Source organism: Terrapene carolina, unplaced genomic scaffold, assembly GCF_002925995.2.
Source record: "Terrapene carolina triunguis isolate 2854851 unplaced genomic scaffold, T_m_triunguis-2.0 Scaffold113, whole genome shotgun sequence".
Classification (NCBI taxonomy): domain Eukaryota; kingdom Metazoa; phylum Chordata; order Testudines; family Emydidae; genus Terrapene; species Terrapene triunguis.
In genome coordinates, this window is record NW_020664464.1 from 13,634,143 (window position 1) to 13,748,153 (window position 114,011).

General features: G+C 42.2%; 4 protein-coding genes across 6 annotated transcripts in view; 2 read left to right on the forward strand and 2 right to left on the reverse strand.

The window, feature by feature from the left end:
- CUNH9orf135 (chromosome unknown C9orf135 homolog) overlaps nucleotides 1–7,375 on the reverse strand; it is a 46,850-nt gene extending 39,475 nt beyond the window's left edge. Inside the window, exon 1 of the mRNA XM_024211031.3 lies at nucleotides 7,278–7,375. Coding sequence (XP_024066799.2) covers nucleotides 7,278–7,375 — 98 coding nt within the window. The remainder of the gene's footprint in view (nucleotides 1–7,277) is intronic.
- A 7,659-nt stretch (nucleotides 7,376–15,034) lies between these two features.
- LOC112114345 lies at nucleotides 15,035–30,308 on the reverse strand. Of its 2 annotated transcripts, XM_026652387.2 has the most exons (13): nucleotides 30,264–30,308; nucleotides 27,889–27,965; nucleotides 26,228–26,460; nucleotides 25,991–26,119; nucleotides 24,251–24,337; nucleotides 23,541–23,832; nucleotides 22,305–22,587; nucleotides 21,908–22,144; nucleotides 18,037–18,113; nucleotides 17,211–17,315; nucleotides 16,905–17,116; nucleotides 16,390–16,554; nucleotides 15,035–15,465 (listed from the first exon to the last, which is right to left on the reverse strand). In XM_026652387.2, exons 3-13 carry the CDS (start codon nucleotides 26,452–26,454, stop codon nucleotides 15,342–15,344), a joined length of 1,938 nt encoding a protein of 645 aa, XP_026508172.1. In that variant the 5' UTR covers nucleotides 26,455–26,460; nucleotides 27,889–27,965; nucleotides 30,264–30,308; the 3' UTR covers nucleotides 15,035–15,341. The 2 variants fall into 2 exon arrangements, with proteins under 2 accessions (XP_026508172.1, XP_026508173.1); XM_026652388.1 differs by lacking the exons at nucleotides 15,035–15,465; nucleotides 16,905–17,116; nucleotides 30,264–30,308 and having other exon boundaries at nucleotides 16,456–16,554; nucleotides 27,889–28,618.
- PTAR1 (protein prenyltransferase alpha subunit repeat containing 1) lies at nucleotides 29,726–80,460 on the forward strand. The gene is made up of 7 exons (XM_026652389.2): nucleotides 29,726–29,819; nucleotides 35,204–35,373; nucleotides 47,858–47,924; nucleotides 57,004–57,108; nucleotides 62,092–62,305; nucleotides 77,045–77,361; nucleotides 79,774–80,460. The coding sequence occupies exons 1-7, from the start codon at nucleotides 29,734–29,736 to the stop codon at nucleotides 80,117–80,119; spliced, it is 1,305 nt and encodes a 434-aa protein (XP_026508174.1). The 5' UTR covers nucleotides 29,726–29,733; the 3' UTR covers nucleotides 80,120–80,460.
- Nucleotides 80,461–113,656: 33,196 nt separating this feature from the next.
- The window catches only part of APBA1 (amyloid beta precursor protein binding family A member 1), a 135,695-nt gene continuing 135,340 nt past the window's right edge, over nucleotides 113,657–114,011 (forward strand). For both annotated transcript variants that reach the window (XM_026652423.2, XM_026652425.2), the window contains exon 1: nucleotides 113,657–113,755. The gene's annotated coding sequence lies outside the window, so the exon portion shown is untranslated. The remainder of the gene's footprint in view (nucleotides 113,756–114,011) is intronic.

Below are 114,011 nucleotides of genomic sequence, written 5' to 3' on the forward strand. Positions count from 1 at the left end.
CCCAACAATGTCAATGTTCAAGGGTGTGACTTTAACAAAACAAAAACAAAACAAACAACTTTCCCCTTTGTGGCTAGCTATTGCATGGTGTTTACAGAATTGTGTGATGATCATTCTAAGTTCTTCAGGAAAGGGACCTTGCTTTCATACTTGTCTTTAAAGCATGTAGCACACTGATGACTCTGTATAAATACATAAAAAATAATAACCAGCATATATATTCAAGCCTAAGAACAATGGGATAAAGGGAGAGGCAGACCAAATTCTGAAATCCTTCCTTTTGTTACTTTAGGTCATACCCTTGGTATTATTTTTTTAATATTACCGTCTTGATCCAACTTCCAATGGATTTAGTGGAAACAATCCCACACTCGTACTTCAATGTAAGTTTGATCTGGTCCTATAGTTGTCATTTTTTAATTCAGGGATTCCTGAGCATTTCTTTCTCTATTTCTTTTTAAAGTCTAACATCTAAAATAGTGGTTTTCAATCTATAGTCCATGGACGCCTAAGGGGTCTGCGAAAGTTTGTCATTACCATAGAACAGTGGTTTTCAACCTGTGGTCCAGGGACTTGTGGGGGCCTGCACCTTTGTTTGAAATTTTTTAAATTAAAAAAAGGTTGAAAGCCATTGATCTAAAAGCATAACAAGAAAACAAAACAAAAAAAGGCAAACTCCTTCTTTAGCATTTTATCTGGTACACAGGTTCTGGTTTATATAGAACAGTGGTCACCAACCGGTCGATCGCGATCGACTGGTCAATCCTGGAGACTCTCCAGGTCGATAGCAGTCTCCGGCGGTGCAGCGGGGCTGCTGCTAAGGCAGGCTCCCTGCCTGCTCTGGCCCCACGCTGCTCCCGTGGCTGGGGGTGGGGAGGAGGAGGCCAGGGGTCTCTGCGTGCTGCTCCTGTCTGCAGGCACCACTCCCGCAGCTCCCATTGGCCGGGAACGGGGAATGGTGGCCAATGGGAGCTGGGGGAGTGGTGCCTGCAGAGAGGGGCGGTGCACGGAGCCATGTGCCCCCCCAGTGGCCACAGGGGCGCGTTGGCCCCTTCCGGGAGCAGCTTGGAGCCAGGGCAGGCAGGGAGCCTGCCTTAGCCCCCCACTATGCCGCCAACTGAGAGCTGCCCGAGGTAAGTGCTGCCCAGCGGAAGCACCCTAACCCCCCTCCCAGAGCCAGCACCCCATACCTCCTCCTGCACCCCAAACCGCCTCCTGCATCCCAAACCTCTGCCCAGCCCTGAGCCCCCTCCCAGAGCCAGAACCTCATACCCCCTCCTGTACCCCAACACTCTGCCCCATCCCGGAGCCCCCTCCTGCACCCAAACTCCCTCCCAGAGCTTGCCTCCTTCACCCGCTTCTGCACCCCAAACCCCTGCCCCAGGCTCAGCCCAGAGCACCCTCCCACACTGCAAACCCCTCAGCCCCAGCCCAGAGTCCGCACCCCCTCCCAAACCCCAGCCTTCTGCCCCAGCCCAGTGAAAGTGAGTGAGGGTGGGGGAGAGCGAGTGACCGGGGCGGGGGGAATGGAGTGAGCGGGGCAGGGCCTCAGGGAAGGGAAGGGGTAGATCCTGGGTTGCTCTTAAATTCAAAAAGTGATCTTGGGTAGAAAAAGGTTGGAGACCACTGTTATACAACATGAGCTGAATTAACTGTTATTTCCATGATAAAAGTCCCAATCTTAATGTTTTATCATATTATTAAGGGTTAAATCATGCAGAATGACAAAGTTAAGGCTACACATGCAATCTGGAACTCTGATCCCAATTTCTATGCACCTTACAGAGTCCCCAAATGGCCCTGTCAATTTGCAGGAACATATCTGACTAGATTTTCCACTGCACAGGTAATTTACCCACCCATACATGTGCAGCAAAAGCCTTCCTTTTATATACACCTTTGTTTTAAACAAGGAGTGCACTGCTAATTAACGAGGGCTATTCCTAAACCAAATTACACCCTCTAGTCTCCCAGCATTTTCAACTGAACAGCATCTTAAAACAAGAAAATGCTGCACGTATTTTGGATAACAGAAACAAAGTTTCCCCACCACCCAGTTTTCGACTGGAACGCCCAGATTAAACATACTCCTGATTAGAAAGTAGCAACAGCTGAATACAGCGTGTGCAATTACATCTTGGAGGGCATAGCTCTCTTCATCCTGCATAATGTAACCTGATGCCCTTTATGATTGGTACCAAATAAATCAATATATACACACCAGGTATTTATGAAATACCATAGCCTTATAGGAATACAGGAAAGGAAATGTAGGACATACAAGTAAGGCCACAGTAATGCATCATAAAATACTGAAAAAAGACACATAATAGGAATAATATTACATTACTCAGAGTGAAATACACACATTGTTCTGTGAAACTGCATAATCCAAAATAACATCAAAGCAATTAAAGATATGTTGGATCATTCTGCTCTGATTTGAATTTCAGTTATAAAAAAATAATTGGATTACATTAAGTAGTTAACTAATTTGTTACTTTAATTTGCTTAGGGTACTATTACAACAATTTATTTAAAATGAAAAACTGATCTAACTATTACAGTTTCCTTATTTTATACTAAATAAATAAAATTGGACCCATAGAAACAAAGCATAGTTTTAATGTATTTTAGATTATAAAAAAATCACTTTATTAAAGTTCAGTTTAATAATAGAAATGCCAGGGGATAGATAAAATGATGAATTATTTCTAAAAATAAAAGGATTTCTCATTATTTTCATTCTGAAGAACAAAACCCTTTCGCTTTATTTAACTTGAGAATCAGGATGGCTTTCTTATTAGCTCACTACTCACCAAAACAAATAGGTTTGTTATCATACTCCTGCACATCACATCCAAGGCTATTCCCATCTTTTTATGACCTAGTTATTTTATTTCATTTTTTGCATTACTTAAATAAGAATCTGACATGATACATACATACAATTATTAAGTGGTAAGAGGTCCCCTTCCCTGATGTTTTTGTTATACTCCTTGCCAGAGCAACAAGAGATTATGGGCCAAATTTTCACATATGCAGATCCATGTAGAGAAAATACAAACAAAGTGCATCTGTGATTGCATGCAAAATCAGGTAAACGCACGCACAAACCATTTGATACCTAATTAGCTTTTGCATGTGCAATTCCTCTCTTTGTACACACATCTGAAAGTGTATTTTTACAAGCAAGTTTTTTGTACGTGAATCAGAACTCTAACTTTAAAAATGTTGTATATTTGCCTCTCACTCTGAAATCATTAGAGACTATGAGCTAAATTCTTGACCCCACCTACCAGGGCCGGCTCCAGGGTTTTGGCCGCCCCAAGCAGCCAAACAAAAACAAAACAAACAAAAAAAAGCCGTGATCGCGATCTGCGGCGGCCATTCGACGGGAGGTCCTTCGCTCCGAGCAGGAGTGAGGGACCGTCCGCTGAATTGCCGCCAAACAGCTGGACGTGCTGCCCCTCTCCGAAGTGGCCGCCCCAAGCACCTGCTTGGTAAGCTGGTGCCTGGAGCCGGCCCTGCCACCTACTGCAGAACCTCAATTACAAACACCTCGGGAATAGAAGTTGTTCATAACTCTGAACAAAACGTTATGGTTGTTCTTTCAAAAGTTTACAACTAAACATTGACTTAATACAGCTTTGAAACTTTACTATGCAGAAGAAAAATGCTGCTCCCCCCCTTTGTTTTTAGTAATTTACATGTAACACAGTACTGTATTGTATTTGCTTTTTTATTAATTATTATTATTATTATTATTTGGTCTTTACTGCTGCCTGATTGTGTATTTCTGGTTCAAAATGAGGTGTGTGGTTGACTGGTCAGTTTGTAACTCTGGTGTTCTTAACTCTGAGGTTCTACTGTACCTGTGCAGAGTTCACAAGGAAATCAATGGGAGTTATATCAGAGTATCTGAAGGCAGAATTTGACCCATATTCTCTCTATAATTTCAATTAATGCTAAATAGGGTTCCTACCTCCTGGCAAATTTTAAAGATAGGCAGTTATGGCCAATGGGAGCTGTGGAGTCGGCCCTCGGGGCAGGGGCAGCGCCTCCTTGGCCACCCATGAGTCTAGGGGCTGCAGGGACCTGGTAGCCAATTCTGGGAGCCGCGCGGAACTAGGGCAGGAAGGGATTACCTGCCTTAGCCCTGGGCTTCTGCTGCACCGCCAGCCAGGGTCCCTTTTCGACCGGGCATTCCAGTCAAAAGCCGGATGCCTGGCAACCGTAATAACCTCAGGAGACAGTGCTTTCACAGGTACGGGAACCAAGCTATGGAACTCACTACCAGATGAAATGGATTATTAACCTCACTACATTCAAGAACTAAACACAACCCGCACCCCCTTTCCTCCCAACACTTTCCTGCAATAATAATCTCATTCTCATGTATTTTAAAAAACCCTAAACCTGCCTCTTGATGGCAAAGGAGACAGATATGATTGGGATTTTTACCTTTGTGAGGAAATAAGATGCTTAATGGTGGAGGCTATCAGGGCCGGCTCCAGGCACCAGCTTACCAAGCAGGTGCTTGGGGCGGCCACTTCGGAGAGGAGCGGCAGGTCCAGCTGTTTGGCGGCAATTCGGCGGACGGTCCCTCACTCCTGCTCGGAGCGAAGGACCTCCCGCCGAATTGCCGCCGCAGATCGCGATCGTGGCTTTTTTTGTTTGTTTGTTTTTTTGGTTTTTTTTGTTTGGCTGCTTGGGGTGGCCAAAACCCTGGAGCCGGCCCTGGAGGCTATATAAATATTTGGACAGACAGATAGAATAGATAGAAGTAGGGAGACTGAGGAGTGAATGGTAGATTCAGTAAACACTCCAGCAGGAGATGCTTTCAGTTTTGCTTTCATTTCTTTTTTTAAAATGAGAGCCTCAACCACCATTCAGTCAGATTGGACACAATCACTCATGAATTATGACATGTCCAGAGCAGTGGATTCAGTGTAGGAGAGAGGTTTGCTTGGCTGAAGACTCAAGAGGGATGACTGAGAAGTAGAACGGCAAAACTTTTCCTATGCACATCTCAGCACCACCCACTGAAAACATCCTTGGGATCCTCTTTTCCTTTCATGAGCCACAATAGGCATCCTTTTTTTTCTCTTTGAAAATCTGGCCTCTATACGTGTATTGGATAGGGGGATTTTATATTGTTGCCCAATATGGCTTTCTGCTTCTGGTTTGTCTGCTTTCAAACATGAAGTGACCAAGAGTACAACAGTTTTTGGTATCTGGTGATTTTACACACATGGATCTTTAGAAATTTTCCATACCTTTATTTAATACTTGGCTCATAAATCATAATGAAGTTGGCAGAACCACACTACTATGAAATGGGGTGGGGGAGAAACTCTCTAATTCTAAAGCTTTTCTTCCATTTAAAATTCCATCTTTAGTTATTCTTCTTACACACTGCTTCTGTTTATGATTTCAACATATTAAATTTACAATAGTTTTACTATGAATTGGTTTACTTCAGATATGGAAAAAATGCTAGCAAATAGCACATTCTCTCCTTACAATACATTTCACATCTCAGACACATGCATGAATCTCTCACAAACATTTGCAGTGCTTAACTTTGGCTATGCTAAGTAAACTGCCAGATAAATATCAAGGCAGGGACATAATTTACTATCCCAGTGATTTTCAGAAAAGCTTTCAATAACAGTGCTGTGCTCAAATCCACACAGTACAGAAAATATATATATGGAAAAGGGTACAGGCGCAAATGCTCCTGAATTTACTCATGACACAATTATGACTACAAAAATGTATCAGATTTTAAACACGTATGAGCCCATATGCATAGTGAAGATAATTAGGCATGAACAAAAAATAATCTAACACCATACACTAAAAATAATCGTAATACAAACATGGAGAGATAGAGAGGCAGGCAGACCAGGAATGAGCGTGGATAATATAATAAAACCATCTGCAAAATAGCTGGCGGCAGTTAAAAATGTCAGTTGGGGCTTTTAGTATAAATCAGTTGAGGGCTCTATGGTGTCTGGTAGGCAATGCCCAAGTTGTGGGTAGTAAAAGGCCACACCACTCGAGGGGGAACATACGGGAGAGTGCAAATTGCTACACCTCTTTAAGGGCTAGACAGAATATAGCCCATAATTGTTAGCGCTCTCTAGAGATCTATTTAGGTATTTACAACCCACTCATCATGGACACATATCTAAGCCCATTTCAAAAATACTAGTAATCTGAACACATTTGAAGTTTGATTCTTTCCTCATTTTGGGAGTCCCCATATTCCTCCCCCTTCTTCTTCCTTGCATCATCACTAGTGTATTAGTTACTCATTTTGGGGAGCTGGTCATTATTGTGAGAAAGACAGGATGAAGAAAGGAGTCTTACGCAAATTAGTTCTGAGGGATCCTATGTGCATCTTGCTTCTATTTCTCCTCTGCTTAAGCGTTCACAGGGGGTTTATTCCACCCCCTCTATGCACCACTGAACCAGATCTATACCACCTTTAGATTTCTGTAGTTATTTAAATGGTGAGCCACTGAGTCCTAAAATATCCCCTATGCTTACTGAGGGTTTGGCCTTGACAGCACAGGATTTTGGATATAGCTATTTTTAAGAATATAAATTCAAATACTGCAATATTCTAGAATACTATTTTTTTAAAAAGCCAATTGCTCCTAAAAAGATCCACTTTTTAACAACAAAAATCAGAAAACAAGAAAAAACATGATAATTTACCAGCTTGGGCACAAAGGAACAACGTTGCTTTGATAAAGCAAGATAAAGCAGTTGTATTGCTTTATCTTTAAAGCTCCTTTATACCAATATAACTCCTCCATGCTCAAGGCCTTACCAGTTATAACTATTTTAGCAAAAGGAACAAACAAACCACACCCCTAACCCAACCATAGTACGAACAGTGTGTGCAGACCAGGCCAAAATCTACTCACCTTCCTTCGCCAAAGTTCATCATAATCTAAAAAGCCAGAGGAGTGACTTTTTGCAAGGGTATCCTATATATAGCATAACATAACACTAGGGTGACCAGATGTCCCAATTTTATAGGGACAGTCCCGATTTGGGGGGCTTTTTCTTATATAGGCTCCTATTACCACCCACACCCTGTCCCAATTTTTCACACTTGCCCTCTGGTCACCCTACATAACACACATCTCTAGGAGGTGTGCAGTACACAAGGGAGGAGTGGATGTCTTTTTCCCCAGGCATTTTGCTGAGTACCACATATGTTCACAGACCCATTGATACCGACAGTGGTGCCCTCTTACCAGCGGTACATTAGGGTGGGTCTCCCATATTGCACGCAATGCGAGCGCAGAGTCAAAGCCCCCTTGCGCTCCAGCACGTCTGGGGGTCCTATGTCCATCCTCAGGTGGGTCCCTGTGGAGCTGCAGGACTTGCTGCACTGTACTGACCCCCCAGACCTAAGCACTCAGCCTCCTCTCTCTCCCGTTCACACACAAAGGCTAGTCCCCTCCAGCAGCTCAGCCCCACTTCCCCACAGAAGCCACCTTGCTCCCAACCCCCTGAGGTAACGCTGCGCCCAGCTCTCCCTCGCAGCACAAAAATAGTCCCTAAAAGATGCTAGTTCTTGAGGCCCCAAGTCTCTCAGGTACAATCAGAGACATTCCTACGCAGGCGCCGCCTAATCCCCTTGGTAACGAGAGACGCTGCGAGGAAGGGGGTGGAGCGAAGAGAGCTTTCCGCGCTTCGGCCGGGACTATAAGGCTGTGGCCTCGGAGCGCTGAACGGCCGCCCCGCGGAGGACTACATTTTCCAGAATACAACGCTCCGCTTTGAACCACGCGAACAACGGATCCGTGCGGCGCATTGCATGATGGGAAATGTAGTCCAGTAAAGACGGACATATATTAAACCGGTGTTTTAAAAGGGGCTGAGGGAGTTGAACCCTCTCCCCCATTTACCGCAGCACCTCCCGGCCTAACCTCTCCCATCTGCCGAGTCTGGAGGGCACAAAAGGCAACAAAGAGAGAAACAAACAGTGCTGTGGTGACTTCCAGCTCCCTAGGGGGCCAGGCAGATATCTCATCATTACCTATGTTGTCTGGTACCAGCCAGCTGACCCAGTCATGGACCAGTACCCCCACTGTGCTAATTCCTGTACAAACAGGCCCTGCCCCAAAGAGTTTACAATCTAAGTTAACAGTATTCTTGCTCTGGAGACCAGACAGGCAGGGTGTGTCAGAAACAATTTTGCACACACAGAGCACTGAATAAATAATTTTGTTTTTGCTCCTGCTATGGTCACAAGAGAGGCCATCCAGCTATACAGATGGCCTTAGAAGTTAAAGGTGAAATCCTGGTCCCATTAAGGTCAATGGCAGAACTCCCACTGACTTCAGTGGGGTCAGGATTTCACCCTAAAGATTTGCAAGATTGGACCTGACTCTCATAAGTAGTTTAAATAGTTTAGGACTTTTTTTATTGATATTTTAAATCTTCACTCCATTTGGACAAGTAGGTGCATAAATATTGTGATTATAATTTTAGCTCATCAGATGATTTAAAGTTACCTCCAGCAAATAAATCCAAAATAGTATACATAGTTCTACTTACTTTCTATGCTCTCAAGTCCTCCTTGTAATACATCTGTGAAACCAGCATTATTGCAAGGAGAGTGTAAACATTCATTTACATAACAGGATTCAGATGATAAAATGGTAACCTTACCTAACAATATCATGTTATTTCTGTTTCTGCTATTACTGGTATCACTTCACTTTTTTGCAGGTTTTTTTTTTAATATATTGTCCAAATCTTTGGAAATAAGATGCTTTGCTCTAATTTCCATCTCTATATAAAGCATGGTTTTATTCTGAAAAGTGTTGGTAAAAAGTGACATTAAGGGGTTCCATACCAATTTTGTCTCCATTATTTCCACATTAAATATGTTCTGTTTACAAGCTTTTAAAAAAAAGTGTTTTTTCTAACTATTGTCCCTGCAAACGAGAGTCACTCTGCCCTTTGTGCATCAGCACCTGTAATGAGGATTCTATGGGCCAAAATATTGCAACTGCAACACCTGTGCAAACCCATTTATTTCACCAGTAAATTAACTACATTGTCACTAATAGGGTAGCACTGGTATAACAGACTGGAACTTGGCACAGAATTCTATTGTCAAGAAGGAAGAGAAACCTAGTTCAAACTCTTTTACCTTCTTAGTTATGTTGGCTCTGCTGGAATAATGGGAATAAAATGTAGCGGAAACTTACTTTTTGTCATTAAAGTGGTCAAATAAAACCCTGAATGCATTCAGGGAGCAGATCTGTTGAGTAAGATGCTTCCATTTTCATTCACTTTTCAGATTAGAGCTGCACTTTAAATATTTAAACATGTTGCAGACTAAGTTAATTATCTTTTAGTTTGCCCCATTGAACAGCTGAAAAGTGTGTATTTAAACTGCCATTCACTTCTTCCTTTTCAGCATGTCTGTAAATGTTTATGGATGACTAAAGTCAGCTGCCAATTTACTTCTCTTTACAAATTACAATTAAGCCTTTAATTGATGTTGGTGTTCTCTAAGGCTATGTCTACACTACAAAGTTAAGTTGACTCAAGTTATATCAATGTTCATCTACCACTGTAATTAAACCACTCTTGCACATCCACACAATGCTCCTAGGATGGTGGAATGCGTCCACAGTAGGTGCTCTTGCATAGCTATCCCACTGTGCAACTTGCCACCATCTGCTGTTGGGTGTTCTGGGAAGAGTTTGCAGTGCCTCATGGGAGAGGACTCAGCATTCCATGATGCAGTTTTCTCCATCCCATCATTCCATAGGATTCCTAGTACATTTTATGCCACTTTTCAACTGACCCTGTAAACTGTGCACCTGCTATCCCTGTCAGAAACCATGGATCCTGCACTGCTCTCCAGTGTTGTGATGAGCGTTATGAACACAACGCAGCTGATCCCGCAGCATTTCATGAACTGTAAATCTGATGATGACACTGTGGTGTCTAGCCTGCTGTGTGCCATGGTCAGAAACAATTCAAGATTGCTGTTGGCTGGTGGACTGTTGGTTCTGGGTGCGAGAAACAAGCACTGAGTGGTGGGATCATATCATTATGCGGGTATGGGATGACGATGCTAACATTTCTATCTTTTGGAAGGAACATGAAAATCAAGAGCACATTTGCCATTGAGGCTCTCACAGCTGGGTGTATGTCCAGCTGTCATTGTGAAACAACTCCATCCAGGTGTACTGCGAGGAATGTGTGTGGCTGGGGGGGCAGCATGGGAGGGCATGGAAGGCAGTTCTTTAAGGGCTGCAAGGGGAAATGAGCACAGAGGTGTTCCGCCTGAAGTTTAATCAGGGACCTCAACATGTCTGTTTGCTCCCTGAGCAGCTTTATCTTCTGCTTCGCCCATTTCCTATCCTGACTGTCCATTTGCAGTTTTTCATTGATAGCCTCTCTCCATGATCTCTGCTCGCAATCTGAAGCACCTGAGCATTGTAGCAACTCCCAGAACATGTCTTCTTTACTCCTTTTATTTTGTCTCCATATCAGATGGAGCCACTCAGCTGGTGTGCAGGAGAAGACCCTCAAGGGCACACCGTGTGACGGGGCAGACTGGCCCCGCACTAGGACCAAGAGGGTTAACCCTTCCCTGCTGGCAGAAGAAGCCATGCCCCTGAGGCTCTGCTGGGCATGCGCCAACCGGGAGTCAAGTATAAAAGCCTGCAGAACTGCTCAGTCAGGGCTGGTGGCTGAGGAAGGAGGATGCCCAGTGGAGGCTCCAGCCCAGGAGCAGTTGCGACTCCACTGGAGAGAGCTGAGGAGCCAGGGGCTGGGACCGGAGGCCAGCAGCTGTTGGAACCCCAGGGAGTGCCGGGTGCTGAAGAACCTGGAGACCCTGATGCCACGGGGACTGCTACGTTTGGAGAACCGGTAGGAAGTGACCCAGGGAAGGGAGTGGTATCTCCCACCACTCTGAGGGAAGTGTGTTGCAGTAGGATTCCCCGCTGACCCGTGGTGGGTCATGCTGTCATTGACCAGGTCCTGGGTTGGAGCCTGGTAAAGGCGGGTGGGCCTGGGCTCCACTACTGGGGTCTCTAAACCCCCCTCCCTTTTTGGTGATAACATAGTTCACCGACCCCTCTTTTACCTCAAGGAGATAGATGAACTCTGGCTGCTGGGCCGCACTATCCTACGAGGGGAAGAGAGTTTAGAGACTCTGGCCGTTGGGCCACGCTGCTTTAGGAGCACACTATATGGACTCTGGCCGCAAAGCCGTGCAATCCCCAGGAGGGAAGAGAATTTAGAGAGACTCCGGCCATTGGGCCACTCTGCTTTAGGAGCTCACTATAGGGACTCCATCCGCTAGGCTGCGCTATCCCACCAGGGGAAGAGAGTGCTGTGGTGACGACGCAGGAAAGGAAATAGAACACCAGGTCTGTGGTAGCTAGAGAGCTTTTCAAGCCTCCTGCAAAAGCCTCCCAGGAAAACTTTTCCTGGGGTTTTTATTCTTCTCCTTACTTTGTTTACAACTTATCTGAGTGGTTACATACTTGCCCATTCAGAAGGCAGGCAATATGCATGAGCATGAGATTACAAACCCATCTCTTAAGCGCGTGGACAGCCAGCTGCAAAGATGATGTCATTGTTGCCAATAAGTTTTCCAAACATAGGCGCTAAAACAAGGTCACTCCCGCCTTATTGCCAAGGGAACAGTTTGCCGTTCTTCAAGGCTTATAATTAGGGAGCAACACATTCCTACAAGAGAGTTTAGAGAAACTCTGGCCATTGGGCCACACTGCTTTAGGAGCGCACTATAGAGACTCCAGCCGCTAGGCCCCACTATCCCACCAGGGGAAGAGGATTTAGAGGGACTCCGGCCATTGGGCCATACAGCTCTGACTACTGGGGAGGTAGTAGAACCGACGTGGATGCAGGGAGGATGCAACCTCATTCCCCACCCCCTTGAATCGAAGGGGTTGATGAGGTACAAAACCCGCCACACACCTGCCCATGCTAACAAAACAATAGGCAGAGGCATTATTGTGAGTGCACTCACACCCTTGATCCAAACAAGTTAGAAATACAACTTTCTCACTATCCCTTGGCAGGCACACTGCACAGCAGGAGCCTCAGGAGTTTGGCCTGTGAGGGGAAAGGGGGACAAGATGGGACAAAGGGGTGGGGGTGTTTTCAGAGGGATATCACTACAAGCACCGAGGGTTCCTATTCTGAATACTGGCACTATTTTCCACCGGCGGGAGTGATAGCAGGTGATATCTTGCTCCTGAGGGTAACCAGGATGCAAGGTGAAGCTCCTGAATGGTCAGGCTGAAGAGTGGGTCCATATGCGGCTCGTCTATGTGCTGCTATGGTGCCTGCAGAAGTAATTGCCGATTGACACAGCAAAGTTTCCTACCACAGAGGGAAGAAACAAGGCAGCCCTCCCAAGAAACCTTCAGCAGAGGATTGCAGAATACCTCCAGGAAAGTTTCCTAGAGATCTCAATGGAGGATTCCTGGAACATCCCAGTGTTCATAAACAAACTTTTCCTCAGGGCCCCCTCTGCCTAGCTAAACAGGGGAATAAGAAGCCGATACAAACTGTACCTGTGTTGGTTATTTCAATCCTTCTTCTACCCTGATAAAAAAAGCAGAGCATTACCTCATGCCTTTCTGCAGCATCGAAGCACAATGAGCAAGGCTACGTTTTAGTCACAGGTAATTTTAATAAAAGTCACGGACAGTAAACAAAAATTCACAGCCAGTGACATGTCCATGACTTTTACTAAAAATACCTGTAAATAAAACTTGGGGGGAGGCTGCCGGGGGGCCCCACGGGTGCTGGAGGCAGGTGGGCAGTGGCCCAGGTCCCCCGCTGGAGTTGGGTTGTGTGTGGTGGGGCCGGCAGGCTCCCTACCTGGCACCATATCGCCCCCGTATCCCACTGACTGCCTCCCAACCAATGCCCTGGGTGGAGGCAGTGCGCAGAGCTGCTGGCCACGCCTCCGCCTAGCAGCTGAGCAAGGGGGACTTCACTGCTTCCAGGGAGCACCCAGGTAAGCGCTGTCCAGAGCCTGCCTCACCCCTCCCTTGCCTTCTGGTACGTGTGCCTCAGCTCCTTGATCTTTGCATGACACTGCTGCGTGTCCCTATCATACCCCTTCTCCTCCATGCCACAAGCAATCTGACCCTAGGTATCAAAGTTCCTGCAGCTAGAGCAAAGCTGTGACAGCAGACTCCTCTCTCCGAAAACCCAGCAGATCCACCACTTCCGGTGTACTCCAAGCAGGAGCATATTTGCTGCTGGGAGACAGCATGGTCAGCTGGGCAGATGCTATCTGAGCTGTCTACGCTGAGCAAACTAAAAGAGCAATTTCAAAAATTCCCAGGGCTTTAAAGGGAGAGGGGCACATGCCTGTATACCTGGCTGAAGGGCAGAGTTCAAACTGGTGACCAGAGCAGTCACAATGGGCACTGTAGGACACCTCCTGAAGACCACTTAGGGCGACATAAGCAACACAGTGTCTACACTGACACTGCATCGCTCTACCTACATCGCCCTAAGCACCATGCCTTGTGTTGAGGTGATTTTATTAGGTTGGTGTAGGAGAGTTCAGCTGGCAGGAGGAACATTGCAATGTGTACACCTCCATAGTTAATTCAATGTACCTGTCTTCTGTCAACTTAACTGCTGTCACCTTTGTTACTAAATTGTTGGATAGAAAAATAACCAAAATTAAACTTTAAAAAATGGGATAAAGAATAGGAGCAGTTGTTCAAACCGCACATTGGTTCTTGGGCCTCTGAAAATACAGAGCAAGGATGTCAATCTTTACCATCATATTCACAGTTTTGAAACCAATGGACATAGCAGAGTACCCTTGCAAAGTGAACTGCAGGAGTGGGGCTTTTTTATTTTTATGATTCTATCAATTAACTATCCCCACTGTAAATATTACATTTTCATGGACTTAATTTTAAAATTATTTTTGTGTTAAATAATACTTTCATACAAGATTTCTGGCATGGTACCAAGAGGACTCAGGTAGATTAAAATATTAGTTAAAGGGAGGTAAAAAAGAAAGAAAAGACATTCAGTTGCCCAAGGTGGTTTTTTGGTTACTCTAAAGTCTTGAGGATACTTATTTGTACAGATCTCTCAAATTGCCAGAGCCCTGCCAAACACGACATTCCAAAGCTCCCATGGGCCCCAGTTAAGCCCAACAAACACACCCTTTCTAGGCTGACCACGCAATCAGACTCAAAACCCATCTGGAAAGAACATGTTTCATATACAGAAAATATGTTAAGTATATGTGTGTACATGTACTAAAATTTATGAAAGGGGTCACCCTCACATTAGTGTGGCACTAGCTCATAGAAAAATCAAAATGAGAAATGTGCTACCTGAGCATCTCTCCCTAGTGCCCTACATAAGTAATTTTAAAAACTTAAATAAATCACATTATGATAAAATTAATGTCATCTATGTACAGAGGCAGATCACATATTTTTAGAGAGACATACAAAATGAAGTACTTAAAATAGAGAATTTAAATCTTGAGAAACTGCCACATTAGAGAAAAGGTATAAATTCCAGACTGCTTCAGTTCTGACACCAAGTCCCTCTGTGACCTTGGACAAGTCACTTAACTCCTTTCTCAGCTTCCCACCAGTAGAATAACACCTAAACCACAAAGGAATTGTAAGGATTCATTACATATTAGTAAAACAATGCAAAGATGAAAACCACTATGTAAATTCATACACTCATTATCAAATTATTACAATGTTAAAGTAAATGAAATTTTGGGCCCAACAGACCTAACAGTATCCTTTTATTTAATGACACTGATTATTTGAAATAAATACAAAAGTTTGTAATCTATGACATTATATAACTCATACTGAAAACAATTTATCATACATAAACAATGTGCGTATCACTTTTATCAAAAAGTATTTTTAGTCTTTGAGAAACATTGTTCCCAAAATTAAGAAGTTATTTTGTGTGTGTGTGTGTGTGTGTGTATACACACACACACACACACACACACAGGCACACAATAGAAGGTTAGCAAGTTATTATAACTTGACTATTTAACCAACCCCACCAGAAATGGATATTAATACCAATACAAATAGTTCACTTACCCTGCCCAAGAATAAAAGGTTAAATAACTATATCCTCCTAAATAATCAAGCATTACCATAGGTAATTCCAATAAATATAAGCCTGGAGAAGTTTTTTTTTTTTAATTGTGAAAGAAGGCTAATTAATATAATTCATTCTGCAATCAGTCTTGAAATATTTGGTTTCAGAGGTTTAGCCTTCAGGACCTCTTGCTACATCCCCAAACAGCGTTGAAATATCTCCTCCATTATGTCATCAGTATATACATAATGCTTATTTTCTTTCTTGGGTACCAAGGTCCATCTCCCAGATTTCCTATGGTAAATTCTACGGTATCTATTATAAAAATAAAAAAAAGGGGGGGGGGAGAAAAAATGCTGAATTTAATAAACATCACATACAAGATAATTATAGAAATACATGGTTTCATCCATCAGCATGTATAAATTAAAGACCTCAGTCCTGCAAACTCTACTCACACACTAACTTCTGTGGGGAAATTTGTGTAGTAAAAGGGCTACAAGATCAGCCCCTAAAAGCCTGAAAAAAAATGTAATTAGTCTCTATCCTTTTGTTTACAATTGAAGTCAATGGAGCTTCACCAATTTACACTGAGGAAAAGACTGACATTAAGTGATACAAGACAGAATATTTACATATACCCCATTCCCCCTCTCCTCGTATTCATGCTCACATACTCAGCGAGGCCTATGTGCAGTGACTTTTCTGAGACTAACTTTAGGACATTCTGCAGAGTCAAACTTAATAAAGGTTCTCTGTGCTGCAGCTGAGCAATTATTGAGTAAAGGAGTGATTGAGGTGAGCAGGGGATCCAAACACAGCATAAAATTGACCAACAAAGACACCATGTGAGGAACGTGGAAAAGCAACTGGTTGCATTTACTACTTCTTTGTAGCTTCTTAGTGAGCATCATAGGTTCATACTAGCTACTACAGGCTGAGACTGTGGCTGAACCATGCACTTTTTGAGCATACTTGTCCAAGTGCTGAATCATCTCTAGCTGTGTGTTCTCTCTCTCTCTCATGCAAATTATGTAGAATCCTGAACTTTGTATTAACATAAGAAAAAGCCAAATTCTCTTCTGGCATAATTCCCCTGAACTCAGCAAGAAATGTGGTCAATAGTATGTGTGTAATGCTGTAGGTAATAATACAAGCTCATTTCTTAGAGCAAATGATAATTAACTGCAACTATTAACTAAAAAAAGAAACAATAGATTAGTGCAGTGACAGACTTACATTAACTGATTCTGTTGATTGTGCATGGTTTGCCGGTTCAAATGCATATTGTAATCAATAGCAGCCAAAAAACATCTTGCTCTGTACACTGGATAGGTGTATTCAAATCTTTTGGGAGCATACATATGCACATGCTGCTGAAACTGTTCCAGATCAAATGTGGATCTTTATAAAAATAAATATATGATTTGTTTTTCAGAAACATCTTTAACATTACTAACATTATCAGGAACACACTATATAACTAGCACATAAATATTAATGAAGTGTAGAAAGACTTTCTTTTATTAGGAAGTAACTTTTCCTCTTAAATTACAATTGTTACATTTAAAATTCACTTAGCTTCAACTGTGTTACATGGTTTATTACTACTAAATGAGAGTTTGAATGATTTAGTATATATGCAAAAATACCTTTTTTGGCACACAGTCTACATTCATTTTTAGTAGGAAGGGAAGAGAATAACTTGGAGGAAACAAAGACAGCCTAACATCCACAATTCAAATTCGTTATACCTAAACTGTAGAAAGTATGGGATGTTTCTCAGAAACTTTTTATCCAAAATTATTCTGCACATTTCAGTGTGAGGTTTGCTTCCCTTTTCTAGCCATTCCTTTTCTCTTTCATCCATTTGAGGACCATGTTTGCACCGTCCCTCAATGATGCCGTTTCCACTAGCCCACTGATGTTCATTGACCACATGATGAACTAAGCCACACCACATTCCCTACAATGTTAAGAAACCATGATAATAAAATGTAATTCACTGCAGTAAAATATTGTATTGGAATATTACAATTTAACTCTAAATTACAACTTACAATAAATTTTTCATATGAATTTGCTTCCTTGCAGCAAAACCAGAAATAATTGACAATATCGGAACACCATTGTAAAAGACAGCGACAATCTTTCTGTCTGCTAGCCTGAAAAATAAAGGCATGCATAACTATTAAAAACAAAATGGCGTGCCTGTGTGTGTATCGTCTACTTATCTACTGAAATTATATATAGTAAACACTTTCTGTAGGCAGAGAGCATGTGTCTTCCTGTATTCTGTACACCACCTCCAAATTCTGGCCAATACCATAATATAAACTATCATAATAATAGTACAGCACAGATATTGGAAATATAAGCTTTCCCACATTGCCCAACTGATATGCCCAATGTAGAAAAAAACACCTCTAATGATGAGAGATTAGTTCATCTCCAAGCCATTCATTCTTTGCCTGTATACTGAGATTGCGAAAATGGAGGCCACTTAGGATCAATCATGGTGTTTTTTCTGCTATGGACAATGAGAGGCAGATCCTAAGTTGATGTAAATTGCCATAGCTCCAATTACTTCAGTGTACTTAAAGTCAATAGAGCTATGACAAGTTACACCAACTGAGGATCTGCCCCATAGAAATTAACTGAGATCATCATAGATATTTCAGAGCTAACCACATATCCATTAGTGATAGCATTCTACAACTACTGACCTGGGCTGGATTTGAACCTGTTAAAGACTCTATATCTTATTATCAATCCCCTGAGATATTAAGCCAAATATTGTGTTATGAATGTACTATGATCAATTTTATTATACCATTACAAGTAGCTACAAAATATATAGTTATTCTGTACTCAGAGAAATGTTACCTCAATTAATTTATTTCCAAGATTTTTGGCACCACCCCATATGTCATATGAATGGATTACACAGGGAAATTTCTTTGCTGTGGATAAAAAAACCCAAACATAATAATTAACGTTTCATTGCTGTTCAGTTTATTCATAGCCCCTGTGTAAAATTAAACATTTTATTTTTTCCAAATTCATTTATCATAATTTTCCCCAAATGCACATTGGCAGAGCATATAAAACACGACTGATTTAAAGCTCAGTGATCACTACAGCAGTTTAACACACCTAGATAATACACAATGTTAAGCACAGAAGCCTGCTGAATACAAATGTCTGATAGCAGAAAAGTATATAATTTTTTAAAAGTACATTTTATAATGCCAGTTAAAATAAAAGCAAGTACAATTTAGTTTTCAGTCCTTTTTGGACAGCAATATGAAAATTTAATTGTAAAAAGGACAGTTATTGTATATTGTTTACATAATTATACATAACAGCTCCTGCAACTTACAAGCATCAGTACTCTATCATGATTCAGCACTTCTAGTGATTTTTAGAGGTATCACTGATTTCCACCCGCATTAGACACTGTACCCAAAAAATGTAAGATATGTCTACTCTGAAAAAAAAAAACAGTGCAATATTAATTTGGGTTCTAACAGCAGTGAAGACATGGCTTTTTAATAGCTTAAATTCAAGTCTCTAGGGGAACCTGAGTTTGAATGTAAGCTTCTAATGCAAATTAAAAAGCCAAGCTGCTGTGCCTTCACTGCTATTTGAACCTGAGTTAGCTAACAAACACACTTTTTTTTTTTTTTTTCCCCTTCAGTGTAGGCATATTGACAGAAAAAAAGTTAGACCTATTATTCCATTTGGGGATTCTGACAACATCTACAAACCATTTTAAGATATTTTTTCAAGATTTACATCACCAGAACCATTGGATAGATTTTGACTAGGGCTGTCAAGTGATTATAAAAAATTAATCATGATTAATCACTGTTAAACAATAATAGAATACCATTTATTTAAATTTTTTGGATGTTTTCTACCTTTTCAAATATACTGATTTCAATTACAATACAGAATACAAAGTGTACATTGCTCACTTTATTTTTTTTTATAAATATTTGCACCGTAAAAAAGAAAAAAATAGTATTTTTAATTCACCTCATACAAGTACTGTAGTGCAATCTCTTATCATGAAAGTTGAACTTACAAATGTAGAATTATGTACAAAAAAATAACTGCACTCAAAAATAAAACAATGTTAAACTTTAGAGCCTACAAGTCCAATCAGTCCTACTTCTTTGTTCAGCCAATTGCTCAGACAAAGAAGTTTGTTTACATTTGCAGGAGATAATGCTGCCCGCTTGTTTACAATGTCACTTGAAAGTGAGAACAGGCGTTCACATGGCACTGTTGGTAGCCAGCGTTGCAAGATATTTACGTTCCAGATGCTGTAAAGATTCAGATGTCCCTTCATGCTTCACCCACCATTCCACAATACATTCTTCCATGCTGATGAAGGGTTCTGCTCAATAACAATACAAAGCAGGGCGGACTGACGCACATTCATTTTCATCATCTGAGTCAGATGCCACCAACAAAAGGTTGATTTTCTTTTTTGGTGGTTCGGGTTCTGCAATTTCCGCACTGGTGTTGCTCTTTTAAGATTTCTGAAAACATGTTCCACACCTCACCCCTCTCAGATTTTGGAAGGCACTTCAGATTCTTATACCTTGGATCAAGTGCTGTAGCTATCTTGAGAAATCTCACATTGGTACCTTCTTTGCATTTTGTCAAATCTGCAGTGAAAGTGTTCTTAAATCGAACAACATGTGCGGGGTTGTCATCCAAGACTGCCATAACACAAAATATATGGCAAAATGTAGGTAAAACAGAGCAGGAGATACACAATTCTCCCCCAAGGAGTTCAGTCACAAATTTAATTAATGTTTTTTTTTTTTAACTGAGCGACATCGGCATGGAAGCATGTCCTCTGGAATAGCGGCCAAAGCATGAAGAGGCATACAAATGTTTAGCATATCTGGCATGTAAATACATAGCAATGCCGGCTACAACAGTGCCATGCGAACGCTTGTTCTCATTTTCAGGTGACATTGTAAATAAGAAGCGGGCAACATTAGCTCCCGTAAATGTAAACAAACTTGTTTGTCTTAGTGAGTGGCTGAACAAGAAGTAGGAATGAGTGGACTTGTAGGCTCTAAAGTTTTACATTGTTTTGTTTTTGAGTGCAGTTATGTAACCAAAAAAAAAAATCTACATTTGTAAGTTGCACTTTCACAATAGAGATTGCACTATGGTACTTATAAGAGGTGAATTGAAAAATACTATTTCTTTTGTTTATCATTTTTACAGTGCAAATATTTGTAATAAAAATAATAATATAAAGTGAGCACTATACCTTTTGTATTCTGTGTTCTAAATGTAAATCAAATATTTGAAAAATGTAGAAAAACTTCCAAAATATTTAATAAATGTCAATTGTTTAATTATAATCTATTAAACATTCTATTGTTTAATACTGCGATTAAAACTGCGATTAATCACAATTAATTTTTTTTAGTTAATCGTGTGAGTTAACTGCATTTAATCGACAGCCCTAATTTTGACCCTTATGTATGGCTTGAAATACATTATACAGTACTTTGTGTTATCTGACTAAGCCGAAATTCTAATTACATAATTAAAGTAATATAGTAGAAAAGTAATACAGAGGTAAGCCTTAAAAGTACACTGTCAACTACAGAGTTTTAAAACTGGTTGAAAAATTTGTTAAAAATGTTTTTCAACAGCAAATTGTATTTTTGACTAAATTTTTTTCCTCACAGAAAATTTCAATTTTTCGGCTGAAAACCAAAATATCTTGATTTAGGAATGCTCCTACAGTACCTCCTTGGAGATGTACTTTGGTTGCCTCATGTCCCCATTTTCTTGTATGGGCCACACTTTCAGCCAGACCACACAATGCACCGTGGCCAGAGACTCCTATGATACAATACACCCACTTCCTCTCTCCAAGTAGGAAGACCTCAGTACACCATAAGATGATGAAATGGTCTGACTATGGGTATATAGAGGAGAATGAGAACTTGGGGAGCCCAAACTACAGCTCTCATGAGACAGTGCAGCAGCATTTTTAATTTTTGAATTTCTGCCAAAAATCAAGTTTCTATAGAAAGCCTCCTCATTTTTCAACCAGCTCCAGCAAAACCTTTTTAGAAACTTGAAAGTGAAGTGTCTTTCCTTACTGATTATGTCCTTCCTATCTGGCAAATATTGATTCTTCCTACCTTGTATATTTAAGAGACTGACATTAAAATGCTGTTTTTTATTTATTTCCTTGTTTATGTGCTAGTATCACTGATTAGTTCAGCAGTGCTTTGTGAACAGTGTTAAGTCCAAATGCTGGAAATCCTTTCAGTTTTATGGAAGTCAATGGGACTACTTGTGCGAGTAATAATTACTTATTTGTTAAAGCAAAATCTGGGCTGCTAGAACCAAACTCTCTCTTCAGATAGCTATGGGCAATTCCAACTGACATCACTGGGAGTTGCACTCCCAGTTCTGAGGGAAGAAATTTGACCTCCAGATAGTAAACGACTGGAAGCCAACAGTGGACAGCAACATTAGTAAACATTCTTTTTGCGTTAGTCACACAAAAAATGGAACCACAGTTTTAATTCTTCAGAGATTGGTATAATGGATTTCTTTTTAAAAATACAAACTGAAAATCCAATGGATATTTTCAAAGAGATGATTTTTCAGGGAAGTCAAATGTTGGGCCTAAACTATCTAACAGTATGCCTTGAACTTACAGAGTTTTGTAGAGCCTTAGTAAAAAGTTAAGAGTGATAATTACTTATCAAAGCAGAGATTTGAGTGTGTGAATCAGTAACCACTTCTTTGACCATTAGCTGTTCATCCAACAACTTTTGTAATCCTCTTCGAAAGGCTTCCTTCTCCATAAATGGGGAGTTCAGTTGCGTTTTGCGTTTATCCACTATTTCGATAGCTAAAATTTGTTTAGTTTCTAAATCCATGAATGAGTATACACAATACTGTGCAGAGTGGCCAGGGCCATCCATGCGTCCATCTCCTGCACATTAAGAATTAAATAGAAAAGTTTTATTCTGAGAGGAATAAAATCAAGGTTACCTATTTTAATAAATGTAGTAAGAATATTTTTTAAAAAAATCAAGGAACAAATTTGGATGAGGTATCCAAAAAACAATTAAGTTTTGAAATGCTTTATTTACCCATAATGACTACTTCCTTCCCATGTAATTCCTCTAAAATGTGTTGCTTCATTCGACACCAGAAGGATTCTATAGTTGGAACAATAAAGTGACGTTGCATTCTGAAGAATGTACTTGCACTTACGAATGTCAACTTCATAAAGTTTGCCATTTGTGAAATTTTTCCAAAATTGTTTCCTGACAGTATGATTGCAGCAGATAAAGCAAGGTCTCCTGCATGCGTCTGTCCTTTTACCAAGGGTTGAGAAGACCATTCAAATGCTATATGTCCTGCACTACATTTCTAGACGTGTTGAATATTAAGCAAAAGAATAAAACAAAAAGAAATAAGTGAGGCCGTGTACTTATTGTTTGCATTATAACAAGCCATGAAACTAAAAATTAGATCTAGAATTATATGGATAGTTTTAAGGAGCACTTTTAATTAAAAAAACAACAACACACTGATAACCAAGTATCTTACATATATTACTATCAACTCCTTAAAAATGAAAGAATTTTAGAAATCCATTGAACTCATTACTATTTATGCTTTTTATTTACTGTTTACATGTCTCTCAACTGGAACAATGGAAAAAAAAATCAATGAATTCATTTAGCTTCTTGTAAACAGTCACCTTCACTTTCCAGTTCTTAGTGTTGCAACACCAGGGTTTCAAAGAGACTGCAGGAATAATATTTGCTTATTTCATTTATTCTGGAAATATTTTTTATTGGTCTTCAGTTTTTTGAAAGCTTGACTTTACAATATATACATTTTGGACCCTATTTAAGTATGTCCACTCAATGACAGGATATGATATGTGATAAAATAAAAGACATAGAAAAGCTCACATCAGAAAACCTAGGGACTTATCCTGCACATCTTTACTCACGTAAGTAGTCCTTACTCATCTGAGTAATCCCATTGGGCTCAACATGATTACTTGAACAAGTGAGAACTATTGACTAAATTAGGATATGCAGAAACAGGCCCGAGGATATTAAAAATAAACACTGAGGTCTCACTCCTGCAATTAGACCCACGTGGGCTGACCTTTGTGGAAGTAATTAATTTCAAAGGGATACTGTGCAGGAGGCATGGGGTTTCATTTAAGTCAGTGAAACTCCACAGGGCTCTGCACATGTTGATCTGATTGCAGGATCAGGACCATAGAAAATTAAACTACTATTAACATATTGAGAATTAGTTAGCGAGAGAGAGAGAGAGAGACATTTACAAGGTATATTACTCACCCATATCAAATGCACACAGGAGGAAACAGGCTGTACAGAAATATCAACTTCACCAGCACAAAACATACATTTTGGTATAACAATTTTTTTGGCTAGTTGAAGAAGGGATCGTTCATAAACAATGTGAATTTTTTCATGAGAAATATCCTGGGTGTCATCCAAAGTCATATCACGAGTTGTCTCCTCAAAGGTTTCTATAAAGTCACCTTGTGACCCATCATCACATTCATCTGTTATACCCAATATATCCTCTGCTATAGACACATTTTTCAAGTGTTTAACTGAAGAAAAACTAAACAAATAGAGACAATTAGAATGCATTATAAATATAACACATGAATTAAGACACACTGAGTAATTTAGACCCTGAAAAAATTTGGGTTCAGGTGTTGCTGTTTTTTAAAAAAGGTAAATATAGAAGGGAAAAAAAAAGATTTTAGAAAGCCTAATATGAATTAGTTTTTTTAATTTAAATAGGAACAGATTAAAACACTACCCTGCAGAGCTTCAGTGCATGAGAATTAGAAAGCGAAAATTATTATGAGTCAGACCAGTCTAAGTCACTAACAAGCTGTGTAACATTTACAATTAAGCAAACAACTTAGATGGATGGTAAATAGTATATATGACTGATTTATTTAGTACTTCCAGTTTTAATACACTGTTATACTAAATATAGCAACAATATAGAATCTTAAAATACTACTTACCTTTTAGAAAGGTCATATTCATTATCAATAGTACACTCTTCCCCTGAACTGTCTGTAGATTCATCCTCTAAATCTTCACATAGCAATCTGTTAAATAAATGTAGCCAAAAGAAGCAACATTTAATGTAGTGTATCTCTGGAAATAAAATTCTATGTTCCTGAGGTTCTTCACCCTGTAGCAAACCATGGATATACCATATAATCAAGATGCAAGTTTCTCAGCTACTTACATCATCTCATTATATAAAATAATAAAGCAAACCATCCAAAAAACCCACCATGCCTTCAGATGGGAAACATTGGACCTCTGCAATGCAAATTGTACAACACTGAACTTTTAGTATAGACACTTTCCATAGTGAATTCACACATGATTTTAAAGTTTTGGACAAAAGAACTGTACACAGTAAGTTAATGCACAAAAGAGGTCCCGTTCATAAATACTTTTAAGGATAGGAGGGTCAATCACTGAAAAGTGAGTAAATTATAATCCATTAATTGGACAACATAACTATTTATTCTGATCTCTTTTGCACTGAATGTAAATGTGCTATTGCCCAGTGTACTTATAACCTCTCCTTTAAATTTCATTGTCTTATTTGAAAATTAAAATTAGCATATAGAATATTTATGGACTTCCATACAGTTAACTTAAATTTGTAAAATATTATGTAAAATTCCTAATATAATCATAGAAATGTATGTCTGGAAGGCACCATAAGAGGTCATCTTGCCCATCCCCTGGTGCTAAGGCAGGACTAATATCACATTATCCAGAATTACATGAGTCATAGAAGGCAAAGTCCTTCTCTTCTTCTCATGCAAAATGTCCTACTGAGTTGAGGCCTGACTGCAAAGGATAGAGCAACCTCTACTTTCTTGGAAGACACAGCAGAATGGACTAATTATCTAAGATCAAGGATGGAATTCCAGGCAAGCCTGGTGGCCTTCTGTGACATTTTGCTAGGGAGGTGATGGAGAAGGGAGAGTTACGGAGAGATTAGAGATGTGGGAGAGAAGAAAAAGGACTCTAATGTTCAGTACTTATGTAATTATTTGTATCTTCACAGTGCTGTATAAATCTTTATCCATAGGCTGCATTAGTACAAATTAGGGACTCAGACCTGCAAGCTGCTGAGCTCCCTCAACTTACAAGGAAATTGACAGGACTCATCCTACAACTTAGTTTGCTCAGTGTCTTGCAGGACTAAGATCCTAATTCCAGCCACTCACACATACATCAACCTAGCTTTGGCCCACAATAGAGCAGCCCCACAAGAGGGGTGGCACTATGGCCTAGAGCAGGGGTTCCCAAACTTGGTTCAGGGCTTGTTCAGGGTAAGCCCCTGGTGGGCTGTGAGACACTTTGTTTACCTGAGCGTCCACAGGTACGGCCGCTCGCAGCTCCCAGTGGCTGCTGTTCGCCAGTCCCGGCCAATGGGAGCTACGGGAAGCAGCGCGGGCCAGGCCATTGCTTCCTGCAGCTCCCATTGGCCAGGAACAGCGAACCGCGGCCACTGGGAGCTGCGAGTGGCCGTACCTGCGGACGCTCAGGTAAACAAAGGGTCTCGCGGCCCACCAGGGGCTTACCCTGAACAAGCCCCAAACCAAGTTTGGGAACCCGTGGCCTAGAGGAATGATCACATGAATGAGAGTTATTTCACTGACAACTGTTTTTTTATTTTTACACAATTTCATGGAAAAAACAGAGAAAAAAATCAAAAAAAGATTTTAAGTCACCTTTCAGTGCCTGCTGTTAAAGAGGTCTCTGGCACATCCTCTTCTGCATTTAATGTTGAGTTTCCATCTGCTTCCTGTATTTTCACTTTTGATTCCTTGCACACATCTCGGTTTTCATAATTGTCATATCTATATTACAAAATAAGATGAAAGTATCAAAAAGAAACCAATCAGAATAAAATTCACATTTCTCTTTAGATAATGATATTTAATATATAGGACATTTGAATTACTTACAAGTCCAGCAAAAACTTGGCAACTTCAGCATGCGAGAAGACATTAAGTGTTTCCCTAAGTGACATCCATCTTCCTATCTGTTCTCTTATACATATCCTTGATTGAGCCCTTTTTCTCTCTAGACTCTTTCTCCTCCTCTTTTTTTCTAATGGGGAATATATGGTGGGTCTACCAGGTCGCCTTGGTGGTGGTGATGGTGAGGATGAAGAGGATGATGACGACGACATTGCAAGCTTTCAAATGATAAAGCAGACTAAAGTTTAATTTAATAACAACATTCAATTTTAGTCATTACAGGCTACATAAGAGTAGTAAGTTATAATTTTTGGAAAATGACAACAAAATACAATAGGTTTGTGGTGTAGTGTTAAGTTTAAAATCTTCATTTATAGCCAAGTTTTACCCTCAGATAAGTGAGCATAACCCCCTCTGAAGTCCATGGGAGATATACATGTATATTGGAGGGCACAGTTTAGCCCTTATGTTTTAGGTATTAGATTGGATATTAGAATAACAAATGTATAAATTGCTAGTTTTACATATAAATGAGCAAGTGCACATTAACATGACTGTTGCTCGTTTGTATGTCAAATTAAAGAACTGAAGGGAAGGGAAAAAACAGTTAATTATTTTAAAACAACAGTAACCAAAGATTTGAATGTAAAGCATATTAAGCTGTGTTAAAAGTTCTTATGTGCACATTACACCTAATGCCTCTGTCCTGTAAATACTTATGCACTTGTTTAACTTTAACTTGAAGTCAATGGGATTATTCACACATGCTTAACTTTAAGCGTGTGTTTGCAGGATCAGGTCCTGGCACTTAAGAATATTTTTGGAGTTCCAAAATAGGGTAGCCCATCATGCTAGTGTCTGTGTGTATGCATGACCTGTATGGGTTACTGACTTGAGTGAGCAACTGGACTGGCCATTGAACACCAGCAGAAAAGGAAGGAAATTAAATTTAGTCACAAGTGATCTCAACTCCAAGTGGACAATGCAGTCAACATTGTATATCAAGTGTGAAACTGATTCAAGTGCTACCATGCCAGGGCCCAAATGTTCTCTCTCAGGATCTGAATAACTCTAAATACAATGAGTTACTTGTATCCTGCAGCAGAAGGATGGCTTGGAATGTAACACAGCTCAAGGCAACGAGAAGATAAATAACTAGGAGGTGAAAATGAACCATATTAAAAAGCAAATGTATATGCCTTTTATATTAATATTAATGACATATTCTCAAATTCAGACAATGACAACACTTAAGCCTAAGATTTTTTGAGAGGCAATAAGAAGTAGGCTGAAACATGACATCTGGTAGGCCTGTGGTAGTGTAGGTTTGCTTGTTTATTGGGTGTTTTTTGTTTGCCTATGGAAATTGTTTTTGCCAATGAAAATCTTGGAGTAAAGAAAGTTTGTCTGTGACTACTTATTAAGAATCCCAGAACTTACACTATTTGGCTGTTTTGTGATAATATTATTTACTTATGTATACCAAACTGGTTTTTCTGGTTTGTGTTTTGGATAATGGTTTATATTGTTGAGACATTTTAAAAAATGTAGGCTTTAGGTTTAGGATATGTTTTATTATAATGTTTTAGGTATTCAACATCACTTTCATGCATGCAATTTATAATATTTTTCAACATTGTACTTACAGAGAAGATGGATTGTATGGGAGCTGCATGCAAAGTGACCACAGGTAAAGTAATGCTTAGTGTTATTTACACCATACCTTGAACAGGAAAAAAAAAAAAGGCATAAAATATTTTTAAAGTGCAATTTTTTTTTTAAAGAACAGAGATAAAACGCCATCGAAAATCCCACCCCTCTAATATTTAATGGACAGGACGAGCAAGGAGAAAGTTTAAATTCTGAGTCTGTCATGCACAGAACAGGTCCAACAGTAATGTTGCTTTCTGGTGATGTCTGCCATAGCAAAATATATTAAGATTCTAGCCTGTAAAAATTATCAGGTTTTCTCTTTTTTCATAAAACTGCTAGTATTTTCAATATATTTTACTACAGCAACCAATGAATTCCTTCCTTGAGTAAATATCATTGTGATGCCAATATAAGCTGTTGACACAAAATCACGTGATCCGCAATCCAATCATTTCTCTCACTATAGCCCACAGAGAAGTAAACAAAAGGCACTCGTTTGTTTCTATTACATCCCAATAAAACGTTTCATATTTTCCAAGTTAAGAATAATATAGGAAAATAAGCTTCGTCGTCAAACTTTAAAAAAAATTGAAAGATTACAAACATTATTTGATCTATTTGGTACCCTAAGTAAGATTTTAAAGTGACAGATTTACCTAGCTCAGGGGTTCTCAAACATCATTGCACCGCAACCTCCTTCTGACAACAAAAATTACTACATGACCCAAGGGGAGCGGGAGAACAGGACCAAAGCCTGAGCCAAAAGCCAAAGCCTGATCATCAGTCCCAGGTGGGGGAGCCTGTAACCTGAACCTCGCCATGGGCTTCAGCCCGCAGTGGTGGGGCTGGGCTTCAGTCCCAGCAAGTCTAATGCCAGCCCTGGCGACCCCATTAAAACAGGGTGGCGACCCACTTTTGGGTCCTGACCCACAGTTTGAGAACCACTGAGTAGCTATTTAAAAGAATTCTCAACTAGAAGCATCATCAGGGCCATTTAAAGTCAGCAAAATAGGCAGACCAGCCAAGTCATATTTTGAACTAATTGTAAGGGCATTTTCAGAGGGGTCTTACTTTAGCGATGAAGATGTTTGCGGATTATATAGCTATGATTCCCCCCGAATCTCCTTTAAACAGCTTGGGAAAGAAGACCCAAAATCACAAGCCTGCGTGTGAAACAAAAACCAGCACGCACGAAGCAAGCGTTACAAGAGTCGGGGGGCCTGCTGCAAACGCTTATGTTTGTGCTCATTAACCTTACCCACGCGAGCTAGCCCACTGATTTAAATGGGACTACTCATGTGTGCAAACATAAGCACATAGATGTTTGCAGCGCAAGGGCTGCAGGGTGCGCCGCACCCCTCCTTCGGAGGACACATGGGATTTGGCTTTTAATTGTCTGTACAAGCTACTATAAAGCCGCATCCTCTCAGGTAACCGTCTCCTCCGGATCCCCGCGTCAAGCCGCCACATGCCCTTGTCTGTGCGGTTGCAGTGTCAGGCTGGTGCAAGGGCGAGCTCCACCCCAGACACGCTAGGCACACCCGGGGGAGGCCCGCAGGCTCAGGATGGTTGGCGGAAGAGCCCAGGCGGTTCCGCGGCTCTTTTAAAGCCTGGTTGCTCTGATTGCGGCCGTTGGAGCGCGGAGGCGACGGCGCGCGGGGGAGAGGGGCGGAGGGGGTAAACCTGGCTGAGTGCGGCAAGCCTGCCTGTCCCGCCGTTGCTGCTGCCGCCGCCCGGCCGGGGTGGCCGCCGTTGCCAGGGAGCGGTTCGTTCCTCCTCGCTGGGCCGCCGACCCGGAAGCGCTTTAGCCCAGCCTCGCTCGGTGGTGGGGGCCGAAGATGGCCGAGTCCCCGGAGGAGGTGGCGGTGCTGGTGCAGCGGGTGGTGAAGGACCTTAACAACGCCTTCAAGCGGAACCCCCACATGTGAGTGCGGCTTGGGGACTCGCCGGGCTGCGGGGGAGAGGGGCGGCTGCCGGGCTCCAGCTTCCCCGGGGCAGCCCCCCAGGGGCTAAGCGGAGACGCCGGCGCCGACTTGGTCTCCGCTTGTCCCGTGCGGGGTAGGGGCAGCAGTATCCTCAACTCTGGGGCCGCTGCCTCCCCGGCCGGGGACAGCGCTCTCAGCAAAGGGGGGTGAGCCGCCTCTCCTGCCAGCCCCTCGCCCCGGCGTGGGACGAGCACCCCTGGCTGGGACAAACCAGCCGGCGAGACTTTCCCTGCTCCAGCATCTTCTCAGCGAGGGGCGCTGAGCGCTTCACAGACACCCTTGCTGACGCCTCTCCCCACCCCCGCCGGGGAGGTGATCCCCGGCAACTGGGGAAAGTGGGCTCCAGAGGGATCAGGACCCGACTCCAGTAGTCCCTGTCTCACCTGTCTCGCCCAAGGTCGCACAGATGAAGTCAGCTGTGGCTGGCCTCTGGATCTGTTGACTCCCCGAGGCGCCGGCCTTAATTAGGGTAACTTCTTTCGCAGTCATGTAAACTTGGCTTATGGCATCAGTTTCGACATACGTGAGGTCGGTAAGGTTAAAGGGACACTGTCCGGTTATTATTCTGATGACTTTCCTAACCTCAGTTATTAAAAACATCTCTGATTACTGAAACAGGACAAATTATAAATATTTAATTTTTGTATCACTATTTATGCTTTTTGATTTTTATTTATTTATTTGCTCACCTTGGATAGTAGAGAATTATCTCTTTGTTCTGGGATTGTGTGTGGCTCTTACATACCATGATGATAGGCACCATATAAAAATAGATCTTTCCACTGTTGTTTTTTAATCTGTTGGATTGACAAAGTCTGTTGGACTGTTTCACCCCAGTACTGCACATTATTTGTAAACGCAATATGGGAGAATTTATTTGTGTATTAAGGGGGGGGGGAAAGTCTTTCACTGAATGGAGATAGATAGATAGATATGAGAGAGAGAGAGAGTAAATGCATGGAAACATTCCTTTTAATGTTAGATAATGTTAAAGAAATCTAAATTTTGAAATGACTGTGCCTCCTTGAGGCCCTAATCCTGTAATAGACTCTACCTGGCTCAGGGATCCCCTTACGTAGCGTTTATAGTAGGATTGGGGCTGAAGCTCTGTGTAGCTCAAAAGCCAGTCTCTTTCGCCAACAGAAATTGGTCCAGTAAAAGATACTACCTCACGCTCCTTGTCTCTCCAGTGTCCTGGGACCAGCACAGCTACAATAACTCTCCTCTAGGTGACAGAAATCCTTAGGATTACGTAAATGTGGCTAGCTGCCTTGGCAGGTAGCCAGGCTTTAAACCATAGCATATGGGTGCTGTCAGAAATAAACCTTTTTAAAACTAGATTTAGCCATACACTTTCCCTTTAGGGTTGTGAGGCATAATACACAGTAAACAGTCAATGTTTGTGTGCAGCCTAAAGAAGGGCTTTTGCTTCTTTTCACATTCTACGCTGTCAAAACTCCTTTTGATTTCAGTGGTAGCAGACTCGAACACTTTTTCGTTAAGATGTGCTTTTGCCGTCTGCCTTCATGGAGAAAAGTAGGTTAGAAGTAAAAGTTTGTGCGCCTTGATACTGACCTAACATAGCATGCTTAAGTGTGATCCCTGCGGGTCAGGGTAGATACTTATTGGTGGGACAGTGTGGGAAAGCTGCTGCTGTTATAACTGTTCTATAGAAAAACAAGGGACTTCTGTGCCCAAGACTGTCAAGCTGGGCTTCTTAAGGTGAACATAGGCACCGGCTGACATGGTTCACAGATGCCCCTCAAAGCGTACCCCTTCTGCCATGAGAAGGAGACCCTAGCACATGCTTACCTCCAGTCTGCTAGGGTGCAGCCCATCCTCTGACTCCTCCAGAACCTTCTGCTGAGATTCTGGTTTCCTTTTTCTTCGCATCTCTGGGTACTCCATCCGTGGCCCCACCAAGTTATAAGACCTCAGTTCAACCTTGGCACTGGCCAAGATAACTCCCTGGACTAATGGATGGGTGATGCTCAACAGGGTGGGTGATCAGTGATTGTGGGGTCTTCTTTCTTTTCCTACCCTTTTCACACATTTGGGCAGAGTTCCTCTGAACAGTGTCCACCAGCTCCTTCACAGAGCAGTGGCACTGTCCAGGGTTCTCTGCTTCATGACCCTATCTGGTACTCTTCTTTTGAGCCTTTGATCCTTACACAGTTGAGTAGATGGGCCCTTCATTCTGGGTAGGTCAACACCCACCCTCTCGAGAATTCAGGTAGGCTTCTTGGGCACTAAATTCACTAAGAGACAATAAAAAGTAAAGTTCTAAGCTGAATGTAAAACTGAGTTGTTGTCTCTCATATTGGGTTTTTAATTAATTAGGAGGAAAAAGTGTTTTTTTTTTGTTTTTTGTTTTGTTGTTTTAAGGCAAACTTATTTTTTATTTCTTAGGTAATTAAAAATCCAACCTAAGACTCATGTTGACTTGTCTTGCTGAGTCAGCCTTTTTTTTTTTTTTTTTTTTTTTTTTTACTGAAATATAACTGTCTCCGCATGTTATGTTCTATTCTTGAGCATCTGTATAACTTGTAAAATGTATTGCAAAATTTCTTTGGCTCCAGACATACGAACACTTAAACTTGTGTATGACATTACTCACAAGTAGTTCCATTGAAGCCAAATGGGGTTGCTCACATCAGCAAAATTATGCATACACTTAAGTGTTTGTAAGACTAGGGCCTTAGTTTTTACAAAGAGGTGCCCTGTCCAGCAATCTTGGTGATGTAGGGCAGTGGTTTTCAAACTGCTGGGTCACGGAATGTAAGGCACTGGGTCACAGCGGCTCTGGTCAGTGCTGCCGAAAGGGCCATTAAAAGTCCCGTCGGCGGTGCTGCCCGGCTAAGGCAGGCTAGTTCCTACCTGTTCTGACTCTATGCTGTGCCCCAGAAGCGGCCAGCAGTAGGTCTGACTCCTGGGGAGCGGAGGGGGGGCACGGGGCTCCACGTGCTCCCTGAGCACAGGCTCTGCACTCCCATTGGCCGGTGCCTGCGGACGAGAGCCGCGCGGAGCCGCTTGTGCGCCTCCACCTAGGAGGTTGTGAAGGCTGGGACTATAACAGGATTTAAAAGAGAACTAGATAACCTCCATGAATTTAAGTCCATTAATGGCTATTAGCTAGGAAGGGTAAGGAATGGTGTCCCTAGCCTCTGTTTGTCAGAGGGTGGAGATGGATAGCAGGAGAGAGATCACTTACCTGTTAGGTTCACTCCCTCTGGGACACCTGGCATTGGCCACTGTCGGTAGACAGGAGACTGGGCTGGATGACCTTTGGTCTGACCCAGTATGGCCATTCTTATGTTCTTATGTAACCTTGCTTATAGCTGTTTCCGGTGCTTCACGCTGAGCTCAGGTCTACAAAAAGTTAAGTTGACCCAGCTATGTCTTTTTGGGTGTGAAAAATCCATGCCCCCTGAGCAACATGGTTAAGCCAGCCTAATCCCTGGTGTAGACAGGGCTAAATTATGGAAGAATTCCATGAACCTAGCTACCACCTCTTGGGGAGGTAGATTAACTATATTGACAGGACAGTCCCTCCCACTGTTGTAGTAAGTGTCTATGCGTAACTGTAGCGTTTCAAGGGAAGGAAGTGTTTTTTAGAAATGGAGGATCTATGATTAAAAATTTCTTTGCAAATGATTTAATAGCTGTTAAAAACACTGTGATTTTAGTAATGTCCAACTTGCCTTGTAGTTCTGAAGAGCATTCAACTCATCACGTTGAGATAGATGGGAGTTACTGAGACATTCACTTATTCTTTTAAACTCTAAAACAGAAGAAAAAGTCTCCTATTCCCACAATTAAACAAATACAATGGATCAATGAAAAGAGACCCTAGTTTCACCGCTTGCCTGCCTGGAGGCTGCCCAATCAGAGAGCCAAGAAGCCTGGGCGGCTGGCCTCTGCTCCCAGCTGGGAGCGAGGAGCAGAGAGCCTGGCGGGGCAGTTGGGCTCCCAACAGTAAGCTGTGCTCTCGCTGCCCCTGTTCAGTTGTGGAAGCGCTCCTGCTGAGGATGCACATCGCTGACAGAAGGAGGATAGTATAGACATCAGCCACTGCAATAATTACTGCAGTGGCTGTAAGTGGACCTAATACAGGTCGACTTAGGGATGTAGTGTAGACATTCCCAAACTCTGGATATCCCTTCCAATATTTAAAACTTGCTATAATCTACAATAACACTCAGCTGCTTAAATTGATGGCAGTTTAGTCTACTTGCCTTCCAAAACACAATTTCAGACTTCCACAAGTTAGAAGAATTAATGTAGCTTGTATAGTTATTGGATAAACTGATTTTAAATTGAACTGTAATTTTATTCAGTTCTTTATACTGCCATCCATATATTTTACACATTTATTTGCTGGTCTGCCTTCTAAACTTGGTATGTCTCATACTCGCTTATTCATCCGTGAACAAGCCCTACCTGTTTGTTGTTAAATACAGTATATAAAGTAGTCTTGCAATTCTGTTTGATGAATGTGTTTTGTGGAGTGGCTGGGAGGCTGAGTGAATAAATAGGAGTGTCGGTTTTTTTTTTTTTTTTTTTTTTAATTCTTACCCCCTTTACCATGATAAGGGGAGAATGTAGGGGTTTTGGGATTTTTTTGAGTATAGGCTGGTAAACTTGCATGACAGGCTTGCAAGGTTTATGAAGTGTATCTTGTCCGAATGAATAAATACAGTATATAACTTGGTCTCCAGCTGAAGCCAAGAATATATATCCCTCGATGCAAGGTTGGGAAAAGTTTGCTCAAGGGCCACATCTAATTTTCATATACTGGAACAGAGATGGAGCCTGTGGAGACTACACACTCCAGGATGCAAAGCTTGATCCTGAATCAAGTTGCCTAGCTAGATCACTTCAAAGATCTGAGCTGCCTAGCACTTCCCCCTAAAAGATTAGGGGATAGCTACGGGCTCTGTTGTAGATGTCTGAGGTCCTCACATTGGCAACCACTGCCTCTTACTTAATGTAGCTGGTAAAAAATTTACCCCATTGCCCTCTTCATAGAGTCTGAGAGAGATTTTAAGAAGCTTATTTGTTAAGTTAATTTTACTGCATGAGGCATTTAGTTAGGAAGGCATATTTAAGTGGGATGTCTGGGAAGCTTCCAGGTTATGTTTTCTCACATCTGAAGTTCAAGAACCAAGAAAGCGGGCAGAGGTAAAAGACATAGAAATCAGAAAAGGGGGAAAAATATGGGCCAAGTGGAATGGGAGAAGTGGGCAGACTGTTAACTTTAGAGTAATAACTGGTAAAAGCAAATAAGTAGTCTAATTATATTTTACTTGTGTTTATTTTTAAGAGATGAAATTGGGTTAATACCCTGTCCTGAAGCCAGGTATAACCGGAGCCCTATAGTCCTTGTAGAAAACAAGCTTGGCGTGGAGAGTTGGTGTGTCAAGCTTCTTTTGCCATATGTCCACAACAAACTCCTCCTCTATAGACAAAGAAAGCAATGGCTGAACAAAGATGGTAAGTTACTTTGGTTGACTGAATTCTTGTATGTTTCCTAGTATATAGTTTTTGATCATCTCTGATACAATGCAGTCCACTTTAAATGTATACTTGGTAGTGTATTGGAATAACCTAGTGAAATGGGGAGGGGGAGAGGAAATTGCAAGTTGTTTCTACCTAGTTGAGATTCCAACTCATTTTTTGTCCCCAAGCTGTAAGTGGTGTAGAGAGAAGCTATTCCTTTGCCTAATTCAGGAGAAATGTTACTGTGTTTGGAGGGAATTTTATCTAACTCTCCTTGGTCAGAAGACTGGTGATATATAGCTCTTGGTGGAAGAGGAGTGAGGGATTTTCAAGGCTTATAGGACCCAAGGGGGAAATCATTTATATAAACAAATTGATATTCTAGAGCTCCTGTTTACTTTACTAACTCACTTTCGCAAATTTCTAAAGATATTGCTGACTTTGAATAGTTTTCACAGCCCTTTTCCTAAAAAGGATGTTAAGTTCTGCTTCATTTGTGGGAGTGTCACAAGGTGGTCAGCATAATTTAGAGAGGAGGGATAGCTATGAAATTTGACAAATGACTTTTATGGATAAAGTCACTCTGTTTTTCTGTAAAACAAAGTTGTGTTTGATGTAAGCTATGGATGAAGGGTAAGATTTGTCTAAGCAATGTGAAATTTCCCATTGTTATTCCACTGAAACATAGACTTGTCTCTCTGTGAAAAACTGAAATACCATTATAAATGGACTGAAAACTCTGACCAGTAGATTGGTACAGCAGTGTGGATGTTACCACCACAAATCTATTGCATTGTGGAGGGGTGGGTGGGAGAACCTCCTCTGAGTTACAGGATCATGCTAGTATCAGAGGGGTAGCCGTGTTAGTCTGAATCTGTAAAAAGCAACAGAGGGTCCTGTGGCTCCAATACTTCTGTTAGTCTTAAAGGTGCCACAGGACCCTCTGTTCCTTTTTATAAGATCATGCTAATATACTTTAAAAATGTGAACAAGAAAGGAAAGGAGGACTGTGTTGAAAATGCTTTGCTACAGTGGCACGAGAATACTCAAACATCTTATAGGTCAATCATATCACCTATGATATGACGATAGACTTATAAGATGCACCCTTTCCTGCCCCAAAGCTGTGGAAAATAGAAGTGTGTTGCAGCATACCCTCATGGCCAATGGATTTGAGCTGTTTCAACCCAAAGGGTACATTGAACTCCAAAGTCCGTGGCCCCTCACAGATTGTGCCTTGCTGTCAGCATCCTCTCAGTTCTGGTGATTGTAGCTGTGACAAGATTACATGGGCACAAAGGCAACCTTAGGTAGGTTCTGAGATATTTAGGGCTTTTTTAGGTTAAAACCATTACCTTTAAATGACACTGGGAAACCAGGAGGCAGCTGATGCAAATCCTAGAATGCAATAGTGGTCTCCTAATGAGAGATACCACTTACTAAGTGAGCTGCTGTACTCTGCACCAGTTTGAGTTTCCAGGTAGATTTTAGATGTATCCCCAAGTAGGGTTTGCCTACATTAGGAAAGGACATCTATATTCGCTAGTCCCAATTTTTCACTAGTGTAGACACGTCTTGATTTAGGTGGTTGAAGTCCACCGTAAGCGCTCCATTATTTGTTTTATGTGAGGTGTAGAACTGGTTATCTTCAACCTAATGTTGGCATGTTAGTCCCTTTTGAATTGCTAGCTCTCACAAGAGCTTTATATATATATATATATATATATATACTTTATTTATTTATTTATTTTCTGGATAATATGAAGGAAGATGATTGAGCCTTCTGGGACTCTGCCTGTGAGCAGTCTAGAGATGGAGGATGATGCCCATAATTAAGGCTCTGTGTTTGTCACAGAGGTCACGGATTCCATGACTTCCTTCGATCTCTATGGCTTCTGCAGCAGCCACTGTGGCTGACCTGAAGACCACCCAAGCAGCTGACCCTGGAGCCAGCTGCTCAGGCAGCCTATGCAACTGGTCCTGGGGACCGCCTGAGCAGCAGTCCCAGGGGCAGCCAGAGCAGCTGCAGCTCAGCAGCTCCCGGCAGCGGTCCTGGGGTAGCTGGAGGAGTAGCAGATGGAGCAGCTATTGGCCTCCTGAGGCTCCCTCCCTCAGCGGTGGCCAGAGTAGCCACTGACCCCCTGGGCCTTCCTCCCAGCAGCAGGACCCCCAGGTCTCCCCCTGACAGTGTTCCCCCCCCCCCCCCCCCGCTATGACTCAGTCGGGGTATTTATGGTATAAGTCATGAACAGGTCACAGGCTGTGATTTTTGTTTTGTTTCTTTCTTTCCCGTAACCCGTCCATGACTTTTACTGAAAAATACCCGTGATTAAATAGTAGCCTTACCCGTAATGACTCTTCAGGTTTATTTGGGGTGGAGGGGGGAGGGAACCTGACCTATTTCAGAACATTTCAGTTCACCCGTAGTCTCTGGCAGGTGGAACTGGACTATTTTGTGAACAATGGCATTACATGCCAAAAATATATCCAGCAGAATGAGTATGCGTGTACTTTCCTTGTCTCTGGACGGGGGAAGTTATCTATCAGAACAGCAGGTGCCATCTCTGTCAGGTTTCAGGCCAGGTTACTGTGCAGAGGAATCTGTTGTACTGGTAGCTAACAGTCTACCAGTGTCTGTAGTGCAGTCTTTGTGACATCTGCAGGGTGACAAGAGTCAAGGCATGTCAGTACTTGGAGTTGTCTTGCCACAACTTTCTATATACTCTATAATCAGAAATAGAAGATTTGATATTGTTCAAACAAAGTGATGGTTTCTTCATCAAAGGCCACATAACCTCCTTAAAAAAAGGCTGGCAATATGCTATCTCTAAGAAAGACACTGACCGTTTCCACCAGTCATGGACCACATTCTGTCCTGATGCACAAGGAGTTCATTGCTGCTGGATAACTGCAGCCCCACTACTGATACCCAAGTCAGTTGGCAGGTTATTGCCCAGAAAGAACGCTCTTCCAAGCAGCCAATAGCATTTAATACAGTTCTCATGATGTGCTGTTGGGATCAGGTAAAAGCATCTGTATTTGTTTCTGAAAAATGGGCTTTCACAAAGAAATATCTGCTTTTGTTCCTGAGCTTGAGACTATTGTGGCTTTAGTTGATTAGAATTAGGGAGACTGGGCTCCTTCCCCACTGGTGCAGTAGGCTAATCATGACAGGGATGCAAGCAGGGCCGGCTCCAGGGTTTTTGCCATCCCAAGTGGCACGCGCAAAAAAAAAAAAAAAGCCGCAATCGCGATCTGCGGCAGCATTCGGCGGGAGGTCCTTTGCTCCGATCGGGAGTGAGGGATCGTCCGCCGAATAGCTGGACGTGCCGCCCCTCTCCGGAGTGGCCGCCCCAAGCACCTGCTTGGCAAGCTGGTGCCTGGAGCCGGCCCTGGATGCAAGGAGGCACACAGACACGCAAACTTCAGCAAGCAGGCTGTTTTTTCCCAGCCCAGAGATGGAGGTAACTGGGCTCAATGGAACTTTCCAAAGATTGAAAGGAAAGATTAAGGTTTAGGTAAGGGAATATATGCATATAGGGATTTTTGCTCTGCATATTATGTACGTTTGGGTGAATGAATAATAAATGGTTTGTTTTGAAGAAGCTGTTTTGGGGTTATTGTAGTCAGCTTGCTGGTCACAGGTCCCCAGAGGAAAAGGGCTTACAGGTTCCAAACATGAAAGCCCCAATGGTGTTAACCTGGTTAGGAAATGGGGCTGCCACCCAGAGATCTAGTCCCAGAGTGGTTGGACTGCAGGGTTCCATCCTTTTGAGACAGTGCAGAAAGTCACTCAAAAGGAACTCTGAAAGATCTAAAATGTAGCTTGCCTGGTAACTGTGACATCAGTGTAATGCTGTTTGACAATAACAAGATCTGGATAATTTCCATGGGTGCATTAGGATCCCATCTAGTTGCTACTGATGCATTCAGATCTGATACAAACCTATGACCATATCTGATCTCAAATTCTCAGTTTGAGAACTCTTCTAAAACTCAGTAGAAAACCATTTGTTTTGTATTTAAATTTTAAGTCTCTCATGGTGTCAGAAACGAATGTGCATTTGAGGTAATAACTGACTTAGATGGACTAGTCAGAACATTGGCTTATCATACAGGCACCGGTGTGTGTGGGTGTGTGTGGATTGTCTGGCAGGTCCTTCACATGCAGAATTCCCTGATTGGACCTAGATTGTTATAGAAAAATCCTGCCCCAGAAAAGCCACAACGACATACAAAAGGCTTTCTACATCTGTAGTCCAAATTAAACATATAATGCAAAACTTGTTTCATTTTTGGACATAAGCAAGAAGGCAACCATTGGTTCTTATTTAGCCTCCAGCTCCCTTCTAGCTAAGTTTGTCCTATTCTCATAGAATCAGGTGCTTTGTTGCAGTGAGGCTCAGATCTGCAAACAATATTTGCTCATTCAATTATTCTTGTTAGCAATGTTCAGGGCTGGAAGTTGAAGTCTTTTAATTCTGTCTCTGACAGAGCCTGTCTGAAGTCCTTTCATCCCAAAATACAGACCATCAAACTGTCATCTTACAAATATTTCAGCGGTGTGAAATCCAGGTTTTTGTCTTTTTTTTTCCTCTTGAAGAGAGACTCCCTTCTCCATTGTTTTAACAGAAAGCAAACACAAAAAGTGCCTGGTGCGAGATGGTCTGCAAAATTTTTCAGGTTTGTCCATCTTTTAAAGTGATTATCTGTATGTTCTCAAGACTCTGCTATGTTAATGACCTGCTTTATATGCCAAACTTTGCTTTAAGTGTTGGATGACATGCTTTACCCTTAACTGAATATTGCCTTTGTCAAGACAGAGAAGTTTGGCAGAAATCATAAGCTGAAATGATGGAGAGGATGAATGCCGAAAGACTCAATAATCCCATGACTGAGTTACAGAAAGGAATTTGTTTTCATGTAGCTTGTTATACATAATCTTCCAAATGCAGACATTACTTGACTTAGAATCTAAACTGTGATATCCTCATATACTAAGGCCCCACTTGGCACTTCTTAGTCAGGGAAAACTCCTTTTCACTTTTAATAGAACTTTGCATGGTGGGCAGTTCTCTTCTGGTTATAATACCAAGTATAGATTTGGTTCTCATTGGTGCTAAAGTCATTAGCCTCTTGGGTGGGAAAAAGTTCGGCAATTGAAATTGTATTCCAGTCTTTTCCAATGGGTATAATTGGATGTTCTATAAACTATCTTAAATACAGGAGTGAAAATAAATGGTTCTGGTTCAAATGTCAACTCTTGCAAGTGGTAAATGATACGTAATGATAATTTGCTAGCAGGATCTCATAAGAAGCAAGTACTTTGTAATTGATTATTTATTGAGACAATTGCTTAATCTACAGCTGGTCCTTGTTACGTACTTTGCCTACGTAACAAGGCTACGTCCTCACTACGGGGGGGGGGGTCGATTTAAGATACGCAAATTCAGCTACGCGAATAGCGTAGCTGAATTCGACGTATCGGAGCCAACTTACCCCACTGTGAGGATGGCGGCAAATTGACCTCCGCGGCTCCCCCGTCGACGGCGCTTACTCCTACCTCCGCTGGTGGAGTAGAAGCGTCGATTTGGGGATCGATTGTCGCGTCCCGACGAGACACGATAATTCGATCCCCGAGAGATCGATTTCTACCCGCTGATTCAGGCGGGTAGTGTAGACCTGCCCTTAGAGAGAAGGAAATTCAGAGGGTTTTTTTGGAATCCAGAAAAATAGGACAGTGACTAAGCCACCTTGCCATAGTTTTAGTTTAGTAAGATTCTTTCTCCAACTTCTATGGAAAACTGAAGGTTTTGGTTTACTGTCAACTTGAACAAATAAAAAATCGTGTGTTTACTACACACTTTGTGATCCGTCCCATAATGTTTAGATTTATGCATGTATACTGAATATACTGTGTGTAGTGTCATCAAAAATTGTTCAGCTGATTACTAGAGGTTATTGTGAATATCTTCAGTCTAAGTGGTCAGTTACCACATACTGTTTAGCATTGTATACTTCTTCTTTATTCCAACAAGGAATAAAAGGAGTCTCTCTGATATTTTTATTTACAATTGAGAGCATTAATATGTAGAGTGTGATTTCAAGATGCTTGTTTAGGCATTACAGGGCATCTGATAGTATGGTTCTGGTTGGGAACTGGTTACTGTTTTCATTGCAAATGCTTGTTGCTCAAGAGAAAGCAAAAGAATAGCTTAGGGTAGCTATTTAGAGAACTGGATAGTAACAGTCTTGGTAACTGTGGCCCTGATTCTGTATGGACTTACTCATATGCATGTGTATAGCCTCATGCACAAGTCCTGTTGGTTTCAAAGTTAAACGCTTGTGTCTTTGCAAAATCAGAGCCCTAGTCTTAGTGTACCATAATTCTAAAAGTGTTGTAATCCTTTTTCACCACTGAATAGATGTACCTTTGAAATTAAAATGTCATGTTCTATAGATTTGTGGTTTCATTTTTACAGTTGTGGGCTGAAAAGTATGCGTGTCATCTTCTTATTTATTTATTTATTTATTTATTTTTATTTTCTGGTACAGCCAAATAAAAACAAACGTACAGAATCTAGGGCCGCATTCACTTCTTGCAGCTGAAGAGACTCTCCTCTCTGAAAGCAGCCCTGTGCAATGAGCAAGTATGCTGCTGCATTCTGCATAAACCTCACCCAGCAGCAAAGACCTGCTAAAAGTGAATTAAGAAGTAACCAAATCATCTGACCATAAGGCATGTCTTGCTTTTGCAGTACTGTCACGGGATAAATAAAGGAGCAGCAGAAAACCACTCCTATTTTGTCCTATTGCTGACGCATGGCTTTCCATGGAAAGAATGGCAAAAAATGCCCCTAAAATTCATAAAGGGAACCATAGACTCAAAACCCTCACTTCACAGAAAAAATTATCTATTTTTGCAAGTAATGGCTAAGATGACTCTCTAAGTGAAGGAAGTGTACTTTTTCTGTTTGTCCTCTTCATGCATTTGACACTTTTTGTATAGTTTCACTCTATTCCCTGTATAGTCAATTGGCTTCCCTTGTTTATGTGGGTTTTTCACATGGCATTAGGGGGTGAAATGTTTTTAACATAGTAAAATGTGATTGGTTTTTTTTTTTTTTTTTTTTTTTTTTACAGTCACAAAAAATGACAGAGGTACAGAAGTGTCATCTCTGAAACTACTCTAACTCTTTATTTATTATTCCATTTAAACTGACTAGACTTCAAGTTGGTGGTGTTCCTGATCCTTAACATAATAAGGTGCACTAACCTGGAAATTTGTCTGATACATGGTTGTAATTCTTAATAGGATTAATTAACATTAGTTTGGCAAGTGCAGTCACATCAAGTATAAACAAAGTTTGTTTTTAAACTATTTTTAATGTCCGATTTAGCTTAGCTAAAACTTTGTTTAGCACAGTTGACACATTGTATAGTGAGGCTACGTAATAATTACATACACAAACAAAATTGCAACCTTAACAATGATTTTTAAAGTCAAGCACTCAAAAGCTAGGAAAAAGCCAGAATTAAGGTTGCTTGTGCATCCTAGTACCAGTATCCTGGCCCAGCCAATCCTACTTCCCCCTTGAGGCTTGCTAAGTCCCAATCTCCCCACTGACTTTCCAGTTTTCCTCCCTGTCCCCACACCCAAACATAGTTTCCTTGACTGGTCAGTCCCAGTCTCCCTCCAGCTCCTCATGCAGTCTGTGCTCCCCCCCCCCTCCCCCCACTGGCTCCCAGTCATTCTTCTTCTAGCTTCCTAGCCAGTTTCTCTTTCCTCCTCCAGTGCCAGTCTTACCAGACTCCTTGTCTTAAACTAGTCCTTTCCCTTCCCTTGGTCTGGTTTTTTTTTTTTTTTTTTTTTCCTTTTTTTTTTTTTTTTTCCCCCCCCCACATGCATTTGAAGCCAGCCAGGTGGTCACTGAGAACACAGGAGAGACATGCTCTTGGTTCCTGTGGCTGGCCCCACCTCACCCGACCCCAATTACCGAGCAAGTTCAAATTGCAGTTTTTTTCAGAGGCTTATAATATGGCCAAATTTGGGTGGATTTTCACAAGGACAGGAAAAAGGCACATTCCTGACAAAGGGCGCTCCTTTCCAAATTTCAAATCTCTGCTCTGAAGTACGAGGGCACTAGAGTATTTTTCAACAATCAAAGAGGACAGGAGGAGCCCCGCCTGAGCCCCGCCCCTGTCCTGCCCTAGCCCCGCCCCTGCCCCTTCCACTCCCTCCCACTTCCCGCCCTCCTCAGAACCCCCAACCCTCCCCCCCACTCCTTCTCCCCTGACTGCCCCCTCCTGGGACCCCTGCCCCTAACTGCCCCCCAGGACTCCACCCCCTACCTAAGCCTCCCTGCTCCTTGTCCCCTGACTGCCCCCTCCTGAGACCTTCCCCCCATCCTAACTGGCCCCCTAGGACCCTACCCCCTACCTGTCCCCTGACTGCCCCAACCCTTATCCACACCCCCACCCCCAGACAGACACCAGGGACTCCCACGCCCCATCCAACCACTCCCCACCCCCTGACAGCCCCCCCCCTTACCCCCCCCCCCCCCCCGACAGCCCCCCCCCCAAACTCCCGACCCATCCAACCCTGCTCTCTGTCTCTTGACTACCCCCTCCAGAACCTCCCTGCCCCTTCTCTGGCCCCCTGGCCCCCTTACTGTGCTGCTCAGAACAGAGGGCTGCAGAGCAGCGCGCTCGGCAGCAGGGGAGGGGGGAGCAGGGGGAGGAGCTCCAGACTGCCGGAGGCCCGATGCGAACGGCCGGCCGGCGATCTGTGAATGCAGGGAAGGGGAGGGAGAGAGCAAGAGGAGGGGAGTGATTTCAAGCTGCAGGGAAGAGGAGGGGGAAGCGGAGGAGGGGCTCTGGCTCTTGGAGCCCCATGCAAGTGGCACGATCCGGCCGGCTGCCCTGTCAGCCACGCGCTCTCTGCATTGGAGGGAAATCCGGACATTTACGAATTCCCCCCGGACGCTATTTTTAACTCAAAAAAGCCGGACATGTCCGGCAGAATCCGGACGAATGGTAACCCTATATTTCAAAGAGAATGTTTCCATTTTTTTTTCTTCTTCTTCTTAGCCTTGTTCTCAGAAACAGCTGAACCATTCTGGGTGAAATTTTCCAAAAACTTTCAGCCTGAGACAGTTATCCAGCATGGAAAATTCAGCCCAAATGGTTAAAGTTTGGCCAAGTTACAAGCAGCTGAAAACAGGGTCTTATAATGGGTGTGTCAGGCAACCTTAATCATAGGCAGTGCTGTCTGCCCCACCTACAATATTACTTAAAGAATGGGCTAAGGGAGGAAAACATACCATACCAGTGATGAGTTACAATGAAGGAATTGGTAATACCTTAGGTTAAACATTTATTTATTAATGTACAAAGTAAGATGCTCAGGGCTCTTTCTTGTCTTGAGAGGAAAGGAGGTTGCAATTTATAATACTGAACATTCAAGAGATTTTTCTGTTTTAATAATCACAGATTGGAGAAGCCGTCAGAGGAATTATATGAAAATCCCAACTGCCCAAGTTGGGGAGTTATGCTGGTTCACATTTAGCAGTGATGTATGTCCATCTCTGTATTTTCTTCCTTACAAGAAATGACCGTTTTGTCATCTAGTAGGTTGCTTAGATGAATCTTGCATTTGTTGTGAATTTACTTTAGAAGAGTCATTATCTCCTTTATTATCTTGATTTCTTTTGAAAGAGGATAAGGCTGACATGTTTGTATAACGTGATTTTTTTATTTTTTTTATTTTTATTTTTATTTTTTTTTTTAAGTAATGGTGGTGTATTCAGAGCTTTTGCCTTTTATCATGTCTGTAACTATAAATAAATAGTATTTTAAAAAATTCCAAATATTTTAAATATTCCATTCTCTTATCATTGCTTCTCATTTTTGAGATGCTATTATGAAAAAGATGTGCCTGAAGCAGGCACAACTTACTGCGCACCCCTGAATTGGTTTTGTTGCATCACTTGATGCTTGTGATGATCTAGTAATGGATAAAACCAGCAGTGCTTTTGCTAAGCCTCGTTGGTCAAGTTTTGGGTTAGCAAAACCAAAACCATAAGGCCTGTAACCAGCAAAGTACTTAATCACATGTTTAACTTTAAGCACATGCATAATCCCATGTACTTTAATAGGACTATTCACATACTTTAAAATTAAGCATGTGCTTAAGTACTTTGCTGGATCAGGGCCTGCATGAGCTGGTTTCAGGTCCCAGTTTGCCCAAAGCACTAAAATCCAGATACAGGGCTCTGGCTCATCTCTAATACACAATTTATTTATTTTTTCCAAGTTTTATGTAACTGTGGGTGGTACTGGCTGCACTTGAGCATATTGATAAGGTGGCCAAGGGATGAACTGATTCACTGCTTCAGGCTCCTAGACAGGAGCCTTGATGGCCAAGGCTATGGAACTTCACGTGCTTAAATTCACCTTTTTCTGGCAGAAATCCCAAATGAAGGGTGAATCTGGCTAGGCTTGCCCAGAGAATTGCTTGTGGACCTCCCTGGGCCTTGGGGGATTAATGTTCCCCTATTGTAGTTAATATAGTCAGTTGATTACTAGTTTTCTGTATATCCAGTCATTTTAATTGAACCATCCATGGATTTAGCTCCCTGCAGATACCCCTTGCTTTTTCTCCCCTAGCTCTTTTCTTAAAACAAATTGTAATCCAGTGCTTCTCCTTCATGACGATGTGGCTGAACTGAAAATACTTGTTTTGTTGGCAAATTACTTTGGTGTACAACCTTTTTGAATATATTATGAACAGTAAGGAATCTAGACTAACAGTCTTGCGAGCAAAAGCACTGATAATTTTGCTTGTATTTTGGAGAGTATCTGTATGCTACTGCTTCTCCTTACCCAGCTCATTTATATTTAAGAATTGTAATGCTGGGGAAGATTAATCGACCTGATTTTGTGACTTTTGGAAGCAAGAGTTAAAGAACCAAACCTGAGACATTGAGAATTATCACTGTGTTTTATGAGAGGCTGCACATAACACTAAGCTTTTTTTTACCTAGGTAGGCATCAAACTAATTGATTAGTGCAGCAAAATACAGGAGGGAAAGGAAAGGCAAGGCTAGAATAAAATAACTCTTCTGTTTGTCAGCCACCCACACAGCTCCTTCCAGTTTTATTACATCATTAAACATATGTAGAAATCTACAGTGTCTAAAGGGGAGTAGGCAAACAGATGTTTATGGATATGTCTGTATTTCTTATTTAGTGATTAGTCATAGTATCTCAATCTTTGGAGAGGCAGCCTATTCAGAATCATTTAAATGTATTTTCTGTTACATAGTTGTGCAAGATTCTATGATTCTAACTTACTAAATGAATTTGTGATGTTCTCTGTTCCTAATCCATAGTTGTGGGGGATTTTCCCCTTCCATAGGTGCAATTTTTGTAGTGGTTATTTAGTTACAGGTAAAAGTGTGCAGCATAGAACAGCTATAGCAAATTGCTATCCGCAGTTCAGAGTTCTTAGACCAATGTCTAAGGGAGGAGGGATAGCTTAGTGGTTTGATCATTGACCTGCTAAACCTGGGGTTGTGAGTTCAATCCTTAAGGGGGTCATTTAGGAATTGGGGGCAAAATCCGTACTTGGTCCTGCTAGTGAAGGCAGGGGGCTGGACTCGATGACCTTTCGGGGTCCCTTCCAGTTCTAGGAGATAGGATATCTCCATATTTAAAAAAAAAAAAAAAAAAAAAAAGTTAGTTATGCTGTTCCGGGAGATGATTGTAGTTTTGAGTGGTAAGATCTCAATCGACAATTTTTCAACAATTTTAAGAACTTTGTGTGCATTTAAGTCACACAGTGTATTTTCAATTTTAATAACTAAATGGACTAGAATGCTCAAAGATCTCATACAATCTCTGTTTCAGAACTATCCAATAACTTTTAATTCACTTAAGAATATTGTCTTTTTGAATCATAGTTGTCCAGGGGGAGGAGAGCCATGATTCCAAGTTATAATAGTGGAGTTTGTAGATATCAGTGAACCCAAGAGGTGGGACTTATTTTAAGTACACCTCTACCTCGATATAACGCGACCCGCTATAACATGAATTCAGATATAACAAGGTAAAGCAGTGCTCTGGGGGGGCGGGGCTACGCACTCTGGTGGATCGAGGCAAGTACAATATAACGCGGTTTCACCTATAACACGGTAAGATTTTTTTGGCTCCTGAGGACAGCGTTGTATCGAGGTAGAGGTGTACTTACCATGGAAGGCGAAGAAACTAAACCAACTGTGTGTCATCCTTACAGTTTGAGCTACCTCTTTCTCTGGACTGGAACTCCTCAATATTCCCAGAGGTGTGTTGCAGTAAGAACGAGTCAGAAAGAAGAGGCTTTGAGGAAGTATGGAGGCATAAAGAGGGGAGAAGCATTGATGTTTTGTTTTACCACTGTTAATCATTCATGGGTTGTTTATTTTTTTTAATCTTTTAGAATTGATAGATATCACGTGTACGCTGCTGCTACTAAACCCAGACTTCACCACTGCATGGAATGTAAGGTATGTCACACTCAGCAAATGGTATCACAAAGAGCTTGGCCAGCTGCCTTAAGTCTGAGTTCGCCATAAGCTTTGTTTTAAGTGGCATTTAACATCATAATGACTGCTGTTTTGATAAGATGTGCTGAAAGAACTTTTACAATCTTTTCCTTCCTGATTTCCTTTGTAGCTAATCTATTGCATTTCACAGTACAATGATACTAAAATTATAATTTTAGATACAAATTAAGGGTTATGCCACTTTATCTGAAGAGATACGCAAGATGAAGAATATATTTTACCAAAGGACCATGGTTACTGGTCCTGTTCATGTATCAGTGAACATTTTTATCTTGGATCAAATTTAATATAAAACTGCATCTCTGCTTGCTAGCTAGCATATTTCGAGTCAATGTGTTGTATGAGGTTACCCCAATGAATAATTATGTGAACTATGATTCTTTGTTCACACTGTATTAAACTGGCTATAGAAGGTAGTTGACAAAAATTGTATTGATAGGTAGCTTCTTTCAATGTAATCCATTAAGATAGTATGTTAAATACTTAGATTTTTATATTGCTCAGGAGCTAGGATGTCACACTCATCAAGACTTCACATTTGATCAGCATTTGGTTCACTCTTGCTGACAACAGGTAATGCAAATTAAGCCTTGCTCTAAAGAGCATTTCCATTCTTGCTTGACTCCTGGGGCAGCTTAGGGAGCACTGAGCAATCTGATACTCTTAGGACAAGTCTACAATTAAAATGCTGCAGCGGCAGAGCTGCACCGGTGCCGTAGTGCTTCAGTGAAGATGCGACTGCGCTGACAAGGAAGCTAATTCAGCTCCATGAGCGGCGGTAGCTGTGTCGGCGGCAGAAACCCTGCCATTGACGTAGTGCTGTCTATCCTGGGGGCTAGGTCAGTACAGTCAAACCTCGCAATAACGCGCCCCGCGATAATGCGAATTTGGATATAACACGATCATAAGTTGGCTCCCCTTTAAGGCCGTAATACTGTTCGCGTTTTGCCGGAATACTTTTTTTATGACACTTATAAATAAACTGCATTCTTCCGGTCTTATAGGATAAAGTGACTCCTGGCCATTGCAGGCCCATTGCACTTAGTTCTCGGTTTGTACATGTGTATGGTGTTTGCCTATGAACTTGTTATTAATTTCCTATATTTTAAAAAAATTTTACTGTTATGGATACGCCAGTTTGCAAACGCAAGTCGTTTTCTGCCCAAGAGAAATTGTACGTCCTGGATCAACTAAAGAAGGGCAAACAAACTCAGCTTGCTAGAGATATAGGAATTAGCGAGTCCACTCTGCGAGGGTGGGGGAAAAAAGAAGAAAAGCTCCATAGCCTACCCTGTATTCTTGAAGCGGGAACTGGTTTACAGCGTAAAAAGGTCAAGTTCGCTAATGACGAAAGCCTAGATTCAGCCTTGTACCAATGGTTTGTCCAGGCTCGCTCAGAAGGTGTTCCCATTTCTGGCCCTATTCTGAAAGCTCAAGCAGAGAAATTTGATCGCCTTATCAATGGAAATGAATCCAAATTTAAGGCGAGTAACGGCTGGCTGGACAGATTCAAGAAAAGGCACACTATAAGCCAGGTTCTTGTGTCTGGGGAAATCCGCTCAGCTGATAAAGAGGCTGCCGATTCCTACCCAATTGAGCTTAAAAAGTTGCTGGAGGAAGGTTGCTACACAGCCGATGAAGTTTACAACTGTGGCAAGACTGGTTTATGTTTTAAAATGTTATCCGATCGCACCCTCGCAACCAGGACTGATAGTCACAAACAAGAAGGCTTTAAGCAGAGGAAGGACCGAGTCTCTCTTGTTTTGCATCAACAAGTCTGGCAGCCACAAAGTCAGACCTCTGATGGGAAAAGCGAGGTCTCCCAGATGTTTTCATCATGTTAATATGAAGGCCCTTCCCTTTGAATACACCAACAGCAAGAATGCATGGATGAATAGCTGCATATTTAAAGACTGATTCCATAAAACTTCCGTGCCAGCTGTTTGGGCTCATTTGCAAAAACTCAAGCAGGAGGAAAAACCTCTCCTCCTGCTGGATAATTGCCTTGCCCACCCCCCCAGCGGAAAATCTTGTCAGTCGTGACGGCAAGATTAAAGTCTCTTATCTCCCGAAGAACACTACATCAGAAATCCAGCCACTGGACCAAGGCATAATATCGGTATTTAAGCAAAACTATCGTCACGAAATGATCAAGCGGATGGTGGCGGATAACAACTCCTCCGTCGACACATCACTGGTGTCACTCAACTTGAAAGAAGTCTGTCGCCTCGGCGGGAAAGCCTGGGATGCTATCTCTGCACGTTGCATTGAACGATGCTGGATAAAGGGTCTTGGTCCAACTTTTCTGTCATCTACACACGATGATGGTAACGACAACGAGCCTGAATTTACAAGATTCATTGAAGACGACGTACGTTTAGCCGAAGAAGCACTCAGAGAATACGAGCACAGTCCTCATGATATCCTCAACTGGTTTTCAGCAGATGACATCTGCCCCATATATGAACACATCTCAGATGACAAAATTGTTGCAAATGTCAGCAGGAAGAATGAAGCTGCACCACCAGAGCCTGAAGCCAGTGGCGCTAATGATGACGACGATGATGGCACCTCAACTCCCCCCACCAAAAGTGTCCGAGGCAGTAAAGCACCTAGAAGCCAGTTTGAGGTGGCAGGAAACTCAAGATGTGGACATCATCAAAATCCTCCAACTCAGAAGCATTCTTGACTTTGCTAGAAGCCAACAGTCCGCGGCAAATGAGCAGACCACACTAGATAACGTGTTTTTTTTTTTTTTTTTTTTTTTTTTTAAAGAAGTGATGAAATTTAAAATTATGGAGTCATGTGACCAGATTGACTTTGCACTCTGCACAATGATTAGTATAGTCGATATCACATGTTTCTTTCATGTACATGTAATTAAATTACTACTTTTGTGTTTAAAACACGCTGGGATAACCATTGGTTTTTTTACAAGACTTAAACTGACCCGCTTGAAATGGTAAATTTTCATAACCTGGCTATAAAGCGACCCCACATTTATCGCTATCAAATTTTTTGGACCCCAATTATCGCGATATAGCGGGGTTTCACTGTATAACTGCATTGCTCAGGGGTGTGGATTTTTCACACCTTTGAGTGACATAGTTATGCTGATGTAAGTTTAGAGTGTAGACCTACCCGGAGATCCCTACCCACTGCAGACATGAGGAAAGGGGCTACTAGAATGAATGTGCATACACACTCTTTTCTTTCCAACCACCTGGGAAGAAAGGAAACTAAGTGCTCCTTGTCACTTAGGCACATCATAATAGTACTTAGCATTTTTATATTGCTTTACATGTAGGTTTGTAATTACTATTGTGCTCATTTTATAGTTAGGGAAACTCAGACAGGAAAGTAAAGCTATTTGCTCAACCTGACATAGGAAATTGTTGGCAGAGCCAGGATTAGAACTCAGGACTTGATTCCACTCCCTGTACAGCACAGGACTTCACCAAGTGGATTAGAGTAATGGTCTATTTAGTCAACTATGCAATCTCGAAAAGTGGCTAATATTGGATACTTCACAGGAATTTGTCAGATCCCCATAATGAACAATTATAGAATAACCTGCTCATAAGGGAAGTTTTTTCCTAATGTCAAGTGAGTAGTGGTTGGTTGATGCCCTGAATACTACATCCCTTTTAAAATTATACCACCGTTTATGAAACTGGAAGTTATTATCCATGTCAATGGCTAACCCCTTTTTTGAGTTCTACTAACCTTTTTTAATTTCTCCTAAGCTCTGGATGTCAATAACATTTTGAGGTAAAGAGTTCCACAGGTTAATTATATGTTGTGTAAAAGAGAAAGAAAGTATTCCTATTTCTTCTATCCGTTACTAAAGGCAGTTTTCTGCCTTTTAATTAGATGTCTCCTTGTTCCAGTATTGTGAGAGAAGGTGCTTGATTGACCTTCATTGCTGCTACTGCTTCTAGCCTTAGTCCCCTCTATATGGAGGTTAGCTTTTTGAGTCGTCTTCTCCATTCCAGTCTGTCTTGAACCAGTTCCTCAGATACTCCACAGCTAATCGAATCTTTTTGTATAACATCCATCCATATAGTTCTGGATCTTCTGACCCTTCTCTTACCCTCCGCTTCCAAGTTTCATACCCTGTTTCCTCTACGTACTTCAGATGGTTTGAGCATGTGAAAAGAAGATCAAAGCTGGAATTCCCTCAGCTTTTCTGTAATTGGTACCGCCTTCACGCTTCCCCCTGATTCGTTCGTTACAAACATGAGATTGACCTTTTCCATAGCTGTCATTATTTTAATTCTACCTCCATCAGGATGTCGCACCTTGATTATTTTGAGACTCTGATATTCCATTTGCTAATGGCATTGCTGGTCGTCCAAGCTGAATATCAGACTGAGTCATCCTATGATATTTAGATATACCTCTCAATGGGAGGAGGAGTGTGGACATGCCCTATCCCAAGCATATCCTCTGATTTTTTTCAGTCCACATGGGAACTGTGCGGGCTTGACCATCACTTAGGATAACATAGCCCTACTTCCCCAGTGCACGTAGAGGAGGAGCAGCAGGGACTTGCCTCCCTTTTCCTGGGGATGCCCAATAGAAGCAGTTCCTTGCACTCCCCTAAGCACAGAGACTGCAATTGATTCCCCCTTGCACAGGGCACAGAAGCGGGGAAAAGCTCTTTCCATATTCTTTCCACCCCCACCCAAGGGCCAGGGACAGGTTTAAATAATAGTTTGGGGGGTTTTAAACAAGAAATTGCAGCTTTAAATCTAGGTGTTTTAAATATTTAGACATGGAGATTTTCTCAGTTCAATTGGTTTCTTGCAGTTGGGAAAAATAAAGAAATCAGTCCATTAAGACTGTATTTGTGGTGAATAGTTGTCCGATCCAGATAAAGAAAGTATTTTTTCCCCAGCCTATAATATAATTATCCAGGTTGGTGCTGTGAACTGATTTTTGAAGTGTCATTGATTAAAGAAAAGGGAAATGTGGCAGTCATAGTAAAGGGTTGGCTATCATGAGAAAAATGTATCTGTAGGTATATTTGAAATGATAAAATTCATGGGGCTTTTAAACAGAAAACCCCCCATTGAACCCATTCTGTAACACCATATGTAAATTTCTCAGGTGTTGCTATAAGTAATGTTCTCTGTAGCTGTATTGCTGCTGCTGAAAATTGAACCATTTAAAAAAAAAAAAAAATGGAAAGTATATAAGAACATAATGTGCATACTGGGTCAGACTAGTGGTCCATCTAGGCCAATATTCTGCCTTCTGACATCAGCCATTGCCAGATGCGTCAGAAGGAATGAGCAGAACAAGGCAGTTATCAAGTAATCCATCCCCTATCATCCAGTCCCAGCTTCTGGCAGTCAGAGGATTTGGGGGGACAAAGCATGGGATTGCATCAGACCATCTTGGTTTATAGCCATTGAGGGACCTATCCTCCATGAACTTATCTCCATTCTTTTTTTACTCACTTATACTTTTGACCATCACAACATCCCCTGGCAATGAGCTGAACAGATTGACCATTCATTGGGAAGAAGTACTTCGTTATGTTAGTTTTAAATCTGCTGCCTATTGTGTTATGTTGTTGGGTAAATAACACTTCCTTATTCGCTTTCTCCACGCCATTCATGATTTTATAGACCTCTGTCATATCCCCACTTAGTTGTCTTTTTCTCTTTCCTGTCTTTTTTTTTTTTTTTTTTTAATCTCTCCTCATATGGAAGTTGTTCTATACACCAATCATTTTCATTGCTTTTCTCTACACCTTTTCCAATTATAATATATCTCTTTTGAGATGAGGTGACCACAACTAAACACAGTATTCAAAGTGTTGGCGTACCATGGATTTATATAGTGGCATTATGATATTTACTGTCTTATCTATCCCTTTACTAATGATTCCTAACATTGTTAGCTTTTTTGACTGCCACTGCACAGTGAGTAGATGTTTTCAGAGAACTATCCACAAAGACTCCAAGATCTTTCTTGAGTAGTAACATCTAATTTAGATCTTGGCATTTTGGATGTATAGTTGAGATTGTTTTCCAATGTGCATTACTTTTCACTTATCAGCATTTAATTGTATCTACTATTTTGTTGCCAAGTCACCCAGTTTTGTGAGATCTCTTTGCAGTCAGCTTTGGACTTACCTATCTTGAGTAATTTTGTATCATCTGCAAACTTTGCCACCTCACTCTTAAACCTTTTTAAATAGATCACTTATGAATATGTTCAAAACATAGATCCCAGTACAGATTCTTGGACGACCCTGCTATTTGCCTCTCTCTATTGTGAAAATTGACGATTCCTACTCTTTGTGCCTTATCTTTTAACCAGTTCTGTCCATGAGAAGACCTTGCCTCTTTATCCCAGGACTGCTTAGTTTGCTTAAGAGCCTTTGGTATGGGACCTTGTCAAAGGCTTTCTGAAAGTTCAAGTACACTGTATCAACTGAATCACCTTTGTCCACATGCTTGTTGACACCCTCAAAGAATTCAAATAGATTGGTGAGGCATGATTTTCCTTTACAAAAGCTACATTTACTCTTCCCCAACATATCCGATACATAGCGTACATGATAATTCTGTTCTATGTTGTAGTTTCAACCAGTTTGCCTGGTACTGAAGTTAGGCTTACCAACCTGTAATTGCCAAGATTGCCTCTGGAGCCTTTTTTAAAAATCAGCATTATATTAGCTATCCTCCAGTCGTCTGGTAAGCGATAAGTTACAAACCACAGTTAATAGTTCTGCAGTTTCATATTTGAGTACCTTCAGAACTCCTGGGTGAATATCATCTGATCCTAGTGACTTACAGTAACTCCTCACTTAAAGTCGTCCCAGTTAACATTGTTTCGTTGCTGATCAATTGGAGAACATGCTCATTTAAAGTTGTGCAATGCTCCCTTATAACGTCGTTTGGCAGCCACCTGCTTTGTCCGCCACTTACAGAAAGAGCAGCCCGTTGGAGCTAGCGGGGGGGGGGGGCTTGGAACCAGGGTGGACTGGCAGCCCCCCATCAGTTCCCCGCTCCCCTAAGTTCCCTGTGTGGCAGCCGCCCAGCAGGCTATCAGTTGCTGGGCAGTTCAGCTGTCCCTCCCCCCACTGTCGTGTGCTGGAGCTGCTCTCGGGAGCTTCCTGCTTGCTGTGCAGGAGTGAGGGTAGAGGGGTGCTAATGTCAGGGTATTCCCCCTCCCCCCTGCTCCCGCCCCCCCCGCTTATCCCATCTCCATAGAGCAGCGGGGGGACATGACAAGGCTCAAAATGGAGGGAGCTTGCCGGCAGCAGCTGCTGCCTCAACTTGCTGATCTACTTAAAAAGGCAATGTACTTAGAGTGGGGTCAGCGTACGTAAAGGGGCAATGCACATCTCTCTCACTCACTCACTCACACACACACACACACACACACACACACACACACACACACACACACAGTGTGTGTCTCTGTCTGCCATGCTGTCTCCCCTCCCTTCATTTGTGCTGCCTTGTAGAGTGTGAGGCTACATTAACAACAATGTGTTAATCCTTGAGGGCTCAGCCGAGTGCTAGATCACTTAGCTTTAAGGCATTCCCTGGGAAATATCCCACCCTCTGACTTCACCACCTCAGCCAAGCTTCGCAATCATCATTGGTGTGTACAGTATTAAATTGTTTGTTCAAAACTTATACTGTGTTATATATAATAGTCTTTTAATATAGTCTGAAACAGGGGAGGGTGATGGGGAAGGAGGAGGAGAAAGAAAGGAGTGCTCTCTTCTCTGTCCCATCAGTTAAGCCGTCCTATGCCTTACTTTCCCCTTTTTTTCCATCCTGTTCTGAAGTAGCTGTCCTAGTTTCTCATTTTAAAAATCTGGTTGTTCTAGAAGTAACTGACTTCATTCACTAGTGCTGTCACATTGATATATTTTAGAATGAAAATTTTCAGCCTCCTTTCATTCTTTAGTTATGCACGGGCAATTAAGTCAGACCACTGTGGAAATATGTTAGGCATTTTTTCTTTACTTCCATTGGACTACTCATGCTCATTTAAGCATATACTTAAGTGCTTTTCTAGATCAGGGCCACAGTGCTCAGGATCGAGCTTTGTGCCAGCAGCATCTCATTGCTATGCAGGTGTCTGGACTGATATGAAATCCATATAGCTGCAGGCTTCTCTAAGATTTCACCATAATGTGCCTGTCTCACAAGTGTTCAGGGGAGGGGTTGTGACAGACGGGATGAGAATTAAGGTTTGGGAAGACTTTTACTAAATATTCTGTTATAAGAGTAACTAAACCTAAAATGGTCTGGCTTTCAAGTGTGTTTTTTTTTTTTAAATAACCCTACAATACACTTCTAATGGATTTTTTTTTTGGCCTCTAAGTTAGTGATACCTAATACCAACCTTAACCCCTGTTTCAATCTATTTATATATGTGTAGAGAACTATTTCATTAAGATGCTTTTAAAATGTAAAATAATAGTGATGCTACTGTCTTGAAGCACAATAGTAATTTCATGAGTGCTTTTCTTTGTAGCTTTTAATTGTCAACAGGAGTTGCGTATGTGTGATTGATGTCAGTGGAGCTTTCTTGTGCATAACTGTCTTTTTGAAATGTGTATATCTTATGGGAAGGCTTTGGAAGATAGCTCTAGGGTGTTTAAAGTTAGTCCTAATCAGTCAAAAAAAAATTGTTTTGCATGCCAATGTTAGCACATGTTAAGTTTTCTACTGCAAAATATTGTGCAACTCAGGAACAGATCTACTTTGTAAAGTTGTGTCATCATTTCAGGATGAATTACCACAGAGAGAAATGTAGACCATTTGTACAATTCAAAATGTAGAACACAGATTTTTACTTTGAAAACACGCTATCTGGTTACAATAAAATGGCTGCTTCAATTTTTAAAGGGTTTTTTTTTTTTGTAATTTTTAAAGTTTATATTCTGGATATCATAGTTGGTTGTATTATGTTTCAAAGAAAATGACATGCACCCTTAAAGGAAAAATTAGGTGTACAAATGGATTTTTTTTTTCTTTTGCAGGAAAGAACTAATATTATCTGGCACTTTAAGTCCAGTTAAGGATTTACATCTTGGAAAACTGGCATTAACGAAGTTTCCGAAGAGTCCAGAAACATGGATTCACAGGTTTCTTGTTTTTTTTTTCTTCCCTTTCTTTCCCTCCCCCCAAATAAATAAATATTTATATATATTTTCATACCTCTGTCTGTGTTTGAGGTAGGAAGGTGTGGATGGAAACAGAGCAGATTTCCAAACCATCTACTGTAAAATTCATTGCTTTGATGATTTTTAAAGATTCTGATCAACTACGTGTAGGACTTAATGTTCAAATCAGATATGTGTTTCTGCATGTTACATGTCTTTTAATATAACTACAGTGGTGTGTAATTTTTCTTCATTTTGTATTCCCAGTGTGACTGCTTGAAAAGTGCCATAAAATTAATGCTAGGTTTTCCATATTTTACTTTTATTATTTATTTATTTATTTGCCTTTAACCTGTTTATCTTGTAGATCTGCCAGAGAACCAGCATACGTTTAAAAAATAAATTTTGTAATTGTAGCTAGGTTATATCCCATTAGTGTACTGTAATATTTTTCCTTATGACTATATTTTCACCATCCATAGGATTATGCAGTGACAATGTCTCCCTTACTGAGCAATAACAAAGAAAAGGTATTTTTTAAAAAGGCAACCCAATGCTTAATCAAATGCACCAAATCCCAAATGCCTCGGGATGGCTCCCACGCTCCTGGCTGGTGAGTGGGGCTGGTGATGCCTGATGCTTGCAGGCATATGGTAGGGGAAGGCTGTAGTCCTGGCCCAGCGGAGCAGAGACCCTAGCCAGATCTGCGAGAAGTTGTTGTCGTCGTCCCTGGCTGTGTAGGAGGTCACCCCACTGCTGAATGGCTCTGTCCCTGACCAGAAGCCATTCATCAGTGATGTAGCCTCCCCTGCAGCTGGGGACAGTTCCTCCTCATGACACTACCTAAGGGTCTCTACTACAGCCCACCAGGACTCCAGCCTTCCCCATACCTTGTGCCTTCAGGGATCCAGTGTCACTGACCCTGTGACCATGGAGGGAGCCCTCTGCAGCTCTGTCACAGCCCCATCCACTCACTCACTATCTAGGAGTGGCAGAACCATCCCCAGGCAGAAACTGTTCAGCAGTGGGGTGGACTTCCCTGTGACCAGGGGCTCATCCTCCTCCTTACAGTCCTGGCCAGGGGTCTCTGCACCACTGGGGCCAGGACAACTGCAGCCTCCCACACATGTTGTACCCTGATGTTGGGCTCCTCAGCCACATAGAGAGACCCCTGCAGCCACTGTATTAATACTGCCCTATCCCCAACCCTACCCGCCACAGCTGTGCAAAAGAAAATCTTAAAAGTAAAAATCAATACGAATTGTCAAAAAAATTTTAAAAAATTTGAATTCTGCCAAGCTTAGTTATACACATCCTTTCCTGCTATTTTGCTTTAATAGTGTTGGCATGGAACCAGAATTGAAGAATTTAATTGTAGTTACACTGGTTTTTAGCTTTCTAATCCCGCAACCTCTTTTCACCACCTCTACCTTTTTCACACTATTTGACTGCTTTGCTTTATGTAACTACATTATACAGAATGGAAAAGAAGGTAGATGTGATGGAGAGGAGAGAAATAAGTTGCAAGTGCCATGATTTAGCGATAGCTGCCTCAAACTCCTTCATACTAGTCAATGCTGGACTATTAACTGTACCATGTAATATATAATGTACCTGAAGTCATGTATGTCATTCTCGAACAGTGACATTCTTAAGAAATAAAGAAAAGTCAGGGTTCCTTCACACACATTTTTGCCCTTCACATTTAGTGTTAAAAGTTGTTTACCTGGAAATAAAGAATCGGAAGTTAGTTATTTTATGCTTTATTTATGTTAAAGGAATGAATCTTTCATCATTTAATTTTCCTGCATAAACATATTTTTGTCTCTCATTTTGGGTCTTTGTCACTCACTATGTCCCGCTTTTGCATTTTGGCAGTTTGAGGTATTTGAGCAGCAAAAAAACATGTTTGGGTATCATAGGCTTTGTTTTATTTAAAAAAAAACAACAACAAAAAACCCCACCTTAGACATACGTCTTCAAAATTGCTGCATTTGTGACATGGATTCGCTCTTCTAAATGAAGTAGTCAAAGAGTGTGGTTTGACCTGCTGCCCTCCTTTAGCTACAATGAATGTCATATCAGAAGCAAACTTAGAAATACAGGCGTGATCCAGTGTTCTTGATCTCAGATTAGAGATGCAGTCAACTTAAAAATCACATTTCCCTCTCAAAATTTTAGCTACTATTATTTTCTAAGTAACAGCCAAGGTTACTGGGAATGGTATTTATATATAGCTAGTTTTAATGTTTCTCCTATACAGTATTTGGTCAGCAAGTTTCCTCTGTTATTGATGTGGGTCATGCACACCCTAATCAGGGGGAGAGAGACCTTCTTCTTAAAAAAAAAAAAAAAAAAAGGGGGGGGGGGGGGGAGAATGTAAAATAACGCAAGTTGGCAGAAAGACTGTGGAGCAGATGGGAGTACCTGAAACCATTTTTGTTAAACCAGTTAAATTTCAAGTTGATGATGTCACTTAATGAGTTTTAGACAATTTTGTAATCTTATGAATAAGCTATTTTTTGACTGGTTAATTTTAATTTTTAAAGCTTTATTAAGGAAAGAATTCACCTTTCTACCAGCAGATGGAATGACATTGTGTTGGCTCACTTTCATTTCAAATACTACCAAAGTGGACAAAAGGGTGTAACTTTTTTGGTCTCAGTTGTTAAAACTTGTAAGTCCTGATCGAGAGGTCCACTCAGCTTTCCATATAATCCCCTCTTGCAGCACTGTCTGTCTGTTTACATGCTGCTGTTGACCTTTCTATGTCTGCAATACCTTTTTTAATGAAAGATATTTGAAATGAATTTGATCAGACAAATATACTTGTTAGCAGCTTTACTTTGACAAAGGGTTGTATAAGCCATCAGTACATCTATTGCAAGTTTTGAGGCAGTGACTTTCTTAAAGTGCAGTTCTACTCTAAAGTGCCTTTTACAAATAAAATGCAATGTGGGAATCTGTTTGTCTCAGTGATTCCAGGTCAAATGTGACTAGTTTCCTAGTAAAAAGGTGTTTTTTCTAACTGCTAGCCCAGCAATCTCTGCCTGGGACCTCAGAATTAAGCTGGGTTTCTTTTATTTATTCCTTCTATATCCTCACCAGTAACAAAGGGTTCTGCAGGAGAAATTGAAGCCACATTGATGCCTGTGTACCTCTATTGCTTTCGATGAGTTTGCACAAGTGTAACTGGAAGTTAGTAAACAGTTTTGTTAATGATGCACAAGAAGAAATAGAATCCCGTTCAGTTGCTCTTTGCTGTACTGACTCTGCAGGGCTAACGAGTAAAAAGCAGTAAAGTCTTTTTTTCTTTTGTGACTAAAGTCAGCAGATCTGACTGAATCCACACACAGGGTGCAGATCTGTTGAGTAAGAAGGTATTTTTACATAATCCTTTTTCAACATAAAACCTCACTGTAACACTGTGGATGTCTTGTGAAAAATGAATTTTTCAAAATCTTCCATGATATTTTTAAATACTTAATATATATTTGGATATTTAAATATTCCATGATCTTTTTTTGGCAAATTTTGTATATTCAGGTTTTTGGTAACTTTTTATTTTTATTGACTTCCTCAAATTCTCAACATTAGATAGGACCAATAACAGTAAATGAACAAAGAGAGCTGAAGTTAGATACAGTAATGCCTCACTTAAGGTTGTAGTTATGTTCCTGAAAAATGCGACTTTATGCGAAACAATGTTAAGTGAATTCAATTTCCCCATAAGAATTAATGTAAATGGGGGAGGGGGGGCTAGGTTCCAGGGAAATTTTTTTCACCAGGCAAAAGACATTATATACATATACATTACAAGTTTTAAACAAACCGTTTAATATTGTACGCAGCAATGAATGATTGTGAAGCTTGGTTGAGGTGGTGGAGTAAGAGGGTGGAATATTTCCCAGGGAATTCCTTGCTGCTAAATGATGAACTAGCACTCCGCTGAGCCCTCAAGGGTTAATACTCTGTTAATATAGCCTCACACTCTACAAGGCAGCATGGACTAATGCAGGAGGGAGGAAACACAATAGATGCAGGGCAGTAGCTGCAAACACTTCCCTGCAAAAACTGAACATGATGATGAGCCCACTCCCTCCTCCTGACAGTACATGCACGGCTGCACAGGTGCTGACTTTCCAAAGTGCTGGGGAGTGCATGCATGAGAGAGAGAGAGGTGCATTGCTCCTTTAAGTACGCTGACCCCACTTCAAGTATGTTGCCCTTTTAAGCAGATCAGACAGGAAGCAACAGCTTCCAGCAAGGTCCCTCTTTTCTGTCCCTGAGCCCTGTCCCCCTCCTCCGCTTTGTGGAGAGGGGGCACAGGGCAGGGGGAGGAGCAGGGGGACATCCTGATATCAGCACCCCCCTCCCCCAGCAAGCAAAGCAGGAAGCTCCCTGGAGCAGCTCCAAGACAGAGGGCAAGGCAGGAGCAGCACGGCAGCGGGCGAGGGACAGCTGAACTGCTGCTGGGCAGCTGCCGAGCCACATATCTTACAGGGAATTTAGGGGAACTGATGGGGGGGGGGGAGCTGCCAGCCTCCCCGTCCCCAGTTCTAATCCCCACGAGGAGGGGCTGCTCTTCCAGAGAATCCTGAAAACAGTGGACAGAGCAGGCAGCCGCCTAACGACATTATAAGGGAGCATTGTGCAACTTTAAATGAGCTTGTTCCCTAATAGATCAGCAGCGTAACAATGAAACCACATTCACTGGGACAACGTTAAGTGAGGCGTTACTGGATTCTTAAATGTGTCTATTAACTGAAGACTTTCTGTATCTGAATAGCTCACAGGTTTTATGTTTAGTCTGTTTCTTCCCCCAACCTCCAGTTTATCCTGAATTAAGATGGGAAAACTCCACGTACGTTAGTTAATTTATATAGTGAAATAAGGAACAAAACAAAATGTGTTTTTCTCTTAAAACTGCTTTTGCATTGTTAACCCTCTACACCATTTAACCAGACGATGGGTGCTGCAACAACTAATTCAGGAAAACTCCTTGCCAACTCTTGTAACTAAAGGGAACTTGGGAACAGTGCCTATGGAAAGAATTCAACGATTAGTGCAGGAGGAAATGGATGTCTGCTGTGAAGCTGCTGGGAGATATCCAAGCAACTACAATGCCTGGTCCCACCGTATCTGGATTTTACAGCGTTTGGGAAAGCTGGATGTCAAGGTACAATACTGGCGTGTATAAACCCCTACGCAGAATTTGTACATTTTAAATCTGGATCATCATAAAGCAGTGTGCTGTGGGAGAGGTGAATAATTGTCTCAGTGGTGTTAAACTGATGTACACAATTAATGCTTTAGGAGAATAAGCATTCCAGGGACAAGGACTGTTCTGTTGCTCTGTCAGACTCTTATCAATGTAACTAGCACCCATCTGTTGGTGCTTAACTGATTAGAGGGTAGATGGGAGTCTGGGAGATGAAGCAGAGGACTGAGCATAAATTCTGTGCTGGTATAATCTGTAAGAGCCCATTAGAATAAAAGATACTATGCAACAGATGACATTCCAATACTCTAATAGTCCCCTTTTTGTTTTACTACCAGTGTTCTTTCATGTCATTTTGTGATGTCAGAATGTGTGCATAGAGGACTAGTATAGGATAAAGAGACCAGGCAATTTAGAAACAGAAAAGTGGTGCGTATAAGCATTTTCATGAGATTTGAGGACACCCTTCATCCCAGTTTATGCTGAGTTTTTAATAAATCAGCGTATACATCAGAGGCAAACTGACTAACTGGCCTTAAATATGCCTTATCAACTTCAGCAGTGATGTCTTGTGAAAATCTTTTAGTTGAACCTCAGGCATGTTCATATGGTTCATCCAAAAATGGAATGCACTCAAGGCCTACAGGAAGGTGAAGTTGTTGACATGTGACATGATCTAAAATTAAAAGTACAGTTTTCTAATTACTCTTACTCTGTGATTTCTCAGGTGTGAGGTGAGTTCAGTGCCTTTATTATGTTGATGCTTTGACCTTCCATGGTAGCTGTTCCTGACTGCATTCTTTCACTACCATCACCCCGTCTGTGTGGTGTTTTTTTGTTTTGTTTTTGTTTTTTGAGAGGAGAGTGCTGACTATGTAGGCCCAGAACAGATTTTGTGGTTCTATCACTGGCAATCTGGGAGGTCATTTTGCTTATACTTTTTTCACCTGAGAACATTTTTAAAGATCTGTACGTATTCCATAATAACCTGAAAAGTGTGAGGTAGTCAGACAGACAGTCCAGTAGCTCTCCCATCTAACTCTCAAATAAAAGGTGGGTGTGCAAAATTCAGAACTACGAAATTTGGGGGATTTATTCATCAGGAATTGAGGACTCTCAGACAAACCCTTGATGGCTGCATTTTTTTGTCTTATATTTCAGTGCAATTAAGTGGAACACAACCATTCTCCCCTTTAATTGGCAGCAGTTGTTTGAAGGACAGGGCACCATCTCAAATGCTTTTGCAGCTGCTGTTCTCATAGCTGTAGACTATCAAAATAGGTAAAGCGAGAAGCTGCAGCTTGACACAAATAGCTCTCCTTGGATTTAGAATTTGTCTGGTGTTTTCATTCGTGTACAGCTATGTGAATTGCATTGAGCAATGGCAATTCACAAATAATTATGGCCGTGAAGGAAATGCAGATCACACACCAGCTTGTTTTTATTTTTTGTTTTAAATTTATGTTCTGAAACTCCCTCTTCCCTTTGCCTTCCATCCATCTTGGCAATCATCCCAGTTTCCCTGCTGGTCTACTTTTAATCCTTTAGGAAAGATCTTTATGCTTATCCCAGAATCCTTTGCAACAATTGCTGATGCAGCACTTCAGCAGCATCATTGCCATGCTGCATTAGAGGTGTCTGTGGGAACTAAGAGGGCTGTTAAACTTGGGGGACGGGGAGAACAAGGGAGGTTAGAAGTTTTAGTACATACCTATACTCTAGGGAATGTAAATACACAAAATTATAAAAAGGACATTTTCAGTTTGGTGTATTTGTGCATGAACACCCTGAAAAGAATTAATGAAAAAAAAGACAAATGGAAAAAGGGAGACATGACACTTTACATACTGTAAACTGTCCTAGAAAGCTATTGGGTTTTTTAATTATATTTTTTCTAAATCTAGAACATTTTGAAGCTCCTTCTAAAACACTTTATTCTTGGAAGGGTATAAAAAATCTCAGGGTAGAGTTTGGCCCTAAATTTAGGTGGTGGTACAAAATTATAACCAGAGCTTCAGTCTCCTTCACTAAAAGGTAAATATTGTCTTTCTTTGATCCTAAAAATTTCACTTTTTATTTTTTAAATTAAAAAAAAAAGTGAAATTTTTAGGATAAGAGCTTAGAGTTTACCCATAACCCTACTACAGGCTTTAAATATATTATCTGCTTGCAGAATTAAATCATTTTGTATGCATGACTCACAGTAAGAGTAACTCAAATGGCTCGATCCTACACAATATATGTGATTTAGGTTACGCGGGCTGGCTTTGTGGTGGATTGACTAGTCCGCTAAAAGGCCATTGTAATGGGGTGGAGTACCCTGCATGCAGGTCTCTCTTGCTGACTAATTTTGTCTGGTATTAGAATCATGAAATGCAGATTTCTTTTTGCCGGCTCTATCTGACATCTGGTCAAGTGAGATTTAGTAACTTCAACCTAGGATATAAGAGTGGCATATCTTTCTGGGGCATAGGGAACCAAGGATAGGGGAGTCCTGCAGGAAAAGGTTCTCAGAATGACCAAACACAGGAGGAAAGCTGAGATCGGTGGTGTTTATAGTAACAAAGGCAAATGTTAGGATGGGGATAAACTCACTTCATATCTGTTGTATCTATTCTCTGTTTGGAGCAGTATGGAAGCTCCACCTACTTGTCTTACCATGGAAGACAAAAAAGAGAAGCTTTTGCATCAGAGCTAGTCAGTCAAGGAGCTGCAGATCCCTTCTCACATTTGGTTAGCTGGGGAATAACTCATCACTTGTGATGGATGGTAGAGGATGCATTGAACATTATACCCTTAAACACAATTGTCTTATTTGGTGATTAGACTAAACGTAGTCTTGGGGTATGTCTACACTACGAAATTAGGTCGAATTTATAGAAGCCGGTTTTATAGATATCGGTTTTATACAGTTGATTGTGTGTGTGTCCCCACATAAAATGCTCTAAGTGCATTAAGTCGGCGGACCGCGTCCACAGTACCAAGGCTAGCGTCGACTTCCGGAGCTTTGCACTGTGGGTAGCTATTCCACAGTTCCCGCAGTCTCCGCCGCCCATGGAATTCTGGGTTGAGATCCCAATGCCTGATGATGCAAAACAGTGTTGCGGGGGGTTCTGGGTACATGTCGTCAGGCCCCTCCGTCAGAGCAACGGCAGACAATCGATTCGCGCCTTTTTATCTGGGTTACCTGTGCAGACAACATACCACGGCAAGCATGGAGCCCGCTCAGCTCAGCTCACCGTCACCCTATGTCATCTGGGTGCCGGCAGACGTGGTACTGCATTGCTACATAGCAGCAGCTAATTCCCTTTTGGCAGTGGACGGTGCAGTATGACTGGTAGCCGTCATCGGCTGTCTGGGTGTTGGCAGACGTGGGGCTGCATTGCTACACAGCAGCAGCCCCTTGCCTTTTGGCAGTGAATGGTGTATTACGACTGGTATCCGTCATCGTCGTATTCCTCAGTGAGTTCAATCAGAGGCACCTGGGCAGACATGTTTTGTCTCCTGGCCTATTGAACCGTCTTGACGATGATGGCTAGCAGTCGTAGTACATCATTTTCTGCCAAGCACCCAGAAGATGCCGATGGCTATCAGTCATGCTGCACCATCTGCTGCCAGCTTAAGATCTAAAAAATAGATGGACCAGATTTGTTCTGTATTCATTTGCTTCCCCCTCCCTCCATGAAATCAACGGCCTGCTAAACCCAGGGTTTTGAGTTCAATCTTTGGGGGGGCCATTCTGTGTGACAGTTGTTTTGTGTTTCTCCCTGATGCACAGCCACCTTTGTTGATTTTAATTCCCTGTACCTGTACGCCATGTCGTCAGTCGCCCCTCCCTCCCTCCATCAGTTTCGCGCCTTTTTTCAGACCAGACACCATAGCACTGGGATCATGGAGCCCGCTCAGATCACCGCAGCAATTATGAGCACTATGAACACCACGCGCATTGTCCTGGAGTATATGCAGAGCCAGGACATGCCAAAGCAAAACCAGGACCAGCCGAGGAGGCGATTGCAGCGCGGCGACAAGAGTGATGAGGAAATTGACATGGACATAGACCTCTCACAAGGCACAGGCCCCAGCAATGTGCAAATCATGGTGTTACTGGGGCAGGTTCATGGTGTGGAAGGCCGATTCTGGGCCCGGGAAACAAGCACAGACTGGTGGGACCGCATCGTGTTGCAGGTGTGGGACGATTCCCAGTGGCTGCGAAACTTTCACATGCGTAAGGGCACTTTCATGGAACTTTGACTTGCTTTCCCCTGCCCTGAAGCGCCAGAATACCAGGATGAGAGCAGCCCTCACAGTTGAGAAGCGAGTGGCGATAGTCCTGTGGAAGCTTGCAACGCCAGACAGCTACCGGTCAGTCGGGAATCAATTTGGAGTGGGCAAATCTACTGTGGGGGCTGCTGTGATCCAAGTTGCCAGGGCAATCAAAGACCTGGTGATATCAAGGATAGTGACTCTGGGAAACGTGCAGGCCATAGTGGATGGCTTTGCTGCAATGGGATTCCCAAACTGTGGTGGGGCGATAGACGGAACCCATATCCCTATCTTGGCACCGGAGCACCGAGCCTCCGAGTACATAAACCGCAAGGGGTACTTTTCAATGCTGCTGTAAGCACTGGTGGATCACAAGGGATGTTTCACCAACATCAACGTGGGATGGTCGGGAAAGGTACATGATGCTCGCGTCTTCAGGCACTCTGGTCTGTTTCGAAAGCTGGAGGAAGGGACTTTCTTCCCGGACCAGAAAATAACCGTTGGGGATGTTGAAATGCCTATCGTGATCCTTGGGGACCCAGCCTACCCCTTAATGCCATGGCTCATGAAGCTGTACACAGGCAGCCTGGACAGTAGTCAGGACCTGTTCAACTATAGGCTGAGCAAGTGCCGAATGGTGGTGGAATGTGCATTTGGACTTTTAAAAGCACGCTGGCGCAGCTTACTGACTCGGATAGACCTCAGCGAAACCAATATCCCGATTGTTATTGCTGCTTGCTGTGTGCTCCACAATATCTGTGAGAGTAAGGGGGAGACATTTATGGCGGGGTGGGAGGTTGAGGCAAATCGCCTGGCCGCTGATTACGCGCAGCCAGACACCAGGGCGGTTAGAAGAGTACAGCAGGGCACGGTGCGCATCAGAGAAGCTTTGAAAACCAGTTTTTTGTGACTGGCCAGGCTACGGTGTGAAACTTCTGTTTTATTTCTCGATGAACCCCCCGCCCCGGTTCACTCTACTTCCCTGTAAACCAACCACCCCACCCTCCCCTCCCCCCTTCGAGCACCGCTTGCAGAGGCAATAAAGTCATTGTTACTTCACATTCATGCATTCTTTATTAATTCCTCACACAACTAGGGGGATAATTGCCAAGGTAGCCCGGGATGGGTGGGGGAGGAGGGAAGGAAAAGGACACACTGCAGTTTAAAACTTTAAAACTTTAACACTTATTGAAGGCCAGCCTTCCGATGCTCGGGCAATCATCTGGGGTGGAGTGACTGGGTGGCCGGAGGCCCCCCCCCCACCGTGTTCTTGGGCATCTGGGTGAGGAGGCAATGGGACTTGGGGAGGAGGGCTGTTGGTTACACAGGGGCTGTAGCGGCGGTCTCTGCTCCTGCTGCCTTTCCTGCAGCTCAACCATACGCTGGAGCATATCAGTTTGATGCTCCAGCAGCCGGAGCATCGACTCTTGCCTTCTGTCTGCAAGCTGACGCCACCTATCATCTTCAGCCCGCCACTTGCTCTGTTCATCCCACGATTCAGCCCGCCACCTCTCCTCTCGTTCATATTGTGCTTTTTTGCACTCTGACATTGACTGCCTCCACGCATGCTGCTGTGCTCTTTCAGCGTGGGAGGACATCTGGAGTTCCATGAACATATCATCCTGAGTCCGCCGTTTTCTCCTAATCTTCGCTAGCCTCTGCGAAGGAGAAACATTTGCAGCTGGTGGAGGAGAAGGGAGAGGTGGTTAAAAAAGACACATTTTAGAGAACAATGGGTACACTCTTTCACGTTAAATTTTGCTGTTCACATTACACAGCACATGTGCTTTCGTTACAAGGTCGCATTTTTCCTCTTATATTGAGGGCCTGCCGGTTTGGTGTGAGAGATCACTCACGCAGTGCCAGGCAACAGAATTCGGCTTGCAGGCAGCCATGGTAAGCCACAGTCTTTTGGCTTTTTTAACCTTCATAACGTGGGAATGGTTTCAAACAGCAGCGCCCTCATTTCCCATACCAAGGACCCATTGGGTTGGCCATTTAAAATGGGTTTGCAATGTAAAAGGAGGGGCTGGGGTTTCCGGGTTAACATGCCACACACACACACACACACACACACACACTTACTTCTCTGGGATGATCACTTCACCCCTCCCCCTTCCGCGCCCCCGCCCCCGGCGTGGCTAACAGCGGGGAACATTTCTGTTCAGACGAGCAGGAACGGGCACCTCTGAATGTCCCCCTTAATAAAATCACCCCATTTCAACCAGGTGACCGTGAATGATAACACTCTCCTGAGGATAACAAAGAGCGATAAGGAATGGATGTTGTCTGCATGCCAGCAAACACCGGGACCATACGCTGCCATGCTTTGTTATGGAATGATTCCAGACTACGTGCTACTGGCCTGGCGTGGTAAAGTGTCCTACCATGGCGGACGGGATAAGGCAGCCCTCCCCAGAAACCTTTTGCAAAGGCTTTGGGAGTACATGAAGGAGAGCTGTCTGGAGATGTCCCTGGAGGATTTCCGCTCCATCCCCATACACGTTAACAGACCTTTCCAGTAGCTGGACTGGCCGCAATTGCCAGGGCAAATTAATCATTAAACACGCTTGCTTTCAAACCATGTGTAATATTTACAAAGGTACATTCACCAGAGGTCCCTTGTGTGCCCTCAGGGTCTGGGAGCACGCCTTGGGTGAGTTCAGGGGTTACTGGTTCCAGGTCCAGGGTGATAAACATATCCTGGCTGTTGGGGAAACTGGTTTCTCCGCTTCCTTGATGTGAGCTCTCTTCATTGTCTTCATCATCATCTTCCTCGTACCCCGAACCCGCTTCCCTGTTGCATGTTTCTCCATTGACGGAGTCAAAGCACACGGTTGGGGTAGTGGTGGCTGCACCCCCTAGCATCACATGCAGCTCTGCGTAGAAGCGGCATGTTTGCGGCTCTGCCCCGGACCTTCCGTTTGCCTCTCTGGCTTTGTGGTAGGCTTGCCTTAGCTCCTTAATTTTCATGCGGCACTGCTGTGCGTCCCTGTTATGGCCTCTGTCCTTCATGGCCTTTGAGACCTCTTCTAATATTTTGCCGTTTCGTTTTCTGCTACGGAGTTCAGCTAGCACTGATTCATCTCCCCATATGGCGAGCAGATCCCATACCTCCCGTTCTGTCCATGCTGGAGCTCTTTTGCGATCCTGGGACTCCATCATGGTTACCTGTGCTGATGAGCTGTGTGTGGTCACCTGTGCTCTCCACGCTGGGCAAACAGGAAATGAAATTCAAAAGTTCGCGGGGCTTTTCCTGTCTACCTGGTCAGTGCATCTGAGTTGAGAGTGCTGTCCAGAGCGGTCACAATGAAGCACTGTGGGATAGCTCCCGGAGGCCAATAACGTCGAATTCCATCCACACTACCCCAAATCTGACCCGCAAAGGCCGATTTTAGTGCTAATCCTCTCGTCGGAGGTGGAGTAAAGAGACTGGTTTAAAGGGCCCTTTAAGTCGAAAGAAAGGGCTTCGTCGTGTGGACGTGTCCAGGCTTAATTCGATTTAACACTGCTAAAGTCGACCTAAACTCGTAGATAATTGGATGGTAACAAAATAGATTGTTTAGCCTTTCCATTGCAAATCCTATTTTTAAGATCTGCAAGTGAGCATATCTCCCATCTGTTTCGGACTGTTACTCCCCCGAGTAAGGGGTGAAGACCAGCCTCCGCTCAGGAGTTTAAATTTTCATTACTCAAATTCTGCACCTGATGTTCTCCCTCCCATTGAATATCAGTGGACTTCCTCTGATCCCAATCCAGCCGCAGTATCTCAGATGTTCTCTGGTACTGTGTTACTACAGACTGATTGATTATATCCTGAATTAAATAGTATTCCTGTTGGTTCTAAGTTTACTGGCCATTCATTTCACTGAATGACTCAATGTCCCTCTTTTATATGGCAGCATGATAAAAAGGAAGGACTTTTCACTATATCCTTTATAATCACGAACACCTCATACAAGTGCCGTGTAAGGTTTTTGACAGGCTAAATAAACCCTAGTTGTTGTCATTTTTTTTTTTTTCATGCTATCCCAGACAGTGAGTTTATATCATATTTCAAGTTCTAGCAGATGAACACGGGATGAACGTGAAGTATTTGGAGTCGTTCCTCCTGTGAAGGAGTTTGGAAGACTTTGTTTAGTAGTTTGCCACTCTCTCAGTAGGTGGAAGCAACTCCTCTGTTAGATCAGATTTTTTTTTTCCCAACTTTTCACTAGCACTTTTTTTTTTAAAGCTGTCACTCTGAAATCGCATGGGGGCCTAAAGAGGACGATCTGGTGCTAGACCCCTTCCAGGGGTACTTCTTTCACACCCTTGAGGAAGGTCTCTGAGACTCCTTTCTTTGTAGAGTGTGGAAAAGCTACAAACGCTTTTGTGGTAGATGGTAAATACGCAAATCTTAGTTCTTCGAGTACTTACTCATGTCAATTCCATTCTAGGTGTGCACGCACCCATGTGCACGGTCATCAAAGCTTTTTGCCTTAGCGGTATCCGTAGGGCCAGCAGTGGCACCCCCTTGAGTGCTGCGCTCATGCGTCGTCCCTACGCCCTCTCAGTTTCTTCTTATCGCGCGTGGTGGTTATTAGGAGCACTTTTCCTTGCATAGCAATGGCTAGCAGTTTTGTCTCCTCTGACTTCGAGCCTTTGGGCCTTGTTTGTTTATAGTAGTTAGTGTTAAGTAGTTAAGTGTAGTTAAAAGTTAGAGTCCCAGCGGGGACTTCACCCCAGGCAGGGCATACCCCAGTCTCTAGTGTTTAAGCCCTGCACAGACTGTAACAGGCTGTAAGTGACCCCCACAGCAGCTGCCTCAAGTGCTTGGGGGAATCACATGTGAAGGACAAGTGTAATATTTGTAAAATTTTTTGATCCAGGACGCAGAAAGAGTGAGATATTCATTTGCGGGCTCTCCTCATGGAGGCAGCCCTTCTTCCAGCTTCCAAGCCATCTCGCCAAGACTCACCTACCCTGTTTCCCCGAAAATAAGACATCCCCCGAAAATAAGACCTCCCCGATAATAAGGCCACCCCGGAATATAAGGCCCCGAAGCTCCAGGAAAAATAAGACCTCCCCTGAAAATAAGACCTAGCGCATCTTTGGGAGCAAAAATTAATATAAGACACTGTCTTATTTTCGGGGAAACACGGTAGTACCCCGGCCTCCGTGTGCAGCGCACAACCGGCACCAGGCTCCGCCCCTCACGGCTCCCCATTGCCAGTGCCCAAAAAGAAAACAAAGAAGCATGGCTCCCCGGCACCAACCAAGAAGGTGCCATGGGACATCGGGCAAAGGACCGAGTTTGGGGCCGCCCGGCCACTCCGGAGCCATGTGGATGTGCCTTCCTGGTCGGGGCCCTTAGCCCCTTAAAGAATCCACCACCGACTCCCGAGAGTGGTGGGGGACCCAAACTCCTGGTGGCATCAACACCTTCCCAGGCTCCCCCAGCTCCAAGAGAGCAGAGACCTCTGCCCATGTTGCTGGCACCATGCATGCCGCAGGAAACGGCAAAGGTTCCCCACAAGGGCAAGCCAGCTGCTAAGACCCCTCGGGGCAGTGGAGCACCACCGATTCCCGCAAGACAAGGCAGCACTCTCCTCCATGCTGCAGATCTCTGGAGTCGCAGGCCCGATCTTTTGGGGCTTGCCCTAGATTACCGGCACCACAATCGCGGTACTCGCCGTCTCAACGCGGATCGCCTAAGGGGAGGTGCCAATCTCCATATTGCCAGCACATCCTCGGTGCAGATTTTGGTTGCCTGCCCTGGGGGAGCACTCCCCATCGCGACTCCGGTCTCTCCTGGCACCAGTCCCCATGATACAGTCACCAATCCTCTCACTCCACGTACCGGTCTCCAGCGGCGACTATCAGCAGGCAGACGCAGGTGTCGATGGCCCCATCGTGGTCACCGGAAGGGAATTCCTCTGGCATGAAAGGCAGTTCAGCCCCTCGCCCAGACTCCACTGGTGCAATTGGGCTCCCGAGGCCGGGTGGCTTTATTGGAGCACATGGGGCATGCCAGTCATAATGATGCCCCCTTCGCACCACTCACCTGCCACTGCATCGGAGCAAAAGTTGGCAGTACTGACTGCACCGGGCTTGGTGTATGAGTCGCGCTTGGAGGTCAAGGTAGAGGAGACTGCACTCGCCTCTAAACCTCCCCCCCGGGGGATGATGTCCCAGGGTCTCCCCGAGTAGTAAGTCATCGTCTTCATCTCCGGACGAGGCGGTCACGGGATCCTCTAGGGCCAGCCCGCCTGGCGACTTTAAAGAACACCAGGCCCTGCTTTGATGGGTGGCCAAGAACTTGGGCCTAGAGGTGAAGGATATGGCCAAGCAGGCAGACCCCTTGTTCAGCATCCTCTCAGCCTATACCCGGGCACGTGTTGCAGTACCCAGTGCATGACGGGGTCCTCAAAATTGCCAAGGCCCTCTGGCAAACCCGGTCTTCCAACCCTTACCTCCAAAAGGGCTGAAAAGAAGCACATTGTCCCAGCCAAAGGGGTCGAGTACCTTTTTGTACCCACCCACCTCTGAGCTCACTGGTTGTCTGTGTGGCCAACGAAAAAGACAAGCAGGGGCACACCAGCTCAACTCCCAAAAATAAAGAGGCCAAAAGACTGGACCTTTTTGGGGTGGGGAGGGGGATTTATTCCACTGCCAGCCTACAATTCCAGGTGGTGAACAGTCAGGCCCTCTTGGGAACGTACAATTTTAATTTATGGGACTCCCTCCATAAGTTCAAGGAGTCCCTCCCACAGGGTTTGGCTCAAGAATTCGGCACCCTAGTGGAGGAAGGCACCGCGGCAGCTAGGTGCTCCCTTCAAATGGCATGGGATGCGGTGGACTTGGCGGGTTGGATGGTCATGTCGGCAGTGGTTGAGGCGCAGCTCCTGGCTATAGATCGCTGGCCTTTCCCAAGAGATGCAGACTTTGATCTAGGACCTCCCATTCAATGGGAATGGTCTCTTCTCTGAACAAATTGATGCGAGGCTGCATGGGTTGAAGGACACTCGGGCCACCCTTCGCTTACTGGGCATGCATATGCTGCAGTTTGCACGGAAGCAGTTCTGGCCACCCCTGCCACCAAGGCCTTGGCTGCCCTGTCAGGGATCTGCTAGGAGAAGGGACAGAGACATGAGTTTGTCATCGCCGCCCTTCTTCCTCCTGCTCACCCACACAGCCCGGCCCAGCAAAGCATCCCGGGGGCCAGAAGAGCTCATTTTGAAGGTGCGCTTGAGAGTGACGTCCCAGTCAGTTCCCCGGATCCATCCTGTCCTTTCCTCGACCCTCTTCGTCTCTACCGTTCGGCCTGGTTGTGGGTCACCTCGGACCGCTGGGTGCTGGACATAGTATCTCGGGGCTATACCCTGCAATTTTCAGCCACTCCTCCCTCCCACTCTTTCCTGTCCCTCTTCAGGGACCCTTCTCATGAGCAACTCCTCGTTCAAGAGGTCTAAAACCTGTGCCTGGGGGCAGTGGAGAAGGTCCCTTGGGACATGAAAGGAGAAGGTTTCTATTCCCGCTACTTCCTAATTCCGAAGGCAAAGGCGGGCGTCAAACCTATCCTGGACCTGCATCACCTCAACAAGTCTCTCAAAAAGCTAGTTTTGCATGGTCCCCCTGGCCTCCATCATCCCCTCCCTGGATCCAGGAGACTGGTACGCCGCCCTCTACTTGAAGGACACTTATTTCCATATTCCCAGGTCAGACGCTTCCTCTGTTTCATAGTGGATGGGCGCCATTTTCAATTCACAGCGCTGCCCTTTGGCCTCTCATCGGCCCCCAGGGTGTTCACAAAATGTATGGTGCCAGTGGCTGCTTACCTGAGACGCCGAGGGGTCCAGGGCTTCCCATATCTCGACAACTGGCTCATACCTGCCTGCGGCTATTGGACCACATGGCCGCATGTACATACATGGTCACCCATGCTCGGCTCTATCTCTGGCTCCTGCAAGCATGGCTGTCTACATTCCCAACAGGCATGACCTGGACCGGGTAGTTAGGGTACTGGACCACATCAAGTCAGCCCTGGATTGGTGGTTGGACCCCAGGTCAGTGTTGCAGGGGAATCCCCTTTGCGTCCCCGTCACGAACCCTGGTCTCTGATGCTTTGGACCTGGGCTGGGGAGCCCACATTGGGGAGCTGAGCACCCAGGGCCGCTGGTTGCAAAATGATCTGACCCTCCACATCAACGTCAGGGAACTCAGAGCGGATCTCCTGGCCTGTCAGGCATTCTTGTCCTATCTGAAAGGCAAGGTGGTGCAGGTCCTGATGGACAACGCCGCTGTGATATTACATCAACAGGCAGTGCGGTGCCAGGTCTTTGCCCCTTTGTCAAGAAGCTCTCTGCCTTTGGGATTTTTGTGTGCGGCAAGCCGTTCATCTGATAGCCGCACACCTGCTTGGAACCAGGAACATCCTGGTGGATCACCTCAGCAGGACTTTCTCCTCTCGCCACAAGTGGTCACTCCATCTGGAGGTGGTCAGCATAATCTTCTAGAGGTCGAGGACCTCCCAAGTGGACCTGTTCACATCCAGGCAAAACAGAAAATGCCACCTGTTCTGTTCGATCTGGTTAATGGACAGGGGCTCCCTATCAGGCACCTTTCTCATTCCATGGTCGGGTGCGCTGATGTATGCCTTCCCACCAGTGCCGCTGATTCAGAGTCCTTGTGAAGATCAGGCAAGACAGGGCAAAAGTTATCCTAATAGCCCCCGCGTGGCCTTGCCAGCACTGGTTCGGCACGTTGCGGAGCCTTTCAGTAGCCACCCCCCTGCAGTTGCCCCTTGGCCGGATCTGCTGTCACAGAACCAGGACAGCCTTTTGCATCCAAACCTGGCGGCACTGCACTTGACGGCTTGGCTACTGCATGGCTACGCGCAGACGAACAGGCATTCTTGGCCTGTATACAGCAGGGTAGCAGGAAACCTTCCACCAGAAAGACTTACCTGGCCAAATGGAAAAGATTGAAGTGCTGGGCCTCGGAATGATGTATTCGGGCCAAGCAGGAGATCCTAGATTATCGGCTGCACCTCAAACTCCAAGATTTGTCCCTGTCATCGATCAAGGTCCACCTGGCCGCTATCTCGGCTTTCCATCTTCCGTTCCAAGATAGGTCAGTCTTCGCTCATGACATGACGGCACGGTTTTTGAAAGGTCTGGCGTGTCTATACCTGAACATCCGGGATCCACACCTTCTTCCCCCATACCTCCCCCCTGCATCAGATGAGGCGCACAGGCTACACACCCCGGACATCAGCATGACGCTGGCCTTCTACGTAGCTAGAACAAGGCCGTTCCGTAAGTCAACACAGCTGTTAGTCTGTCTGCCATTGCAACCGAAAGGTAGCCTATTGTCTGCTCAGAGTATTTTGGCCTGGATCATGGCCTGTGTCCGCTACTGCTATGAGGTGGTGAAAAAGCCTCGGGCGATGATCGTGACGGCACAGTTGACTAGGGCACAAGTTTCGTCAATGGCCTTCCTGGCAAAGGTACCAATCCAAGAGCTCTGTAGGGCTGCTACCTGGTCGTCTGTCCACATGTTCACATCTCGTTACGCTGGCTTTGGCAGAGCAGTGCTGCAAGACCGTGAACTCTGAGCCCGCCTCCATTGATACTGCTTGTGAGTCACCTAAAATGGAATCAACATGAGCATGCACTCGAAGAAAAAATGGTTACCCACTTTTCATAACTATTGTTCTTTGAGATGTGTTTCTCATGTCCATTCCATTACCTGCCCTCCTGCCCCTCTGTCAGAGTTGTCGGCAAGAAGGAACTGAGAGGGCATAGGGCCGGCAGCACCTGATATATTGACACATGAATGCGGCACTCAAGGGGCACCACAGCTGGCCCTACGGATACTAGTGTACCCCACCCAAGGGGGAAGAGGGTAAGAACCCGCAGGGGTTGAGAGGGGCTGGGGCTCAGAGTGAGGAGCAAACCCAGACCCCTCCCCTGCTTCCCTCCTCTACCACCTTCCTGGGCCACTAGCGGGGCCCTCGGTGCCCCAAGAGCAGGGACATGGGGTGGCATCTTGGCCCCCCCGCCAAGAAAAGCGCAGGACCCACCATACTAACATTGGCCATCTTGACCGTTTTTTCCAAGGTTCAGAAGTCTGGTCCACAAATACAGAATTATTTTGTATGTAACAATGTCATTTAAACATGTTCTTTTGCCTATGAATTAGTATTCTAAATTGGAAAGTCCTGTATAATGAGCTAATTATTTTGGGAAAGTCTTTATTTAAATAGATGCTTTCATTTTAGCATTGTTCGTTTAAACTTACCATTTTCTCCTAGGAAGAACTGTGGTGGTGGTGACAGAGTTGGCGGCAAGCTTAAAGGAAGGATTATGGGGGGGGAATTTGATACAAGAAACAATGTTGGTAAATTCCTTATTTATATGGATTGGTTAATTTTATACTTCTTATTTTCAGATTCTCCTTGATGAACTTTCTTCCACTAAACATTGGGTGTCCATGCATGTTTCAGACCATAGTGGATTCCACTACCGCCATTTCTTAATAAAGTCCTTGATTGGCAGAACTGTGACCGACAATTCTATACTGGTGCAAAATCAGCTGGTAAATGAGCCAACCCCCAGTCTTCCAAAGGATGAAAAAAATGAAGCGTCTGAAGCTGCCTGTACAGAACAACTGAGGGTAGATCTCCCCAATCTTCTAAAAGAAGAGTTGGAGCTCTGCACTGATCTTATTGATACCTTCCCGGGGCATGAAACGCTGTGGTGTCACAGGTAAGAGGGCTTATCAAATAAAACATCGCTTGGAATGATTTTATTGCTTTAAAACTGAAGTCAAAGGGCAAATTGTAATTCTGCTTAAAGACACATCTTAGTTAGTAAAGACTTTTTTCCTGCCCTATGCTAAGTCTTTGATTTTTGATTTCCACACCCATCAGAGCTATTAAATAGAAAACTTGACTGGACTTCAGTACCTTGTTGAAATAAGCTGTACACATCCTTCCATAGGACCGTATCATCTGGATAGAGCCTGGATTGTTAATCTATCTCCTCACTCCTTAAATTTAAATGACAAAAGATTAATTAACTGCACAGAGTCTCCAAATGTGCTTGGCTAGATTAAAAAAAAACTATGTAGTCAAAGGCACACTGAGTAAGTTGGCTCTGAAAACTAACTTTAGTTGAATAATTGCCCCTTTTCTTTGTTCTTGGGTTCAAGTTTGGTTCTACTCTGATCTGGGACTGTAAACATAGTATCTTAGTGCTCCATGTTTGCTTTCCATTATTGATATCAAATTTGTTAGGTTAGAAAGTCTTTTTATTTACACTTAAAATCCTGCAAACTAAATCTGGGATCTGAATATCCAAAAGGGGTCTTCTCACACAGCATCACTGTATTCTGCCCTTGGTAACAGTTATGCAACTCCATTGCCTTCAGTGTGTTAGTACAGCTGTAGTGATAGGCCTTGTAATTAGAATGTAGTAAACCATCCTCCTGATGATACAAAAGAGGGAGTGGAATTCAGTTCCATTTTTCTTAAATGTGCTGGCTGGTAGGAGCAAAAAATAGCAAAAACTTATTTGAACATTTCCACCTACTCAAGAAATCCAAATTACAGCACTTTATGGTTTCCCTGACATTTAGTGACATGTCAGTTCCCATAAACACTGGGTGAAATCCTGGCCCCACTGAAATCCATGAGAATTTTTCCATTGACCTGAGTCGGGCCAGGATTTCACACTGTCAACATTCAGGCTGTTCCAACACTATGTGAATACAGCTGGCCTGAATTTTTTAATGGAAACTTTTGTGACAGTTTTGACTTGGTTGAATAGAAAATTTCAATAAATCTTTCATTTTGGGTTTTTTTTCTTTTCCCCTATTGCTCACAGGTTTGCATAGTCATAGTGGGATTTTTCCAAATTGAAGATATGGACTTCGAAGAACTTTATTTTAGAAAATCTTATTTTTTGAAAATGCAGAAAAATGTGGTGATAACAATATTTGAAAAGTGAAAAATCGGTCTATTTTGAAACCCAGGAGAACCAAAACCTTTCTGAAAACTTCAAAATGTTAGCAAAAATTGTTGTTGAGAGATATAGATATCTATTTTGGCCCCACTTTTTTATCTGTAGTGCACTGCTCACTGTAAAAGCTCAAAAGTCACAAAAAGAAACAAGACAGGGTTGAGGCACTTTGGTAGAACAGTATAGGGAAGCTTGCACTGCTGCTACTGATCTGGCAGCTGTCATGAACACTAAAATCTTTGTGTTTTTTAAAAAACCTAAATATTTAGTCTCCTCCATCAATTTAATGGAAGAGATCACATTCATATTGCACTGAAAATATGGAAAAACATTGAAAAAAGTTACTGTGTATGTGTAGACATTTCTCTGAATCAAATCCCTGCTTATGTTTGACAACCTCCATCCTGACATTAGGGTTTGAGCTGGGAGCCTATGACCTGAAAGCATGACCTTTTTTTATCACTTGAGCTGAAGAATTGGGAGTTCTAGCTGAAAGTTGTAAGCGACCCATATCCTCTGTGGATCTGGTACAGAGTGGAACACATAACACGTGCACTGATCAATTGGTTACAAGTGCACACCTGCAGTGGGAGTTGGTAAGCGATGCTAGTTTTGTGAAGATATTAGATTAACAGAAGTCTCCTGAAGACAGAAGTCTTCTGTTTTAACCTGGGGACAGGTACAGCATGGGCAGCAATAGTCCACTGCATGGGCAATGAAAGGAAGCATGTTATCTCCACCTGGACTTAAGGAACTTAGTCTGAATTCTCTGTGCTTGAAGTCTGCTGAGCTTGTTGCTCAGAATGTCAATTGTGATAGTGGTTGTAGTGCTCTGATGTTTGCATCACAAGGAAGTGACATGAAACCACCCACTCAGCTGACAGGTATGTCAAGTACCAACTGTTGAACGGTAATAATTTTTGGTTACTATTCAGATCAATGAGAGAGACGTGAAAGGCTTCATATTCCATTGCCTAACAGGAAGTCCTCCCTTTTCCCACCTTTGCAAAATAAGCTGATTTTTGTGGGGAGTTTTGCTCAGAGGGCACATTGAAATGTAATTTCAGTTACTTTAATATCTTTAGTTGTGGCAGCAGTTTGATTTTTTTCAGTGTGTAACTTTTTTTTCTTTTTCCCTCCCCTGATCTTCCTTTGAAGACGGCACGTGTTCTACCTTCAGCACCATTTAAACAACAAACTTCCTCTTCCAAATGTACGGTTGACATCTGTGGACAGCAGTGATGGAACTTTGAATAATTCACACCCCAGTACAGCAGTCAGTCATGTGACTCATGCCATGGATGTTGATGGTTTAAATGAGTCAAGCAAACAAGGCTATACTCAAGAAACCAAACGCCTGAAGCGTGCCCCTATACAGGACTCTCTTGGCTTGGAAATGGAATACAGGTTCATTGATAACATTTTAGCAACTTGCAGAGACGTAGAGCAGGTCAGGTTTGCTACTGAATACAGGAAATGGCTAGTTACTTTTCTAGGTCAGTGAAGGAAGTTTACAACCTTCAGGTTCCTCTTTTAGTGCAATATTCTCTTATCAAACACATGCATGTCATGGTTGCAAGTGTTGGCTACCCATGTGCTTCTCACCTTTCTTTGTGGTCAGTGCTAAAATTCATATACAAAGTAATATTTCATTTTATTTATTAAAAAAATCTGGCATAGCTTTTTATTAAGCAAATGTAGTTTGCTTTTTTCTTTAATCCTTTTTAAAAAAATTACACAATTTATATTTTTACTTGTGGAAACTTCATATCATACCATTGTCCTGCTTAAACTTTTTTTAATCTTAATATGGATTATGAATATAACCCTACCAAATTCACACCCATGAAAAACATGTCATGGACCATGAAATCTGGTCTTGTGTGCTTTTACCCTATACTATACAGATTTCACGGGGGAGACCAGCGTTTCTCAAATTGGGGGTCCTGACCCAAAAGGGAGTTGCAGTGGGGTCCCAAGGTTATTTTAGAGTGGTCACAGTATTGCCACCCTTACTTCTGCGGTGCCTTCAGAGCTGGGGGCTGGAGAGCAGCAGCTGTTGGCCGGGCGCCTAGCTCTGAAGACAGCACCCTGCCAACAGCAGTGCAGAAGTAAGGGTGGCAATACCATACCATGCAATCCTTACTTCTGCGCTGCTGCCTTCAGAGCTGGACTCCCAGCCAGTAGCCACTGCTCTCCAGCTGCTCAGCTCTGAAGGCAGCATCGCTGCCAGCAGCAGCACAGAAGTAAGGGCAGCAGTACCACAACATCGCCCCCTCCCCCCCCCCATGGTTCTCTCCCCACAATTCCTTTTTTGGGTCAGGACTCCTACAATTACAACACTGTGAAATTTCGGATTTAAATAGTTGAAATCATGAAATTTACAATTTTTAAAATCCTATGACTGAAATTGACCAAAACAAACCATGAATTTGGTAGGACCCTAACTATGAACAATGGGTCTTTTAAAAAACCAAAAGTTTAAAATTATTTTGATCCAAGTGGAATGTCTGGAAAACAAATAGGTGGATCTGTCATTGTAACATGAACCACCTTCCAAATTATTCTTCTCTACCATAGTGAATGCTGGTAATGACTCTTAACCAAAGCCGGTGGAGTCAGGTTTTTTTCAATAAGAATTATTACTTCTGAATTGCTAACTGCCTGTCAAAGATCAAGCTGCAGTGTTTCTGCCTTCAGTTCCCCTTTTCATTATTTGTAAGGGCAAATATTACTACAGTACTGGAATTGTGCTTTTTGTTATTGTCAGTGGTATTTTATTTGCCTCACACATCTATTGTACATGGTTGATACCAAAGCCTACTAAATTGACCTTGTCAAGTCAGGTACTCACTGGTGGATGCAGGAAAATGAACCGTGTTTCACACGCGCAGTGTAGAAGTATGGTTAAAGCTAAATGTGCAGGATTTGTTAGCAAAGTTCTTTCTCTTATGTCATACTTTGTTATTTTTACCTCAATAAGCCAGAGTTAGACGCTCTATTTAAATTTCTGAATGTATTATGTACACTACAGAGTCCCACAAAGCCCACTAAACAGCACATGTTAAAAAGCTATAGAAAAACTAAGAACATATGCGTATCTTAGATGATGGGATAAAAAGGAGTTATGCTGACAGTTTTAGTACTGTTTAAAATGTGCAGGGTCTCTTCCCTTCCATGCTTGTGCATTGCTTCATCCCACTAAGCAGGGCATCAATTTCATTTTTCTTCTGTCAGTGGACCTTTTCCCATCCAACCCCTCAAGCGTGTGTGCGTGTGCTGGAAGGACAATTTATACAGTTTCAGGGTAGTTTTGATCCTGACTTTCCTTTTGGCTACCAATGCAGGTATGTATAAATACTTGTACTGGCATTTTCTCAGAGCTTTACTCTACATGAGGGACTTCCAGTGTAGCTACATCGGTGTAATCGTGCCAGTGCGAAGCCCTCATGTAGAAGCATTGTGCCAGTATAAAGCGAACCTTGCACTAAGGCAACTTTTTACCCCTGTTTCCAACAGAGCAAACTAGCTAAGAGGATCCAGAGCATCAGGAGAGATCCTTTGCCACAATCCCTGTGTGTGTTTGTCTTGTCTTGCATCAAGTCAGTCCCCAAGGTGATCAGTATCATGCTGCTGCTCTTGCTGCTCAGAGAATACTATGAGCAGTAAAAAAGCATTAGAAATACACAGGATTCCTGTGGTCCCATGTCCCTTTTGAGTCTCCCATCATTGGAGTTACTCTTGCATGTCAAAGGGAAAATAGACCTCTTGTATGGTATGTTTGGCTTTAGCAATGTGGTTGAATTTAATGATCTGAGAAAAGGGCAACCAATAGGGTCATTCAGGAAACAGCAAGCATCGTTTAAACAAGGTCTCTAAATTTAAACTCCTCCTGGATTTTTAACTCTGCAGAGATTGCTGCCTCCTATGACTTGAAGCTTCTGCTCATAGATACTCTGTGGCTACAATGAGTTCATAGAGACATTTCAAATTGTACGTACTTGTTGGTGACTGCTGGGTGCCCAAAAAGTGTGACACTGCCTACCACTGTAGTTTATTACAGATTATATTGTCAATCCTAAAATTACATTTAAAGTAATTAATTTTGTCTCTTTCAGTTTTATCTTTTCACAGATTACCTGTTTAATAAAAAGGTATTGGAGGGCGAAAAGTGAGGAGAATTTGTGCCTTGTGAAGTAGAAAATTATTATTTGGGGGATGGGGGGGAAGAATGCAGTCTTCTGCTTGTACCATAGTGTAAGATTTGTGGTGGGGGGAGAGAGAGAGAGAGACTATCAAGGGTGGGTGATAGAACATGAGTTGAAATCCATTATAAATTTCTGTTGGACTGAAGTCTGTTAGCTCCCTAGAGCTATATCGTAGAAATATTCTGATATTGAATTTGACAGCCCTTCCATCATCATAAATACTTAAGATCAAACTCTGTCCTCTGATACTTGTGTGCAACTCCTTTTTGATGTCACTGGGAATTATGCATATGTGTATGAAGACAGAATTTGGTCCTTATAGAACTATATGCATTTTCATACTTTAAAGGTGCTCCAGTAGGTCTTGGAGTAAAGTGTTGTTGGTTTTGTGGTGGTGGGTTTTTGTTTTTGTTTTAAAGGGACACTGTCAACTCAAATTGTAGGGTTTTCTAAAACTTTTTTCAGAAAGTATAAGTCTGATGAAAATATTTCCATGATTGCTTTACAATTCCAAAGAAAACAATGACCTTAATAAACAAAATAACCATTTCTTGCAGGTTTGCATTATACAAACCTTGCAGTATTGAGGACCCAACATTGGGTGGGTGTGTGTGTGTGGGGGGGAAACTATAAGGAAAAAGTGAAATTGACTTCAGTGAGTTACATTTTTTTCCAAGCTGAGAGAAATCTAAAAACTAAACCAACAGCATCACCAGTGAAAAGAAAATACACTTTAAAAAATTATTTTCATCTTAAAAATCTAGGGTGGTGGTAGAAACATAGAAAAGGAAATATATTCACTTTAATAATATTTGTTTAAGATGTCAGTGCCCCATAGCCTTTTATCTGAAGTGGTTAAAGTAATTCCTTGGGAGTATATTTTCAAATTTAGAATTGTGTGATGTCTTGTAACCATGAACTTTTACAAACATGACCACTTAATTTAATTTGACTGGTTTCTTTAAAGTCCTAATTGGGGGAAGGAGGAATACAATAAATAGCAGTAAAAATTTAGACTTCACAGTCCATTGGTAATTAACATACATAAAAGTTACTGAGCACAGCTCCTCAGTATTAAGTAACACTGTATTCGGCATTTACTGTGTCATAGGTCAGAACATTCTAACTCAATAATTAAATGAGGGTTTTGCTGGGTGAAACACCTGACTGCAGCCATGCAGCACCAAACATTTACTCATTTTTGTGATTATTTTGAAAGGTAATACAGATATAAATCTGGCTTTATCCAGCACTAAACTGTCACTCCTTTCTAAGTTTCAGTATCTGTTAATTGTGTCCTTTGTTATACACCTCTACCCCGATATAACACTGTCCTCAGGAGCCAAAAAATCTTACCGCGTTATAGGTGAAACCGCGTTATATCAAACTTGCTTTGATCTGCCGGAGCGCGCAGCTCTCCCCCCACCCCCCCGAGCACTGCTTTACCGTGTTATATCCAAATTTGTGTTATATCGGGTGGCGTTATATCGGGGTAGAGGTGTATTGTATGGCATTTACATTGGTGCAAACCTTTTTTGTGCACTGGCTCAGTCTTATAGCAGCATCTTTCCACTGGAAATGAATTGAAGGCTTTTGGAAATGAATGTCATTTGGAACTCTAAATGTGGTTAATTGTATTTTCAATCAAATCAAAATGAACAATCACATTTTTAAATGATGTGTAATGTGCATTACCTAGTATTGCATCAGCAATTGGTTTTTCTGGTGGTGTAATCAGTAGGGCAAAACATACTGATGACTGTAGTGATGGATGACTACAGTGCTTGGCTGAATGCTTATAGTCTTAGAAATATTTTCATTGTTTTAATAGGGGACAATTGAATTGTCAGTCCAATGAGTAATTTATTACTGGTTGTATAGCTACCTTATATAGCACTGGTTTATAAAATAAAAGAGCATAGTGAAGAATACAGTAAGAAAGTTTGGATTCTGTTTTTTCAACTGAAACTAGCTAACGCATTTCAGTGTTTTGTGTTAGAAATTTATGCATAGGAGTACTTTTTCATTCTTCACCTTAAAGTAGGTAATTTTAATGAATCTTTAAACAGTACTGTATAATCTTGACAACCAGAATCAAAGAGTCTTGAAGGGGCCTTGTCTACACAGTCAAATCCAGCAATCAAATCTCTTAATAATGTGTATTTTAAAAATGAGGGGGGAGGGGATAGCTCAGTGGTTAGAGCATTGGCCTGCTAAACCCAGGGTTGTGAGTTCAATCCTTAAGGGGACCATTTAGGAATCGGGGGCAAAAATCTGATCTGTTTGGGGATTGGTCCTGCTTTGAGGACTAGATGACCTCCTGAGGCCCCTTCCAACCCTGATATTCTATGATCTATGAACAAAATACAGCAATTGCAGGATAATTTAACATTTGAGCTACAGGAATTTCATGATCAAATTTCTGGACAAGGCTTTTTTTCCCCGTATAAGCCTGTAGTGCTGCTTCCACATTACAGAAGTGATCCTGAGCTTTTTGGTCCTTTTATACGATAATTTAAAAAATAAACCGTCCGACTCAAATTTCTACAGCAGTGGTTTTCAAACTTTTTGTATAGGTGACCCCTTCACACAGCAAGCCTTGGGTTTTGACCCCGTCCCTTATAAATTAAAAATGGTGGTGGGGGGTAATTTAATTTATTGAGGGCTCAGAGCTCTCATCCTCATGGAGCTGACAGCTCAGGATCCCCATGTAACCACCTTGTGACCCCCTGCGGGGTCATGACCTCCATTTTGAGAACCCCTGTTCTACAGAGATCTTGAGATCAATGGAGTGAAAGGTATATGCAACTAGCATGTTTCATATTTTCCCCTCTATATGATGTTCTTTCCTTACAGCTAAGTCTTATCAGCTTTGACGTTAAATATAAAGAAAACCCTCATTTTCAAATGCTCTTAAAATGCAGTTTAGTAACAAAAGAAGGCCATTGTATTCTCTCTAGTGTTTTTCCTTCTCTTTCCCATTGTGCTCAGACAATGGTTCATTCTGAGCTGCTTGTCTCCTTTTCCCCAACTAACAAAGAATGTAATGAAGCTATGGGGAGGTGGCCTCATTTAACATAAGGATAACTTTGACTACCTCCCAAAAATGTTCTGATAGTGCCCTTAAGTGGAGTTCATCAGGCTCATTCACAATCTCAGGCTAAACCCAGATCCTCATTTCAGAGGTGAAAAGCAAAAGCTTTATCTGTTCGACCATTTAGTTTCCCTTAAGAGGTGGTTTTTTTTTTTTTTTTTAACTAAACAAATCTAGAGGAAATGAAATAAAAATTCAAGTAGTTTTTATAGTTGGAAAACTATATAATTTGCATAGACTCTCATCAATTATTTCCTCTGACAGAGCATTGTATTGCAGTCAAATGGAAGAAACTAGTGCTTCCAAGAAAATTCTTTGTAGTCAGTTTATGCTTTCAAAATGTTACTATGATCAGTGATTATAAACCTGATACTTCCTTGTGGCTTTTATTTAGTATGTAACGTTACTTCTCAGGGCATAGATTATTTTCGTGAATTAGGGTACATTTTTTACAGTTTATAGTCAATGGTTTTTAAAAAAAAAAAAGCATAAGTGATAAACATATAACTGGCTCTTAACATTTTTAGTCTAGAATAGTATTGTATATAGTCACTAGCTAAAACTGTAGCTTGGTACCTGCTTTAGGCCTGCCTTTCCCATTTGCCCCCAGTACTCATTTTCTGTACACAAACTTTACTCTGTATCTTAAATTGCTATAGCAATTTATCAGGAAAGTAGGGGCCTGATCCTGAAAGTTGCTGGGTACCTCCTATGTAGCTCCCAAGTATGCTCATGTCCCATTGATGTGAATGGGAGTTGAAGGCACTCAGCACCTCCCAGGGCCAGGCTTTAGAAAACCAGGGGAAATTTATTGTGTATCTGTTGACATATTATATATTTTGACTTTTCTAAACCCTGCTTTGACTCTGAACACTAGAATCAAACCTGTTTTATGAGGCAAAAGAATTTTATTTATCAGTGAGCGTATGCTTAGGTACCATACAGCTTGACTAAAGAGCAGAACTCTTAACTGAAAATCGTTTATTCAAGCATTCTTATCTGTACTGTATGGAACCTGCTCATAACTCTAAAAAATAGATGGTTTAAAAAAAAAAACAAACACTAACATCTATAAGTTGTGCACATTGAATTTTCTGAATGGAATATGATTATGGTGAGGCAAGGTAGGTTTTCTTGGAAGACTGTTAGCAGTTCACATGAGACGTGAATGTTAATGCTTAGATGCTACAGATTGGTTTCCTATACAGACGCATTATGAATGGATAAATATATAGTATAGATTCTCATTGTCTAGTATTGTAAGTGTCATAAGTGATATAAAATATCAGAAGAAAATGTTTCTTACAAGGCAAAATATACATACTGTGATCATTCCCATTTGTTCAGGTTTTTACTTTGTGAAGTGGCTACATTTAATGCAGTGTTCCCATTTTGTAACAGTGTGCTTGGGAATGTTGAAAAAATGGGAGAGTGGTTTTAGTTAGCATGGGGATCCATGGTACTGCAAATATGTAGGTCAGTATTGTAGTACCTGTGTGAACCACTGTATAATTTTTATAAAGCCATCACTTTGATCTCACAAAATTTTAACCTAATTAGGGGAGATGTATAGGAAAAAAATTCACTTTTATGGCTGTCATATCGTTAGAAAAAATACTGTTCTTTTATGTAAGCAACTTTTAGCCAAAAGTTTCTAATAAAATGCAAACTTTCATATTTGTTGGTTATACAACTATCATTGTCATAAATACTCTGCAAATTGATTGTTTGATGCAGATAAATTAGATCAAAAATAAGGTTGATGGCAATAGGGATAATATGGTGACAAAACAGTATAAATAGTATGACTGTGGGAATAAAACAATGCGCATAAATTGTCGGTGTTGTACAAAATAATAAATGTAAAGAAGTCATTTTTCCTCCAGCGCTTCCTTTTTTATTACAAGATAAATTCCTTTAAGAGAATACTACTGTAGGTCAGTAAAGAGAGAAATTCCTTGAACACCATCAGAAATAAGAAGCCAGTTGTGAATAAATAATCCATGATATGTGCACTACAATAACTAGGAAGAAAAGGCTGTTGTGCCCAGTATAAATCTCTTCTTGTAATGAAGGGCCAAACTCTCCTACATTTGGGTTATTCTTGGATAAGGTACTTGAGGCTTTGTGAATGGCAGATCTTCCGTAAGGGCTGTTTGCTGTCCTGTAGAAGAAACTGGGGGTTCCACTACACCACCCCTTAACCAGTGAATATTCCAAGATCTCTGCCAACTTCAGGGATTGCTGAAGGTAAAGAGCATTCTCAGAGATTCCTTCTTTTGCCGCTGCTGTCCAGCCCATCTCACTTCCACAGGCCCCTGAACAGCACAGCTTCTACAGGAGCTATGTTTCCAAGGGCATTGCCAACCTTGGATGCCCTGAGAGACTGTTCCAAACTGTGAAGTGGGGGCAAAGAGCATAAATTACTGCAGACTGGGCTCTGGGGCTTGGATGGGAGAATCTGCTGGTCTTTTGCCCCATCTATTGACCTGGAATCCCAAAGAGCACACCGGGAGAGCATTCCTAGAGAGGCATGTTGTGAATGAGGTGCTTCATGATCTGTGGGTACAAACTCTCTTGCATACTCCCCTCTGCTTCCTCTTGTGGAGGAAAGGCAGCTAAGTAGTTATAGTGAGTGATTGAATACAATTATGAAACAGTATCTTTGGGTGCTGTACTTCCTAGTTTTTGGTATTTCCCAATGGGTGCTTTTTAAAAAAAAAATCACATTGGACAAGATTTTCAAAAGTGCCAATGATTTTGGATGCCTCCATTTTTAGGTACTGAGCTTGAGAACTTCTTTTAACAGGGCCTGGTTTTAAGAAAACGTTGAGCACCTTCTGAAAATCTGTTTGGAGACTTTCCACCCTTGGCTGCTGAAAAGGGAGATTGGGAGGATCTGAAAGAAATTGTAAATGTATAAGTGCAGTGTTGGTGCACGTAACTTTCAGGTTCATTATTAAACTTGGGACCCTTTTAAGGGTTCGTAATAACTGGATAAAAGCAATATTAGGCCTGATCCTGCAAAACTTCACTCTTGTCTACAGGTGGCAGGATCTGGCCCTTAATCTGCTACTGCAGATAGTGCCTGTTCCTGCTCCTGTTTTAAAGCCAATGGCAAAACTCCCTTTGACTTTAATGGTGCAGGGTTGGGCCCATACTGGAGATGAAAGATGATAAACCACTACCTGATAGTTTGACAGTAAAATGTTTAGTGTGATGAATTATGAATGGCTCAGCTGTCTTAAGTGAATTGTTTTATGCATGATAGTAAACCAGGCTGTCGTGGAAAACAGTATTGTTACTGGTGTGGTATTTATCAGTTTGTATCATCCTTAAGGGAAAAAATTAAGGTTGCTAGCTCTTATTGGTCTTGAAAGACAACTGGAGAGGGATTGGGGGTACTGCAAGCTTCCTGTATGCAACAGCTGTAGAAGCAACTGAATTTTTTCTTTTTTAATAGCAGAGAAAGGGTTTTTGACAATTGGCCTGGGATTGCTAGGAGGGAAAGGGGAGTAATTTTAAAATCTGAGTTAAAAACAGTAATAAGTATCTTTAGGACAGTAGTTGTAAGTTTTATCTGGCATCTTGCCAGCCTTCTTCCTTAGGGATACTCTGGTGTCATGTTCTGCTGCTAGACATACAGTAGAGTTCACTGTGGACATCAGTGTTAAGAAACTGAAATGTGGTGGGAAGGATTTCATATAGTGTATGCATGTGTGTGAATCTTAGAGTAAGATGCAGTACAAGTCTTAAACCTAGTTTTAAGACAGTATTATTGATGGACTGCATAAAGCTTTGACATCAGAGTTCAATGTTAAATGCATGCTGTGGGAAGTTGGATGTATAGAGAGGGTCCTGGGCATTAGATACCTTTGATTTTATCTTGGCTGCTGGGGATTTTAGCAAATGTTGATTAACTTTAGTTTTACTGTTCTTAAAGTAGACAGTAAATATTTTATTTTATGGAGCAATAATAAACTGCACAGATGTCTTTGTACTTGTCATCTCATAATCACTCAATTAGGTAACAGTGGTGATTTTCTTTTTTAAATGTAGCTACTTCAGGTTTTTTTGAGGACTTGGATCATACTGTAAGAATCTAGTAATGGATAGTTTCTTCCACTGCAGTTAGCCCCAACGCACCTTCTTCATGTACTCTACATGTAAGAGGATCCTACTGGGTATAAATTTTAATTCCTTATAAATTCAGATCCCTTATACATTGAGCTTTGTTGTGAAGAGAAGTTGAAATTCTGCACCATGTAAAATGTCTGGTTAGAAACATAAGACAGTATCCTAACATTGTTTTCCAGTTGTGCACGCTAAATTATATCTTGTTTCTCTCAGCTATTTTGTATTGCATGCTAATAATATTTTTTTTACATTATCCTAGTAATACAAAAATATATTAAACCACCCATGGAATTCTAACCATCCTATGCAGATGTCTTCCAAAATTACAGGTACAATTTTAGTGGCAGTGGTTGGCAGAATGAATTTTCCACTTATTTATCTGTAGACTTGTTTTTATATGTACTAGTGAGAGAATATACTAAGCACAGCTATAAGTTATTGTATTTCTGTAGAAAATGGAAAATAGTGTAAAATTGTTTTTTGCTAAATGTTGGCAGTTTTTAAATAAACTTTTCATCTCTTAAAAATCTGAGTTGTTTGACACCATTTACAGATATATGGGAAAATATGGTCCCTACATCACAGAATTTACAATCTCAACCTAGATTATTACTGATTAGGGAGGCATGTTTATCTCCGAACACAATGAATTTGGACTGCAGTGTGAAATATGTAGTCAAACAGTCTTGTTTAATTTATATAAATACCAGTAATCTGTTTACACATGAGCAATTTTCAAATGCAGTGTTGCATATCTAGCCCAGACATAGCCTATAAACTATCCTCATGTGCAAATATCTGACAGAATGGTGAAGAACAAAGAGACTTTAGTTGTTTACTTTCTAGTTAGTATTTTTAGTTGCCCTATATGAAACTGTATATAATTAAAACAAGCACCTGTTCGCAGACCCTCTTTCCGATCTGCCAGTGTTTTTCTTGATCTGCAAAATGCCTCCTATTGAAGCCTTTGGCCTTTCTTAAATCTAAACTGTCAACTATGCTAGATTATGCCACATTCAAAAGAATTAGCACTGGGTCCATAACACTGTATTTGCTTATAATCTAATGCAAATCAGTTCACAGATCCAAAACATGAAACCAGTTAATTCTTTTTAAAAATGTGCTTTGCCTCACTAAGATTAAAGATAGGGAATAATATAAAAGTGTGGTACTCTGATCCCATCTGATTGTCTTTTTATATAACAAATTCTGCTGCATAAACTCGATGAAAATACATGATAAATAGGCGTCAGATGACCCCACTATCTGAATTTCATGAAAATATTTTCAGGTGTGCATATCTCTCTTTTAACATTGTAATTCTACAAATACACATGGATTAAAACTTGGATCACTTAAATTTGTTTTTATAGCTATATGTTTATAATGCTCATCAAATTTGAATTGTAATTTTGGATTTTTTTTTTTAATTTATTTTGTCTCCCAAATGGGTCAGAAGTATACTGTCCTTTATGTTAAAGTGCCATTCATGGATTAGACTTAAAGATGCAATAGTATAGTTTCCAGGCCTTGGCAAATCAGGGCAGTGCAATTGCTGTTTAAATGATACTTTAATTCCAGTATGGTAACAATTATACTGACATTACCACAATTCCCATGTGCTATTAATATTAGCAGGATGCTTTTTTTTTTTTTTTTTTTTTTTTTTTTTTTTTTTTTTTTTTTTTTTTGGACAATCTCCTGGACTACTTTTCTTTTAAGATATGATTTTTATTAGGTAATCCCAGTATAACAACATATATAACAGATTTTTCATAAAGGTAAGCGATCACATTTTTAATTAGAAAATTACAATTCACATAACCTGAGGCCAGTAATTCTCAAATTTTCCTCTCCTCCAATACCAATCCCTTGAATAATCATCCCTGGTTTGCAATCAAGACTGTCAAATACATACCATGTTACTGTCAAAAAGTAATAGACAAATGCAAATAAATTGGCTTTAAATGCAATGGATGTGGCTGCTTGGTTACATCCCACATCCATGCTTTGTGCTTGCTCTGTTCATTCACTCTCCCCTCATTGACTGGTCCTAATAAATGTGACGACACCTTCATTGCTAATAAGCACATAGAAAAATGGGGTCCTGATTATGGTGTCTAAGTCCCTGACGGACAGTTTTCCTTCCCAACAAACATTAAAGGTTAAAACTCTCTGTTCACCCACCAAACTTTAGTATTTGCAAATGTGATTGTAATTAACTTTATATCAGCAGGGAGCTTTTTATTTTCAATTTAGTTAGAAGAGCATCTGAAAATCCAAAATGATTCCTGGACTGGGCTATGGTATTTTCACTGTTCTAAGACCAACAGTTTGAGGGCTGTTCCCTTGGACTGTATTGATATGAGTCCATACCACAATGGTACCAGGCTAAACCCATATTCCTTCTTGGGGGAGGGGGGTAATAATCTATAGCAGTAAAACATGCAAAAAGCAGAAAAAAGCAAATCTGGATGATTTGAGGGATTAATAGGATTGTAGATCCTCCAGCTTTCGGTCTCTAGTTCAAAGCCAACGCAGGTTACCAATGATCAAAAGTAAGCAGCATCAGAAAGCTGTTTTTGTCCTGTGTGAAATGTTATGACAGTCTTGTTTTGGTTGACAAGCCCATCTAAACCACCCTCACAACCTGCTTCCTAGCAGGTTGCACAAGCTAGCTGTACCTAGAGGGCTCAGGTGTGCTTATGCAGCCTGTGCTGGAGCCCTTGCCACCGTGTCAGTGCTATTTTTAGTGAGCTACCTAGATTACAGGTAACATGGCATATCTACATGAGCTGTCATCATACCCCCAACTGCTGTGTGGATGTACGCGGAGTTACACTGGTGAAAACGTTCCCAGTGTAGGGCTTGCAGAAACCCAGTTGTCGTCCTAGTTTTAAGTTAAACCAGGTTTAAAACCTATAGACCCTTTTCTATTAATTTAAACCTGGTTTATAAATTACAGGAGCAAACTAAATCTCAGTTTAAACCTGGTTTAAACTAACAGGAGTCTCCACATATTAAGTGGCAGTGATTTAAAATCATACCTTTAAAGTGGTGCTTTTTTGTTTGCCGACTAGGCATAGAGAAGCCCACAGTTCTGGGAGTGGACTATAGAGAACTCTGGCTCTTCAGTTGTAATGAAGATCATCTCCTGAAAGGGGGTGTTGGGGAGAGGAGGGTGAGGGGCTTGGCCAACTATGCTTAACACTGACACTGACTAGACCCCACAGATCCTTTGTTTCAGGTATAAACTGGTGGCAAACTAGCTCTTATTTATTTTACAAGTTGTGGAGTGGTTGTGTCTACCTGCCTACCCTTTCCAAAGCAGTTGGGTTGCTGCTTCATTTAAAATAATGCAACATGACTTTTTTCCCTCCAGACAGACAAGGTAATATCTTTTACTAGACCAACTTCTATTGGTGAGACAGACAAGCTTTTGAACTACACAGAGCTCTTCCTCAGGTCTGGGAAAGGTACTGAGAGTGTCACCGCTAAATACAAGGTCTAACAGATAGTTTAGCATAAGTAGTTAGAACATATTCTAAGGGACCAGTCAAAGTGGTCATAGGAAAAAAAGGAGAGTTAGTGGCTAACATTGTTGTAATAAGCCACAAATCCAGTGTCTTTATTAAGACCATGATTTTTAGTGTCTAGCAAAGTTATGAATTTAAGCTCCCAGGTTCATCTTTTGAAGGTGTTGTGCAGAGTTCCTTAGAGGATGAGGACTGATAGGTCAGATATATAGTGATCGCTTTGTGGAAAATGTTCACCCAGTGAACTCCGCCCCCCCTCTGCCCCCAAAAACTTTGTTTGTGGAGAAACAAGTTGGCTGTTTTCAAGAAAGAAAATGTTACCCAGAGGTGGGGAAGGCTTATAGAATCCCAGAACATCTTATTCTGTAAAGCCCCAGCCCTTGTTCAGTGTGACTGAAAATCCGACAGCTTTCAAAAGGCTTCAAGAGGAACAGATTTCTTGGTTCCAGCTCAGTTCCTGCAATCCCCATAAACACGGCCTAGTCAGCTTAGTAGTGCTTGACTTTAATGAATTCAGAAATTAAAATATGCTTTCCAAACTCCCCCATCTGTAGTGGCACTGCCTTGCCACTGAAACTGCAGTGTTGCTCCACCTGAGAAATCTGAGGGAGGCAGGTGGGTGGTAGAGGTGAGTAATAATTTCCTGTGGGCTAAAAGGGAGGGGAGAGCAAAACATAAACCGAATAATTCCTTTTCTGTCTTGTTCACATCTTGTGTCTTTCTCAGTTGGCTTCACATATGGCAGGGAAAGCAGATTGCCTTCAGTTATTTTCTCTCAAATCTTAAGCAACTCCTTCCTGAGGGAGAGAATCAATTTGCATTAGTGAAATTGACACTGCCTTGTGAAAAAATAGGAATTACAAACTTTACCCACAATTCAGCCATGCAGCCTGAATTCTGCACTACCCCACCCATTAGGAATGGTAATAGGAACAGAGAACATCTGTCAAGGCTGCTTCCCAACTCTGAACTTTAGGGTACAAATGTGGGGGCCTGCATGAAAACTTCTAAGCTTAACTACCAGCTTAGATCTGGTCCGCTGCCACCATTCCCAAAGCTAATTCCCTTCCCGGGGAAGCCTTGAGAAACTTTTCACCAATTCCCTGGTGAATACAGATCCAAACCCCTTGGATCTTAAAACAAGGAGAAATTAACCATCCCCCCTCCTTCCTCCCACCAACTCCTGGTGGATTAAGATCCACCCCTTGGATCTAAAAACAAGGAAAAATCAATCAGGTTCTCAATTAAAAGCCTTCTTTTTAAAGAAAAGGGTAAAAATCATCTCTGTAAAATCAGGATGGAAAATAACTTTACAGGGTAATCAAACTTAAAGAGCTCAGAGGAACCCCCTCTAGCCTTAGGTTCAAAGTACAGCAAACAGAGATAAACACTCTAGTAAAAGGTACATTTACAAGTTGAGAAAACAAAGGTAAACTAACACGCCTTGCCTGGCTGTTTACTTACAAGTTTGAAATATGAGAGATTTGTTCAGAAAGATGTGGAGAGCCTGGATTGATGTCTGGTCCCTCTCAGTCCCAAGAGCGAACAACCCCAAAACAAAGAGCACAAACAAAAGCCTTCTCCCCCCCCCAAGATTTGAAAGTATCTTGTCCCCTTATTGGTCCTTTGGGTCAGGTGTCAGCCAGGTTACCTGAGCTTCTTAACCCTTTACACGTAAAAGGATTTTGGAGTCTCTGGCCAGGAGGGATTTTATAGTACTGTACACAGGAGAGCGGTTACCCTTCCCTTTATAGTTATGACAACATCACACTCAAAAATGCCATTTTCTCAAAATCTGCTGCCCTTCACAAAAGGAACATCAAGCTAAAAATGCTTATTTAGAGCTATTGGATATAGTAGCAGATATTGCAGTGCATTGGGACAGCCAGTTGGTGACCAAAGGTGCTGGGGAGGAGAAAAGGAAACTAAGTTTAAAGTTTCCATAAACAGGAAGGAGAGAAGATGCACATTTCTTTCTTGGCCCCAATAATCTCACCCACCTCTAGGGTGACCAGATGTCCCAATTTTATAGGGACAGTCACGATTTTTGGGTCTTTTTCTTATATAGGCTCCTATTACTCCCCACCCCCTGTCCCAATTTTTCACATTTGCTGTGTGGTCACCCTACCTGCCTCCTATCTACAAACACCGAACACTTCTCCAATGGTTTCCCTGGATGCTAAAAGCCTGAAGTGTCCCTACCCCTGCTCTGGAAAAACTCCAGATTCCTCTCTCCAACTTCCAAAATGCAGTTGAGCATTTTCAGCTCACAGATCTCAGGCACACTGAAAATAAGTGTGGAGGCACTGAAATATTGTGAAATTAATATCAAACTAAATAACAATCAATTCTGTATTGATTATATTTTTTTCTATGCTAAACACCTTTTTAAAACTTTACTTTAGTTTATACACTTTCCAGAAGGGCAGCACACTGGTGGGCATAGAGAGAAGGGGGCCTCACTCCTGTACCAGCTATCAGGAATGAGCCCAACAGCTGGGCCTGGGATCAGCTAGCTAACCACAGCTGGAGCCCCGAATGGGCCTGATTGGCTGAGCAGTATTGCCAGGACTAATCTTAAACCCAGCAGTACTACTTGGCCAGTGGCTGCTCAATGCTTACATTCACAGCTGCGATTTGTTACTGGGCTTGCCTTGTTCCCAGTCTTATTACTGCCCTGCTCCAGCCCTGTTCCTCTGCTTGGAACCAGGAACCAGGACTCCTGATTCCTGACCTCAGGCAGGTTTGTACTCAGCACAGCTCAGCCATGCCTTCACTGCCGCTATCCACGCTACCGTGGCTATGCTGCTATTTATACTCGCGGTAGGCCTCATTGAGCTAGCATGACTGTGTATATGAGCAGAGGAATCACACCCCTAGTTCATAGTGTAGATGTAGCCTCAAGCACTGTGTAGGAATGTGCCATGTCCTCAAGTGGCAGAGGGTCTGTTGACCAGCCACACACTTCCCACTGCACACCCACTAAGATGCACAGTAGTCGCGTTCTGGGTCTCTCCATCCCTCCCCAGTCTTAGAGTGCCAATACATTGGGAAGGGCTAGAGACAGGTCTTGGAGACACAGAACTCTGAGCCATGATGCATAATGTGGGGAGAACCTATCAGGTAACTTAGGTCTAATGTGTTGCCTAAAATATGAGATCTTTCTTAAAAACAGAACAAGCAAATTGCCTACAGATTAGAAGAGGGGGGAAAAAAAAAAAGTCTAGGGTAGTGTGGGAAGGCCTGCATTGTCACTGCCCATTCTGTACTTGATCTGTAGACAAAGAGAAGAATGTGGCTATGTCTACACTGCCTAGTAAACCCAAATCTATGGCACCCATGCCTGCAGACTTGGTGTTTCCAAGTCTGCCCTTGAGTGTTCACACTGCACTGAAAATCCAGGCTGCACCCCGTCCTCACAGCCATGTTGATGCAATACTGCACTATGCTGAGTTGAGTCAGACCTGCTTCTGGGGGTATATCCCAACATACTACCAGGGCTCCTAGCTGTATCCACTCCAGGGCTTGGTTCATAGTGGAGTGTAGGAGAATTTGTCCATCCTGCAGGATTTTACTGGTCTGAGCCCGCCATCACATGCAGCCAAGTTATCAACCCATTCTTGGGTCTACATGTTGCCAGCAGCCAGAGTCATCAACATGGATCCAAAACCAGTGGAAGAACTTCCCCAGCTCACACTTATACTCCTATTTTGGGAATCAGTCAGAGCACCTAGGAGATGCTGGTGGACATTTTGGCAGTGGTATTTGACCTACCGAAGGCACCACTTTGAGGGTGATAGGGACGTGCCAGCTGAGCTCCAGCTGATGCTACTCATGCCTATTGCCATAACTGCTCATTCTCCATATGTATACTGATGGTTCTGGACAGGGCCACAAACACACTGGTGAGATTGAGTCATGTGGACCTACGATGACCAGCAGTGGCTCCAGAACTTTTGCATGAAGAAGGTGACCTTTGTCCCAACCCTCCAGTGCAAGGATGCACACATGTGGGAGACAATGCCAGTCCAGAAGTGGGTCGCTATACCATTCTGGACGCTGGCCATCCCATACTTCTACAGGTCCGTAGTTAACCAGTTTGGAGTTGTGAGGGTTGTTGTGGCAGAGGTTTCTGAAATGATCAGGACTCTGGTTTACCCAAAGGGCTTTACAAATGTTCCTGAAATAATTGCTGCTTTGAGAGAATGAGGTTTTCAAACTACGCTGAGGCCATTGATGGGATTCATGTGCCTAATGTTGCAAGGAGCACATGAGTACATAAACCACAAAGGGTACTACTCCATTGTCACCTGGGCCCCAGTCAACCACAGAGGTGGACACTAAGGTGGGATGCACTAGAAAAGTGCATGATGCCAGGGTTTTCTGGAGACTGTAACTTTAACTTCATAGACAAGCTGAGACATTATTTCCACTGAATTACACTGTTACAAATGGAGTCACTGTCCCCACTGTTGTTCTAGGGACCCACTTTCCCCTTTTTGCCATGGCTTATGAAACCATATCCTAATTTCAGAGGGTATGCCAAAAGAAGGTTCAGCTACACACACAGCTGTAAGAGGGTAGTGGAATGTGCATTTGGCAACTTGACATCTCTTTAGCACTGTCTTCTGAGCCATTTGGATGCATGTCTTGTCAATACCATCCATATTATTGTGCAGAACACAGCAAGCCACAGTGTCTGCAAGGACAAAGGAGAACCTTTTTGCCAGGAGTGGACTCTAGACACTGCTGGATTGCTGAACCAATACATACAACCAGAAAATGTATCCGTCATTACTGGGGCTGGATCCACACTTGCAACAGAAATCAGGAGACCTTTGTGCAGCCTCATCATGGGGTTTGCATGGTCCCATGCATGAGGGGGAATGAAATGGTAGTTGTAAGTGTGGAGTTTCTGGGAACAGGGAAGCTCTGGAGACATTTAAAAAAATTGTCTAATATATTCTGAGTTTTGTGAACATTTTTACTGTATCTGTATCCACAGTGTATTGCACTGTGCTGAAATGCATGGAGATTTTTTTAATGCACTTTCTAAAAGCTAGCTGTGTACTTCAATCCACAGTTTATGGTTTATTGTGATGAAATTCTATTTTATTACATATAATAAAACTTGTTAAAGCCTTGTGTGCAAATTCAGCACTTCATTTTAAACATATTTAAATATGAAGTGACAATGTAAAAACCAGGAAGGCAGCCATCCAAACATACAACACAATAATCAAACTCTGTGCAAAAACAGTGAATGGTACACTTGGGCAAGTGAAATAGACTACTATTTCTTGGGTGTCCCAGGCCCTGTTAGCCTTGGCCTTTGTAGTGTGTTTTGCATGTGTGGGCCATGATTAGACTTAGGGTGACCAGATATTTAACCCTTTGTCCTGATCAATGTACGATCGGGATGCCATTTGTCCCGATATTCAGGTAAGGAGGCGAGCGGGAGGGAATCGCTGACGCTGTGGGTGCGCCAGGGTTGGAGCACCCACAGGGAAAAATTGCAGCCAAGCTCTTGCCTCCTTCTCCCCGCTCTCCCCAGCACACCGAATCCCTGCTCCTCCCCCTCTGTTTGGCAGCGCTTAGCACTTTCCAGGAGGGAGGAGAAGCGGGGACGTGGCACGCTCAGGGGAGGAGGGGGAGAAGAGGCAAGGCAGGGGCGGAGACTTGGGGGAAGGGGGTGGAATGGGGGTGGAGCGAGGGCGGATGCTTGGGCGGGAAGAGGCAGGGGGTGGGTGAGCACCCACCCGGCAGAGGGGAAGTCGGCACCATAGGGGCGAGTGACGGGTGGGGGGGTGAAGAGGCGAGTGGTGGGTGGGGAGGGTGAAGAGGCAAGTGAGCGGTGGGCGGGGGGGTGAGGAGGCGAGCAGTGGGTGGGGGACTGAGGAGGGATGCAGCAAGCCAGCCGGGGGATGAGGAGGGAGGGGGCAGGACCTGGGGGCAGAGCCTGGGACGAGCGGGGGTGGACTGTGGGCGGGGCTGATGGCACCCCAATGTGTCCCAATATTTTAGTGTTGTGATCTGGTCACCCTAATTAAACTGGAGTGAAGGAACGCAGAGGGTATATTTGACCATTCCATGTACTATTGTTTATCACGCGTGACATGGGTCAGCCAACCCCTGAATTGTCCAAAGGCTGCAAGACATGATAGCATGGAGGGAACTCAGGGTGTGGGACTGGAGTAGGAGTTATCAGGTAATCATCAAGTGATCCATCCCCTGTTGCTCATTCCCAACTTCTGGCAAACAGAGGCTAGGGACACCATTCCTGCCCATCCTGGCTAATAGCCATTGATGGACCTATCCTCCATGAATTTATCTAGTTCCTTTTTGAACCCTGTTATGGTCTTGCCTTCACAACATCCTTGGGCAAGGAGTTCCACAGGTTGACTGTGCATTATGTGAAGAAATACTTCCTTTTATTTGTTTTAAGCCTGCTGCCATTAATTTCATTTGGTGACCCCTAGTTCTTGTGTTAAGGAAGTGTTGTTTACTACTTCTCATAACTACTTTCTCTACACCAGTCATGACTTTATAGACCTCAATCATATCTCCCCTTAGCCGTCTCTTTTCCAAGGAGGAATTAACAATGTGTGTTTCCCATGATGTAAAAAAACATATTGAACAAGATTATTATTTTGTTTTTGCTGGATCACTGAGGTACAGAACAAATTATGCTGGCTTCAAAGAAAGAGAGAAACATTAGAATTTTGTGGTTACTTTATAATCCTACAAGTCAATTTACATGAAAGACATTCAGTGTTTGAGCCAACTCTCACTGCATTTGGAGGCAATCTTTTCATTTACTATAATAGGAGATGGATCAGGCCTTTAATGAGGTTCAGCACATATTCACTGAGAAAAATACCACCTAGCAAAACTGAGAGTGATTTGTAAGAAGTTATAGCAGAGCCTCGCTAACTCACTGACTGAAACCAGTGTGATTTACTGAATTCTGTGAATTAGGGTGACCAGACAGCAAATGTGAAAAATTGGGAGAGGGGGTTGGGAATAATAGGAGCGTATATAAGAAAAAGACCCAAAAATCGGGACTGTCCCTATAAAATTGGTGTCAAGTATCAGGGGGTAGCCGTGTTAGTCTGTATCTACAAAAACAACAAGGAGTCTGGTGGCACTTTAAAGACTAACAGATTTATTTGGGCATAAGCTTTCGTGAGTAAAAACCTCACTTCTTCGGATGCATAGAGTGAAAGTTACAGATGCAGGCATTATATACTGACACATGGAGAGCAGGGAGTTACTTCGCAAGTTGAGAACCAGTGTTGACAGGGCCAATTCAATCAGGGTGGATGTAGTCCACTCCCAATAATAGATGAGGAGGTGTCAATTCCAGGAGAGGAAAAGCTGCTTCTGTAATGAGCCAGCCACTCCCAGTTGTGGTAGCCTATAAAATTGGGACATCTGGTCACCCTAGAATTAGTGAATGAAAAAACACATTACTATTTTTTATCATGGTATCTCAAATTGTAATTTAAACTGATATTTTCTAGTATACAAATAGATGCGCTATATAATACTTTATGAAAGTAATGAAGTCATAGTAACATGAAACCTATTCACTCTACAGTATTATTGAATCTTTGCATCTTTATAACACAAGATTGCTGGGTTATTGTGTATGAATTATAGTTTATGGATTAGTTAAGTGTGAATAGCAAAGATCTACTATATATGTTTTTAATAATATTTAGCACTTCTAGTTCTTTTCATCCATAGCTCTGAGATCCGGACCATGTGTATGTATATGCACATGATATACACATATGTATGAATGCAAGTGTGTGTAAACTTCCAAAAAGCTATACTAAAATAACATTAAGTTTGCAAAGTCACGCACTCAAGTTGAGAAATGCCAGAACTAAGGTTGTGTGTGCTACCTTAATTCCCACCCACCCCTCTAGTGCATATGCATTGATAGAATCTTTAATTACTTGATCCCATACTAGTTTTTCCACATGGCCCCTGCTTCATTGAGTGCACCGGGTGGATTGTGCTAACTTAATGAGTAGTTTGTCAGTATTTTTCTTTGTTTATTCTCATGTGAGAACCACAGGTTAGTTGAGGTGGAGCTCCTACGGGGCTGGCTGATATCCATCCAAATTCTAAATGTTTCTGGCCCGTGTTACTTATTTGAAAAAAAAAATGACTCAGTATCCTTTTTGTAAATTTTATGAAAGTTAAATTAATCAAAATCAAATATATTACTAAATGAAATGTTATGGGGAAAATAGTATGTGATCATGTAACTAAAGACTGTCTCATAATGCATACACACAAGGAGGCTGAATAAAGGTTGCAGCGATGACTTGAATGCTGGCATTTCCTAACTTCTGGGTGCTTGACTGGGTAGACTTAATGTAATATATACAAAGATGTGTAAATGTGAATTAAATCTTTGGTTTTAGATAGTCGGCCATTTTCAGAGATGTAAATGGGAGGTGGTTGGGGAATTGGCAACAGGCTGAACAGTAGACATAAACTTCCCCCCATGATTAGGTTAACTAGTATGCTAAATTCCTTGCAGCAGCTGCTCATACTATATTTTTATGACCTACTGTATGTGATCTATAGTATGTAGGTTTACTATTGTTTTATTTTGAGTGAAACTATTTGTTGCTTATAGAAGCACAGACATTGATTCAATGGCATTTAACCGCCAAAATATGCACCTACTGCAAGTTGCTTTTATTTAACACTGCCCACAAGATGAATCTCTGCACGTTTTTATTTGCATGACAGCCTTGGCTGAAGAAAGTCTCTAACACTTAAAGGTTAAGGTATCAAATGATTTATGACATTATTTTTGAATTAGCCTTTTCATGGCATTAGTTATATATTAGAATAGTTAACGTCAAATATTCCGTACTTATTCAGTCAGTGGCATTTCACTACTTTCCATTAAATATGTATGCAGAGTATAATCCATGGGTACTCAGATGCTTTCAGTATAGGCCTGAAGGACACTTTTTATTTTCATGACAACCTATATATGGAAAATCAAAATGTTTTCTCCTCATTCCCCCTCCCTCTTTTATACATACTTCAGTATTATTCCTGTAGGCCCACATCACAGCACCCTTATAATAACACATCACAGAAGCTACCACAAATATCAACATGCACCTCTAGCTAAAATCATGTGCTGTACATACAACAAACATTTAATAACAGGCTATGGCCCTGGATTATCCTCAACATTTTTTAAAAAGGAAAAAAATGTTTTGCTCATACCTCGTTTTTCTTGTCTATATTGCCTGCAGCACACTAATAAATCTTTTAATGTCTGTCCCTGTTGTGTCTTATTTAACTGCTTAGAGAGAGGAAAATGTAGTCGTTTTGTTGAGAATATTTTAAAAAACAGTATATGTGTGTGTGTCTATGTATCAACTTACATATAGAGATATTCTGTCCACCCACAAAATTAAAACAAGATCTATATGGAATGGGTCTGTCACCATCTCCTGGTGTGGTCTTTCAAGGGGTCTCTGCTTCTCCCGACTGGCCCTCCTTAGTTTGTTCTCAGCCAGGGCAGCTCCTACACCCTCACTTCCAATTGGGTCTATCAATTTTAGGGTTTGCAGTCTGCATCAGTTGCCTGGCTGTTTTCTTGGCGGCAACTTGGTGCAAGGCTGTCACTTCTTTGCTTCCTTCTCTGTACTTTCCCCTTTATAGAGGCCTTGTTTTCCATATTAGTTGCAGCTGTGGGTGCCTGCCTCCATGATTGGCAGCTCTGGCATCCATGTGTGTGAGCGAGTTGCTTATTTGTAAACAGGAGAGGCTCTCCTCCCCACTCTGTCTCCACTCAGTATGGGGTTTGTAGACCCTGTTACCAGATCCCATTCAGTGGGAGTATTGCTATAGACTCAAGGAGTATGGTCAGGTCCAGTATATAATGTGGATATTTGTGTTGCTGATTATTCACAAAGCCATTGGAAAGCTCATTGTACAAGGGGGGGTTCAGCTGCAAGTAGATACAGTTCATATGGGTGAAACTGACCCGTGCTGACAGCTAGCTCAAGGTCTCTGCACATGAATTCATAGCATACTCCTGATGATGGCCCTCTACAGAGGGGTGATATTCATCCACCAAGAGAGGCAGCAACAGAAGTTTCTTCAACAAAAGCCATGAAGTAGTATCTCACCTTAAGGTCATGTCTATGCTACCAGTTATGTTGGCAAAAATGATGTTGCTGAGAGGTGAGGAAAAAATACCCTGCTGAGCGACATAAGTTTCGCCAGCATAAGTGCTCGGCGGGAGAGCTTCTCCACTGAGAGTGCCCTGCTTTCTTCCTCAAAGAGTGTGTACGGGGTTGCCAGCAAAAGTGCTCCAGCTGGGCTCACCCATTGCAATGGAACAAAGAAAGAGAGATGGTTTTGAAAGTAACCAGGTGCCAAGTCATTAAATCAACATATTGAATTGCTGGCAGGAAGTAGAGAAAAAGGCTGGTCCAGGGGTTAAGGCACTAGTCTAGGACACTGGAGTCTGGAATTCAATTCCCTACTCCACAGATTTCTTGTGTGAGGCTGGAGAAGAGAATAGACTGGGACACTGCAGGATCCCCACCTGACAGGGTCCTTCGGGAAGGATGAGTAATGGCCCAGCTCTATCCACTGACAACTCTTGGAAAGAAAGAAACCAAGGTATTGAAGAATTACCCCATCAGCCATACAGATGTCACAGGCAGGTCAGCAGCAATGCCTCACAATTAACACTGAAACAGCCTCTGATAGAGCTAATAAAATGAGCCTGGACACCTGACCTTGGAACGGTGGTGAGGAGCTCTACACCAAGGAAATGCTGTATTTAATTGAGATGGAATATATGGGTCCAGGAAGTTAACAGTGTTAATATAACCCAGTCACTGTCCAACATTTAACAGTGTCAAACACGGTTCAGGATTTGGTATACAGAGACCTCAGCCTGGTTACTACCCTGGCAAACACCACTGAAAATCCTTTTATTTATGAAAGAAACAGGAAAGAAAGAAAAAAGGTTAAAGCATTGAAATGTAAAGTAAGGTTTCCATTTAACAATATCCCTTGCTCCCTTTCCCTTTAGTTGGAGAGAGTTTTTAGAAGGACAACACCCCTCTCCCCGTATTAAAGATGTTAGTAACTGTCCTTTTGGGGGGGAGGGGGGGAGGAGAAAGAGAAGTTAGTAGAGATGGGCTGGATTGTTTTGTTAAAATCCGATCCCATTTCCTAAGAAGACAAAACAAGACAGCACACACAAAAAGGGGAGAAAAAGAACCGCAAAGACAGAAAATGCAGCTTCTTTTTCTGATGGTGAAGCTCACTCCAGTGGACCATTTTCCCCCCAAAGTCCGTTTTTTAAGGATCCCAAAAGGGAGTGATGTGTGGAATAGCCCATTCTCTCATTATTTTGTTCTCCAATTAGGCCTAGTTTCCAAAACACCAATTGTGGTTCTATACCTTTCTTGTTTACCAAGTATGTTCTTCACAAAATCAGTAAGTTGTATCAGCAGGTCTTTTTGTTTGGACTAATTCAGTTGTTCTGTCAGCCTTTCATGCCTTGTGTTATGAACATCTTATGAACTTTCACGTACTTTTTACAGTTGAGCTTACAATTAGAGTAAATCTGTAGGCCCAATTATTACAACAGAAGTTAGTGTAATTTCCATGCCATCCCAAGACCTAAAACCAGACTACTGGCAAACTAGGAAATCAGAGGAATTCAAATTAAACTCAGTTTGCCTTCCAACCACCTAACACTGACGTTATGCAGAAAGAAAAGTTTCACGGAGAAGTAGTAATTAGGTCATTTATTGTCAAGCAATGTCGTCTTGAACAAGGACCTAATGATTGCTTGTCAGAAGGTGGCTGGCATTTTGCTTTCCTCCAGAGAGGCTTGCAGTCATCAGGGGCAAGGCATTTTGCAGGTCATAGCCTATAGCGCCCCTCAGTAAAATTCCAACAATGAAGGCAGCCAACCAGATACAGAGGTGGAGTTTAAACCCACTCACACTCATTTAGACCCCTTGATGTTAGATCTACTTACAATCACTCTTTCCATGTGTAAGGGAATCTGCCAGTGTAACTTACACATTGAGGAGTTAGAAGAAAAGGTAAGTTAAAGTACTACCCACTCAAATTTAACTTACTCCATTTTACCTTTCCTCCTAGCTCCTTGGTGTGTAAATTACACTAACTTATTCAACTGTATGTGGTCCTAGAGCAGGTGTCAATAAGTCTAAGCAGGGTATAGTAAGCATAAGAGGATGTTCTCATCTTAGGCACCATCTCTAGGGTGACCAGATGTCCCGATTTTATAGGGACAGTCCCGATTTTTGGGTCTTTTTCTTATATAGGTTCCTATTATCCCCCACCCCCTGTCCTGATTTTTCACACTTGCTGTCTGGTCATCCTAACCATCTCTGAATTATTTTAGCCCAGTAAGTTTGCCCTCCTGTTCGGACACTGCTCCCAATAAAAGCCGACAAAATGATCTGGATCTAGCTAACATTATTTACAAAATAGTGTAAGTGGCAAATTTAACAAAGGGATAAGTACTTGAATGTGATCCTGAAAGGAAATATTTTGGGCTCACTGCTTTGTTCAGAATACCAGAACAGTCCTTCTGGATGTTATCATCGAGGAGAAATAACTCTCGTTGCCTCTACCACAGCTACAAATGAGGTCTTAGGGAATTCAGGAAAGGATTTGAATGCATGATACAAGGGATGCTTATGTAAGGTAAGCTCTATTATGTTTTTTTTTTTTTTTTTTTTTTAAAGAAACAAACATAGACAATACTTGGATTAATTTAGCAATTCCATTTAAAGGAACACTGTCAACTTGAAATATAATCAAGTAACAAGAAAAAAAAGTAAAAATAATTTAAAATTACTGCTCCTGCCCTGGATTCCCCCCTCCCAATATTGTGGTTTTACAATTGAATTTTATTTTTTACAGATGGTTTTCTTTCCCCTGTTGCTGGGTGAAAGACACAAACAACTGGGGAAAGTGACTAATTCACTATTGAAGAGAAAAAAATGAACCCATATATACACAAAGGGCTGCCAAATGCATACTAGATTATGTGTGAATTTTAAGATGGCTGTGTCCCTTTAATATACCTCACTACAACGTTGAAAGCTGCCTTCTTTGGCATGCATTGAAATTCAAAGCTGAATTTTCTGAGTCCTAAAAAATGTCATGAAACTGTCAAGATGGCAGATTCCTATCTGATTATTTATTCTTTTATTATACTTAAGACATTTCATATTTTTAGTGATTTACTCTTCTTTGTAATTAGATGTAGTGATTAGGATGTATTTTATGTTATATTACACTGCAATTTTCATTTAATACACTCCAGAGTGCTTCTTCATTGCCAAAAAAAGTCAATATTGCTATGGCTTATGCTAAAATTCTTCAAAATAAAAACTTATTTAAAAGAAAATATTTCTAGCCCTCCAGGCACCATGAATGCTTCAAAGGAAAATTAGGAAAGTTCTACCCCTTCAAGTTGCTAACACTGTAAATGGACATGCTGGCTTGTGCAGGCTTTGGGCAGACTGCAACAACAGCAACAAGACAGATGTGAGCTTTTCCATTCTTTTTAATGGAATCCTGCCTGGTGGAAGCCAAGATCTGGGGATCTGCTTGGTGACTTGGGATCAGAATTGAGGTTTTGTGGAAGTCCTGCAAGGGCAGCACATTCAGCTCCTTGGGAAAAAAAGCATTTTGTGTTGCTGTCTGGCCAATGCATGAAGCAACACTGCCAGGCTTGAAATGAATTTGGGTTCAGGCTGCTTGGTTGAAGCAAGGGTCATCCTAACATGGGACCTTCTAAGGGTGATGGCAGCAGAGGTCAAGAAGAGGGACAGGGAAGAAGTCTGTCAAAAAGAAAAAACAAAATCAAACCTTTTGTGGTCTTCTAATGCCATCTTAACTGACAACACCAATTCAATGCTAAATACCATGCCAGATACAGCCATCTTCTATGCTTCTCCAGCATGTCTGGATACATCCGGCATGATGTCCTAACACATCCCTATCACTGGAAATGACGTTACTGAGCACAATTCTGTTGAAACTCAAGAACCTTCTGATTAGGGCTGTCAAGCAATTAAAAAAATTAATCGTGCAACAATAGAACAACATTTATTTAAATATTTTTGGATGTTTTCTACATTTTTCAATATAATTATTTCAATTACAACACAGAATACAAAGTGTACAGTGCTCACTTTATATTTATTTTTTGTTACACATATTTGCACTGTAAAAAAAAAAGAAATAGTATTTTTCAATTCACCTAATGCAAGTACTGTAGTGCAATCTCTTTATCATGAAAGTTGAACTTACAAATATAGAATTATGTACAAAAAAAACTGCTTTAAAAAATAAAACAATGTAAAACTTTAGAGCCTACAAGTCCAATCAGTCCTACTTCTTGTTCAGCCAATAGCTCAGACAAACAAGTTTGTTTACATTTGCAAAAGCTAATGCCTGCTTCTTGTTTACAATGTCACCTGAAAGTGAGAACAGGCGTTCGCATGGCACTGTTTTAGCTGGTGTCGCAAGATATTTACATGCTAGATGCGCTAAAGATTCATATGTCCCTTCATGCTTCAACTACCATTACAGAGGATGTGTCCATGCTGATAATGGGTTCTGCTTGATAACAATCCAAAGCAATGTGGATCGACGCATGTTAATTTTCATCATCTGAGTCAGATGCCACCACCAGAAGGTTCATTTTCTTTTATGGTGGTTTGGGGTCTGTAGTTTCTGCATCAGTGTTTCTCTTTTAAGACTTCTGAAAGCATGCTTCACACCTCGTCCCTCTCAGATTTTGGAAGGCACTTCAGCTTCTTAAATCTTGGGTCAAGCGCTGTAGCTATTTTTAGAAATTTCACATTGGTACCTTCTTTGCATTTTGTCAGATTTACAGTGAAAGTGTTCTTAAAATGAACAACATGTGCTGGGTCATCATCCGAGACTGCTATAACATGAAATATATGGCAGAGTGCAGGTAAAACAGAGCAGGGGACATACAATTCTCCCCCAAGGAGTTCGGTCACAAATTTAATGAATGCGTTATTTTTTTAATGAACATCATCAGCATGGAAGCATGTCCTCTGGAACAATGGCCAAAGCACGAAGAGGCATATGAATATTTAGCGAGTCTGGCACGTAAATATCTTGCGACACCGGCTACAACAGTGCCATGCAAATGCCTGTTCTCACTTTCAGGTGACATTGTAATTAAGAAGTGGGCAGCATTATCTCCTGTAAATGTAAACAAACTTGTTTCTCTTAGCGATTGGCTGAACAAGAAGTAGGACTGAGTGGACTTGTAGGCTCTAAAGTTTTACATTGTTTTGTTTTTGAGTGCAGTTATGTAACAAAAAAAAATCTACATTTGTAAGTTGCACTTAAACGACAAAGAGATTGCACTACAGTACTTGTATGAGGTGAATTGAAAAATACTATTTATTTTGTTTATCATTTTTACAGTGCAAATATTTGTAATAAAAATAATATAAAGTGAGCACTGTATACTTTGTTTTCTGTGTTGTAATTGAAATTGATATATTTGAAAATGTAGAAAAACATCCAAAAATATTTAATAAATTTCAATTGGTATTCTATTGTTTAACAGTGCAATTAATTGATATTTATTTTTTAATTGTGATTAATTTTTTTGAGTTAATTGCGTGAGTTAACTAAGATTAATTGACAGCCCTACTTCTGAGCAGCAGTCAAAGTCTGAAACACAAGGCTAAAACAGTTAGGTGTAGTTTTGGTTTGAGGCCTGGAGGGCTCATTAATAAAACTGCTCTCAGCTAATTGGTCCAATAGCAGAGCTTGGAAAATGTTTCCAGTTCCGAGAGCATTTTTACTAGTATGCCACTAAGCACTTTTGCAACAGTCTTTCCTACACAATTCTAGCAGCAGACATTTCACAGACCACTTGAGTTGGAGATTAATGCTTTATGACATTTGAAAGCTGGAATTCCATATCATTCAGATTGCATAAAGCATTCATTTCTGTCCTTTGAGCTTATCTGACCTTAAAACTGTGTCTGGCCTACACTGGTCCCTTCAGTCTATTGGGGCTTGCCATTCTTTGTTTGTTTGTTTATTTATTTATTTATTGCATTGGTCCAAGCCCAAAAATAGCAGTGTAACTTTCAATCCCCCAAACTACCTACAGGTTGCCTATTTGCCAGCTCAGTGGACTTAAGCAGCAAAAAATGTCTGAACTGCCATTTCTAAGGTTTTATCTAGGTTAATGGGTGTATTAGCAGATGTGGAACACAGCCAGACTGAATCCAATTAACACATCTTACAGGGTATAAATTTTCCTGCAAAGAAAAAAGTAACGCTTTCAATTTACTTTTTTCCTTAGTCCCAGCCATTGCAATGTAATTATGCAACATGCGCTAGATTCTCCCCAGTAGTGAGGCCACTTTGCTGGCACACTGCTGGTACAAAATGGCCCTAAAGCTGGCATAACAGGCTCCTAAAGGATCACCACAATGTAAAGGGATCCTCTAGCACTGTAGGGCAGCAATAGCAGCTTTTCTACAGCACTCCTTCCCTGTGGGTGGCATGGGGGTGCTCCATGAGCTGCTATGTTTGCTCTGTGCCACCAGAGGATTAGTATTAGGCATGGCTGGGGAAAAGAGATGTGGCCAGGCTTCCTTACACACTGACAATTCCCAACTGCCATATTGGTTCCTTGGGGCCACTAGCAGCCAGCATAATATACGACAGGCTTCAGGCTGCTGATAGTGACATCAAATGACCAGTTTGGTACACAGCTGGCCTAGAATTTGTGGAATGCAAAGGCTCCTTTGCCTCTGCTGAGCAGGGCATACCTAGGCCATAGCTGGGGATCCAAGTCTTAACGTTGTTAACTGACAGTACAATGTACACACAGTTCTTAAACTGAAGTGCATAGGGCTGCATCTTTAACCAGTAAAATAACATATACATGTTTAAATGAAGGGCACAGTAGCTTAGCATTATTTACGGATCAGGAGTGTTTGAATATTTCAGATTCGTCAAGTGTCTTTATTTGCATTTCTCACCAATTTCCGTGTAAAACAAATTAGGAAGTGGGAGTGCTCAAAGGTGTTAATCTAATGTTCTGCAGAGTTTGCAGATTTCTGTTGGCTTTGGTTATATTTACAATTTATACATACCATTCTGTTCAGTTTAAAGGGACAATAACAACTTACATTTGTCCAGAAAATTAAATTTTGTAGAAGCAAGGCTCTATAAAACTTAAAAAATGCTTTCACATTTAAAAAAAATGTAGTGAAAATATTTTTACATAAGTAAACAAAACCCAAACATTGCTGCATGAAGAACCTGAGCACCTTAAACTAAACACAACTATAAGTAAAGGGCATAAATAGTGACAATCAAATTGGAGATATAAAATTATTTCACATTTAGTAATCTAAGTCAATATTAGTAATGCAGGAAAAAATCTGCTTATTTAAAACATATTATTTCTTAGTTGAAATTATTAATTTTTTCTCCATATGTCTGCCAGTGATAGCTGGTATTAAAATTTAAGAATAGGGCTAACTAGAATAGAAAACAAACACAATTCTGCAAGAAATACATAGATTTTGTATAGACTCAATATCTTGCATAGCTAGTAAACTCTTTGGAGTGTCAACTGTCTTTTTATTATGTGTGTATAGTACCTAGCACAATGGGCCCCATATTTCTGATTCTCTAGGTACAATTGTTATGGATCTAACAATAATAATTAATACCACTCCAACCACCGCAATACTGCTGATTTGGGGTGAGAATCCACTGCAGATTTCTATTGTTACTGCTCATCATGATAGTTGAAAGTCAAATACTTAATTTAATCTCATGCAGTAGAATGGGAAGTACTATTTGACACCCAATTTATCTTCTGTGCACCAAACAAGGGAGAGAGGTGGAGGAATAATAGCAGCAGTGGCATTCTGGCTACACAAGCAAACCTGCAATGCTGTCTCAGGTTCTGCCGTACAGCTGCATGGCTTGAACTGGGTAGGTAAAGTAGTCACTTGATTGCCACTACCATTACTTTCTCCTTGCCTTGGTGATACCCAGGGGCCTACAGGACAATGCCAGTGCATTTTACTGCAGTGCTAGTACTGTTGAGTGAGTGTACCAGCATCTCCTCGGGCTCACAGAAAACCTGAGCCTTACAGGCACATTCAAGTCCTAATTGTGAGAAGAGAGGGAGGCACTTAGAATATGGAGTCTTTTTTTTTTTTTGCTATTCAGTCAACACTGAAACGCTGCTTTTCATGCTGGGATCTAAGAAAACATGTTGTTTGTTTATTTTGTGAGAATTGAACTGTTTTATTTGATATAATGGTTTAAGCTTCGGGGCCTTACGTGCACACCCTGCCACTGCTGAATAGTGTTAGGTTGTAAGAGCAGAAGAAGATAAAGCATACCACGAAATGGCGTATCTTTCTTCTGCTCCAACCTGTGCCCCAGTGCCATAAGGAGTTATTCTTTCTCTCTCCATGAGTACATAAAGCTGGGAGACATCTCCAGGAGGGAGGAAGAAAAAGAAAGAACAGGCACATTAAGCCAATGAGTAAAGACAGCAAGCAAGACTGAAAAATGAAATGGAAGAAAAAGGGCTCTCTATAGTGGGGGAGGGGGGCAAAGCTGTGACAGCTAAGTCTAAGCAGAAAGCACCACAGCACTGTATTCAAGAGGTTTTAGAGGTGTTCTCTGCAAAATTGGACTTTTGCTTTATTGTACAACATACACTTGTGCACTATGTACATATTTTACTATCACTTCGCATTTGTAGGATACTGTAGTGAACTGACTAGGGTGGACAGGTAAAATTTTGATTTACTGGATGGAATCAGAATGGCTCAACTGTGTGTCAGGCACGCACTACTACCAATTAACAGAGTCTCCATTAATGGTAGGTTCTTCGGATCAGGATAAATTAAGTTATATTTCTGCTGATGATTAAATTCTGAATTAACATTAGCACCGTAACAACTATTACATTCCTAGATAGGTACTCAGTAGTTATTTTACTTTTCTTCCAAGTATCTCAAAGCACTTTACAAACATGACTTAATTATCATAGCTTATGTGGCAGATGGGGAATTATTAATTATTATTATTATTATTTTGCACTAAGTTTCAAGCATCTTTAAAAATCTCCCCCCTTTAAAAAACAGAAGACTTCAATCTTATAATGAAAGTCTCAGAGACCTACCTGGGCATGAAAAAATGAATGCGCACATATCATCCTTCCCACCACCCGCCACATTTATAAACACAATTAATATGAGCATACATGCAAATCGGTACATGCGAATGCAAATAACTAGTGGCGCTTCTTACAAGTAATTGAAGGCACATTTACTTGATTTGTGCACAACTCAGGCAAGCGTGGACTCAAATCTAGTTGCCTAATTGTTTATGGAGTTTTGGCACACATATTTTGAAACAAATCCGCCCCATAGTTGTAAATTTCCCCCATTCAATTGGCATTAGTCTGTAACTCAACTTGGGTTATTGTGGTGAGGGTTTTGGTGGGGAAGAGGTGGAAATTTGGTGTCAGGAGTTGCTGTTGATATGAGCGTGGCTAGCTGCCTATCTGACTCCTATCTCCATCTGCTGATCCTGTGGATGAGAGGGGCTGGTGCATGCTTGTGCTGGGGATGAGAGAGGGGCCCGGTTGCATCATGGATGCATCTGCTGCTTCTGCTCTTGATGTGAAAGGCGCTGCATGCCCACCCCTGCCGCCGATGCAGGAGGGACTGCAGGCGTGCATCTGCTGCTGACGGAGGAGTAGCCGCTTGCACCCCAGGCTAGCGAGCCGCTCAGCCCGCTCCCTGTCTGGCTGGGCGAGCCAGAGCCTCCGTCTGTCCCCGGGGCAGGCATCACGCGGGGGGAGGCGGGGCAGGGGCGGAGCAGCAGCAGGAGGGGCTGGCCCCGGCGCTGCGTGCCGGTGGCTGCGGAGCTGGAGGGAGCAGGAGGAAGATGGTGGAGCTGGAGGTAGGAGCCGCTGAAGTGAAGGCTCATTCCCCGGCTGGCTGCCCTGCTCCCCGGGCTCAGCTGCACCGCGCTGCCTGCTGAAGGGGCCTGCGCAGACTCCAGCCAAGGTAAAGAGGCTCCCCCCTGCCAGCTCCCCGGCCAGCTGTGGGAGCGGGATGCTGGGCTGAAGTGAGGGGAAATAAAGGAAGGGGAAGAAATCCGGCTGGCCCCAAATGAATTTGCATTTGGTGCTGAGGGCAGGTGCTGAGCCCGCCTGCGGATGAGGGCTCGCTTACAAGCCTGGCTGCAGGAGGGCCTGGCCGGCTGCACAGGGCTCTGTGTGTGTGTGTGTGTGTGTGTGTGTGTGTGTGTGTGTGTGTGTGT

Excerpts from the sequence above, each read along its gene's own strand:
- LOC112114345 (XM_026652387.2), bottom strand. The coding sequence starts at position 26,454 with ATGTCGTCGTCATCATCCTCTTCATCCTCACCATCACCACCACCAAGG. Across the intron at positions 17,316-18,036 it reads TTGGAAATAAATTAATTGAG|GCTAGCAGACAGAAAGATTG; the intron begins GTAACATTTCTC and ends TTTATTTTTCAG. Across the intron at positions 15,466-16,389 it reads AATCAACAGAATCAGTTAAT|ATACCGTAGAATTTACCATA; the intron begins GTAAGTCTGTCA and ends TTTTTATAATAG.
- PTAR1 (XM_026652389.2), top strand. The coding sequence starts at position 29,734 with ATGGCCGAGTCCCCGGAGGAGGTGGCGGTGCTGGTGCAGCGGGTGGTG. Across the intron at positions 35,374-47,857 it reads GCAATGGCTGAACAAAGATG|AATTGATAGATATCACGTGT; the intron begins GTAAGTTACTTT and ends TTAATCTTTTAG. Across the intron at positions 57,109-62,091 it reads CCAGAAACATGGATTCACAG|ACGATGGGTGCTGCAACAAC; the intron begins GTTTCTTGTTTT and ends CCATTTAACCAG.